The sequence below is a fragment of the Saimiri boliviensis genome, chromosome 5 (assembly GCF_048565385.1).
Source record: "Saimiri boliviensis isolate mSaiBol1 chromosome 5, mSaiBol1.pri, whole genome shotgun sequence".
Classification (NCBI taxonomy): Eukaryota; Metazoa; Chordata; class Mammalia; order Primates; family Cebidae; genus Saimiri; species Saimiri boliviensis.
The window spans coordinates 63,763,552-63,907,730 of record NC_133453.1 but is presented as its reverse complement, the minus strand read 5'-3'; the positions used below and the strand labels follow the sequence as shown (position 1 = coordinate 63,907,730).

Below are 144,179 nucleotides of genomic sequence, written 5' to 3'. Positions count from 1 at the left end.
CCCAATCACTAATTGCTTTAGACAATTCATATACATCAATTAAGACACGTTTCTTGAGCATTTGCATATGCTTGATTGTGTTCAGGATATGAGATCGATAGATAAGTGAGACATATTCCCTGCCCTGAGGGTTCCTGCATTCTAGTGGAGACAGACACATTAATAGTTATAATATAGTGTCTTAGAAAACCAGAACAAGTCTCACAGAGAAGGTGAGATATGAATTGGACTTTAGGAATAAGGAGTCACTCAAAAATCAAAGCCCAGGAGAGCAAGATCAGGCAGAGGGTGAGAGTAGAGGCCTAGGGTCATGCAAGACGTCAAGGTTGCAGGACAGCCTGGCATTTGGCCTGACTGACGCTTAGATAGGAATGGGGAAGCATTTTACATTCCCTTGCAATGTTTAGGGCTTTGACCTTTATCCCACATGTGGCAGGGAGCTACTGGAGAATTTTACGCAGGCAGTGACATAATACAAATTATATTTTCAAAAACTACTAGTGATAAAGAAAATGGGCAGTCAGAAATACACAATTATTGAATCAGATATTCTTTATGACCTTCTCAGCATGGGAAATACTAAATTTGGAGTTATCAACATGTGGGTGCATACACTATAATTAAAACCATGGGAATGGGTGAGTTGACCAGTAAAGGAGGCAAGAAGAGGACCAGAAGCAATGCTGACCAGCTGGTGGGGTGGACAGAGGAAGGCAAGCCATTAAAGAAGACTGAGAAAGAATGCCAGAACTAGAAATCATCTGGATTCAAAAAAAGTGAAGCTGCAGATGGACCAGGAGGAAGAGGGGCTGTCAACAGTGCCTAGTAGAGTAGGGCAGTAGGGAAAAACCATCCACCAGGCATTCCATGGACACCGGGGACTTTTGCAAAAGTAGCTGAAGAAAACAGTGGAAGCAGAAGCCAGACTCTGCAGCTGAAGTGGAAAAAGCAGGAGCAGACTTATCTTTTTCAGATACTTGGCTGGGAAGAAGAGGGAACAAGGTAGGTGTACAAGAGGCAGGGTAGAGGAAAGATGCTTTAAAATTTTTGAAAGCTTGTGCCTGTAGGCTGATGGGGAAGTATAGTGAAGAGGGGAGGGCAGAAGGGAGGAGAGAGTGGGGGTGAGGAACGAATTGGTAAGAGGAAAATAGATGGCACAGGTCTTGGGATGGGAGCTAGGAGATGCAAGCAGATGAAAGGACCAGCTTTAGAAAACCGTCCAGTAGCACTAGGATAAAAGACCAGCTTAGCAAATTATTAGGCATTAAGAATACCAAAAAGAAATAAGGAATGCCAGCATTTTTTAAACGTTCCAGCCTGTTCTGTTAAACTTTTGAAGACCTAGCCATGTGACCTATTTAGAAGCCAGCCAATAGAAAGAAAGAGTGGTTTAAAATATTTTGTTGTGTTTTCTTTTGTTCTGTTTTAATCAAGTAACCCTGGAAAAATTCAGCAGTGCTTGGGAGAGATCTACCCCTCCACCATTTTTCTTAATTGTTTTGATGTAACCATTAATGTATGGAAAACATGTTTTAAAATACTTAGATAAAATATCCCATAAACGAATTCTTACTACTAATAGAATAGGAAAATAAGTGTTTGATAACAAACAGAAGGCATGGTGTTTGTGAAAGATACTGTGGCTTCCAGGCACAACTCCCAGATCCCATGTCTTTGGATCCTTAACAAGACAGGCAGTATTTCTTCTGTCTTTATAGACAAGGAACTCTGGAGCCAGAACTAGAACCAATTCCAGGTCCTTCTCACTCTATCAAATATGATGTCTTCTATTAGAAAAAATGACCACCTGCACCATTAGGAAGTACAGAGAAACAAGCACTTTTACACAATTTAAGATTATGAATACTTCCATCCATAACTCTTCACAATTAAGCACAGCTAGGACATTGGCTATCCTCAGTTGTAATTCACAATTCCGAAATTGGCAGCTGGGCTTTTCTCATAGACTGCTCGCTCTATTTTCATCAGATGCCCAACACCTACTAGGAGACTGCATAAATCACATATATTTCTTTCTGGCAAATTTTCTTTTGACTTCTTAATATTATTTGGCTTCTCTATGCTTAACGATTTGAATTAAATTAAATCTAGTAGAGTCAAGAAACAGAATTTCCAATGTGTCTTATAATAGGATAAATCCTTTAATAGGCTCAATCTTTTTACCAAGAATATAACAAGTTCTAAAATTAAGTATAAGAATTTAAGAAATAAGAGGACTCATTGCTGACTGTAAGACACAGAGCTATGTTTAAAAATACATTAAAGCTGAGTGCTGTGGCCTGTGCCTGTAGTACCAGCTCCTCGGGAAGCTGAAGCAGGAAGACTGCCTGAGCCCAGGAGTTCAAATCTAGCTTGGGCAACATGGTGAAGCCCTGTCTCTAAAAAAATAAAATAAAATAATAAAAATACGTTAAGGTGATATTTTAAAAGGCAGGATTAGTTACATATATTCCACCTACAAACAAAGAGAAGCATTAACTTGACTACATAAAGTTTCTGCCACAGTAAGAATGAAACCTCTACATGTCACTTATGTTTAGGTTAATCTGCAATAGATGACCATGCCACATGACCACGGAGGAAAATGTGCTAAGTGTAGAGACCAGGCAGGGTGCTCAGGGAAAGTCTAACCAAAAATATTGCATTTGTAAATGGTTGTTAAGATGTCAATAAGATAAGAATTAAAGAAGGAATTTGGGTAGAATGGCAGAGACGATACCAATAAGAGAAAACTGAAATGTGCATATACTTAGTCATCCCACCAAAAATTGATCTCCTCTTGTCTGCTAAATTCTGAAAATATGGAAATGAACCAGACATGGTCCAAACTCTCACAATTCTCACAGTACATGGGGAGAAGAGAAACAACAACCCAACGAATAGCATGTCAGTGTTTTCTTCCTTTAGGATACTTTGAGCAACCAGAGCATGAAGCTGGAACTACAGCACATTTGGAACTTCGCATATTGACAAAGCAGGAGAAGGGCCATCCCAGCACAAGGAGCAGCATACACAGACAAATAGACACTTTTCCTGTAGAGTTTCTTCTTACAATTATGAAACTATGGGAATAACAACAATTAACATGGATAGAGCTGTTAACTTTTTGCCAGATGCAGGTATTGAATCTTCATCAAATCCTCTGTCCTTCTAAGCTAGGTATTATCTCCACTTACCAGATGAGAAAACTGAAGCATAGGGAGTGAAGCAGCTTGCCCAAAGTCACAGTCAGAAGGGTAGATTTCAGCTCAGGAAGTCTGGCTTCAGAGTCCATACCCTTCACTACAATTTCATCACTAATTATTTGAGGTGAGGTCAAGGAAATGTGGGAGATGTGCTCCTACCAATTTGATACATTGTCACACTGTTACAGGCTCAGCATGCTCCTGCTGCACAGCTCTGCTATCTTATTGGAGAACAGTTCTATTTTTTAAGTCCTGAAAGTTATCTGGAATGCAATCAGCCTCAAACATGCATTGAGCATTCAGAACACTGTACTTAAGACGCTACCACCTCTATTCCTGGGGCATTTGTATTTCTGTTTGGAAACTGTGATAAACTATTATCATGTTTTCCACCCCGAACCCCCCTCCTGTTGAGAACTTCTCTCCCAGCTCCCTTTCTCTTCAACCCTGTGATCCCAATGAGAACTACCCTGTGCATGAATGACTTATTTGGCCACAGCTGACGGATCTAGAGGTGTATCTGGCTGGCTTTACTGAAATAGAACTGGGAGTTTGGTGAATCTAGCGGCAGGAGCTGTAACATAGGCTTGGCATAATTGCTGTGCATTCTCCACCATATAAAGCAGGGGTCCCCAACTCCTGCGCCATGGACCGGTACCAATTTATGGCCTGTTAGGACCCGGGCCACACAGCAGGAGGTGAGCAGTGGGTGAGGGAGTAAAGCTCCATCTGTATTCACAGCTGCTCCCCATCACTTGCAATACCACCTGAGCTCTGCCTCCTGTTAGATCAGCAGCAGCATTAGATTCTTACTGGAGCACTGACACTATTGTGAATGCACATGCAAGGGATCTAGGGTGCATGCTCCTTATGAGAATCTAATGCCTGATGATCTGTCACTGTCTGTCTCCCTTCCACCCCCCCCAGATGGGACCATCCATTTGTAGAAAAACAAGCTCAGGGCTCCCACTGATTCTATATTATGGTGAGTTGCATAATCATTTCATTGTATTTTGCAGTGTAATAAAGTGCACAATTAAATATAATGTGGTTGAATTATCCCAAAATTATTTTCCTCAAAGGTCCACGGAAAAATTGTCTTCCACAAAACCTGTCCCTGGTGCCAGAAAGGTGGGGGACTGCTAACACAGAGGACATTGCTTTACCGCCATTAGGATTAAACCCAACAGACAAACAGAAACACAGTTGAAAGTTGGAGACAATGCTTAGATCCTATTTCTGTAAGGTTTAGCCACATACCTCCCTACCGTGAGCCAACTCGGCCGTAGAGACCTCCACCCAGGCGGTGCTGAAGGAACTGAGAGGCAGACACCCAGACAAAACAGCAAAGTGGGTCTGCCCGGGAATCCAGCAGCTTTGCGAACCGAGAACCTCTGAGGCTGACAGTATTCCAGGCCCCAGGGAGAGCCTGATCCACGTATTTATTATCTCTGAACAGGTGAGTATTGTTAACAAACAGGTGTTCCGTATTTTCTTCTGACACAAAAATACACCAAGTAGGCAGCTGTTGCCCACTTAACCACTGATTATAACCAAACTAAAAAGCATTCTCCACGAGGGAGCCACGGGGGCAGTGTCAGGTATCTTAAAGAATTGTTTTGATATTTATACCTTGTCCTGCCACTTTAGAATGCCCCAAGTAGTTTTTTACTTGTTGCGGACGGGAGCAGCTAGGGTTTCCTTGCCATCATTCTTTCTAGCAAATAGTATATTTTATCATACACTCAGCATTTCTCAATCTTCATAAACTTAACATTTTCTCAACACCTCCCTTACCTCAATTTAGGTCACATGAGATAAACCTGTAGCCTTCTCAAATATTTTCTTCTTTCTTAAGCTAATTAGAGTTCTGCCACTTGGGGTCGAAAAGGGTTCTGGGCAGGAGCAGTGGCTTATGGCTGTAATCTCAGCACTTTAGGAGGCCAAGGCAGTTAGATCACTTGAGGTCAGGAGTTCAAGATTAGCCTGGCCAACATGGCTAAACCCCATCTCTACCAAAAATACAAAAATTAGTGGTGGCACGTGCCTATACTCCCAGATATTCAGGAGGCTGAGGCAGGAGAATTGCTTCAACCCAGGAGGTGGAGGTAGCAGTGAGCCGAGGTTGTGCCATTGCACTCTAGCCTGGGTGACAAAGTGAGACTCTGTCTCAAAAAAAAAAAAAAAAAAAAAAAGGCGGGGAGTGGGGAGGGATGGCGTTCTGACTAAAACAAGCATAAAGGATTCATAATCATAAAAAAAAACCTCAAAAACACCTTTATAAAATAACATGTGAAAAAGAACTGCTGTATCACTATAAAGTGACGTAAATATATACAGAGAGTTTGATCAGGGAACTCTTCCCTGAACGTAGTGATTGGCAACTGTCCACTCAGTTAACATTGCCAGCTAGTTCAGTTTCATCCACAGTTCTTAGGACTGTCCATCTTCTCTGAGCCCAGAAATTTTAGAACTAGGTGGTCCTCTATACTTTAAACAATGGCAGTTCCCCAACAGTTTCCTGAGCGCTTAAAGAATCTGGAAGATATATATTCTCCCCTTCCCCCTCAGCAGGGAGAGAGAGCATGGGGAGAAATGCCAGATACAGGTGACAGAGAGGAAGGCAGCAAATCACACTGCCATGTGTGTACCTATGCAACAATCTTCCATGTTCTTCACATGTACCCCCAAACCTAAAATGCAATAAGAAAAAATAAAGACTCCAACTCAGTTGCCCTTGAGATAAAGAGACTATCCTTGTCGTGTGAGCCATTGAAATCCATGGCCTAGACAGCAGAGTCAAGGAAAGTTAGAGAAATTCAAAGCAGAGGGGATTCCATGCACAAGACAGTCTCTGTTGCTGGCTTTGAGATGCAGGAGGCCAAAAGTCAAGCAATGTGGGTGGCTTCTGGAAGCTGAGAGCAGCCATCAGCTGAAGTCAAAAGGAAATAGGGGCCACAGTCTTAGAACTGCAGGGACCTGAATTCTGCCAGCACCCTGAATGAACCTAGCAGGGGATTATTCCACAGAGCCTGCAGGAAGGGACGTACCTCCAGCTGACACCTTGATGCTGTTCCCATGAGACCCTGAGCCAAGAAACCAGTCACACTCTGTCCAGGCTTCTGATGTACAGAATTGTAGTTAATAAACAGATCTTAGTGGGGAAAAAAAAGAATCTGGAAGATATATATTCTAAGTCAGAATGGTACAGAAGATCTAACTCCACAATAAAGCAACAGATTTTTAAATATATATTGTAGAGTCTAAACCCCAAGTGTGCACAAAAAGATAAACACCACATGTTCTCACTTATAAATGAGAGCTAAACAATGTGTACACATATACAGAGTGTGAAATGACAGAAAATGGAGATTCAGAAGCTTGAGGGAGTTGGAGGAAGGTGACTGCTGAAAAATTACTTAATGGGTACAATATGAGTGATAGGTACTCTAAAAGTCATGACTTTATTGCTATGCAATCTGTATATGTAACAAAGTTACACTCCTACCTCATAAATTTACACAAATTTCTAAAATTTTAATAAATCCAGTGTGTACTTCTCCCTTCAAATCTGGAAGTCTAGGACTTTCCACTTAGCTCCATCCATGAGGCTGCCATATCTCAAAGCAACACTGGAGCTCCACTTGAGGGATGGCCTTCACAGCTTACCACCTATCCATCTGAATAGTCTCAGTGGTACCAAATCTTTATCACTGGAGAAAAGTCTTGACTTTTGAGATGAGCCAAATATTTGGAGCCAAGTTTCTTGATTAAGGTGAGTAATCAAACTTAGAAAACCATTTGGTGTCAAAAATAATATTTGAGTATAAATCTGAAGATAGATTTTTCTGTCATTATTTACAAACTGCCACTGACAGGTGGTTTTGCTCAGTTCTGTGCTGTTATAATTTTGTAATACAGTATAGTTTAACTGCAAAGTAAAATTTAACATCTTATTTATATGATTTATCTAATCACATTCATAAATGAGGAGAAAGAAAACTTCTCCCTAAATTCAAGCTCTTACAATAAGAGGAAAAGGAGGGCCAGTTGTGGTGGCTTATGCCTGCAATCCCAGCACATTGGGAGTCCAAGGCAGGAGGACTGATTGAAGCCAGGAGTTTGAAACCAGGCTGGGCAATATAGTGAGACCCTATCTCTAAAAAAAAAAAAAAAAAAAAATTAAAATTAGCCGGGCATGGTGGTGTGCATCTCTAGTCCCAGCTACTCAGGAGGCTTAGGTGGGATGATTGCTTGAGCACAGGAAGTTGGGGCTGCAGTGAGCTATGATAGTGCCACTGCACTCCAGCCTGGCTGACAAAGTGAGACCCTGTCTCAAAAACCCCCAAAATGCAAAAGATGTGCCATAAAAATTGATATAATATACAAACTTGTAAAACAATCAGGTGCAATTTTTAGAGTCCTCACTTCCAACCTCAATAATACTGAATTATCTGGAGTGTCCTCTAGCCCAAGAGAAACATTTACTACCCAAGGGATGAGAAGTGACAATATGCCAGAATTCTTTGCAAGTGCTTATTTTCTCTTTGAAAAACATAGTAATAAAATATAAACAGGGTTTTTATTTTTGTTTTTGTTTTTGCCTTTTAATGTTTTCATCCTGCACATTCTTTTGCCCACCCTATGAGACCAATGAGTCTACTGAAGATACTCCTGGTGCCCAGGAGATAAGGACATTGGAGGATGCTCTTAATATTTTCAGAAATGTTACCACTATGAAGAGCACTTCCAAAATCTCCTTTTCACATATGCTCTATGAGGTTATGCAACACAAAGGCTTCAAAGCAATTGCTCAAGTTTCCCAGAAAATAAATACATCTAATTTGAAAAATCTTACATCAGCAAGATTGTGCAAATATTATTTGTACCAGTTAGTTCTTAAGTAAATAAAAAAGTAAAGTCCCAGGAAATCTTTTTAAATGTCATTTTTTCAAATGCTACAAATAGAACTGTGACATGGCATGGTATGGCTGGCTGTTTACTTGTACTATTTTACTGTTTCATATTCTGAGAAAACAGAGAAGCTATTTTCACCCAAAGAGTTCAGGAGGGCATACGATTTCATTTCTTCAGAAAATTGTTTCTCGGGATTTCAATCTTCTTAGCTGGAGATGACAAAACATAATATCTGAAACATTTATGCTTTTTATCTGCTATATTTTCAAAGCATAAATAAAAGCTCAGTATACATTTAAAACAGGTGGATTCCAACTTAGGGATAAATCACATACATATTGCAAAATAGTGTTATGATGTGAGAACATTTTAATTTTAAAATGTTTAAGACACAACCAACATAAAAATAAGCTCTTTAAAATTATTTTGCATTGTCACTCTTATTTTACTTCAGTAGCATTTGATTTTCTAAATCTCAGGGTTAATGAAGCAACTGATAAAAAATTAAATGGATTTTTAGAAAAAGGAATTCAAATGGGCACCATTCAGCTAAAGCTTCCTCTTTCTCTTTCTCTACACAGTGGAGACTACTATTTTGGTTTTCAGCCTCATTACACTTCTATTTATAAAGCATAGTATAAAAACTTTGAACCTCAAATGTTTTAAGAATAAAACAAATCATGCATCTCTGAAAAGATGAGCATAATGGCTTTTTTTGTAGCATGCCTAGTGCACTTCTCAACTGGTCTTGCACAGCATTAATTCCCATTAGCATTAATATGCTCTTAAGTTTCTACTGTCCTATCATTTAAGCAATAATTTGAGGATCAATTCAATTTCATGGGAATTTCACTATTCCAGGCTGGTTTTGTGGCTTTGTGACATAGAGAAATTTAGTTATTGAGATCACTTAAGGATTTGTGGTCTTTTGTGGAGTAATGGAACACATGCATACACATATGCCATTAAATTAATGTCATGCATAAGACAAGTTAAAAAATAAGGTCACTTCTGAGGTATGGATGCCCATCACTGTCCAACCCTTCTCTCAGCTCCCAGCTTGTTTGCAGACACCACAGCAAAACATCAGGGTTGGTCCCTTAAAGGATTTAAGGGACACTTAAAGAATACAGTTCATCAAGTCACCCATCAAGAACACTCATGCTTTGGAAAACTTGTGCCCAAGGCCTATTGGGGCTTATAGATACAGGAGAGGATCTTTTCATTCACAGACCTTTGCAAATGCTCTCATGGTAGTTGACATTTTCCACATTTTGGGATTGTTCAATTAATTCATGACCAACAGGCTATGTTCTACTCTTGCTTTTCAACAAAAGAATAAATTTGTCCAGGCCTCTTTCTTAGGCTCTTCTTGATTTTAAGCAGCTAGCTTTCGTAATCTATTTTATCCAGCACAAAATCTGAAACACAAAATAGAAGCAGTGGTTGACTTCCATGCTGCCTTTTGTTTTACCTTGTTGGCCCCTTTTTGCCCTATTTGAATAGTACTGAACATCCTTCACATTCTGTTCTTAATGGGGTTATTTACCTTGCATACCCAATGAGACTGTACTTTATGAAACAAATTCTCTGTTCTGAGACATGTCTGAGAGGGCAGCCTATTCAGCTATTAAAAGGTACAACCTTTTAACTGAAAGCAGTCTTAAGGCTTGACACAACTTCCATACTGAGATTTCAATTATGTAAAGATGTCACCATAGCATACAGAGGTGTTTACATTTACATACACAAGTAGATCAGCCACACGAATTCCCACTAACTTTGCAAAATGGCTAGTGAAAAAAGCTCATTTTTACTACATGTATATTGCCCTTGCTTATGTGTGTTAATGAAAAACATGTGTGCTAGTAATGCACACAGGGCAGTAAAGAACAATCATTTTTAACCCATTACTATTGCTGTCAATTATGGCTGCTAATGAAATGCATGGGACTAAATGCATATGAACTCTTCAAATTTCCTTTTAGCCAATAATTCTTCCCTCCACACTTTTTACCAGAAATGATCACGTTGACTACCTTAATTTCATTTTATTATATTATTCCCCAGATGGGAAACAATGACCAGCAGAGAAATGGCCAAAAGCCTGTAAGCAGAAAAGGAATGAGGAAGAAGTAAATAGTGCAGGTAATCCACAATTTGGTCCATAAGTTTGGCTTTACTTCTTTGATGGGGTGGTGATAGAGTGAGGAAGGAGGTCATCAATGGTTGGAGGCTAGAACAATTTTGTTATTATTTTTTTTACTTATTTAGGCTTATATATGTCATTGTATTTGAAGGTAATAATAAAAATAATTTTTTTAATCTTTTTTCCCTAAAATCTAGCTGACTTTTGCATATCTTACTCTCAGATTCTCATGAACATTCCCACCTAGTCTGCTTGATTAAATGTTGTGCTGACCTAAAGACAATATGTTTTTAGTGGCACGTAAAGGCACTGGAAGAGCAGCTCTCTTAAGCCAAAGTGGGTAGGTCTTAACTCTCAGGAAAAGAGTAATTGAAAGGAGAATCTCCCCCTGGACATAAATCATCTCCTCCATCTCTTCTGCAAAAGTCCTAGGAAAATCTAGCCTGTATATTAATACTAATACTTAGAGGCTCATAGGTTATTTCTAGAGAATTCAAATATTTACTGATAATCTGTCTTCCAGGTACTTGGAATACAGCAGGGAACAAAACATTCCAAAATTTCTGGCAACATGGATTTTTCTTTTTATTGAGAGAGGGGGTATAATAGACTAAATAAGTAAAATACAGAGTATGTTAGTTGGTGATAACATTGCTACTGGATGTTGGTGATAATAGAAAAGCTAGACAGTTTTAATGGAGGGGGAAATACAGGGAAAGAGAAGATATTTTAAATGCAGTGTGCTCAGGTCAGGGACAAGGTATATCTGAGTAAAGATCTTAGGGGTCAACCCAAGCAGAGACTTTCAAGGCAGGACCATAAAGAGAAAGGGCTCTGAGCAGGAGTATGCCCAGTATGTTGGATTAACAGCCAGGGCACCAGTGAGGCCAGACAGACAGGGTAATAAGAAGGGAAACAGCAAGCAGGGAATGGTGGTGGGTAGTGTAGGCCCTTGTATGCCATCAGGATAATGGACTTCTACTCTAAATAAGATGGGATACTAGAGGAGGGTTTTTAGTGATAATCCTGTGAACAGGATCACTCTGGCTGCTGTTGAGAATGAACTGTGACGAAAGTAAATGAGTGCCTGCTACAATAACCCAGCTTAGAGGTGAGAGGGGCTTGGAGCTGTAAGAAAAGCTGAGCCCATGTCTGGACAGTATAGGGTGAGAATAGAGGCTGCCTATGGAGATAGCCAACATCTAGGTTGTGAATAAATTTATTTCACAAATTTTTATTTGTAACTTTTATGTATTGTGAAATCCATCCATAGGTGAGGACACAAATTAGTGGCCTTCAGGTGTGAACCTTTGTTATAAAATACATCTGTATGTGAATCATTTAAGCCTACTGCACATCCATCTTAAAAGCTGAGTCAAATGTTTGAGGAATAAAGGACCCTGTAAAATCTTGGGTCTCTATGGAGCTCAGCATGAAAACTAGAGCTACCTAGGCTGCTGGAAAAGACGCATACTCTGCAAAGACTGCTGGAGACGGCCCCAGACTTCTCTTAGGAGGTGTCAGCAAGGTGGAGGCTGTTGAGGTGGCTGGAAGCAACAGGACAATCCATTTTCTCATCTCTCTCTTCTTGACCTTCCTAGTGGGCCTGAGTATCAGAGACCTAAACCACTTTCTCATCTACCTTATCAAACACGTGGTAATAATATTGGACAGCAAAATGTCTTCATATATGGAGTTTGTAGAAAAGATGTTCTTTGTGAATAGAACCATCATAATTAAATATAATAAATAGGAGTCACGAAAACCACGTGGAAAAGCCATAAAGAACTAACAGAAATGTTGATACTGACCCCAAATTCAGCAGAAGAACATGCAAAGTACTGGGGATGAAGGTGCCAGGTGAGCACAGGATGACCACAGAAGGATGCGTGAAGAAAGATGGGAACAGTAAGGGGAAGCAGACTTTTATGGAACACTCTGTAGGGCCAGTGCCTCTAACCAAAGATTAAGTGGAGAAAGGCTGCTGGTCATCAATGCCTGCACCTCTAGGTAAAGTTCAAGAGGATGACAGCTATGGATAGCAGCAGCCCACGCCCTTCGCTCCTTGCCTTCTACTGTGCCACAGCAGAAAACCTCGAGGCACAAGAAAATCCAAATATTTTTTCATTCAAGTACCCCAAATGTCAGAGGAGGTGAGGATCTGCTAGCAGTACATGGTGTCCCGCTAAGAAACAAGCCAAACCCTGTTCTAAGTTGAGAGTTGAAGGTAACTGTGATATTATTGTATTTATATTTCTATAAATAACACGCTTTCATCAACTGTTCCTAGCTTATAATTCCCCAAAGCTGTTGTTATTTCTCCCCAAGGTGGCCCATAAAAACCCTGCCTTTCTGTCTTGGAACTGGTCATAAAGAAATTATCTGGCCTACCTTGACTGATTAGAGGTCATAAGACCCCCATTCAGAAGGGGTCTTGCCCCATACCCTAGAGGAAGGAATGCTGACAGAGAGGCCAAAGAGAATCAGAACAGTTAGGACTCGCTGGGTTTCTATTTAGTCTGTTAGGATTAGTTCATACCCTGTTTGTCCAGTCCATTGAGATGAACCGGGTGCCTCAGTTGGAGATGCAGAAATCACCCACCTTCTGAGTTGGTCTCAGTGGGAGCTGCAGACCGGAGCTGTTCCTATTTGGCCATCTTGCGCAGGAATTCTGGTCTTAATAATAGTAAAATCTCTAATAGTGCCTGGCAAAATCAAGCCAACCTAAGGAGTGGTCATTTTACCAAAGGCATTTTTCAGGATATTCCTCATTTCTTCAAAATATGGAACAAAAAACCCATTATGGAATATTTTTACAAGATATTTTAATTACTTTAAAGTATATAAGGTAAAGAGGAGTGTTGCAGATAAAAAGCCAACCTTAACAAATGGACAAGAATGGAGGTTACATGATACATGTAATGTTTATGGGCTTAGTGATCACATCAAGCAGTGTTCGAATCCTGCCTCTGCAGCTTACTAAGTGACCTTAGATAAGTTACTGAATTTAGAACTTCAGCTTTTGTATCTAAAAGACAGGCATGAAAATCATCTATTTCAAAGAACTATTCTAAAGACCAATTGACTCTGTATATTAACTGTCTTGCTGGGTATATATTAAGCATTCAGTTAATTATAGATTCTCCCATAGGAAACCAGCACATCACAGTGGCCTTCACTTATACTGCTGTATATAATCAGACAGTTAAAATAATTACCCCTTAGGTAAATATTTCTATAAAATCTTATATATGCCATAAATTTACCTGAATTCTAATATTTTAAATAGCAAAATTCATTCTTACCTCTATTATTAATACAAATTATCACAATTCTCTATTGTGGAGCCTGAATTAGATCTTGCTATAATTGCTGTTACAAGACAATGCTAGACCAAACTGCTGTGATATGCATTACAGCACGCAGTATTGTGAGCATTTAAAAATGTATATCAGAACCTAGGTTTAGGAAATTATTTTAGTATCTATACGAAGCAGTCTCAATATTAACTTTGTTGTGCAATATATTAAGGGAAGATCAAAGATTATGGTGCCATATTGAGTATACAGAGCTTTACAGAGCAAAGCAAGTGCTTATTGGAAGACAAAGCAAGTACTTATTAGAAGACAAAATTCATTTCTCTTAATTAAAGGAATTAATGAGCTGTATGTGTCTATATATGTGCATATAAAGGGAAGGGGAGGAAACATGTAAATGCGTGCAGGGAGCTTTCATACTACCCTACTAGCTGAGTGCACTTCAAGCTGCTGCAAGAAAAAAAAAAAAAAAAAATCTGAGCTTCTCAGATTCCTTCCTTCCCAATTTTAAGCCCATGTCATTCATAAAGCATTCATTCCTCTTTTCTACTTCCAGAGTAACAGAGGTCCCTATATTTTTACTGCTCAAATAAACTTTTTCTTTTTCTCAGGCTTTGAGTCTCTCTCCCTTTTGAAGCTGAACATAAGTGAACTGTTTCCCAAGAAACTTTGCACATATGAAAATGCTCTGAATTTGGAAATAACTATTAACATGAATTTAAACATTTTCCTGTAACGAAGTGATTTTTGTTGTCGATCATTATTTTAGATTTTAAACTTTTTTACTTTAAAAGTTAGAATTGCTGAAAGTAATATACATCTTTGATATTAAATTTAGAAAATACAGGGAAAAGGGTAGGGAAAAAAAAAGTAACCCATATCCTACAACCAAAATAAATCAGTTAAAATATTATATTTCTGGCCGGGCACGGTGGTTCAAGCCTGTAATCCCAGCACTTTGGGAGGCCGGGGCGGGCGGATCACAAGGTCAAGAGATCGAGACCATCCTGGTCAACATGGTGAAACCCCGTCTCTACTAAAAATACAAAACATTAGCTGGGCATGGTGGCACGTGCCTGTAATCCCAGCTTCTCAGGAGGCTGAGGCAGGAGAATTACCTGAACCCAGGAGGCGGAGGTTGCGGTGAGCCGAGATCGCGCCATTGCACTCCAGCCTGGGTAACAAGAGCGAAACTCTGTCTCAAAAAAAAAAAAAAAAAAAAAAAAAATTATATTTCTTTTCCAGTTCTTTATGTATACATATGTGTATGTATACTTGCATATAAGAGCAGACTATATATACTGTGTAACTTTATATCTACTTTTCTCTTAATATTAAATGATGAGCATTTTCTCACATTATTTTTAAAACTTCAAAATATTTTAAATGCATTATTTAAACACCCTCTACCACTTCTCAACATTCTAATTGACTATTTTTTTCCACTGTTGTTAATAATTCTGTCATGAACCTCATTTTACCATGCAACCAGTTTTGGCCCACAGAATGCAAGTTCACACTCAAAATACATTCTGAGGAAGACATTAAAGCGGAGATACTAGGGAAACGAGTGAGACTAGGCATCCAAACCCCCAGCCTGCCTGCCTGAGTATGAGGGACAAAAACACATTACCATTTGACAGTTGCTCTGAGGTCTGTAAAAAGTAAGTTAAAAGGTTCCAGTCTCTTCCCGATGGCCTGAGGTCCACATGGCTTCAGATGATACCAAGTGGTCTATACTTGATTCTCGAGTTTAATAATGGCAGTTCACGTGAGCAGAGCTACAGGAAGCAAGTGTGATCCTACACATAAAGCACCTCACTCAGACAGTTTTGGTTTAAGAATACAGCTGTGTAGATATCCATTTATAAACAGGTAAGCTAAAAGGACTAAAGACTCACTGGAAATCCAAGAAAAACAATTAATATATTACAATGAGAGAGTGCAGTAAAATTGGTTTTTAAAACTTTTATCATTGTGCTTTAGATAGCCAATATTCAAAATAAAGAGAGAAAAACAGGCAGACATTTATGACATCATTCCATAAGCAGGAGCTTCCTGGGAGGGGGAGACTAGGGGACAATTAAAGAACAAGCTGGGGTGGTAATGGGTAGAAATACAATATTTATATCAAATCCAGTATGATATCTTATGATTCCTTACAATAATCCCATTACTTTCAAAATTCACCTTTACCAAGTGACAGATTACTAACCTGACAAGTTTCAAGCTATTCTCATGTTTGAAAGTCATCCTTGATAAAGCTATCAGAAGTCTAAAAATATTCAAGACCCATGCACTGAATTTACTTGTATATTAATTTTGCCACTCATGCAGCATTGCTGCTTGCTTTACCTGACAGTATGGCTTCTGGCCACAGGAATATTTTGAAGAATTCTATAATGCCTGAAAAACAGGTACTTAAGATCCAACTGATTTTTTTTTTAACCTCATCAATCTAAATGTTACAGTAATGATAATATCTTTGACAGTCAGCTATTCTCCAAGAAGAGAGCTACAAAGTTTCTCCTTTACTGACACGTGGTCCCCTCTGAAAATCAGATGAGGGCTATGTCTTCTCTTCCTGAAGAAATATGCACGTACACCTACAAAATTCTTCAATTTCCAGAGGCCCCTGGATTCCCTGAATTCCTGTTAACAGACTCTATACCAGAAAAAAAGGGGAATTGACAAAGAAATTGTAAACTGGCAGACGAAGAGTTGCAGAGAGAAATAAAGGATGGGAAGTAGAAAACGAAGTTTCCCACCCTGGGCTAGACCTGGCCTAGGCATTTCATCTCACTTACTTTTCACAGCAGTTCTGTGCACTACGTACTTTTTTTTTTTATAGTCAAGGAAACTAAGGTTCAGAGAGGTTATGTGACTTTCCCACAGGACTGCTGCAAAGTGGTAGAGCCAAAACACAAACCTGATCTTCTGACTTTAAGTCTAGTGCACACCTCACTTAGCACTTACAAGGTGAACTTACTACAGTTTCACCTTGGGACTTCTTAAGACTGAACTGAACTGTTAGACTAAATGCAACTACTGTGAACTCCCAGAGAGGAGGGTCCACGTCTCATTCCCTCTATGTCTTCAGCACACAGACAGCACATAGAAGGCATTCCTTAAAAGAGGAATGAATGAATAAATGCACACACTGGGGCAACATTCCCACTGATAGTGGCAGAAGCTATATGCAGTTGTATGTTGCCACAACATAAAGGTCCTTGTCATCACTAAATATTACTTTAGATGACCACTGGACACAGACATTAATATATTTTAAAACACATATGATAAAATTATTGTACTAGAACAGCATTTAATCCTCTTGAAAAATAATCTTTTCATAAAACACAAAGTAGTTTCTATCAATCTGTCCCATATTATCAGAATAATTAACATTCTTTGTTAGCCAATTAGTGTATCTTATGAAAAGCCACTTATATTGAAAATAAATACATATATCAGGACTATTTTTTAAAATACTTAATTTTCCTAATTTCCTAACTAGAACTTAAGTGCATTTTTGTTTTGTTTTTGTTTTTGCAATAATTTCTCTGAAGATAAAACCAAAGCACCATTTCAATGTAATGAAGGTAATTGGTGCATTTACTGCTCATGTCATGTTGATGTATGATTATGTATCAAAGGTCATCCTTCTGTACTCATACATTATCAAATTTGAAAGCACAATATTTGATTCTGAACAACCTTTATACTGGCCAAAATGTGTGTGAAAAATAGATAGAGTTCTACCTTGGGTTGAAAAAAAAAATGAGCCCATGTTTCGGAAGCAGAAGGGTCAAGAAGCCATTGGCAAGGTTAGATGTCAGCACTATGAATCTCAGACTGTCTTAGCTTATCAATGAGGTCTAGTACAATGATCACAAGCTAAAATTGCTGTACTAATGAAGACAAAGGTCTAAAAAATTAGTTAGTGCAGTCCCTCTGACAGAGGGCAGTACCTGGTGGACAATAATGCAGAAATAAGGATATAAATCACTCTTTAGAGATAATAAAACCTATAACGCACAAATTGAGTTGTTTACATGTCTATTCAAGGCACTGTTAAAAACAGAAGGTGTCAGCTGCCGTATCGCTTCTTACTCATCTGGAATGCAGCTGCCCCAAATTCAGCTTCTTTATTAGAAAGCAAGGCATCTGCTTCCCATTCTCTTCTTCCAATTCCAGATACACAGCACTACTTTTCCAACACACAATTTAGTAGTCTTGTGCCATCCTGATCTGAAAGAAGTATTGGACATTCACTTTGGCTTCAAAGTTTTGCTTACAATTGTTTGCTGGATAGATAAATTGGTCTTAACAGAACAGACTAAAACATGAACAGCTGCTGTTTTCTCCTTTGATGGTTCAGGTGCAGGGGAAAACAGTGGGAAGGAAGAAAATCCTCTCCTTTTTCTGTAATGACTGTGGTTATTTTGAAATAAATAAAATATAATTTAACTTCATCAAGCCCAACTATAGGAGACTGCCTTATTGAAGAAAAGATCATACAAACATGCAAAAAGAATCCAGCCTTCAAAAAAGAAAACACTGCTGAAAAGGACCAGGAAGGACCCATTACATTAACCAAAACATGTCTCAAGCATATCAATTTTCTTTCAGTCTATACTTTATTTTATATAATTCACACCATTCCATTCTGAAAAATTCAAGTATTCTTTGGATATGTGCATATTCTTAATTGAGAATGCAAGTCCATTCCAAATATATTGTATTATTTTTTTGTTGCTAGGAAAGAAAGGTATTTTTTAAAAACCAAATCACTGTAATTTAATAAAATGTGTCAACTCGTGGCAGCTAGGCAAAGCCTTTAGAATTCTTGCTGTAGACAGTAAGGCACAAGTAGCCAGTTTCACTTTTAGAAAAAAGACAATGAGGCCAGGCACAGTGGCTCATGCCTGTAATCCCAACACTTTGGGAGGCCCAGGCAGGTGGATCACCTGAGGTCAGGAGTTCGAAACAAGCCTGACCAACATGGTGAAACCCCTGTCTCTACTAAAAATACAAAAATTAGCTTGGTGTGGTGACAGACACCTGTAATCCCAGCTACTCTGGAAGCTGAGGCAGGAGAATCGCTTGAACCCAGGAGATGGAGGTTGCAGTGAGCGGAGACCACACCATTGCCCTCCAGCCTGGGCAACAAGAGCAAAACTCCATTTCAAAAAAAGACAATGAATAACTTGGTTAGCTTTAATTCATAAATTATACCACACTAGAGCAAGTTTCAATTACACTTGCCATGTACAGTAACACATTTCCTTCTGACGCTTTTTATTTTATTTTTGAGATAGGAGTCTTGCTCTATCATCCAGTCTGGAGTACAGTGGTGCAATCTCAGCTCACTGGAACCTCCGCCCCCCTGGTTCAAGCAATTCTCCTGCCTCACCCTCCTGAGTGAGTAGCTGGGACTATAGGTGCATGCCACCATATTTGGCTAATTTTTTTGTATTTTAGTTGAGACAGGGTTTCACCGTGTTGCCCAGGCTGGTCTTGTACTACTGACCTCAGGCAATCTGCCCACCACAGCCTCCCAAACTGCTAAGATTACAGGTGTGAGCCACTGTGCCCAGCCTATTTTTTTTGAGACAGAGTCTTGCTCTGTCGCCCAGGCTGGAATGCAGTGGTGTGATCTTGGCTCACTACAACCTCTGACTCCAGGGTTCAAGGAATTCTCCTCTCAGCCTCCAGGGTAGCTTGGATTACCAGGTTCACCACCCTGACTAATTTTTGTATTTTTAGTAGAGACGAAGTTTCACCATGTTGGCCAGGCTGGTCTCAAACTCCTGACCTCAAGTGATGCACCCACCTTAGCTTCCCAAAGTGCTGGGATTACAGACATGAGCGCCTGGCCCCTTTTAATGCTTTTTAGATGCAAGTATCTGACTTTAAAGTCTTAATTCCAATGGCCTATATACTGAAAAAGAAAATATTCTTACATTATTTTGCATGTTGTATGTATGTGCATGCGTGTCCAGGCTCCACTAGATACAGATGTCAAAAAAACAGCAACTTTATCCAGACTATTTCTAATTTAATGCCAATTATAACACTAAATAAGTCAGAAAATAGATAATGAAAAAAAATCAACATAAAAACAAAAAGATATTTTTAAATACCTCATTCCATATATATTTATGGGAGCAGAAGGTGAAGGGTACTGAGATCTTCAATGGGAACTTATTAAACGAACCCAAAATATTTTATGTACAAGTTAGAAACCTTACCCAAATCATGGATTCATATGAATTAGGGATGAGCTCCTGTACTGTAATCCCCCTGAACACACGTTGTGTGGTCATCTCCAGTTCAATTCATTCATGATTAGAGCTGCTCCTATGTCAGGCATAGAGTACAAAGCACATGAATCCCCTCACCCTCAATATGCTCACAGTTTCCATATTCCTATGTATTGAGCTAATCCTTCTCACTTTCTAGCTCCAACTCCTCAATTTGTAAGTTTCAGGAGTAGCAGCACACCAACCACTGATGCTGAGAAAGTCAGATCTATCAGTTAGATGAATCCACTCTAAACATACCTGTACCAGGCATCATGCCAGGTTTCGTTTTTATTTCCTGTTATTTTGTTTGAGGAGAGCAAAAGTGAGAAAACAAAAAATTGAGGAACATGGCCTATCTTCAGTGTTAGGTCAAATGAGGGAGATAGAATGAATAATAGTAGGAGTCAGGAAACTACAAGATATGTAAAATGCATAAAGTGCAATCAGAACAGAAAAGAAAGTAACAGCTTAGAAAATTTGAGGAAGATGTCACTCAGAAGATTACAGATAATGCTGTCTTGATGGAATGAGAGTTTAAAAAGAATAGATCATATGAGGGTAGTGCATGGCATCTCTCAGACATATGAAATACCTATGGCCAAAGCATAAAGAGAATATTGGGAAATAGGCTGAAAAGGTTTTTTTTTACTCGGAAGGGCTTCGCTGCAAGTTGCCTAAGGAGTTGCAATATACAAATGAGACATAGAATATTTTTAAAGATGTGTGTTTTAGAAAGCTCCAAGAGCAATGTGGGCAATGGATCAAAAAGACAGAGAAACCAATGGGAGTTTGCCTAAATTGTGAAGAACAAGTTACCTGGCCCTTTCCCTACTCAATAGTTCAAACAATTTTAGAGTTGCATAATTCTCCACACTACAAAATCTGCATTAAGAGTATATTTCCCATACTACGTTTGTGGTCTGTGTGTTTGTGCATACTACCTATTCAATAGATATTGTCTTCTATGTGTTGGACACTGATAATAAAATGATGAGCAAAAACAGATATGGTCCTGCCTTCAAGGAGTTCATAGTTTCATATGGGAGATAATATTATGAAGGAACTTCAAGGAAGGGTGTTGAGTAGAGTGTCTGGCAAGTCTTAGGTTAAGACTGCTCTGAAGAAGTAACAATTATCACAAAAATATGATAAACAAAAAAGAACATTAATCTATTTTTTACATCTACCAAAGGAGAAGATTCATAGGTACTAAAAAGAGCATGGACTCAAAGATCCTAGGTTCAGATTCCATTTGCAATGCCCATAAACTAAATAGTCTTGGGGAATGAATTTAATCTGTTCAATAGGATTCTATCTCCTCACACGGTTGTGAAAACTGTGTGAAAGTACTTAGCATACAGTGCCTGACCAAGAGAAGGTATTCAAAAAATGTACATTTAATTTCCCACTTTCTTCACCCTTTGAAATATTTATTTTCATGAAAATAAATGATTTTTCCCAGTTGTCCTAAATCAAGCGCCAGATATCTGGTAAAAGGTCATTGGCAGCTGAAAATCTTGCCTATTCTCACAGAATCCTGGACTAAGAACTTAAAAATCTAATTTACGAGGGAGATTTTTGAGAACATTTTTTAATCCTCTCAGAGTACTTCCAACTTCCATCAATTTTGCTGCCAAAAAGGAAAGTATAAATACTTAAAAAATAGAGAAAAATGCATAAAGCAGAAAATCTAGGTTTTAAAAAGCATCAAATAATATAGAACTATATAATTGGATGGTGTTTTCTTCTCCTAAAGTCCATTAATAGAATGAATTAAACCATGTAAGAGAGACGCTCTGGAGGAACAAGAATGGAAAATTAAATGGAATCTAAGTTTCAAACACAGGCAAACTGACAAAGGACAATTGAGGCAGGATAGCTAATACCCAATAAATTTGGTAACTTTCAGTCATTTAAAAATAGCATTAAAGTAGAAAATGTAGATTCGTTTCTGAGAAAGAAAAAATTAGGCTGAGAAATAATATATGGAGTGATACAATTTAAAAAGGTTTTCATTCTGTACTCAATTTTCATTCTTGTTTGTATTCTAACAAATGTACTTTTCCATATTTATATATTCTGTCTACATTCAGAACCTGCATATGTTTACTTACTGACCAGTAGAATATACACTTAAAACTTTAATAATTTTGAAACAAGTCAAATTATGTAACTGTAAGATACAGCAGATCACCAATTCACAACCATCTCTACCTTGGTTCATCTTTACATAAGTATTTGAATTATTTTTAATGTCTTTTTAGGAGTTCATAAACTATATCTAGATCTCTTCTATAATTTTCACAATTAATTGAAGTTATACCAGACCATAACTCCATGACTATTTCAAAATACCTATTCATAATTCATAAATTATCTTTATTCTTTGGCCCTTCAACTAACTGATTTGCACACAGGTAATAAATCCAACAGGAAATATTGTGAAGTATATTTTAAGAAGAAAGTTTTAAGATCATTAAGTAGTTGCTGTCCACTGGACAAAAAGTAAACTTGTTGCATTTTTAAAATAACCTTAAACTCTGACACCAACATTGAAAGGCAGTGTAAAATTAATGGTTCAATACAAATCATCCTACATTAACAGTTAAGAGCTAAGTTCCAGCTTAGCTCAGATGCCTGCTATACCTAAGACCCTGTGTCTTAGCCCATTTGTGTTGTTATGGAATACCTGAAGCTAGGTATATTTTTAAAAAAGAAGAAGAAGAAGAAAGAAGAAGAAAGAAGAGGAGGAGGAGGAGGAGGAGAAAGAAGAAGAAAGAAGAAAGGGAGGAGGAGGAGGAGGAGGAGGAGGAGGAGGAGGAGGAGGAGGAGGAGGAGGAGGAGGCGGAGGCGGCGGCGGCGGAGGAGGAGGCGGAGGCGGAGGCGGAGGAGATGATGATTTGGCTCACAGTTATGCAGGCTGTACTGGAAGCATGGTGCCAGCCTCTACTTGGCTTCTGGTGAGGGCCTCAGACCACTTCCACTCATGGCAGAAGGCAAAGGGGAGCTAGTGTGTACAGAGATTACACAACAAGAAAAAGGGAGCAAAAAAGAGAGGGAAGGAAGATACCAAGCTCTTTTAAACAATCGGCTTCCATCGGGGGACAAATAGAGCAAGAACTCATTACTACAAGGACAACACCAACATGTTCATGGGGGATCCGCTCCATGACTCAAACACCTCCACAATGGGAATCAAATTTCAACATGAGATTTGCAGTGGTCAAACTAAATATAGCATCATTTCTAAATCATTTAGGGTTTTTGGAAACTCAGCATACAATATTTAGTGAAAATTATCATATAATCAGAATATCTGTCCCCTAATACACGAACATGTACACCCAAAGCTATAGCTCTCCTGATACAATTATGTTCTCCATAACAACGGTGACTGTGTGTCCAATGCATAAAATGAGTTTGTATGAGAAACAGCAACTTCAAGAATAAAAGGCCTAGCTTAACAAGGAGTAGCAAAATCTCTGAACTTGGGTTCCAAGTGGAATGATTCCAATTCAATTAAACGGATATTTTTTATTTAGTGCCCCAATGTCTATGTGAGTGGAAGCATATCTCAGATAGAGGAAAAGCTCAAGAAGGCTGAGAGATGAGAAAAAACTGTATATGCAAAGCACAGAAAACACGAGTATTGCTACTTTTAAAACATGTGTGTGGCTGGGGGAGGTGGCAGTGGCCATTGTTGTGGTGCCAATGTCAGCCATAACTAGGAGCAAAATTACACAGGGCTTTGCAGGCCTTATTAACAAATTTGAACCTCATCTCAAGAACACTCAAAAGTCACTGAAGGGTCTAAGCAATTGTGTAGCATGATTCATTTTTCATTTTTTAAAAACTTATGCTGCAGCACACAGAATAAATAGACAGCCAGGTTGGAGACAAAGAAACCAGTTAAGAGACAGCTTTGGTAATCTGAAATGATAGAGGCCAAAATTAGAAGGCAGTAAAACAGAAATCAAAAGTAAGTCCTCTGAAGTCATTTACCTGCATTCAAATCCCACATTTTCCAATTACCAGGTATACATCTTTGAGCAAGTTGCTTCCTGCTATGGTTCGAATGCTACAAAAAGCATACGTTGGAAACTTATGCTGAACTGTTGCATTGGAAGCTGGAGCCTCATGGAGATGTATAGGTCATGAGGGTGGAGCCCTCATGAATGGATTAATGCTCATTATAAAAGAGCTTGAGGTTGCAAATTCCATCTCTTGCTCCCTCTTGCCCTCTCTTATCCTTCTGCCATGGGATGACAAAGCACAAAGGCTCTCATCAGATGCTGCATCATTCTTTTGGATTTCCCAGCTTCCAGAACTGTGAGTCAAATAAATTTTTGTTCATCACTATACTCAGTCTGTGGTATTCTGTTACAGCAGCCCAAACGGACTTAAATACATATTATCTCTACAACTCAGCTTTCTCTTCCTATAATCCAAAGATAAAAATCTTCACAGGATTCTTGCCAAAGTACAAATAAAATAATATATATACAGCAGTTAGCATGTTGCCTGGCACAGAATAAGAGTGAAAATGTTTATCATTATTAATGCAATGCAAATAGAATAATGAGAATACTAGAAGATGTTTAGGAGACAAAAATTGACAGTTTAAATAAAGGAAAAAGATGAGTTTACAACTTCTGGCTTACAGAGTAATCTGTTTGATAAGATGAGAAACATAGACTGAATGTTCTGAAGGTTTGAAGGAAAAGATAGTGTTCATTCTTGAATATATTGATTGTGAGTTCATTCTTGAATATATTGTGAGAGACATGCCAGTAGGCAGGCAAATATATAGATCTGAAGTACAGGAACAGATCAAAGCTGGAGATCTGAGATTCAGAGACAGATGTTAAGTCCATGGGTGTTGAGAAGAACCCCTAGAGAAAGAATATGCACAGCGAAGAAATGATGACACTAGGTAGAACCTAAGGAACACCATCACTTAAAGGACATTGAGAGCAAGAGTCCAGATAAATAAGAATAATACTATATGATATACGAAAAGCTAAAAGAAAGTATCTCAAAGAGGGAGTATTCAACAATGTCAATAGTGCCAAGCAGTGAAACAAGAGGATTTGACGACAAAGTATTTATTCACATAGTATGCATCAAGTGTTGTGCTAGACCCCTGAGATACAGATGTGAATCGGAAAAGACCCTTGCACAAACAGACATGTTGTGAAGATGTAAACTAGCAAACAAATCAAATACAAATTGTAATAAGGATGATGAGCAGAGAGTGACATGATAAGAGAGTAAAAGGCAGAGGTCAGCTTTAGGTGGGAGTTTGGGAAGGCATATTTCTGAGGTAGAAAAATTTAAGATGAAATCTGAGGCAGAAAAGGGCATGGTCAGAGAACTGAAAGGAGTTCCATAGGGCTATGGCACAATGATGAAGGAAAGATGGAGAGAGAGAAGCTAGACCATGTTTGCAGATCATGCTCACAACATAGAAGAGTTTAGATGATGACCCATTGAGCATTTGTAATCAATGAAGCTAAGATCACTCTAGCTAATAGTAATTAACAGTTTGGCTTTCCTCATTATACTAATCTTAATAATCAGAAATAGGAAATTTTACTACTGTTTTAACCATTAACTGTTTATTAAAATAATATCCAAATAAGCTTTTCTATCTTAAAGGATACTACATGGTTACAAACATGTTATCTATTGCATTAATTTTACTAACCCCCATTTAACCTTCCTCCATATTTCTTTCAAAGATATTTGTCATAATATCTGTTTGAGTCCATCAAATGTCTCTAAGGTACTCACTCATTTTCAAGCAATGTAGATCAGAATTTGAATGTGTTATAACAACATGACTAAGCAAGATGTTGCTAAAATGTGTATGGGTCAATAACATACAAAGTATCTGATGAAACTCATCACCTTGGCCAGGCACGGTGGCTCACGCCTGTAATCCCAGCACTTTGGGAGGCTGAGGCGGGTGGATCACGAGGTCAAGAGATCGAGACCATCCTGGTCAACACGGTGAAACCCCGTCTCTACAAAAAATACAAAAAATTAGTTGGGCATGGTGGCGCGTGCCTATAATCCCAGCTACTCAGGAGGCTGAGGCAGGAGAATTGCCTGAACCCAGGAGACAGAGGTTGCGGTGAGCCAAGATCGCGCCATTGCACTGGGTAACAAGAGCGAAACTCCATCTCAAAAAAAAAAAAAAGAAAGAAGAAACTCATCACCTTAAAAAAGATTATATTCTATAGTTTCAGTTTCCTATTTCCTTAATCTATGTAACTATATACATACATACAATAAAGAAAAGTTGATACAGAAAACATTGGCTTGAATCTGAGCAGCTGAATTACACATTCATATTCCTTTTTAATTTCCTCATCTGCAAGAGGAAAAACTTATGGTCCTTCATATTTTAAAGGCGTCAATAAGAACAAATGCCATCATCAGGTAGTGTGCAAGGCACATTAAATTATTTTTAATTATTCCAATACCTCTCAAAAATAAATATAATTCTTCCCATTTTACAGATGAAAAAAATAATCACAGTGAGGTTAGATGACTTGCCCAAGACTACAGTCACGGAATTTAAGCCCAGTACAACAGTAGGCTCAAAAACTCTGGTTACTATACCAAGATGTCCCAAACTGTTAACAGATTGAGTTCCTTAACAAAAAAAAAAAAAAGAAAAGAAAAAAAAAGTCACATACATTAAATCATAAAAATAGATTTCTAAATAATAAAAATATTTTGTTCAGTTTTTCAGAAACTGTGTATAACTTAGAAATATTAGCCAGACACACCATTCTTATACAGGTATATTTTTCCCTTCAGCATAACAACTTGATTTTTACTTTTTTTATTGGAAAAGAGAGATAAAAGGAGGCTGTAACAGATAATCACACTGTATTTAAGGTCCAATAATTACCATTGAGTCAAGTTTTTTTCCAGTTAATCCTTAATACAAATATTAAATTCAATTAACTACCAGCAACTCACTACCTATTCTCACAAAACTTGTTTCTCAAAGTTAAAAATTACAAGTGGCTGGCATAAGATGTTCCTGAATCAGAAAAACCTAATTTCTGATTAGAACCTCTAAATGTCATGATTTCTCTTAACTAGAAAGGAAACAAGTCTGAATAAAAGTATCATAATTTGCTCTAAGCAGAATCTACAGATGTATTGTATTGTGAGCTCTTCCTCCTGAGATTTTTCAGGTAGGCAAGTCATCCACCAAGATACTGTTTGAAGAAGACTAGATATTTAACAAAATGAAACTGATGCCAGATTATTTTTATTTTCCTTAATAAAATACAAACAACAGCACAAAATTCACTGATATATATCATCATCTTACATGTATAAATAATGCTCAGAATTCAAGTACAGTCAAGTGCAGAAATATTTCCTATATGCTAATGTGTAAATATTAACTAATTACATACATCATGTGCCTCTGGCCTAGTTAAAACACATCAAAAAGAAACACTGCACTTGACTGTTTCATTGCATTCTCATTGAGAATTCGTACCAGTGCCTATGTAGTTACAGTTTTACTTAACTGTTCCATTGCATTCTTATTGACAATTCGTACCAGTGACAATGTAGTAATAACTACAACTTTCATACCACTCAATGTAAACACCTAAGTAGACATCTCCCCCAGTTGTAAATATCTCAGGAGCTAAAAGTCTATCAATTTTTAATAATGAAGTAGTCAAAATCTTAACTGAGTTTCATTCCTTAAAACAAACACAATTAGAGAACTTACTCTTAACCAAAGTTCTTCCTATGCCAAGATGGATATTTACAGGCTATACATACAGAAAACAAAACGCAATCATGTTTGTTTACTTTTACAATGGGCAAAAAATATCTAAAAGCTGTCTCAATAGTGTGGATCTTTGTAGATTCAAAAGGACCTTACTTCACTGATATCACTTGCTTTTAATTTTAATACCCAGTATATATAACTTTGCGATGTTCAAATAGCTAGGCAATCTGAATTCAAATGATACACAAGCATACCCTTTGAGGGGCAAGAAAAGAAAGTACCACCGAAAAAGCAGTAACTGACATCAACAAGACTATAAATATCCAGTTGAAGGCACGTGGAAGCATTTACTACTCTGCCGTCAAAGAATCTCCGCTTAGTTCAGGATCAGGAATAGAATCAACTCTGGGAACTGTGGAGGGGGCTTCCTCATTCTCAGTCTCTTCTTTCTCTTCAATCACTGAGGCTTCCTCATTCTCAGTCTCTTCTTTCTCCTCTGGTTCCTCTGAGTCAGATGCTTTCTCAATCACTTGGTTTGTCTGTTCTGTAGCTGGTATTTTGTCATCTGTCTGCTCTGTACTATTACCAAGAACATCTTGTTCTAAAGATTCTGAAAAGATAAAGATTCAAGACTTTAGGAATAACTGAATGTTAAAACTGCTAAGTAAGGCAAGCAAAAGATACACACACACACACACACACACACCCCATACGGTTGTCTAACACTATCCTTCAAATCTTTTAAAATAAGTACCTTACTCCCTTTACAGTTAGTATAATTGAAGAAAAAAAAAATAACTTAGATAAACCCATAAATATACTTTTTCTAATGTCCCATATTTTCATACAAAATAAGTTCCTAAAGACATATCTGAAAGTTGAATGTCCGAAAATCGTAGCCCCAAAAGACTTATGTGCTGTAATACCATAGTCCAGCAAACAATGCAAATGTATTAATGTCCAGATTGTTTCCTGAAGAAACTGTTTCCCTTGTGTCCAGGCAACCCTGTGAGCAATGTGTAAATGTGTACTTTCGTGTGTGTGGGTGTAGGTGGATGGTGCTTTCCTACACGGATGTACATCTCTATTATCCAAAAACTGGGATGTCAGGGTCTACCTTTTCCAAAGGCATGACAAGTCTCTCCTCGTCCCTCTGCAAAAAACAAGTCCTCGGTATTTAACTTCTGGGTCAGAATGTGCTACATACCTAGCATGCTAGGGAGAGAAAAAGAAGGAAGGGTCTTTTAACCCCACCTTCACAGCAGAAGCTAAGTAAGTAAGGGTACTAGTCCCCACATGAAACTTTACACCTTTTAACCTCTAACTCTTTTTAAGTATTATTGAATTCAAATCCCTTATTATATAACAATTATATTAAATAAACTGCCTTTAATTCTTTAAAGAACAGGACAGGTGAGGGAATAACTGGAGCAGACAACCTTTGGGAACACGTATTTCTACATTACAGATAAAAATCTAGCTTTAAGGAATTTATTTTTGTAAAAAATAGCAATTAATATTTTTGCTAGGAGAAATATGGCTAAACCACATCAGTTAAGAAAAAAATAAGATTTTTCTACTCTTACAGATGATTGCTTATGATATACTACAAATGTTACTGATTCAAAAAATCTGGAGGAAAGGCCAGTCTTAGTAAAAAGTTCTAATTAAGTTTCTTGTATAATACAGGCCAGTTTTGCTAAATAAGTAAAATTGTTTTGCAAATAAATTATATGTTATATGCACGTGTTAATATGGAAGTCTTAGAAATCCATGGTTTTACCATACCAGTTTTAATAAATACAGATTATCTATATTTCACATACCTTATGACAATACTTTTAAAATATTTAAAAAGAATTATTTCTTCAAAGAGATATCTTGGACTCTGGCTTATATAATTAATTATAACCACTTTCCTCCTTTTTATATGTAGAATAAAGGTCCGAATTCCACAGTTAGAAACGTTTTAGTTATTAAATTATAGTAAAACTTAATGATGTTTTGCTATATGAAACATTCCTATAATCACAAATAGTAAAAATGTCTACAAATTAATTTGTACCAAATTTCATTTTTTTAAATCCTATTTGTATCTTAATATGGAACTTAAAGTGGCACTGCTACACCCTTGGAATCTTACAAAATATCCAAGTTAGAAAAGCAGTAAGTCACTCGAATTTTGTTATTTCAATGTTCCAGAGCAGAAAGGAAAAGCAGAAAGGGCAAATGAAACTACAGGCATGTACAAATCATTTCTGCTACAAGAGCAAACAAGTTATTCATGGAAAACTTCAGGAGTCACCAATCATTTGTAATTCTACCCTCATAGAATTTATCCAAGATAGAATTTTAAGAGTCATAGTTTTCCACAACTCTCCCGCCATACAGCAATATTTACTTGGCAAGAACTTCATAATTTCTTATAGTTTGGTAAGCCTTCTGAAACAAACCAATAAAGCCACAAGAAATGAAAAAATAAAAAGCTCAGAATCCAGGATGTAACTCACCAATAAACATGTTTAAGTGAAAACAGGCCCACATAGTTTGTCATATTCTGTCTGACAGACTGCCTCAATACTGTATTGAAACAGGAGAGGTATCAAAATTCAAGGCTTGTCATATTAAAGTTTTGTGTTTATTTTCAAAAATAAACTTTACTAGTCAAAGCTAATTTAATATACAAATTCTGGGGCCATAAAGAAGTAGTTAATACAAGGAGGAGAACTACAATACTGAAATTTTTAAATGTCTGCAACACAAGAATTCAAAGAAATACCATGTGCTATCATAATCAGAAAACAACATGATACACAAAGTTTTCCAGTCACTATTGTACTTCAGAGAATATGTGAAAGACTATAAAACTGATGAAATGATGGGTGGAGATTGAAAATAATCAAAGAGGCTATTAATGATTACTTTTCTTCTCCTGGGTTAATTTGCAGAAAAGCAATTTTTTAACAGCAGTAACACTACAAAAAATTGGTATGTGACATGATACCTACAATGTAGACATCAGCTAGTCTAAATAAAATAGTTAATTGTTGGATGCCAATGCCATTTTGTAAGAAGTCATCAAACAAGATCTAAATAATTAAGTGTAAAGATTAACAGAATTACATATCAATTTAATAACCACAAAACTTTATAAGAAGATTAATGTGTAACAAACGTGCTTTTTTCATTTCTATGGAAGCACATCATTTGCCTATTCTAACAAAAACAGCAAATTTCTTCCATGAAGTTGTAGTTTATTCCAACAGCTTGTTGGAATAAATATATTTCCAAAGATGTTAATATTTGGGCATAAAATACTGTAAGAGAAACCAGGCTTTGTGTTCATACTAATTAAAGAACCCTACTCTTCACTGTATGGCCCAGTGCAAGACAAAGATATGAAACAATTACCTGAATAACCTAATTCCATCTGTAAGAAAAACTTTAAAATTCACTCTGGCATATATAATGCCAAGAAAACAATACACTACAATGTGATAAAACAAAAAATAATCCATGCATTTTGTTTCTTTCCCCAATCCTGCCATCAGCCCACCCCAACATCAATATTCTTAAGAGAGTCGTTTGGGCAAAGTCTAAACTCAGCTAGAAAACTGAAACTCATAAAATAGCATAATTATATAAGGAATATCACTGCCTCACCTATAAACTACACACATGCAAAAACATGTAAGAATATCATGTTTAGGTTTTTACTCTAGTTCTTGAAAGAACAATTTTTTAAGAAAATTAAATAGTCTAGCAAAACAACTTCATATATTTTTGCCTTGCTAACACATAAAAATTTTGCCTTGCTAACACATCAGTGCCCAGTATATATGTAGGCTACAAACTTACCCAATGACTCAATACGTAAAATTCAATTAAATTATAACCAGTCATAAGAAAATAGCTACTATTCAACACATAGAATATCATTAATTATTTGCCATTTCTGAACAAATCAATTAGGAATTTTTTGTTTTGTTTTGTTTTGTTTTTGAGACAGAGTCTCACTCTGTCGCCCAGGCTGGAGTGCAGTGGTGCAATCTCCGCTCACTGCATCCTCCACCTCCAGGGGTTCAAGCAGTTCTCTTGCCTCAACCTCCTATGTAGCTGGAACTACAGGTGTGCGCCACCACACCCGGCTCATTTTTGTATTTCTTAGTAGAGACAAGGTTTCACCATATTGGCCAGGCTGGCCTCAAATTTCTGACTTCGTGATCCTCCCAAAGTGCTGGGATCACAGGAGTGAGCCACTACACCTGGCCAAGAGTTTAATTATTAAGCAATGATCTAAAACTATACTACTAAGTGAAGGTGTTTTAGAAAAGGGAGTCAGAAGACCAAATGATCTCTATGTCTAAAACAAACATTCAAAAACATACTATAAGCAAGTTTATATCTTGAGAAAGTGGCACACAAGTAAATATAAACAAAGGTATAGGAACATTATTTCATGGATCCGGTAAATAAATGGAATTCAACAAAATTTACATTACCAAATAGTTTAATTTTCTGGTGTATCAAAACAAAAATACTAAACACAGAATTTTCCCTTGTTCATCACAATCTAATGGTAACAGTATTTTGTATAAAAGAAAGGGAAGGACTAAAATCATATTATCAAGTTAAATTTCACCTTATATAAATTTTACTTGCTATTTTTGATAGTATTGATTAGATACCATGAGTTTTATTATTAGGAAGTTATTTCTAATTGGACAAAAACTGTATTCTACTGAAATTATTGCATGAAACCTAGACAAACACAACTGAGCAACAAAAACACAGTATCAACATTAACATTTTTTAAACATGGTAGTCAAAAAATCACCGCACTAGAAGACTAACAATGTAGAAATCTAGAACTCTAATGATTATCACATATCACAAAAAGGATCCTATGTATCAGTATTTAGAAAGCACATCTTCTAAGAAAGGTAAAACTGATAAACCACTTTAATGTGACTTAGCAGAGATTCAAGTATTATGGTGCTATTTATTTAACCATAAAAGAAACTGAGGAACCTAAAAGCAGTTCATTTCTTGGCGTATCATATTTAGTATGTCCTCAAAAATACAATCTATAGCCCCAATTTCTTGTATTTCTTTAATAATCTATTACCAAGGCATCCGGATGTAAAATTCCAGAAAAAAAATATATTCTAGGTATTCAGGTGAGAAATTAATGGGAGAAATTTCTTCTAGGTCTCCTCCTTTGACAAAAACTTTCCAAGATTCTGTAAGTTTTTCTAAAGAGCAGTCCAGAAACTTTAACAGCTTTGTGCCTCATCCTAAATGCAAAATCTTCCAATATCAGAATCCAGGCAAAACTTAATTTCAAAATCCTTATATCACAGATTGAAAAATATATATTTCTTCTATTCATTCTTGACTGTTCATAAAAATAGTTACTGGTATCTGTTTAAGGAAAAGTTCAGATGGAAGAAAGTTATCTTTTGGTTCTATCTGTAACTTCAGTAACTTAATCTCTACAATTTCTGTTGCTATCAAGGAGCCACTTCAATACTTTTAATAATATAAGAATTAAGCAGAGAAGTTTTTTTTCAGACCTGAAGTATCTACATCATTTAGAAATCAGAAATCTAAAACACTGGCTGTTAGCAAAGAGTAGATGATTGAGATAATATGGTTTTAATTAATAGTTCAACATAATGATAAGCCACCAGCATTCAAAACAAATGCAGCTTCATCTGTTCATAATAAATACTTCTAGTTGTTTACAAAAGGAAGCCAGCTTGGAATTGATAACTGTGTGTCACAATTATTGAGTTAGAAGTCTTCAGAAAGTTTCAATCTTCTGGAAAGTCAAAGAAGAAAAAGATGCTCATGGCCACTTTGATGAATCCAAAGAGAAGTATGAAAGTTATTATTCTAGAAACTACCTTAACCAAATGGAATTGTTGCTTCAGTTTTTAGCATTATGGAGTTATCAAACTCTGCCTCAAGTTCTGTCTTCACCTAATAACATTACCTTATTTGGGTTGAGTTTGAGCCAGTAAGACTTCTTTCCAGAGATTTCAGACAGAAAATGAGACATCTGGGGTATTGCTCCTCCTAGATTAGATGAGAAGGAAAGGTATAGCTGGGTGTTGTTTGCTAACTATCCATCTTGACCTTAGCAGAAGATATATATGGCAGAAGTCCCATATAAAGCATGGAACTCATTATGAAGACTGTTACTCTGTTGACTGTTTTTCTTGTCTTGTCTATCTTTTTTTTTTGGTCCCAACTATTATCTTTCAAATATTCACTTTAGCTTCTCTATGCAAGACTAATGATGGAAAAGACTTCAATTTTTCCTCTAGGCATCTTCAGTATGAAATCCTTTAATTTTCAGTTCCAAGAGGCTGCAATGGGAAGGCAGGTGGTTTGCATGTGACAGCATGCAGCTCAAAGCACGACTTAAGCAAAAGAAAAAAATTGTCATTCTGTTTGGATCTGATGCTGCAGACTTGGAGAAGATGAATGCATTGATTCAGTGTTGAAAGTATACAGGCCTCTCTCATAGCTATCTGTATTCAAATTCGTTTCAGTATTTGTTAGTAAGCCAAGCCAAGCCCAATTCAACACACGCATTTTAGGTCCACTCGTCAAAGTTAAAAAATACATAAAGATACTCAAATCCCATACTAAATTTCTGATATCTGAAAATTCACTGCTTCATATGATGTTCTCAATTAAAGCAACTTTTACAGTACTCAATGTTTTTATGAAGATAACAAGTATACATAAATTATAATTACTAGAAATTAAAAAGAATCCTAACTGATAAATTATGGGAACTAAACTTCTAATATGCATTTTTTTTTCTATATCACACATAGCACCAAAATATTATGGCCTAGCTCATAATTTTGGCAATCTTTATAATTCAGAGCTGATTAACAAAGAGTTCTAACCAAATATTAATGCTGTAGTAAGAAAGAGCTGGCAATAGTCAAATCTCCCACCTAACCTTTTCCATTTTTTCATGAAACTTTCTCAAGAATTCCTAAAACAGAATTGTAAGGTGAATTCTAAAACCCAATAAATTCTGTTTCTCTAAAATAAAGTTGATTTTTACATCAAAGGCAATGTTAATCTTGTGAACCTTTATAAATTGTCTGTTTCAATGAAATATCAGTCCTATAGATACAGTCATCTAAAAAAATGCAAGGATAACATTATAATTCCAAAGTTTCCTGCTTTCTGGTAATATCTACCAATTCATGTGGTAGATGCAAACCTATTTTATCAATGCTAATCACAAATCTTGTACTTTATCCTTTGAGTAGTTGTTTCATAATTCCAATAATCTGTTTCATTCAGATAAATTGAAAAAATTATCCCATGAAAATATTACTAATCAAATCTCCCAACGGTTTTTAGAAAAGGTCACTCAATAAACAATGTTTAACCAGCAGATGCTAGATGTTGCTGATCACAATACAATCTGCATGTTAAAAGTGAAACACATCACACCAATCACACAGGAGTCTACAGTAACAGAGCAATAGCTGATATATGCATGCTGCAAGATCTGATAAATTAATCCATCCCTACCTAAAAGCATTATGCTTTTATTACTGTTAAATAACAAGATGTTATTAAGGGACAAACTGTTTAAATAGCCATACCTTCGTTAAACTGGTTGTCTGATGAAAGCACACTTCCCGATGGCAAGGGGCCAACTGAACTTGAAGCTTCCACTACCTGCCTCTTCTCAAAACTAAACTCCGGAAGTCTTGGAGCCTGAGGTCTGGTTTTTCTTGCAGGGTTCAAGAAAAAACAGTAGGCACATCGAAAAGCTGCAGAGAATATTTTAAAAATAAGCAAAACCACAAACCAAACAAAGTTCAAGGACTAATTAGTTAACTCACAAGATTACTTTTGCAGATATTCAAAAGAACCCTTTAAAAGTTACTGTATTTGTTATTTTAATAATATGGTAGATGTTCTAAACAGAACTAATTTACAGCATATTTCCTAATTATTAAAATTAAAATTGTAATTTTAAAAATTAAAGGCAGAAAAGTCATAACAGATTATATAGCAGGCTAACTATGTAATAAGTTACCCAGCAGGTTGATAGCAAAATAATGATTTAAATGAATTAGTGAGATTACATTTCTAGTCACCAGAATCATTAGGTATTTTAAAATCCAGAACCTTGCACATTTACCCAAGAAAATGCTGTACACAGTATTTTAGAAGCATTTTAAATTTACCACAGTAGTTTTTAATAGGGGCTACACATGAGAATCATCTGCAGAGCTTTAAAAAATGTACTGATGCCTGGACCCCATAGTCAGTCCCTTAAAGGAGACTCTTTGTAAATGGGTCCTGGGTATCACAATCATTTTAATCTCTTCAGGTGATTGTGATGCACAGTGGGGTTTGAGAACAACTGGCCTAAAGACTGTTCATTATATAGGAAGAACCTAAATTGTCTTCTCTGCTTTGCTCTATGTACCAAAATAAGGATAATATGCTTAACCAATGTATACAAAGAGAATACATAAGATAAAATGACAACACATAGAAAATGGCATAGAATAAAATATTTCAAAGTAAAATATTTAAATCTCATTGCCCAATAAGAACTCACCAATATATTCAAATTCTTCCTTCAAAGCCATGCCATTATGAGAAAAACACTGCTGACATATAAGTGCATACCTACACCATAAGGAAAAAGGAACAAACCAGTTACAAATGTAGACAAAGCTTATGGGAGAGGTTATTTTAGCCATCATGGCTAATTTATATTTTAACATAGCTAAATATGCCATAACAAATTATATGATAGTAAACCACACACAATATTTGTTAAACAAAAACCAAAATTAACCAAAGCCCAAATTTCAAATATTTAAAAATATAATTTATACATCAAATTTAAAAAAAACTAAACAGCAGTTAAATGAATATGTCTTTACTCAGTTAGCAGAAACATATTTGATAACTGAACACTTAAATTTTGGTGTTTCCCAAAGTATGGTCCTGAGGATGAAAGCCTCCAAACCTGTGGTCAGATAAGGAAAGTTGGAACCCTCTTAGAGATTCACAAGGAATATTATTAAAACCTGAGAGGTCTTCCAGCAAATAAACACATTTAATTTTGTTTAGTCCTACCCAAAGATTAATTTCTATACATGATTCCTATACCTTTCCCAGTTACACTAAACATCTTTCTCATTTTCTATTTATATACTTTCTCAGTTCTCTGTGGATATACTCAACAAATACTTACCTGTATCAAATGTCATTCTATTTTGAATAACATACAATTAGGAGGGCTATCAAACACCTACTATCCTATGAATTTTTTAAAAATCTACACTTTGATAATTACTCTGCACATATCATATTCCTAGAATTATTGTAAGAATAACTGGAAAAGCATTTTCAGAACTGTTAAGTACTAAATAAGTGCAAATTGCTCTTAATGTTATTAAAAGTACTACTATCACCAACTACAGTACTGATATCTATAAAGCTCCATTTCTTAGAACCTATCAGGGTTGCACTATGTTTTTGCTCTTTAAGTTTAAAAGTTTCAATGAAATAATCCACTTTCTCTAAAAGTTACAGCAGAGTTAATATTTTTTCCAAATGGATTTAATCCACACTACATTGTCAAAACTTCTACGGTCAAACAATTGAATATGTACTCTTTTGCTGGGCTATAAAATACTCCATTATGCTCTAAAATCAGAAAATAGGTGTCACAAAACTGTAGAACATCTAGTATGTGCACACACACACATCCTGATTTTGTTTCCATTGATCTGCCACCCCAGTAAATATTACCTGTTCTGTGGACCATCACCAACCAAATATTCAACAATTCTATCCAAAGCACCTCGTTCTCGGGGGAGAATAGGTCTTGCTAAAGGTGGACCTGGAGGATGAAGACCTATTAAATAAATACATATAAAATTTATATGTATGAAATACACATAAAATTTAATTCTATTATCAAGAATTATCTATGCTTAACACTTTTAAAAGGTTTTAACAAAATATTAATTCTTACAAATCTCTGAAGACCATTCAAATTTTCATTAAAAATACTGCACTACAAAAATATATTTAAATATGTACTAATCTACATAATCTACTAGATTCCTACTATATAATCTACTAGCAAATACGATTATGCTTAATTCTGTTCAAACTGATTTTTTTTTAAATGCTCCAACTCTTAAAAATCTATGTAATCGTAAATCAGCGGACTTCCATTTCAGATCATAACAGAGTAACAGGAGTCAGATTTAACGTCCCAGCTAAAATACTGTGCAAAACATATGAAGAAACAGTTTTAAAGATACAGGATATCAAGCAATGTAGGTTATTGTTCCCTGAGAAGACTAAAAACAAGACACGCCCCAGGTTATTGCCTACAGAGAGTTTTTACTCAGCAGCGAAAGGAAAATAAACCCAGCTGAAGGGTAGCAGACTCTCATAGTTGAGGAGACAAAGCCAGAATTCTGAGGAGGCCAAGGCAGCTTGAGTTCACAAGAAAAAGTACCAAGGATGAGAGAAGGCACAGAGAAAGAACAACAAAGATCTACAGAGGGTTTACTAGAGAATTCAGCAGAGTACTGATTGGTGCATGCATGTGAGAAAACTATCTGAGGATGGAGGAAAAAATTACCCAAAAAGGTGAAAAGAAAGTGTTCATACAGGGCCAAGAATATTGCCCATTTCCATTAGAGTGGAAAAACCTCCTAACACATAGGCCATTGAGTATTCAGAAGAGTGCTGTATAGGAATTTTTAAAATCTAGCATTCAATAAGGTAAAATTCACAATGTCTGGCATCAGATTAAAAATTACTAGACATGCCAATAAACAGGAAAATATCACCAAGAAGAAAAATCAATCAAAACTGACCCAGAAATTACGAAAATTACTGAATTAGTAGACAACTAATTCGTATGACTGTATTTCATGTTTGAGAATCTAGAGATTCAGCATGCTAAGTAGACATGAAAAAAACTTAAAACCAAATTGAATTTCTACAGATAAAACTATAATGTCTAGTATTAAAAAATCCAGATTATGTGTACAGCAGTTTAGAAACTGCACACACAAAAAACTGGTGAACTTTAAGACAAAGCAATAGAAACCATACAAAATGACAGTCAGGTACAGTGGCTCATGCCTGTAATTCCAGCACTCTGAGAGGTCAAGGCAAACAGATCGCTTGAGCTCAGGCATTCAAGACCAGTCTGGGCAATAGGAGGAAGCCTCATTTCTATTTAAAAAAAAAAATAGAAAAATAGAAAAATTAGCTGGGTGTGGTTGCGTCTTAGTCCCAGCTACTCAGAAGGCAGAGGTAGGAGGGCTGCTTGAACCCAGGTCAAGGCTGCATTGAGCCATGATCGTACCACTGCACTCCAGCCTGGGCAACAGAGCAAGACCACAGAACAACCTCAAGCAGCCAATATATTTAATTGGAATCCATCAAGAAGAGGAGAGAAATGAATAAGAAGACAAAAATATTTAAAGAAATAATGTATATTTTATAAATTTGATGAAAGCTATAAATGCACATATTCAAAAATATCAACAAATCCCAAGCACAAGAAACGTAATTTTGTTCCAAGACAGTGAATGACCAAATTGCTTAAAACCAATAATAAAGAGAAAAATCTTAAAAACAACCAGAAAAAAAATACACTATGTACAGAGAAAGAGATAAGAATAACAGCAGACTTCTCATCAGAAAAGATGCAAGCCAGAAAATGATGAAACAATGTTTAAAGTTCTGAAAGAAAAAACTGTCAAAAATTCTATATCTACTGTGAACATCTTTTTTAAATGAAGACATTTCAGATATAAAAAACTGAAAGAATTCATCACTAGAAGAAGAGCAATACAAGAAATGTTAAAAAGAAGTCTTTCAGGCAGAAGTAAAGTGATAGCAGATGGAAAGTAAGATCTACACAAAGGAATAAAGAATCTAAAACAGTTATCATGTGGGTAAATATATAAGACTTTTTATTATTTAAATCACCTTACAAGATAACTGACTGCACTGTATTATGCATTATATGTAATCTAGAGATAACTTAAAAGTATATGGAAGGATAAGTACAGATTGTATACAAATACTATGCCATTTCATATAAGGGAGTTGAGCATCTGAGGATTCTGGTATCCACTGGGGGATCCTGGAAACAGTCACCCATGAATATACGTTCTTTCAAGTAAATAGAAAACATTTACCAATACATGGCATTCTTAGACATAAAATAAGTATCAATACACTTTTAAAGATTCAAATAACACAATGTATGTTTTATAACAATAAAATTCATTAGAAATCAGCAGCAGATAAACATCTGAAAAATCTCCAAATATTTGGTGACTAAATAACACACATTTGAATAACCCAGGACTCTAAGAAAACAGGACAATTAGAAAGTATTTTAAATTGAATGAAAATGGGAAAAAAATCAAAATTTATGATATGCAGCTAAAGCAATACTGAGAAAAAAGTTTGTAATGTTAAACACCTATATTACAAAAGAAGACAGGACTAAAATCCATAATTTCAGTTTCCTCATTATGAAAATAAAAAGGAAGAGCAAATGAAACCCAAAGTACAGAAGAAATAATAAAGATCAGAAAGGAAATCAATACAATAGAAAATACAAAAGAAAAGATGGTTCTTTGAAAAGATCAATATAATTGTCAATCTTTAGCCAGACTAATGAGGAGATGGGGGAAAAAAGAAGATACAAACTACTAATATCAGAAATGAGAAAAATGGCATAACTCCAGATTGTAAAAACGCTAAAAGGATAATTAGGGAATATTATGTGCAACTTAATGCCGATAAATTCTACAAGTTAGATAAAATGGACAAATCCCTTGAAAGACTACCAAACTACCAAAGTTCACTCAAGAAGATAAAAATAGTTATTTGATTTGTTAAAATTTTGTTAGGAATTTTTGCATCTATGTCCATGTGTGTTATTAGTAGTTTTCTTAAAGGAACTGAATTTTAGTTAAAAACAACAACAACGACAACACCTTTTTCTCTCAGAAACAACAAAAAAAAAACAGGCCCAGATGCTTCAACTGATCAAATCTACCAAACGTTTAAATTAAGGAAGACATAATACCAATTCAACACAAATTGTCCAGAAAAATGAATAGGGAATACTTACTCATAACATGAAACCAACATAACTCTGATACCAAAGCCAGACGAAGATATGACAAGGACCAAAAAAAAAAAAAAACAAAAAAAAAACCACAGTCCAATATTCCTAATGAGTACTGATATCAACATTTTTAACAAAATATTAGCAAACTGAATCCAATAACATGCATATAAAATAATTCATCATGATAAAGTGACATTTATTCCAAGAAAGCAAAGGAAGTTTAACATTTAAAAGTCAATTTAATTCACTATATGAACAGGCATTAAAACAAAGAAACAAACAAATCCCAATATAAACACCTCAATAGATGTAGAAACAGCATTTGAAAAAAATCCATAATCTATTACTAATTAAAAAAAAAAAAAAAAAAACCTTCAGCTAAGTAAGAATAGAATAGATGGCACCTCAAGCTGAAAAGGAGAATTTATTAAAATAAAAAACCCTAGAGCTAACATCATGCTAAAATGTGGCAGAATAATTGCTCTTTTCCTAAGACCAACAAAAAGGCAAGGATGCCCACTCATAGTATTCTTATTAACACTGTACTGAAGGTTCTTGCTCATGTAATAAGGTAAGAAAAATAAATAAAAGGAAGCCAGAATGGAAAGGAAGAAGTAGAATTTTCTTTATTCAGACAATGTAGCTGTCTATGTAGAAAATACTATTTAATCTACAAGAAAGCTATCATACTAGATAGAGCCAATAAATTAACTTATCAAGGTTATAGAATACAAGAGCAATATACAAAAATCAATTGTATTTCTACATATACTAGCAATAATCAGTTGGAAATCGTTAATAAAACAATATCATTTATAATAGCATTAAAAATATGAAATAATTAGATGTAAAGTTAACCAAAAAATGTGCAAAATCTCTATACCAAATACTACAAAACACTGCTGAAAGAAATTAATGACCTAAATAAAGAGAAATAAACTATGTTCATGTAATAAATTAGACAATATCAGAAGAGATTAATGGTAAGTGGGGAGTGGAAGAATAACATATAAAATTTAGTTCATAATTTTATTTTATATAAAAATAATGACAAAAATAAAGTTACACATTCAAACGTTATCAATTGTAAACCTATATAACCTCTGAAAATTGAAAGAGAACTATTTGCAGGAGATACTCAGAATTGAGACAACATAGAAGGCACTGAGAAGAAAATGACAGAATAAAAGAAAATGTGATGTTTGCCTTTGTAAAACAAAACAGAATGAACCTAATAAGGTGAGTAGCAATGGAGGTTTACATGGAGACTTCATAGAAGACTCTGAAACAAAATGGAACCCTGTTGGAAGAAGCCTTGCAATATATGGATACAAGGGTTTCAAAATGGCTGTGACAAAATCTTTAAAGTATTCAAGATGGCTTTAGGATAGCAATACTGTATTATACAAATATTTTAAAGGAATAAAAAAGAATTTCAATTTGTAAGTAATCACAAATGTAAAGGCTATTACCATCTATAAAAGGGCAACTGATGTCAAAATTATAGCTATTAGTAAATAAAAGTTATTTTCTAGAGCAAGTTCTTAATATTCGAAATCAAGTACATTTCTTTCTTTCTTTCTTTCTTTTTTTTTTTTTTTAACGGGATCTTGTTCTGTCACCCAGGCTGGAGTGCAGTGGAATAATCTTGGCTCACTGTAACCCTGCCTCCCAGGTTCCAGGGATTCTTCTCCCTCAGCCTCCCAAGTAGCTGGGATATAAGTGCCTGCCACCACGCCCAGCTAATTTTTGTATTTTTAGTAGAGACAGGGTTTCACAGTGTTAGGCTGGTCTTGAACTCCTGACCTCAGGTGATCCCCCTATCTTGGCCTCCCAAAGTGCTGGGATTACAGGCATGAGCCACCGCACCTGGCCCTCAAGTACACTTTTAAGATTCCATCAGGGGCAGGATGCAGTAGATCACGCTTGTAACCCCAGCACTATAGGAGGCCATGGTGGGTAAATCACCTGTCAGGAGTTCAAGAACAGCCTGGCCAACATGGTGAAACCGCATTGCTATAAATATTAGCCAGGCACGGTGGCACACACCTGTACTCCCAGCTACTGGGGAGGCTGAAGCAGGAGAATTGATTGAACCCGGAAGACAGAGGTTGCAGTCAGCCAAGATCCATGACACTGCACTCCAGTCTGGGCGACAGAGCAAGACTCTGTCTCAAAAAAACAAAAAAATTCCGGCCGGGCACAGTAGCTAACGTCTGTAATCCCAGCACTTTGGGAGGCTGAGGCTGGTGTATCACGAGGTCAAGATATCGAGACCATCCTGGTCAACATGGTGAAACCCCGTCTCTACTAAAAATACAAAAAATTAGCTGGGCATGGTGGCACGTGCCTGTAATCCCAGCTGCTCTGGAGGCTGAGGCAGGAGAATTGCCTGAACCCAGGAGGCGGAGGTTGCGGTGAGCCGAGATCGCACTATTGCACTCCAGGCTGGGTAACAAGAGCAAAACTCTGTCTCAAAAAAAAAAAAAAATTCCGTAAGCTAAGTTATTGGTTTATTTGTGCTAACGACATTCAATTACTATAATCAAGAAACAAACTTGAATCTAGACATGGTCATCCCTCATTATCAGATTTTCAACTTGAATAAGGAAGCCAAATTAGATTTGGAAAGCATTTAAGCCAACTTAACTTTTGCTAGAGTATTTTACTTCTACATATTTAAAGTGAACATACCCACAAAAGAATCTGGATACATGAAATAACAGATTTCATAAAAATATCTTAAAGCTCTTGCACATGCATCTTTATATTCATGCTGTTCTAGACAATGGTAATTAATACAAACATCAAAAGCAATCATTGTAGGAATGCTGGTCATTTTTACACAACTTGGCAAATTATCAAGTACCTGCTGGTTATTAATTTTCAAACATATGGGAGCCCTGTGGTAATACATGTTAAATTGATTCTCTTTCACAAATATGGCATAAAGAAAAAATTAATTATTAATCTTCTTGATAAATTATTTAACTCATTCACATCTTTGGCAATGTACAATTTAAACACAATCACACAAACTAATTAAAAACTTTAGTAAAACATATTATATTTACACAATCATAAAATCTAGGCTATTATTCCTTCTATAGCTCTATTCTTACATGTGCAATACAGTTTTTATTACTATATATTGTAAACTTTTTTCTTAAAATAAATTAGATATAAAAATGTATATAATCCATACATTCGCACCTAAAAAAGTTATTTCATTAAATAACCAGGAATTTCTATTTACAAATCATGGGTATCTTAAATCCACCAGATAACAACTGAAAGCTTAGTAATTTTCAATCAATTTAACTTTTCTCATTTTATAAAATATATGGCTGCCTTAAGTATTGCCATTATTTATCAAATTTAAAAGTATTATTTTACGTAACTATTTTAAAAGTTGTAAGATTTGCATACATTTCATTTATAGTATTCTTAATTTGTTAGTAAACAGTTTTTTAGTCTTCTAAAATCTTACACTGCATTTTTGAAGGAAAAGAAAAACATCTACTGTACTAAGTAACATTTCTATTTTTTATTGATTTTACTACACAAATGCTCTGGTTACCTGATATCAACTACTGCCTAGCCTCAAAGTCCTTATAAATTATATATCAGTAATTAGTCATGAAATAAAAAAGTAATCTACATTAGAATTAAATAATCTAAAAAAAATTTACTATCACATTCAACAATATGACTTGGAAATCTACATAAAACAATGTGATCTGCACTAAAGCAATGGACTTCCGTGCCCCAATCACACTCCAAAAGAAACTGCAAGGTACTATAGTCTATTACACTTCAGAATGGGATCTTCCTCTAGAGATCCACCACAGTGAAAAGAGAATCTATGAAATAAAATAAAGAGAATATATTCATTTAATAGAACTTTATAAAGTATATATCAGAAAATACTAAGGTTCTATGCTCATATTAACAAAAGTAATACTGTTTACCACAATACAAGAGTATTATTCCTGAAATATGTTAATTGTCATGTCTAAAAATATATGTATGGAGTTTAGCCAAAAAACATGAATACATTCCAAAAGTGTTTTCTTCTATCCCCATTTGATATAAATCTGGAGGCATTCTAAAGTTGAATATAAAAAGATAGGCTATACTGTTGACTACAGAATACTACTACAAAGTTTTATTGCCATTTAAACAAAGAAGCCATAACAGTTAAATGAGCTCAAGAAATAGGTTTCAGTATCACAAGGTGCCAGCTGTAAAGAGTTATGGCTAATTGAATACGGAACTCCTGCTTAATCAGATAACTGCTCTGCTGTTTTCAAATGAAATGCCATTTCCATACCATTTGAAAATGGCCCGTTTTATTGGTAACCAGAGAAAACAATATAAACTGTAAATAACATTAAGTGCTCTGTTTACCCATTCCAGGCACTGAAGTAGCAGGGGATCCAAGATGTCTTAGTAACACATTTGATGGTACTGCTGGAGTAACAGTCCTTTCTGGGGGTCCACCAGGGGCAGAACTGTCCTTTGATGGTCCGGGAGATACTGGAACTTGTGGAGGAGGGCCCTGGTTAGGACTTGCTGGTGTTGGAGAAAGGTTTCTTTGAGCTGCAGTTCGCTGACGAATCTCTGAGAAGAGTAAGTATATACTAGACTTAATTTCCAATATACCATATTAACCAATATCACAAACAACTTATATTTACTAAAATTTTGCATCTCCAAAAAGCATTGTAGTTTCAAAGCTGCTTGTAAGAAATCTATAAAATGTGACATTGAAAAGTACTATATTTCTGGACTTACAGTTCAACTGTACATCTTAACACAACAAGCTGTGATCTAAGTGTAGCTACTGATACCACTTTTCAAAATAAATTCAGTAAAATAAAACCACCCAATTATGTGCCATGTCTTTTTACAGTACTCTTCCTAATTATGATAAAGGAAAGAAAGTTTATCAGAATTAGTGAAAACTCCAAATTGCAGAGTTGTTTTTCAAGATTTGAAAAACTAAAAACTAAGAGATAAGTGAGTAAGTATATTCTGGAATATCAAAGTAATTAATCTAAGTAGTCATAGAAATGCTGAGAAAGTATTTTTGCTATTAGGTACCATTTCCATTCTCCTTTATGATATTGCTATCCTGTTGGCAAATTTGTCCTGGCTAAAACATTCAATAGATCTACTCTGTATAAACAACATTTCATCATTAATAAATCTTAGCTTATAGTTGCAGAAATTACAAGATTCTCTGTAACAGGGGTCAGCCAACATGCCAAATCCAGGCTGCCGCCTGCTTTTGTAGTTTTATTAGAACACAGCCCCACTCTTTTGTTTACATATTGTCTATGGCTGCTTTAGAAGAGTAGAGTAGTGGCAACAGAGACCATATGGCTCTCAAGGCAATTTAACTATATTTACTATCTGCTCTTTACAAAAGAAGTTTCATGACCCGTACTCAGTAACATAAAATTAAATTCTATTATTCTCCATTACCACCAATATTTTCCTTGAAAGTCAGTGTTAAGATTTCATTTAAAGAAGCCTTTGTAATTTTTCAATTCTACTTATCACATTAAATTATCATAAATCCTGAATTAGTGGGCTGAAACTAAAGAAGTTATTTTTAATTGGCATAAATAGTAAAAATACATATGTCCAGAAGCAAAACACTTGTACTCTATTTGACAGTTAAAGATTTTCATGAAAGTTCATTGCACTAAAAGTACAGCTCTAGTGTCAAATCTTAGTTCATTACAATCTAGTCTACCAGCTAAGAACGAGGGCCCTGAAGTCAGAAGTATTTGATTGGAATCCTGGCTCTGGCTACATGACTTCAGATGGGTTACTCAACTGTGATACACCTGTTATTTTATCTGTAAAATTAGGATAATAATATTAACTAATATAGTTGTTAGGAGGATTAAATATGATGTCTATAAACTGACAGCTCACATTTACTGAATACTTACTATTTCAGATGACAGTGTTTTTATACAACTAAGTATTTTCAAATGATTTTAGCTAAAATTACTGGGACCAACTAATTTTCCATTGGTTCACAGTTTAGTCTTTAACCAAGCCATTGCAATAATAAATTACAAGCACAGTATCATTATATAAATGGAAACATCTTTATATTTTGCTACTTGTCATGAAATTTATATAGAAATTCAGCTGTTACCTGAACAAACCATATCCTAACATCTGCAAATTGGCTGCTAACTTTAGTTTTTACTCACAAGGAGTACCTTAATAGGTGGTTGCATATTAGGGAAAGCCATTAAATGCTGCAAATGGTACTGAGATCAACAAAATCATACTAGGATTTGGTAATTTAAATTGCTAATTTAAAAATAAGGTGTCAAATACTGTAAATCATTTTTTAGCCAACTTTCAGGTAAAGCATAACTCAAAAAGTGTTATTTTTCTTCCAGATAAATAAAAGTTTAGCATATATTAGATTTTATTATAAGTAGCTATTATCCTTCCTCTTCACAAACTTGAGACTACTTCCTCTAAATGTGCATTTACCCAGTGAAAATTACCTGAAATGCTTTTACTATCACTAGTACTTAATTGAAAGGCGACTAGCTAAAAAAGGACACTATGTCAAGCATTCCATAAAAGAGACATACCTTAATAATTCTAAATCTAAATTTAGGGAGCAGGGAAAAATGTTATAGCAGAGTCACAAAAGGGAGAAAACGTAGTTTCATCGTTTTCAAAGGAAAAGCAAGTAACAAGGGTTACAATATCTTCAGTAGTTTAAAATAGTTACCAACAAGGTATAAATCTATTATCTGGCAAAACATTATCAAATATTCTGGTAGTCTCATTTTAAAATATCTCAGATTCATCTACTTTTAACTATTTGTGTTTCATAAAGTTTTCTATTACTCTAAAAGTTTCCAGTACTCAACATATTGGATATATTCAACATTTTCTGCCTTAGATGTAAGAAAGAAAACCCCTGAAGAGCCACCAAGCATTCCACAGGAATCTGGCAAAAAAAATCATAAGAAGCACTCCATGAGGTTAATTCTGAACTGGAGTATATTTTAACATCCTCATCAATGATCAATGATCCAACAAAAATCATACTGAGTATGAGGACATGGCTATATTAAGTTTAAATTCAAAATGAAGCAAATAAACCCATTAACCAACTTCTTTTCAAAGAGGTTATAAAGGGTTATGAATAAAGGTTGGTTAGTGGGTACAAAAATATAGTTCGATAGGAGGAATAAGAGCTAGTGTTTGACAGTACAGTAGGGTGACTACAATTAACAATAATGTGCCGGGCGCGGTGGCTCAAGCCTGTAATCCCAGCACTTTGGGAGGCCGAGGCAGGTGGATCACGAAGTCGAGAGATGGAGACCATCCTGGTCAAGATGGTGAAACCCCGTCTCTACTAAAAATACAAAAAACTAGCTGGGCCTGGTGGCGCGTGCCTGTAATCCCAGCTACTTAGGAGGCTGAGGCAGGAGAATTGCCTGAGCCCAGGAGGCGGAGGTTGCGGTGAGCTGAGATCGCGTCATTGCACTCCAGCCTGGGTAACAAGAGCGAAACTCCATCTCAAAACAACAACAACAACAACAAAAAAAACAATAATGTGTCATTCCAAATAGCTAGAAGAGAAGAACTGGAATGTTCTCAGCATAAACAAAAGAAATGTTTGAGGTGATGGATATCCCAGTTACCTTGATTTAACCTTATAAATTGTATGCAAGTATCAAAATATCACATATACCCCAAAAATATGTACAATTACATATCAATTAAAAATGAAACAAATAGAATCCAAATGATATATTTTAAAAACTACTATATTAAACAGAAGCTTAAATTAATGACAAAACAGCATAGCTGTGCAAAGCAAAGACTCTGGAATCAAATGGTCATAATTTAGCTTCACCCTGTTTACCTTTTCCAAGTTGATGATATCACTCAGTTTAGTTTTCTCATAATGTGAATACTTACCTCTTATGGTTGTTGTAAAGATTAAATGAGAAAATCAAGACAAAGAACTTAGCCAGAGCACATTCAAAGTACTTAATAGGAAATAACTATTAGCAGAAATAGTGTATAATAAAAGCTAAGCAATCTAGAATTTCTAAGGCAATTATTTTAAATATATAGATAATTTACACATTTATTATTTTCCTAAAGTTATTTGTGAACACATTTAAATGTGTAACTTCACAATTTATATAAAAATTTAAATGTATAACTCTAGTTTGCTATTAAATAATATTGGGATGAATGCTTTATAATACAAATACTCAACCCTTATCAGATTTTTAAAATACTGACTCTTTTTATGCGCTAGAAGGTTTGTCTTTGTTCTGTTGCCAAGCTATAGTAGGAAGAACACCATACAATAATTAGGAGGCCTGGATTTTCATCCTTGCTATTAGTACTAGCTGCTTTATTATTTCCATAGGTTATTGGAGAACAGGTGGGGGTTGGTTACATGAGTAAGTTGTTCAGTGGTGATTCATAAAATTTTGGTGCACCCATCACCTGAGCAGTGTACACTGCACCCTATTTGTAGTCTTTTATCTTCCAACCCCCCGCTTCCCACCCTTCCTGGGTTACCAAAGTCCATTGTGTCATTCTTAACCCTTTGCACCCTCATAGCTTAGCTCCTACTTATGAGTGAGAACATACGATGCTTGGTTTTCCATTCCTGAGTTACTTCACTTAAAATAATAGTCTCCAATCTCATCCAGGTTGCTGTGAATGCCATTAATTCATTATTTTTATGGCTGAGTAATATTCCATCATATATAGATTTAATCATTATAAATTGTTATCATTATAAATTATATGCAAATATATATATATCACAGCTTCTTTATCCACTCATTGATTGATGGCATTTGAGTTGGTTCCACATTTTTGTGATTGCAAATTGTGCTGCTATAAACATGTGTGTGTAAGCATCTTTTTCATATAGACTTCTTTTCCTCTGTGTAGATAACCAGTAGTAGGATTGCTGGATCAAATGGTAGCTCTACTTTTATTCTTTAAGGAATCTCCACACTGTTTTCCATAGCAGTTGTACTAGTTTACATTCCCGCTAGCAATGCAGAAGTGTTCCCTGTTTGCCACATCCACGCCAACATCTACTATTTTTTAATTTTTTATTACGGCCATTCTTGCAGGAGTAAGGTGGTATCACATTGTGGTTTTGATTTGCATTTCCCTCATCATTAGTGATACCGAGCATTTTTTCATGTTTGTTGGCCATTTGTAGATTTTCTTTTGAGAACTGTCTATTCATGTTCTTAGCCCACTTTTTGATAGGGTTTTTTTCTTGTACCTTATGTGAACTAAAACCCCATTAGGTTCCAAATTTCCTTAATATAAGAGTGTTGGCAAAACTACAAAGGCAATATACATATTTTCCCTAGCACTGGTCAAACGTTTTCTGAACTACTGTGTCCAGTTCTAAAACTCATAAGAGAAAATTTCAATAACTAGAATTTTAGTAATGAGGGTGGGGAAAATCTTTAAGCCTATTCACATATGCAGATATGGAAACTCTTAGACTTAGGGTAAGTTTTGTTTTTTATAATTGTGAAAAAAATTATACTATGGTATAATCATACTATAGTACTATAGGTTAAGGCACAGGGATATATTCTCAGGTGAATTTCTGTTGTTTTCAGTTCTGTATTTTTTTTAACTTATTTGAATGTATTTCCTTTAAATAATGAAAATAATGAAGACATCTCTTCCTTCTACTTTCAAAAGTTTCTGAAGACCATATTCACTGTATCTTCTATTCATATTCACTCATACTAAGCTGCTCCAAATTCAGCTTCTACCCTATTTCTCTACTAAAATTGTACTCTGAATTGATCAATGTCTTTTTATTGATAAAAATGACTCTATAACCTCTTCCCTCCTACAGAGGCAAAGCTTTTTGAAAAACAAAACAAAACTTACCTGCATTTCACTTCTTAACTCAATCTGGTTTTTGTGCTCCTTTTCAGCTCCCACAGTACTACCCACCACTGAAAGTATCATTGCTTTGGTCACCAACAATATTACGATACCACTACTAATGTTGCATTATCCTAGCTACTCTTTATTAAATCCCTATTTTCTGCTAGAACTAAAGTAGGCACTTTATATGAATTTACTAATTTTATCTAATATTGGTATCAATCCTTTGGGGTAACTCCTATCTCCAGTTTTCAAAAGAAGAAACCAAAGTTCAGTGGCTAAGTAACTTGCTAAAATTCTCACAGTAAAATAAGAGATGGAGCCAGGATTCAAATTCTGGCTTTTATGACAAAAACGCCCATATTCTCTCTGCTTTGCAATCTGTCAAATTCAAAGGCCTCATTTCAGTCTTGTACTTAATACTAATCTAGCTCTACTTTTGACTCTGATCATTCATTGTTTTTCCTCGGTTCCTCCTTACCCTTAAATGTCAATGTTTCCTGTGGTTCTACCTTAGGTGCTCTTACTCTTTATTTTCTCTCTCTGGCCAATTTCACTCAATCTCATATTCCAATAATAATCACCTATACCTCCCAATTATTTCTAATCTTTATATACATAACCTCAACCTTTCTCCTGAGCTCCATATGAAATAATTAACTACCTATGAACCTCAGCATCTTGATACGACTCCCATTCAACAGATCCAAAAGTGAATTTATTATCTTCTACAGAAACCAGTATTACAATTAAGTTCTTTATCTGACTTAACATAGTAACACCTAAGCAGAGCCAAAAACCTAGGTCACATCTTGATTCATCCTCCTACCTTCCCCTTTCCAAATCCAATTGCCTATACCAACCTACTCCTGAATTCTCTCTTAAATCTCTTCTTTTTCCTCAACACATTGTTATAACTTTTTCTAGTACAGGGCTTTATCTTGTAACTATTTTTTTTTATCTTGTAACTATTTTAGATGATATTCCTAATTGATCTCTACGGCTCAGCCATATTCCCTCCAATCCATTGTCCATCTCACCCCACCCCCCCAAAAAAAACGTATTCTTCCTAAAATGCTAACTTGAGGTAAAGTTCAAAGCTTCCATTGACATGTTACATATAAGATAAAGTCCTGAACTCCAGGACTATCCTACATAATGATGCAAATAAAGCCCTTCATAATTTGATCCCTCCTTCATAAGAACCCTTCCTTCTTTTTTCAGGGATATGGCACTATTTGCAGTGCCTCAAGGTACCAAGTGGTTTCTCTCTTCCGGTCTTTGCACATGGAGTAAATCCTTTACCTGAAAGAGCACTTTCTCAACCCTATTCTTACAGCAAATTATTATTAAAAGTTAAAAGGTACAATGCATTGTAATTCATGCCTACCTTCATTTTGGTCCTCAGCATACCATTTATTTACATGTGTATAGACCTTTTAATCAAAAGTTAATAAGCAGAAACTGCATCTTTGCAGCCACATGATGTGGGCAAGGTAACGGGTACTGAGTATGAGTTTAACAAACACCTATGAAGTTAATCTACTTTCCTATTGCATTTCAATGTTAAATTTCCAACTGCCTATTACCCAATTTATTTGGTGTGATAAACAGAATAATGGCCTCCCAAAAAATGTCCCCATCTTCATGTCCATTCTGTAAATGTTACACGCAAGGCAAATAAAGATTGCAGATGGAATTAAGATTGCTAATCAGTCTGCTGTGTTTAGAATCTCAGCTTAACTTCAGGAGACCATATAAAAAAGCTATCTTTAAGCAGAAAGTTTGTTATTAATAATAATATATGCCACTTGCCAGCCTTTAGTTGAGTTTCTTTTATTGTTCTGTTTTTCAAATTAAAAATACATTTTGCTTTATAGTTACTTTTTGCTTTAAATTTACTTTCTTTTATCACCTTAATAATTTATTTCTGATCTAACTTCCAACAATCTCAACATTAAACAACATGAACCTTGCAGTTCACCAAGGTCCTATTTGGTAAATTACTATTTTATAACATGTAAACTGAATACAGGAATGCCAATATAAATGTTTACTTTCATTTTTTTCAACTCAACACATTTATTAAGAAACCGCTAAGAGCATAACACCAGGATAAGCACATTGAAGGGGGTTCAGAATTGCATACAGAGGTAGCAAGCTATCTTTAAGACAAGAAAAACAAACTCACTAAATATTTTAATGCAAGCTAAATGCCAGATAATGGAAGCCAACAAAGTACTATAGAGTGAAGTAAGGACTTCACAAGAAGTGAGGACTGACAACTTAGTCATCTAGATGGGATGAAGAAAGCATTTACAGTGATGGTGACATTTGAGATAAACAATGAAAACTGGATTGGGATAGAAATGTTTTTATTATCTATATTAAGGCACATGTGGCAGTTTTAAAATAAGAGTCCAAAATTCTTTGATTCTCCTTTCAACAAATGGGAGTGGAGGACATCTATATACCAACAGAACAAAGTTGTGCCAGAATCCAGGACTTTCTGTCTGCTATACTCCTTGGTCTTGGAAACCACCATCATGGAGGAGTAAGCTCAAGTGACCCCAGAGAGAAGTCCGCATGGAGAGGAACCAATAGACAGCACCAACTTGTCAGCATGTAAACTACCTTGATAGATTCTCTAGCTCAATAAAGTAGCTCCAACTGATGTGAGACACAGATGAGCTGTCTCCACCAAACCCTAGCCAAATTGCAAATTTCATGAGCAAAAAAAAAAAAAAAAAAAATTCTATTTTAAATCACTAAATTTTAGGATGGTTTGTTTATATACTAAATAATTTTAACAGTATAAAGTAGATACTTACATAAAGAACAACCAAATTTCTTATAAGGCAAATTTATTAAGGTAAATTTATTATTTTATAAGGCATTTTTCAGATTCTCTTAATCAAACACATCCCCAAAAAACAGCAAAATATAAAGTATTGCTCCATTTGGTATAAAGATTTTAAAAATCTGTAATTTCTACTTTAATTTTCAATACATGCTCACTGTTTTAATGCCATCCACATGCTAATAACACAAAAACTTGTATCTCCAGCCCAGAAAACTCCTGTTTGCCAGACTCATATTCAACTGCTTTCTTGAAATTTCAAGTTGGATGTCTGTCTAATAGGTATCTCAAACACATGTCTAAAATCAACCTTGTTCTTCACTACTCCACCTCAGAACCTCTCTAGAAAGTATTTCTTTTGCAGTTTCCACCATCTCAGTAAATGGCAACTCCATCTTTCCAGTTACTCAGGCCAAAATCTTTAAGGTCATCCTTGACTCCTCCTCCTCTGACTCCATATTCAATGCATCAAGAAATCTTTTGAGTTCTATTTTTAAAATATATACAAAATCTGACCATTTCGTAAACCACCTTAAGCTGGGGTATACAGAAAGAGAAAATTAAATTAAAAATAAATAAATAAATTAGTTTGTTTTTGAGATGGAGTCTCACGCTGTTGCCCAGGTTGGAGTGTGGTGGCACAATCTTGGCTCACTAAAAACTCCACCTCCCCAGTTCAAGCAATTCTCCTGCCCCAGCCTCCCAAGTAGCTGGAATTACAGGTACCCAACACCACACTTGGCTAATTGTATTTTTAGTAGAGATGGGGTTTCACCATGTTGGCTAGGCTGGTTTCAAACTCCTGACCTCAGGTGATCCACCCACCTCGGCCTCCCAAGGTGCTGAGATTACACGCGTGAGCCACCATGCCTGGCCAAGTTAATTATTTTTAAAAACCACTTCCGATATTACTATCCAAGGTCTAAACCAAGCTTGTCCAACTCACAGCCCATGGGCTGCTTGTGGCCCAGGATGGCTTTGAATGTAACCAAACACAAATTTGTAAATTTTCTTAAACATTATGAGATTTTTTTTTTTTTTTTTTTAGCATCAGCTATCATTAGTGTTAGTGTATTTTATATGTAACCCAAGACAATTCTTCTTCCAATGTAGCCTAGGGGTTAGGTACTCCTGGTCTAAGCTATCATCAAACGCTTTCCTGTATTACTACAGTAGCTTCCTAATTAGTCTTCCTGCTTTCACCTTTGCTCCCTCTGCAGCCTCTTCTCAATACAGTAGCCTTGAAGACATAATGGAGACCATGTCAATTCTCTGCTCAAAATGAAACTTCTAAACAAAAAATCCTAATTGCAAACTCAAATTTTTACAATGGTCCACATTCTACAAAGCCTTACATGAGATGATCCCTTGTTACTTTCTTGCTGCCACTCTTCCTACTCTCCCTAGTCCAGTCATACAGGCCTCCCTGCTATTCCACAGCACTCCAGACATGTTCTTCATTCAGGGTCTTTGCACTTACTGATTCCTCTATCTGGAATGTTCTTCCCTCAAGAATCAACGTTCCTCCCAGAGGAACGTTGATTCCTCTATCTGGAATCAGCACAAAAACTCAGTTACCTCCGTGTGTGTGTGTGTGTGTGTGTGTGTGTGTGTGTGCACGCTGAGAACACAAGATCTACTTTCTTAGCAAATTTCAAGTATACAATACAGTATTAGTGTTGTCACCATGCTATAGTTATTCACCTGAAGCTATTCACCTACATAACTGAAATTTTGTATCCTTTGACTGATATTTCCCCATTTCTCTTATACCTGCTTTCCACTCCTAGAAATAATATTTCTACTCTCTGCTTCTACAAGTGTAACTGAAAAATATTCTTGGCTGGGCATGGTGGCTCATGCCTGTAATCCCAGCACTTTGGGAGGCTGAGTGGGGGCAGATCACCTGAGGTCAGGAGTTCGAGACTAGCCTGGCCAACATGGTGAAATGCCATTTCTACTAAAAATACAAAAATTAGTTAGGTGTGATGACATAGGCTTGTAATCCTAGCTACTTGGGAGTCTGAGGCCGGGGGACTGCTTGAACACAGGAAGCCAAGGTTGCAGTGAACCAATATTGTGCCACTGCACTCCAGCCTGGGGGACAGAGCAAGTCTCTCTCTCTCTCTATATATATGTGTGTGTGTGTGTGTGTGTGTGTGTGTGTGTGTGTGTGTTCCTGAAAAATTAGTACCAGTTATACAAATGCTTTAGAAATTATAGAAATCTGGTCTATAGACCAAAAAATGTTTTTGTATTTGCTAGAAAGACATATCTACATTGTAGAAAAATTTAAACTGGTTATGAAAGTAGGAGTTTATTGCAACTATATGCCTAATTCATTTTAATCATATGTGAACTTTCACTTTTCGCAAAAGTGAAGGCTTCAAAATAAAAATAGGTTAATATGTCTATGAATCAAAATCCTACTTATGGATGATGTGGAAGTAGAGGGGATTCTTCCCATACAGCACTGATAATCAGAAAACCTAAAATTATTATGACTTCTTTAATATCCATAATCTTTGTGAATATTTATAAAAAGATTTCCTTTCAAGGATCTAAATGTCATTCTACCTTTACAAAGCAGGTTATAATTCTTGTGGAGGGGGGTGTAAAAATTGAAGTTAAATTTTTAAAAGTAACATATTCTATATTGCAACAAAACCCTTACATGCTATACTATTAGAGAAAATAACAAAGACGAAAGTTGTTGCAAACTGAGAATATTTTTTCCCATGCCAGACTTAGGAATATTTTATGTAATCACTCAATCTAATGACTGTTAAAATTTTATATTACATTTAATGATGTAATAGTGATGACCTCATTAATAATATGGTAATACAACCTCAAAAATCATTAATATTATATAGTAATAATTCAATTTTCATTTTTCTTATTTCTAAATTATTTTATTCTATTCTTAAGTGTTATTTTAAAAGAAACTTCAAATTTCACAGAAACCATTACATTTTTCAAAAATAAAACATAAAAAGGTAAGGATTTAAATAATAACTGATTATTATTATCTGAAAGTGGGAAATATTTACAAAATATTGATGAAATTACTTACATTTTAAAAGATTAAAAACAATTTTATATTTAATCTCAACAGATGTGATATCCTAACATATTCCCATAAAATCAAAATGAAATAAAATTATCACCATCCACCCTAAGTCATATTCCAAATTACCAACTATAAATTAACATAAAAGCACTCTACATAAGTTTTTGCACACCTCCACCACACTTTTGAACTCACTTGGGTAAATATGGATCTTTCCAACAGCAGCAGCAGTTTCTACAAAGTTATTTACCTTGTCCAGTTCTTGCAGTTACAGCTGCTCCAGCAGATGGCGGCTCACACTCCTGTCAATTATAATAATGTTATTACAGTGACCTATTACAATGTGTAATTTATAATAAAATAGTAATGATATCACAGTCTTACCTTTGCTTTCTTTGAGTCTGGATCAAACCTTTCAAGAATTAATTTAGCCGTCTTGTAAGTTTCTTTTTCCATGACTTCTTCAAGCTACAAACAAAAACTTCCATAAATTGTCACATTTTAAAACACATACTACTTATTTTCATAAGTCCTATTCAAAGAGGTTTAAAATACATACCCTTAACATATCCAAATAGAATGAAAGACTTCCTACATTCAAACAATTGAAAGCCAGATTTTAAAACGGCTTCTAACCTCTGTTACTTGTACTTAATAGCTTTACTGCAAGGAAATACCAAATATTGCTAATTGTTTACATATAATGAGGAGAATAATTACATGCACCAACTTCAATAATGGAATGTGCAAAAATCTATCAGCCATCATTATTGGAAGTTATTAGACATGACAAGCAAATGACAGGCAATTCCTCAGATTTATTTCCTCATAGCACTTAATGCTATTAATTTAAAGAAGGTCGTTAGCCAAGAGCTTTACAAAATAAAATCTCTGTGCCAATTAACTGCTGTCAGCATCGATTTTAGATTATTTATTAGCAAAAGCAATTAGCTTGCTGCAAATGCAGTGAAAACTCACTAACTGGGAGAACAGCCATGGAATTTGTTCAAGTGACTTTAAAAGATAACCCTCACCTCTTTTTTACTTAGATCCAAACAACTTTAGTGGGAAAAACTTAATACAGAATTTAAGTAAAAATTTTACTGAGTTCTATGTTCATACTAGGAACTACAATTAAATAACTTCATTATTGTAACATTTTATTTACTATTCACTCAAGTCACTTTATAGCTTAATACATGGGTTTAACTTAAAATATAATCACTAGTAAAGTATCACTAGTGGTTATGGCCCAACATCAAAAAAAGTTGGAACTTTAGTACAAGACAGTCATAGTTATGACAAATTACCTAATGTGAAGGATAAAACACTTTTGCAAAAATTGGAACAGAACCTTTTCTTTCTCAGTGACCACTGATAACCACTTAGATTCATTAAATGTTATATTCATTCCAAAGGAGATTTATTTTAAAATGCAACCCAGAGCATATTTACTGAGTTAAAAATATGCTGCCACAATAGCAGTTAACAGATTCCTCATTAAACACTCAATTCAACATTTAAGAAGTTAGGTACTTAGATGAATGATTTATTAGACTTGCTCTGGTTTAGTGAAACTAAAATATTTTCCTAATTATTTCAAAATTATGATAAATTCTCAGAATAAGCAAGCTGACTTTTCTGATGTAAAGGAGATGTTTATAGTATCACTTTAGAGTTAGAAAAAGAAAAAAACTACGAATGGAGGTAGAAAGAGGGTATAATAAAATATATCCCCAAATCAACATATTCTACATGGAATATCAAAGAACCAAATCCCTGTACTCTACACATTAGACTTTTGATGTTTTATATCAGTGTTGTGCAATAAAATTTTATGTAAAGATGAAAATCGTCTGTATCAGCATAATAGTAGCCACTAAGCCCTATGTAATAAATGAGCACTTAAAATGCTGCCTGTGCAACTGAAGAACTGAACTGTAGTTTGTTTTGTTTTGTTTCATTTTAGATGGAGTCTCACTCTGTGGCCCAGGCTAGAGTGCAGTGATGCAATTTTGGCTCACCGGCAGCCTCCACCTCCCAGGTTCAAGTGATTCTTTGCCTCAGCCTCCCGAGTAGCTGGGATTACAGGTGCACGCTGCCACATCCGGCTAATTTTGTATTTTTAGTAGTGATGAAGTTTCGCCATATTGGCCTGGCTGGTCTCAAACTCTTGGCCTCAAATGATCCACCAGCCTCAGCCTCCCAAAGTGCTGGGATTACAGGTGTTAGCCACTGCACCCTCCCTGTAGTTTTATTCCATTTTAAATAATGTAAGTGTAAATAGTCATACTGATTTGGACAGATATCTCTAGATTAAAACTACTACTAGGTTTAAAAAGATTAAACTGTGATCTTTAAAACAACATACAAAACTCCAAACCAAAATGCTAATTTTTCGAATGATTACATTCCTGGTAATTATTCGGCAAGTATTCAAGTGTATCTATGTTTTTATTTATCTTAAATAAAATCATTTTTAGTACTAAAAGATACAAATCTATTTCCCTTCTTTTGCATTTAATTCTAGCAAAATATTTTCACATAATAGCTTAACTAACACACATTCATACAACATTTAAGTGAATAATATGTTTTGATTAAAGAGACACACTGTTCAGTGGAAAGAACGTGAACTTGAAGCTTCAAAGTGAGAAAAGATCTGGGTTCAATGCACATTTCCATTCTTAGGAAGACTGTCAGCATGTCTGTCAGCCTCAGTTTCTCCTCTGCATAGATATTTTAATACTTTCTTCGCAGCACTACTGTGCAGTTTTTAAAAAACATAATGTAGGAGAAAGGGTCCACAACAGTGCCTAAAACATTAACATAATTTTCAGTGACACCTCTGTTATTCAAAATGGGCCCAAAACCATTTTCAAAAACTCAACAGATTAACCTCAAGATTCAGGAACAAGAAACTACAATTCTTGAGAATTCTCTAAATCAAGATTGTCCAATCCTCGGCCAAAGGCCACATGTGGCCCAGGACTGCTTTGAATGCAGACTAACACAAATTCATAAACTTTAAAACATTATAACTTCCTTCACAATTTTTTATTTTCGAGCTCATCAGCTATCATTAATGCTAGTGTATTTTATTTGTGGCCCAATACAATTCTTCTTCTTCCCATTTGATATGCCCAGGAAAACCAAAAGATTGAATACCCCTGCCCTAAAACATACTCTGTATTTTTAATAAGTTTGCATTTTAAATATAATGAGTGATATAACAAAGAATGAATAATTTTTCTGTAATATGGTGGTACTAAAAGTTTTAGGAGTTTCTTTGTTTTAAAAGATAGAACATAAATACATGATTATATTACATGATAACATTATTGTGAAATCATTTCTATTTGATATAGCCATTTCATCTTGGAAAACATTAAAAGAAGGGCACACTAGCACAAAATAAATGTCAAAAAAGAAAACTTTTTAAGTTTTGAAAGACAATTCTACAAATACTTAATACTGAAATTATCATTCTTGAAATAGAATCTTAAAACACACAAAGCATTAATTTCCCTATCCAATATTTATTGTTGACAAATATTCCAGATGTAAGAAAACCTTCTTTCATTTTGCAATGACTTTGCAATTCAGAGTATTAGGGAGCATGTTATACCATATTAACTCATCCTTTTATCATGCTGAAAATACTTTCTTGTTACCCTGATTTGGGGTTTGCTGTTGAAAGTGATGATGTTTTTACTAATTCAGATGTTACATCATTTTCTGCTTTCATATAAGAATATTCCACAATAATAGTCACATCTTTCTTCTTTGCATTTTCTTCTGTTACTGTGTAGCCTAAAGCGAATATTCAAATACTGGGAAAAGCCAGAAAATATTACTGGGTAATATAAAAATGTAACATTTGAAGGCGCTATAAGGTTAAGAGCCCTATAAAGAATAAAAGCTAAAATTGCCAATTTAAGGACTTCTTTTGCTTCCAAAACTTATTTCATGGAATAACATGCATAGGATTTGTACAAAGCATACTTTATACATTTATAAATTATAGTAGGTATATAAACATTAACATTTATTTGCAAGAATGACTCGCCATTAATAAGAGAGGGCCATAAAAGCACACTTATAACATGCCCCCAAGACTGATTAGATTGTACCACTTCTAGATGTTTCTGTACTGTTCGCAGAAATGTCAACATTAACCTGTAACTCGGCATGTCAGAATTTCTTGCTCTTGCTTTCAGCTGACATTAGTGCATTCCTTTGAACTAGTAACATCCATAGTTGATTGTTAAGCTTTAATTCTCAGGGAACCATAACACTTTTCCTCAAGTTCCCAATTTCGCAAGTGATTTTTCTCAGGATTCAGAAAAACATAAATTTCCCGAAGAATGCTAGACATTACTACATAGGACTACCATTCTGAAAAAAGCACAAAATTTTCATGAAGCCACTTAGAGAGGTAATCTTGACTCATATATTTTGATACAGCTTGACTTTTGAACTGTTTTGAAGGAATGTTCATGGATGCAGAGGGATTATCTGCTTGCACAGTGATTATTAAAAACTAAAGTTTTATTAAAGGACCATAAAATATGTAAGTGGTAAAATGCACACATCTAGACTTGATAATTTTTTAGCTAACTAAAGATTACTTCCTAACTTTATATTAATAAGAAAATACACTAAGCTCTTAAAACACTAAGATGCTACATTGTCCTACTTTTTTTTAATCAATTGATAATTCATATCTGTCATTACAAATCACAATTTTACAAATTTCAAATTACATTACAAATCTATTCAGATTAAACGGATGCATCCCCAAGAAAACCACTTTTAATAAAATATCAAGTAGTAAATATAACTTGCATTAATTTTGTTAATGAAAGAGAAGGTTGGGACTTACATAGTTTTAGATTGACAAGAGTTCTTTTTCCTGTAGTCATTGCAGCAATAAAAGTATTTTTGAAACTATAAATGTAGTATTTAAACCTAAACATCAATGAACAAGATCAGTTTTGATTATGTTTAGCTTCTGCCTCCCACTACTAACATGATCATTAGTTAGCACTATGCTCCTTACTAATTTGCCCTTAATACCTATCTTTCCAAAGTGTAAAACTGGCCAGGTGTGGTGGCTCACACCTATAATCCCAGCACTCTGGGAGGCCAAGGTGGGTGGACCACCTGAGGTCAGGAGTTTGGTGACCAGCCTAGCCAACATGGTGAAGCCCCATCTATACTAAAAATACAAAATTACCCAGGTATGGTGGCGCATGCCTGTAATCCCAGCTACTTGGGAAGCTAAGGTAGGAGAATCGCTTGAACTTGGCAGACAGAGGTTGCAGTGAGCCGAGATCACACCATTGTACTCCAGCCTGGGCAACAAGAGCAAAACTCCAGCTCAAAAATAAATAAACCAAAGTGTAAAACTACTCAAACAAAGTAGCTAAGTTAAGGGCTTGACCACAGACTAGTTCCAGTAGCAAACAGTATTATAACCAAGTAAATGCAAATTGTGTTTAATTAATAAATTAGCGCCAACTTACTTTTCTTTAGTCATACTGCAAAAGAAATGCCATACTGAATTATTAATACTGAGGCCTAATGAACCATTGAAACATACAGAGCTAGTGAACTCTGAACTTTCCCAACTGTTGTCAGACTTAAAATGGAACATCTTTTATGATGAGATTTCTTTAAAGGCTATTTAAAAAGTAGTAAATAGCTTGACTTGTCTTTTCACACAATTTTCCAAGTCGGCTCTGTTTCTCTATTGAAAGATTTTCCAAAATCATATGTTCTTCAAGATCCTATTTTCTGGCCATGTGATGTCAGTAGCACCGGGCTGCTTCTTATCACTAAGGACTTTTTTCTTTTCTGCTTTTATTTTGTCTTCTTCTTCATCTTTTCTACTTTAATACTTTGCCATTTTGGTATAAGCAGGACTTGTTTCTGATCACCAGTACCAGCTCTTCTTTTTGTCTCATCAGCAAGTCAAACCAATCATATCACAACTTCTAAATCACTGAGACCATCAGTATTTCCTCACTTTGAATTTCTGGCTGTTCCATAATGTGCAGAATAGCAGAAACATAATACTAAGATATTTCTGTGTTTCGACTTGGACCACCAAAATTGCCAATGCAATTTTGATAAATACTTCATAGTATACTGAATAAGGAGCAAACAAATAAAGCTAAGGAATCCTTTTAAAATTAAATATTTCTCTTACTTTTCAGGTACTTAAAGCCCTTAAGACCAGTCTCTTTTATCATCAATTCACAGAAAAATTTTTAACATTAATTTTAAACTTCATAATATTGGTTTCATAATTATTACTTGTTACATACTAGACTAAAATACATTGATTGATCATTTGCACCTGACTAAATTTCATTAAATGCATTTCTATACAACATTATACTATCAGCAGTTATCATTTTCATACTTCAAAAATAATCATATAAAAAATAAGGAACTCTATGTCAAATACCAACTTCAATTCACTTATTACAGACTACTATATATCAACAGCTAGAGCTCCTCCTGTCTTACTCTTGGCCCTCTTTCCAACACATCCAAAGGGATGCATCAACTAGCTCCACAATAGATATCAATGTGATCAGAGTTACTGACAGAAAGTAGAAAACGTGGAAAACAATTCTCTCTCTCCCCGCCCCGCCCATCTCTTCTTCAGTATTTTCATGTTGAATTTCTCTCTTACAACCAGTCTTCTTGATTCCCTCTCTTTCTTGGTGTTAAGAAAACTTGAGAACTGACTTGTAGAGATATTTGGTCCTTTTTTAGCTCTAATAAACAATCTGGGTATCCACCTTTTTACCCTCTTTGCATCATTTAGGCCTCCAATATGATTCATTTACTTATTTCTCAGCTTCCAACTGATATAAATTCTCAGAATCTCAAAAATCCCTCTAAACTACTTTTTCCTGTCAATCATTATTAACTAGCAAAAATATTCACAATTTCACTTCATCATTAAAATGCTATCTAAAAGCATACTTGTTCTTGGAGAGTTATTAACTTATACACATAAACATTAATTATCCCGTTCTTATTTGTTTAATATAAATTAATTTTAAATAAAAGTTAACTTACTATTTTTTTCCTCTGGGACTTTAAATCATCCAGTGCTTCATCTAGAAAACAAGATTCAAATCAAAGCTAAATCAAATATTAAGATACTTAGATATAAGGAAAAAATCATGCCAAACACAACAGTAGCAAACATAAGAAAACCTCATTTTAGGATTTCTCAAAATTTAACTGATGTGTAAAGACAAAAATTATCTCAATCTTCACCCACATATATTTCATATTTTTGCCTGGATTATATATTACAAGCCATTTAGGAAAAAAAATTGACTTTACATAGCATAAAGCACCTTTCTAAATTGAAATATATATATTATACATATTTTTTAATGTTTTCAGAAACACTACTTTCTATTATTTCTTTTTCAATACCCCACCTGCATTAATTTACAAAATCAGTATCAAATCTCTTTTTATACCCTGGTAATAAAAATGTTTTCTTGGTTTATAAGGAAATAAGTACATGTTTTATTTAGTCAACCCTGAAACTATTAAGCAATACTTTTTTTAAAAAAAACCTTCAAAATCTATCACATTACATCTGAGAAGGGACATGGAAAGGAACACTAATAACTTTTCAAAATTAAACATTTCTAAAATTTGCTTATATAGATTGGCATGGTGGAACAGAAACAATCATCTCAGAGGAGATCTTTTACAAATGTCAATGTTTGGTTTACAAATTTATTTAAGTTTCTAGTTTTTCTCTAGAAATATTTAACTAATATAAATTGAAACTATTCCATATGGAAAGAAGAACTTATGACTTGAATGTGTTATTAAATGAAATGTAAATAATTATTCTTAATTAAATTTATAAATAAAATTACTACTTCTTTTCACTGACATTCTAGGTAACAAACACCTGAATACCAAATTCAAAGTACATCATTTATGTAAAAATTCACATATATAAAAAGATGATTTTACTATAAAAATGTTTTTCAAAATAGATTAAGTAGTCTTCAATATGCTAGCTAACTTACTACTTTTTAAAAGGGTGCAAAATCTGCTAACATCTTTAAAGAAAACAGTAATTTTTTGTTAGATAAGACGAAGACAAACATCTGTACTTTGATCCAGGTATCAGCAAACTTATTCTGTAAAGAAAAAAGTATTTTGGGCTTTATGGGCCAAAAAGCAAAATCAAACCTGTATTTTTTGTGTTTTGAGACAGGATATTGCTCTGTCACCCAGGCTGGAGTGCAGTGGTGTGATCTCGGCTCACTATAACCTCTGCCTCCAGAGTTCAAGCAATTCTCATGCCTCCACCACCCAAGTAGCTGGGATTAGGGGTGTGTGCCACCACATCAAGCTAATTTTTGTATTTTTAGTAGAGACAAGGTTTCACCATGTTGGCCAGGCTGGTCTCAAACTCCTGATCTCAGGTGATTCACCTGCTTTGGCTTCCCAAAGTGCTGGATTAGAGGTATAAGCCACTGTGCCCAGCCTAAAAAGTACAAAATAAATACAAAATATCCACAAAACTTTATTGATTAAATTCAAATACAGGTTGAGTATCTCTTATCTGAAATTCTTGGTGCTAGAAATGTTTCAGATTTCAGATTTTTTTAAATTTGGAGTATTTGCAGAATATACCCCAGCTGAGCATTCCAAATCCAAAAATCTAAAATCCAAAATGCTCCAAGGACCATTTCCTTTGAGTATCACATTGGCACTCAAAAAAATTTTGGATTTAGAAGCATTTCAGATTTCGAATTTTCAGATTTGGAATGTTCAACCTACATAATAATTGAGTTCAATTTTTTGTAATATAAGTCTACAAGTAAAAAGAATGGAATACTTTGGGCGGAGCAGTGGAGAGGTGTTGAAAAAATATTTTGGTTAATTGAGGTTCAAAGCTAAGTGTTCTATATCATCAAAACGGACCGTGAATGATAACCCATTAATGCTGATCTGTAATGAGATTTTACATATTTGATCTTTTAAAATGTCTTCTCACCCAGGTAATTACTGCCAAATACTGATATCAATCCACAAGCACATGATTTTAACTGAGCATATTCACTAGTTTGGAAGGCATTCATAAAATTCTATTAGATTCTTCTCTTGGCATTTGCCTTTAAGAATGTTATTACATTGGAAGTTAATCACTTCCAATCAAAGACTGAAGCTCTTCAATTATACAGTGAAATGGATTTAGAAACATGGAAATTTCCTTTGCACTTGCATTGAGGTCTGAAAAATTCTACTGGAACTATAATTTCAGCTCAGATAATGTATTTGCTGCAAATCTGTGTGGGAATGGTGACCTTGCTTCTTGTTTTCATTGTTATAGCACTTTTAAAAAGATTACTTGTCATTACAACGTTGTTTTCTAAATGACTTTACCACATCATAGGTTTTGCATATATACATTGTTTTGCCTTGCAATCTTAGGTTGGATTAATTAAGAACCATTATCAAGTCTGTAGCAAAACCTAATTTCCAAAGCCAGTCAGTGTTCAAACACAGTAGCTAAAGTTGGTTCTTCTCATTCAGAAGTATTTCAGTCTAGATTCTGAGCTCAAAATATCACTATAAATCTTTATCACTGCTAAGCCATAAACTGCTGTGAGGCAAGTCAAGATAGTCAGCCTCTATTCCTGATTAAAATTCACATAACTGACAATGGTTAAGTCCATGAGAGCAACAAAATTCCCCTTGGCACTACACAACAACAAATTCAAATATGTTCTGTAAAGTACCTGTTGTTGAATAATACAATGAATAACCACAGAATTTAAACACCTTACAGTTTCAAGAGTGTTGTACAATGTGTACAACTAAGTCTTTTTCTACTATATACATATTTTTACTACCAGTACTTACAGTACATCTTAGCAGATTCCACTTCAGGCTGTAGTAAACTGCTGTTTTCTAAACTTTATTGAAAATATTCTCACCTAAAGTTGTTCTGCAAAAACTTTTTATAGAGACTAATTCTTCAGTCACTTCAAGCTCAGTGTTGACAACTCAGTCTACAATGGAGAGGTACTGATAACATCTGTCAACTCAACAAAACAGCCAATGAAGATTACTTGAAATCATTTGTCTTGTTCTTTAACAGATTACTCATGTTTCTTTTTCTGAATTTTCTCAATTCTTTAGGCAACTGTTCTTGCTGAAACGTTACTAGTCTTAAGTATATTTTCCCTGAGCACATTTCTTCTGCTGCAGCAAACGATTAACTCATCACTGGTAAATGGCTTTCCTTTTTTCACAAACAAGTCACTCAGAAATTTCCTTTGGCTAAAGCCCCATTTTCCCTTTCAGTTTTATGAAGAAATTCTGCAATAATTTCTATTTAAATATTTAAATTTAAATATTCTATTTAAAATTTTCTAATTTTTGTATTCATTGCTTTCTGTGAGCTGGGAATATGATTCATAGTTAGTATGGTAGTGTCAATACATATTGTACTATTTTAGCACAGCTATAACATCATTGCATAAAAAGTAGAATGCTTTGCATTTTAATAACAAAATAGTCCACATTCCATTACATACTAAAAGTGCAACATTCAAAGTTCACTTTTCTCTTCTGGTTTTTACGTGATGGATATGCACGGGTAATAAAAATATAATTGTCACAGTACAACAATACACGTGACACTTTAAAAATGCTGTCATGGGCTGGGTGCGGTGGCTCATGCTTGTAATTCCAGCACTTTGGGAGGCCAAGGTGGGTGGATCACAAGGTCAAGAGATTGAGACCATCCTGGTCAACATGGTGAAACCCCGTCTCTACTAAAAATATAAAAAATTAGCTGGGCATGGTGGTGCGTGCCTGTAATCCCAGCTACTCAGGAGGCTGAGGCAGAAGAATTGCCTGAACCCAGGAGGTGGAGGTTGCAGTGAGCCGAGATTGCACCATTGCACTCCAGCCTGGGTAACAAGAGCGAAACTGCGTCTCAAAAATAAATAAATAAATAAATAAATAAATAAATAAAATAAAAAATAAAAATGCTGTCAAGTTATAACTGAATTGGTCATACAACAATCTGAAATGATGAAATGATTACTCCTATAAGTGCCTGAAATGATGAAACAATTAGTACTACAAGTGCCTGATGAGAGCACCACATACAGTCTGTCATGGATACTCAATTCTGCCATTGTAGGATGAAAGCAGCTAAAGACAGTAAGACTATGTTCCAATAAAAGGTGAAATTAGAATTTCATGTAAATTTTACATGTCAAAATATTATTCATTTTAATATTGCAATAATTAAAAAATATAAAAGCCAATCATGAGCTGTACAAAGCAGCGAGCAAGAATTGGCTTACAGCCTGCAGCCGCCAATCCCTGCTTTAATTTGTACAGGGTCCAACCTGTAAAACAAAAGAAATAAAACTAATCGAGAACAAAAAACAAGGACAGGACCAATAGTTTCAGGCTTAAAAAAATACTATGTGACTGCAAGACAATCTTCTATAAAGTGATTTTAAACACACATGTAATACCTATTCAAATGAATCAGTACAATTAAAAACAAAAAGAACCTCTGAAATATATTTTAAGGCAAAAAAAATCCCTTTAATAACCACATCCAGATCTGCCTATTATATAAGTTAAAAATATTCATATATTTGATTTCCTTCGTGTTCCAGAAGACTCTTGAAAAGGGTTTCTTATATTTTTTTTACTATCTTGCTATTCCTTGAAGTCAAAAAGTGTGTTTGCTTTAAAATTATGCTATTCTTCCACCATCTGCTATATTACTATCACCAAAAACAATATCAGAAGCTTAAATTTCCTTAATCTGATAAAAAACATTAATATTTTTTAAAAACTACAGCAAACATCACACTTAATGGTAAAATATTAAAAGCTTTTCCATTAAAATCAGGAACTAGACAAGGACACTTGCTATTCCCACTTCAAGTGAATATTGTACTGGGTCCTAACCCATTTACTCAAGAAAAATAAAAGAAGAATCAGTGCCATTAGCTCACATTTGTTTAACACTTCCCAATTTTTATATGCTTTCATATATAGTTACATTTACTACTTTTAACAGTGCTACTAAAACTAATTATTTCTGTTCTCATTTTATTTTTTGTGGGTACATAGTGGCTATATATATTTATGAGGTACATGAGATGTTTTGATACAGGCATACAATGTAAAATGTGAAATAAGCACTTCGTGAAGAATGAGGTATCCAACCCCTCAAGCATTTATCCACTGAACTGCAAACAATCCATTTACACTCTTTATTTTAAAATGTACAGTTATTATTGGCTATAGCTACCCTATTGTGCTATCAAATACTATGTCTTACTCATTCTTTGTTTCCATTTTATAAATTAAGCAGCTGTAAATTTCAACTGGGCACGGTGGCTCATGCCTGTAATCCCAGCACTTTGGGAGGCTGAGGTGGGCGGATCACTTGAGGCCAGGAGTTAGAGACCAGTTTGGCCAACATGGTGAAACCCCGGTTCTACTAAAAATACAAAAAAATTAGCTGGGCATGGTAGTGGGTGCCTATAATCCCAGCTACTTGGGCGACTGAAGCAGGAGAATTTCTTGAATCCACAAGGTGGAGGTTATAGTGAGCTGAGATCATGCTACTGCACTCCAGCCTGGGCAATGGAGTGAGACTCCATCTCAAAAAAAAAAAAAGAAAGAAAGAAAAAGAAAAAATAATCTGTAAGGTTCAGGGAACTTGTTTGTAGTACAGAAAGATGCTGAGTGTGCCTGGAGCAAAAGTGAATAAAGGAGAGTGAAAGAAGAGGTTGGAGAAACAGGAATAAGCTAGAAAGTCAGAGGAGTAAGAATTCAGATTTCACTCTGGTTGCTCTGGGAAGCTATTAGAGAATTTTAAGCAAAGGACCCAAAGGTCTGATGTATACTTTAAAAACAGACTAGTGAGAAAGCAGTTGTGCAACCAAGAGATGATAATTCATTAGAACTGTAGTGGTAAAGGTGAGAACTGGTCAGATTCAAGATAATTTTGGAGGTAAAGATTATATGACTTGCCAGTAACATGACTGAATATGAAAGAAGATCAAAAATGGCTCCTAGATTTTTGGTCTTGTGATGGTTAATTTGATTAGGCCATACAGATCTGTATCTAGATAATTGGTCAAACATTCTGGGTGTCTGTGAGGCTGTTTTGGGGTAAGATTAGCATTTCAATCCATAGACTGAGTAAAGCTGATTGCTCTCCTTAATGAAGTGGCCCTCACCCAATCAACTGAAGGCCCGAACAGAAGTTTGTTCCTCCCTCCGATGAGTGTGAACACCCCATGTCTGACTCCCTTGAGCAAAGATATCTATCTTTTCCTGCCTTCAGACTCAAACTGAAACATCAGCTCTTCCTGGGTCTTGAACCTGCTAGCTTTCAAACTAGAACTTACACTTAGTGGCTCTCTTTGTTCTCAGGCCTTCAGACTTAGACTGGAACTAAACCATTGGCCCTCCTGGGTCTCCAGCTTGCTAACTGCAGATCTTGAGACTTCTCAGTCTCCACAATTGCATGAGCCAATTCCTCATAATATTTCTTATTGGTTCTGTTTCTCTGGAGAACCCTAACTAAAACAAGTTTTAACTATTCATCATATAGGGTAAGCATTTACTGAGATGGAGAAGACAAAGGGAAAAGCAGATATGAGTGGGAATAAAGGGGAGGAGCAATATTAATTCTCTTTTGGCCATTTTACTCATGAGATGCCTGCTACACTCCTAAGTGGAAATGTCAATTATATAGTTAGCTATACAAGTCTATAGCTGAAGGGAAGAGTCCGGACTAAGGATTAAAATTTGGGAATCATTAACAAATAGACAATATTTAAATCTGTGGAAGTGAATAAAATCATCTAGAGATGCACTGTCTAATGTAATAATAGTAGCCAGTAGCCACATGGGGCTATTTAAATTTAAGCTATTTAAAATCCAGTTCTTCATTTATACTAGCCTCATTTCAAGTGCTCAACAGTCACAAATGGGTAGCAGATATCATATTGAACAGTACATACAAGATTATGCTCATCATCATAGAAGGTTCTATTAGACAGCACAGACTCAAACAAGTTATCAAAAAACATCAAAGGCAGAATTCTAGTAGAAGTAGTAAAGCAAATAAAACTAAAAAGAAATGACCAGTGAAGTGTTGTCAAAGAAGTTTAAAGATAAAAATTTTTCAGAAAAAGGGTGAATAACTGAATTAATTCAAATGCTATTAAGAGATTAAGCTAGATGAGAAAAGAGAACTGAGTACTAGCTTTGACAAGACATAGTTAATGAGTGACCTTGAAATGAGCCACTGCAGTAAAAAACGGTAGAAACAAAACCTAAACAACGTATACTAAGAAGGAATAAGTGGGTGGAAAAGAGGAGCTACCAACTATAAACAATTTTTTAAGAAACTTTGTTTTGAACAAGAAAGAGAAATTGGTGGTAGCTTAACAGAAATGCAGGGTCAGGGGAGGTTCCCCCACCCCCAAATAGTCATACTGAGGCAGGATTATATACCAATAGGAATAATAAAATAGAAAATGATGCAAAAGAGATGATAACTACAGGAGATAACTACAAGAGCAAAGCTCTGGAGATAGCCAAAGTATTTAGAATCCAGAGCATAAATGACAGTTAGCCATAGGTAAGATCAAGGCCAGTCTTTCAAAATACAATGAAGGATGAAACCATAATGAGTACAGAGTATACAGTCAGCCCTCCATGTGGATGAGTTCAGCACTCATGACAATTAAACCAACCATGGATCAAAAATATTCAGAAAAAAATAACAACACAACAATAAAAAATAATACAAATTTAAAAGTAATACAGTATAGCAACTATTTTATAGCATTTACATTATATTAGAGATTATAAGTAATCTAAAAATGATTTAAAGTATGTGGAAGACGTGTAGATTACATCCAAATTCTATACCATTTTTATTCTTGAGGGTCCTGGGACCATCCCTCACAGATACTGAAGGACAACTGCAGTTGGTGGTGTAGGTAGCTCTCATCTGTTCACATCTATTTTCTGTATAAAGTAAAACTATAGGTAAAGAGTGACCAGGTAGATTTTGTGGGTTTTTTTGTTTGTTTGTGTAACTTTTGATTTTTTTTTTATTTGGTTGGCTGGTGGGTTTTAGTTTGGTTAGATTTGATTGTTGGTTTTTGGTAGGGAGGCAGGTATTAGTGATTTGAGCAGAAATGCAATAACAAACATCAAGCTGAAAGAGAAAAAGATGAATTTACTGGAGAATTACAACAGAACCATAAAGCAGTTTTAAGTACATATTTGATATTTGCAATCATAGATTTAAAGTAAGTCTGGTGAGGTGAACACATTATATGATTTTCCTCTAACAAGTTTAGCTGCTTCAATGAGATTAACCTGTAAACGTATTTAATAAGAATACTGTTTTGCTAGTCATTGATTAGGCGTATAATCATATTTAAAGAGGGTAGGCTTTCACAGGTAAGTAGGACGAGAAGGAGGAGCAAAAGGGTCAAGAGTATCAGCAAGGACACAGGCACTGGGGTCGATTATAGCACCTAATGTGAGCAGAAAAGAAGACAGGTCATGAGTGAGGAGGGCAATTTGAAAGCATATATTAATATTTGCAAAAACTTTTTTTTTTTTTTTTTGAGACGGAGTTTCGCTCCTGTTACCCACGTTGGAGTGCAATGGCGCGATCTCGGCTCACCGCAACCTCCGCCTCTTGGGTTCAGGCAATTCTCCTGCCTCAGCCTCCTGAGTAGCTGGGATTACAGGCACACGCCACCATGCCCAGCTAATTTTTTGCACCTTTAGTAGAGACGAGGTTTCACCATTTTGACCAGGATGGTCTCGATCTCTTGACCTCGTGATCCACCCGCCTCGGCCTCCCAAAGTGCTGGGATTACAGGCTTGAGCCACCGTGCCCGGCCAATATTTGTAAAAACTTTATTTGGATCCTTAGTCAAACAAAATTTTTTAAAAGCAAATGATACTCATGAGACAACTGAAAAGTATTTTTATATTTAATATTTTATGATATTAAGAATTCTTTTGTATGTATGAAAATAGACACATTTGGGATATACTTCAAAATAATATATGGGGTAAAAATACAGGTTGAGGTAAAAACGAAACAAAAGTCTGTAACAAACTAAGTTTTCCATAAAGATTAATTTAACAAATATAAATTCTCTTTATTTAAAAATGTTTGTTTCAGCCGGTGCTGTGGCTCACACCTGCAATCCTAGCACTTTGAGAGGCCGAGGCAGGAGGATTGCCTGAGCTCAGAAGTTTGAGACCAGTCTGGACAACATGGCGAAACTCTGTCTCTATAAAAATACAAAATATTAGCTGCGTGTGGTAGCACACGCCTGTAATCCCAGCTTCTCCAGAGGCTGAGGTACAAGAATCGCTTGACCCAGGAGGTCAAGGTTGCAGTTAGTCGAGATGGTGCCACTGCACTCTAGCCTGGGCAAAAGGCTCTTTCCATCCCCCTCACTCTGTCTCAAATTTTTTTTAAAAATGGTTGTTTTGTGTAAAAAACCATCTAATTGAACCAGATGGAAATAACACAAATTAAAAACAGAACCATCTTGATCATTTATAACCTTTCTCATGATTTATAACTCTTCAATATTTACCACATTATCATTCCAATATATTATTTTACAGCTTGTCTTACCAGTACACTCTAAGATAGGTATTTTTAAAGTATTTATTAAAAATTGAAATTAAACTTACTATTTCTTTCTGTTCTCTTGGAAAAGAAGAAAATAAGTACTGTTCTTATGCTCCAGATGCTAAAGGGAAAGCAAAATTAAGAAACACAAACTATCATTAGAAAAAGTGAATTAGAAGCCATGTAAAATGAAAACATGTATTTCAAATTAGAGTTAGGTACATTGTTTCCTTTTATAAAGAAAACCAAAAAGCACTTCTTTCTGCCTGAGAACTTTAGAAACTGTGCTTTCAAAGAAAGAGTTCTAAACCTAAAGTCCACAGACCTTCTGATGATCCCCTTAAACTGCAAAATTACCTTTGTGTGCATAAGTGCATTTCTCTGGAAAGACTATTGCTTTCATTCAATCTGAAAGGGATCTATGCACCCCCCAAAAGATTGAGAACAGTATTAGAATCCCTTATTACCAAGCAAGCATCAATTCCAAAAACTTAATTTGTCTATTCCCACACATTAATGAAAAATGCTTTTACAAATATAAGAGCATTATACAAATGTTAAGTTGCTACTCCTTCCCTATTATTTAACATTAGAGGGATAGTCTCTACTCTAAGAGATTAAGCTATCTGGGAAAAATAAAAAAAAAACCTTACCTTCAAATAAATCCTTGATAAGTAAAATTAGCTAAATATCTCCTTCCAAATACTTTATAAGGATAATTCTTCAGAACTTGCATTAGTAAGACATCAAATGAATTAAAAGAATTAAACTAAATGAATAATCATCACTGTAAACTTGTCAGGGTAGTCTCTTAAATTCAATGTAAACATAATAAAATACTTATTCTCCATAGAACATGGTAGAAATAATTACATAAGACTGGGCATGGTGGCTCACGCCTGTAATCCCAGCACTTTTGGAGGCCAAGGCAGGTGGATCTCCTGAGATCAGACATTCGAGACCAGCCAAGCCAACATGGTGAAACCCCATCTCTAACAAGCATACAAAAATTAGCCTGTAGTGGTGGCACATGCCTATAGTCCCAGCTACTCAAGAGGCTGGGGAAGGAGAATCACTTGAATGCAGGAGAAGGAGGTTGCAGTGAGCCAAGATCATGCCACTGTACTCCAGCCCCGGCAACAGAAATAAGTATATAAACATTATTCATCATCTTTAAAAATACACTGTATCTCTTTTACAGAGAATCCACTGTACTGGAAATAAATTCAGAAGTATGAAGATTAGTCCTTTACTCCAAAATATAGCATTGCTATTTTGGGGAGTCAACCTGCAAGTAGTCCCCAGTGATCCCTGTCTCTTGGTATTCACACCATTATGCAGTCCTCTCTCACCAGTGTTGGTCTGTGCATGGCAGAGTGATAGTATATCACTTCCAGATTAAGTTATAAAGGACTACAGCTTCCATTTTGGGCCTCCTCTTTCACTTCTCTCTCTTGGATTAGTAGGTGTCATGATATAAGAACAATCAGAGAAGTCTATGAAAAGGTCCGTGCAGTAAGGAAGAAAGGTCTGTGGTAAACACTCAGCAAAGAACTGATGCCTGCTAACAGCTGCCTGTGTGGATTTAGAAGTAGATTAGGAAAAAAATCAGCCAAAATGAGTTAAGAACACACCAGATACCTTATTGGGATTTGAATTCAGAACCCATTTTAGTGGTGGCAAGACAACTGTCTTTGACATGATTTATAAATCCTTTGATTATACAAAGAAAAAGGAAACTAAACACAGGCTTGCCAAATAAACACCCTATATGAAAAGAAAAAGACCTCAAGGAAACAGCAAAAGGAACACAAGAACAGCATGAAGAAAGTCAGGGGATTGCAAATACCATTGCTAATGATGGCAAAAAGAAATAAAATATCTAGCAGTGAGCTGGAGATTGGATAACAGCAGAGGGGTTAAAGATCTGCAATGACTTTATCTACAGTGATTGTGTGGATTTAGTTAAGCCTTGAGATGACTGTGGACCCGACTAACAGCTTAACTGCAATTTATGTAAGAACAAAGCATCCTGAGGCAGGACTACCCAGCTAAGCTGCTCCTAATATTCCTGCCCCTCGAGAGCTGAGACATAATAAACATTTGTTGTTTTAAGCTACTAAGTTTTGGGGCAATTTGTTACACAGAAATAGATAATACACTTTTTTTATATTGTGATGATTTATTTTTGTGACATGAAAACACCAAATAACTAGCACCAGATTCCTATATGGCACTTAGACATTACATAAAAGTACAAAAACACCAAGCTTTGTTCTTATCAAGGGAAGGGAGATAAGAGAATAGGTTAAGCATAATGCTCATAACCCTCAAGAATCCTATAATAAGAGAAAAGTCTCATATTACTTCTCCACTGCAAACCCACTGATGTAGTAACACGCTGGAAGAGAAGACTTTTAAAAATCATAAAGAAAACAGGGGACAAAAAAGATGGAATTGCAGAGATAGTGACAAGAATTCTGTAGGAAATATATAAATATGCTTAAATGAGTAGATACTTTTTTTAAAGCACATATGATTGTCAAAGTGTAAATACTACAAAAATTGAAATATACTCTCTTCAAAATAAAACTCACTAAATCCCCTCTGTGGACAATAAACTCTTCCTCTGGTTTTTATCAGAATTCTTCCTGAATAACATGAGCTATCAAACAACAGACATTTCTATATGTCAAGTCTTCACAACTTGAAAAGATAAAACATAGAGAATGTATTATTCTTTAGAGCTAAATAAAATGAAATTCTTTGTGTTGTTTTTCTGTAGAGAGAAGATCTCACCATGTTGCCCTAACTGGTCTTGAACTCCTGGCCTCAAGCGATCCTCCTGCCTCATCCTCCCAAAGTGCTGGGACTATAGGCATGAACCATCATGTCTAGCCCTTTTGTATTTTTAAGTAAAATTTAGAAAAAGAACTAAAGTATTTCAGGAATCCATTTTAGTTAACCCAACAAAAGTTTTACTCTCTCAGTAATTAAAAATGTATTAAAATATAGCAACATGCTTTGTGAAGATAATGAAGGTATTAAAGATACTATTACTATTACTAACATCTAGTAAGAGAATAGTGACATAAACTCCACTTCCCCCTTCTCTTCTTAAAAATAATCCAAATCAACAAGGAGAACAAAATAAAAATGCAAACTCCTTCTCTGATAAAACAGAGATATAACTAAAACTCAACCATAAGAATATGTGGAGGCACTCTCAAAAGCAATGGAGATTATCATACAAGGGCTCCAAAAAGTGGAAGCAAAACAAGAAAACTGTGTATTTCACAAAGAGGTAGCAAGGTAAACTTTTCCAAGTGTACAACATAAAACCCGTGTTTCTAACAATGGGAACAAGATGCACAGCTACAGGCAGAAACTCCTCAGTTTGGTTCCAATAAGAAAAGAGAGAAGGCAGAAATCAAACAGCAATTATTCAGAAGTACCCTATTTATAAAGAGCATTCTGTTTCTACGGCAAGGGCGTTGGGGGTGAAGTTTTTTATTATTAAAAAAAAATGCCTAGCCCCATTGGCTGGGAAAAGATAACAGCTAAACAAATTCACACACAAAATCGTGAATCATAAGGAAAGTTCTAGTTAGCCTGGAACACAGGAGGACATGCCTTTTTACTCATACAACCTATAAATAACTGACCCAAAGTAAATATACCACACAGTAAAAGGTTTTAATTAATTATAAAAACTAAAAGCAAAAAAAAAATTGTTTCAAAACAGACCAACTTCTTTCATATCAATAAATATTAAGTGGGCTAAACTCACTAAGGTAAAAGAAAAAGACCTTCACACTGTATCACTACACAAAACCCAACTCTATAATAAAAATAGACAACACATCTAAAATGAAATGTCTTTTAGGGTTGAAAAATAAAACCACAGACGAAGGTACAGAAGGCAAATGCAAATAAAACAAGGGTTGTGGTCTTAAAATCCCAAAAGTCAAATTTTTTTAAAAAATCTTCAAACTAGAAAAAGGTCACTTTATACAGTTTAAAAAAAAAAAGATGTGACTCCTTTCCAACAAATGGTGCTGGGGCAACTGAGCACATCCACAGGCACAAACAAAAAACAAAAACAAAACCATCTCAACCTCAACCTCAATTAACTCAAAATGGATTATGAACTTAAATGTAAAAATTAAAAAAAATTAAGGCATAGAAAAAACGTTAAGAGAAAACCTTCACAACCTGTAGCAAGGTCAAGTGTTCTCGGAATTGACAAGAAAAACACAATTAACAAAGGGAAAAACTGATAACTTGAACCTCATCAAAATTAAAAAATTTTGCTCTGCAAAAGACCCTATTAAGAGAATGAAAAGACAAGCTAAAGACTAGGGGTAAAAAAAAGTTGTAAACCATATATCCAACAAAGAACATATCTATAATATATAAAGAACTTTCAAAACTCAACAGTAAAAAAAACCTAACAATCCAATTAGAAAATTGGACAAAAGTCATGAATAAACATTTTGCTGAAAAAGATACATATAAATGGCAAATAAGCACACAAAACATCCTCAGCCATTAGGGAAATAAAAATTAAAACCACAATGAAATATTGCTACATACCTAACAGAACAGTCAAAACAGAAAATACTGATTAACACCAAATGCTGGCAAAGATGTAGAGAAACTAGATCACTCATACCTACCTAGTGGAAATGTAAAATGGTATAGCAACTCTGAAAAGAATTTAGCAATTTCTTACAAAATTAACATGTACTTACAATATATTCCAGCTTTTGCACCCTTGGGCATACAGCCCAGAGAAATAACTAATGTTCATATAAAAACCTGTACACAAATATTCATTGCATCCTTATTTGTAATAGCCAAGAACTGGAAACAATGCAAATGTCCTTTGGCAAATGAATGGTTAAACTGTGGTACATTAATAACATGGAATACTACTCAGAGAAAGAAAGGAACTATTGATACACTGAACAACTTGGATAGATCTCAAGAATACATTGAGTGAAAAAAGTCAATTTCAAAAAGTTACATACTATGTGATTCCATTTTATAACATTCTTCAAATAAATTTGTGGAGATAGAAAACAGATTAATGGATGGCAGGGGTTAGGAATGGGGAAAGTGGAGGAAGATGTGTATGGCTATGAAGGATTAGCAAAAAGGAGCCTTGAGGTGATGGAACAGTTCTGGATCTGAATTGTGGGTGGTTACCCAAAGCTACAAGTGATAAAATTGCATAGAAATATAAAACCCACACAAGTGAATTCATATAAAACTGATGAAATCTGAATAAGCTCTGTGGATTGAAGCAATGACAATTTCCTGCCTGTGAAAACTTACTACAGTAGTTCTCCCTTATCCTCAGTGATATGTTCCAAGACCCCCAGTGGATGCCTAAAACCATGGATAAATACCAAATTCAACATATACTGTGTTTTTTCCTATAAATACTTACCATGTAGGCATAGGGATTTAATTTATAAATTAGGCACAGTAAGAGGTTAACAACAACAACTAATAATAAAATAGAACAAGTATAACTATACTGCAATAAAAGTTATATGAATGTAGTCTCTCTCAAAAAACTAATATTTTCAGACTGTGATTGACCATAGTTAACTGAAACTACGGAGGGCAAAACCATGGATAAGGGGGAAACTACCGTATACTCATGCAAGACGTTACAGTTGGAGGAGTCTAGATGAGGGTACATGCTACCTGCCTGTACGTTTTGTTCTGCAACTTCCTGTTAACCTATGATTTTTTCAAAATTAAAACTAAGTTTAAAAGGATGTTTTTACTATGAAGATGTAACAGAAATACCCATGCAAAGAGCAAAGCACCAACATTCATAAAGCAAAACTAAAGGAAATATAGGGAAAAGGAGAAATACATCCTTATTTGGATATAGAAGATCTATACAGCATAAATAAGGTAGTTCTCATTGGTAATATTAAGCTCTGTGTAACTGAAAAAAGATAATGCACCTTCAAATGTTCATGAAACACTTAAAAAACTGACCAAATAACATTGCACCAAAAAATCTCAATAAATTCAAATTAGAAATATTTAACATTCTCTGAAAGCAATACAATAAAATTAGAAATTATAACTAAGATAATAAATGAAAATATATATTTGCCATCCATAAACAACTCACAGATTATAACTTCCTCAAAAAAAAAAATCATATCTTGACAATAACCAAAATAAATCACTATACATCAAGACCCATGGCAAAAAACTAAAGCGGTAGTCAGAAAAATGTCATAGTTTAAAATACATGTACAGTGTTATGGTTTCAACAAATGAAGAATGAAAATAAAAGTTTTGGGATGTTTTTATAAAATGATCACAATACTGGGCTGGGCGCAATAACTCACATCTGTAATCCCAGCACTTTGGAAGGCTGAGGCAGGCAGATCACGTGAGGTCAGGAGTTTAAGACCAGCGTGACCAACATGGAGAAACTCTGCCTTTATTAAAAATACAAAATTAGCCAGGCGTGATGGCACATGACTGTAATCCCAGCTATTCGGGAGGCTGAGGCAGAAGAATTGCTTGAACCTGGGAAGCAGAGGTTGCAGTGAGCCAAGATTGTGCCATTGCTCCAGCCTGGGCAACAAGAGCAAAACTCTGTCTTAAGGAAAAAAAAATGATCATGACACTGAAAGCAGAAAACTTTCCTGGAATTCAAGAATGATTCAATTATTTAATTTAAACCCTTCGTATCAAGAGAAGATTAAAAAATCATATGATATCTCCATAGATAATGAACTGCAGTTAACAACATTCAACAACCTTTCTTGATTTAAAACAACAACAACAGCTAAATACAGTAAGAATAGCTAAAAAGTTCCTTAACATGATCAAATACATGTCTCAGTCCAAAAGTCAGAATAATGCTCAATGGGGAAACATTAGAAGAATTCCCAAAAAAACACATCAAGTATATCCACTATTTTCTTTACAACTTAACACTGTCCTGAAGGTATTAGCTAATATAACTGGCCAAGAGAAAAAAAATCAAATGAAAAAACCAAAAGGAGGTGGTAAAATTATTGCTAGTCACAGATTATATGATTGCATACTTGGATACTCTCGAAGAATCAACCAAAAAACTTATTAGAAACAATAAGACTATGATTGTAATTGAATATAAAATTAGTATAGAAAATCACTACATTCACATATACAATCAGCTGAGACAAAAAACTCTTTGACTCACACTTATGGAAGCATTTGTTGTTCTTGTCTGAATGAAATTAATGCTATTTGGAACATTACTATAGCAGGAATTTTTGTTCAGTAATATCTAATGACTTGAACTAAAAAAATATACAAGTGTCCTAGAAGGAAATTCCTGGAACTTCAATATAATAGAATCACATAGAGGACAGAGTAAACTTTTTAAAACCTCAATATCCAGTGTTTTTTACTGTACTCAAACTAAAAATGCTAAAGGTTGAAATATATCAGAATATCTCAATTCAATCAATATAATTAAATCTTCCTTACTTTGGGTAAAAAAATTAACATTCTATAAACCTGGTGGTTTTTCACCAACCTTCACATATGCAACATTTTTTACTTTTTTTGCCCTTTCTGCCAAACTTAAGTGTTTCAAACAACCATAACATAAGCCCTATCTACTTTATCAAAATGTTTTAGATGAGATTTAGCAATACATAAATCTCATGATGAGCTGGGCATGGTGGCTCATGTCTGTAACACCAACACTTCGTGAGGCTGAGACAGGCAGGTCACTTGAGCTCAAGAGTTCAAGGCCAGCCTGGTTAACATGGCAAAACCCCATCTCTACTAAAAAAAAAAAACACAAAAATTAGCCAGGCATGGTGGTGAATGCCTACAATCTTGGCAACTCGGGAGGCTGAGGCACAAGAATTGTTTGAGCTTGGCAGGAAGAGGATGCAGTGAGCCAAGATTGCACCACTGCACTCCAGCCTGGGTAACAGAGTTAAGACTCCAACTCAAAAAAAAAAAAAAAAAAAAAAAAAAAAAGCTGAAGATTAACTGATATACAGGTCTTAACATTTATAACTATGATGACTTTTTTGTCAGCCTATTTAACCACCAACAGCTTCAGGAAGAATTACCTTCATATTTAGGCAAAACAATAACAATGATTTATTTTTGTGTAAAGAATAAGAACTGAATATTTCTGGCTTTTGTTTTGTTGGGGCATATAACTTAACACCATTCTTCCTTACTGACTAATGTCTTCTTTATTATACATAAAAGCCATAAAAATTCCTTTTGAGTTTATTTCTGAATTCTCACATCTCTATCTTTGATCTATACGCCTATTTATATACACTGTACCAAACTATTTTAATTAATGAAGCATTATAAAGCATTTGATACATGGTAGACCTCTGCTTCTCATTCCTTTTCTTTTTTAGAATTCTCATGGTTATTCTTACATGCTGTTTCTCCATGAAAACTATGGAATATGTGTGCCTAGATTTTTTTAAATATTATTGGTATTTTTACTGTGATCACACATTTTTAGATTAATTTAGAGAAAACTGATCTCATTATAATGCTGAGTCTTTCCATCCAATAATAGGATATAGTACTTAATTATGTCTGAGTACACAATTCTTTTTCTTTTTGTTTTTTGAGACAGAGTCTCACTCTGTTACTCGGGCTGGAGTGCAGTGGCACAATCTCGTCTCACTGCAACCTCCACCTCCTGGGTTCAAGAGATTCTCCTGCCTCAGTTTCCTGAGTAGCTGGGATTACAGGCACCCACTACGTCCAGCTAATTTTTTGTATTTTTAGTACAGACACAGTTTCACCATGTTGGCCAAACTGGTCTCAAACTCCTGACCTCATGATTCACCCACCTTGGCCTCCCAAAGAGTTGGGATTACAGGTGTGAGCCACTGCACCCGACCCACAATTCTTTAAGTATGAAATCATTTTGAATGAATATCTATCAAGCAAGGAATGCTTGCAAAATTATTTTATCTACCAAACTAAGAGTAAATATCAAGAGGTGTTCACAGACACCAACACCTTCTCCTTTAAGAACCAACTACAGTTGATGAAAGACACATGTATTTTTATTAGCATATCATGAAACAAACATTTAACTTTCTTCAAAAGGTTACAAACTATGTTTGTCAACGTAGCTAGACTGAGGAAATACCTAACGTGTGCTACTTGCAGGGAGAGAGGGAAGAAGGCATGAAAATTGTATAAGAACAAATCGCTACCCTTAAATGGCTTTCAATTAAAGTGGAGATACAAGAAGAGAAATAGGAATATGACCACCTTCCTCAATTCCCTTGTTTAAATTTCTTCCCCAACAACCCCATTTTGAGAGGCAAAAACAAACCAAATAAGAAAATTATGGCTAACTCCTTTGGGAAGGTCAACATCTCATGACAATGATCAGTCTCTAAAATTACAGAGAATGAAATGTCTACAAAGTCATAATTTGTAAACCAATAAGGTATCCAGAAATAAAATCTACAAGATTGCTTGTAGCATTAGTCAATGGTAGAAACAAAACTTAATGGTTGCTGACTTAGAAAATGAACCAACTCCCAAGGTAATGCACATTTGCCAGCATAATGCAGAAATACAAACTTGTAACTTTACATAACCCAAACATTCCCTCAGTATGGTGTATAGTCTTAATGACTTCTATGAATATAAATTCAGCATTTATATTATGATTTAAGTTTCAGTAATAGTTGAAAAGATCAGAGATAAATACACTATTGAATCTGAAAGGTAGAAAAATAGTGTATAGAATTATACTAAATCCCTCCATATTACATTCTGAAGTAAAAATGTAATAAAATTTCAAATGATGTTATATGGAGTATTGATATTCTACCATAAAGAATAATTTTGGAATAGTTATACAATATATGCTCAGTCCTGATCCATGACCTCTCCAGTAAAAGCATTTGGGAAACTGGGAATATGCAGACAGCAGTTACTTTTTGCAGATATCATGTAGATTTCTAAGCTATATAATCAATGTAGACAGTGTTGAGCAAAACAACATATTTTATTGCCCCCTTTGCCTTTAAGTCTTCAAGTAAATCCTAGTCTAACCCTCAAAACTGATTGCTATAATTTGGATATTTGACTCTCCAAACCTCATGTTTAAATTTGTCCCCCAGTGTTGGAGGTGGGGCCTAATGGGACATGTTTGGGTCATGGGGGCAGATCTCATGAACAGATGAATGCCCTCCTTAAGGCAGGGTGCAAGTTCTCACTCTATTAGTTCCTGGGAGAGCTGGTTATTAAAAAGAGAATGGCACCTCCCCCATCACTTGCTTTCTTTCTCGCCAAGTGATCTCTGCATATGCTGGCTCCCTGTCACCTTCTGCCAGGAGTGAAGCAGCCTGAAGCCCTAACCAGATGCGGATGCTAGTATCACACTTCTTGTACCAGTCTGCAGAACAATGAGTCAAATAAACCTCGTTTCTTTATAAACTACCCAGCCTCAGGTATTTCTTTACAGCAACACTAAACAGACTAAGACACTGTTTCCCAAAGAAAAAAGTCCAGGGATAAGCTCACATTACACACAAAAGGCAACAACTCACATTATACACAAAACAAAACGTCCTGTGTTGTCTTCTTTTTACCACAACGTCCACTTTCACACTGTTGTGTTTTATTTCATGCTTTTTTGATTGTCATTGATCAGAAGGACAATGCTATTCTTTGTTGGATGCCCGGTCTATGCTTCGAAAAGTAAAAAGCTCACTGAAATAGAAGCTACAACGGTTGAGAATGAGGTCACAAATATCCATGAGACAAAGTGAAAAATGGCTCTGAAGCTTAACAAGCCAAGAAATACTAGATGCAGGTGATGCAGAAAAATCAGAGGGACACTGTAAGGATAAGAAAGCTTCATACCCAAAATAGCAGAAAGATCAAATTGAAGAAATTACATTTTTCAAGAAATGAAGTTTTCCTGCTTCTAAAGAACAATTAGTATACGATTTTTTAGATAGTCATTAGAATTAGCACAGTAGAGTTCTCTATCAGACATTAGAGTTCTCTATCAGACATTCTGTTACAACTAGATACAAATCTTTTATGATCAAAAAATCAATCTTTATATGGACATAGATGTAAAGTATATTTTTGGAAATTTAAAAGTGCTTAAATCAACTAAACATCTCATATTTTTTTCTAAATTTCTTTTCTCTCCTCTTAAAAAAAAATACAAGGGAAACAAAAAAAAGGGGATCACAAATTATAAAACCCACTACCACTCCTGAGATAAAAGCTTTCCAAAAGATTTCAAAAAATGAAAATAAAAAAATTAGCAGAGACAATTATTTTGCAATATTATGCATGCACTCAATTTCAGCTCTGATAGCTACATACAAACTTATAATTTTACAAGCTTCAGGAATTCCAACTTGAAAATATGCCCTGCACTAAAGATTAATAGTAGTACCCAGACTGAGGCAATGCCCCTATTAAATGCTCCCATAGCATTTTACACTTTTATAACATTTTACTCTTTTATAACATTCATCATACTCATTACTTAACGTTTGCAGTCTAAGATATACAGAGTTTTGCATTTTTATGTACCATACACCATTATAATCCAATGTCTAAACAATTGATACCCATAAATGTTTGTTGACTGAATAAACAAACTTTTTACTAAATTGTCTCTCAAAATTCTCAGTCATGATACCAGTGCTATATTATAAAATATTTCTAAAATAAGGGTCAATTGCTTTATAGCAGTTGACTATATAGCAGTAAAAGAGGGGAAGAGAGCTGGCCGAATGGAATCTATTCAGAATAATTTGAGTAGTTATTCTTTTGGTTTTACAAACCCTCCCCACTTGCCATTACCCTCCATTCCATGCCCAGTGCCCCTAGGGGAGCATGGACAACTATTAGAAAAATTACAAAACACTGCAATATAGAGCAATTATTACTCATATTACTAGGCAATATTCCTCAGGTATATTGGATTACAAATGAAGGTTTAAAACAATTTTTCTGCTACTTTAAAAAAAATCTTTTCAAATTGTGAGAAAAATTCAAACTCAATCAGATATTACCATGTAATAACAAAGAGACTGAATATACATATTAGATATGCCTTAAAACTATCTAGTCAGAAAAGGAAAAGATCAACAAAGAATAATTTACTTACATCAATGGAAAAGCAAAAAATGGGAGTGTCATGGCAAGTCTTGCTGTAAATTCATCAGGAAGATACCATAAATATACAATTAAGCATGTAAACAGATAGAGAACTGAGGAATACAGAATTAATCTTCCAACCCATAATTTTTGTAATCTCTGATTTTTTTCCCTGAATTCTTCCAATGCTTGAATTTCCTGTTAAGAGAAAATTACTCCATGTTAATAAATTTCAAACTTCATTACAAAATTAAAATGTTAAAAAATTTTAACACGACAGAAAGATTATATTTAAAAACTCCTAAAGTTCAATGAAGTATAATACCCTAACAGTTTAAAACAAAACATAATATGAAAAAGAAAACTATAAATGAAGTTAAAAATTTATAACATTTATTCTGAAAAATCATTTTTATAATGCAAAATTAATTACTATTTTTAACCAATCAAATTGTCAAAGATTCAGGGAATGAAACTGGTATCAGTAAATAATTTTTGTTGAGTTAAGTAGGTAATAATTCTTCCTATAAAAAAGATTTTAAAAATCTAGCAATAAGAAAAAGAATAAAAATTAAAACAGTAACTCATCTATTTATCACTCTCAATATTCCCAGAAAATAATCATTTTTGATAATAGTATACAAAAAACTATGAAAATTTTGTAGACTGATAAAAACTGTTGTAAACTATCTCATCTATTTTGTCCTACTTGTAACATTGATTTACAGCACATTACAGCTCGAATTTCATTCAAACTGGCTCTGTTACTTGATACAGACTTCTTAAGTCACTGATAGACTGGATTTTTTTGAGATCACATAACATTAAAGTTCTCAGACTCACTCTACATCATTTCTAAATTCCCATACCAGGTTTAGTCTCCAAAATATATACAATAATATTTACTTAGTACCTAAAATGAATTAAAATACCTCACAGCCAAAGAGCATACCTTATCTATACTTTCTAGAACTTCTACAGTTGAAGGCTTTGCCTGTTATGGAAACAGAAATAAGAGACAGCATTAAAACTTATTATCACAAACCTTTATATTTTGATATAATCATTAAAAAGCATTTATTTCAAAATTAAATTTTCTCAAAAGTTGTCATACAAGTATATATTCTTGTTTATTTCTAACTAAAATTTATTTAAATAAAAATAATTACAAACAGACTATATAAAATTAAAGAAATAAGAATATCCCTACTTAACTTTTTAATCCTAGAAAGATTTTTAATTCTGATAGCTCAATAGGTTACCATTCTTAACCTCAATAGAACACACTGGTATAGAAAGAAACAAATTTTAGCCAGGCACGGTGGCTCGCACCTGTAATCTCCATACTTTTGGAGGCCAAGGTGGGTGAATCACTTGGGGTTAGGAGTTCAAGATCAGCCTGGCCAACATGGTGAAACTCCACCTCTACTAAAAATTAGCCAGGCATGGTGGCATGCACTTGTAATCCCAACTACCTGGGAGGCTGAGGCACAAGAATTGCTTGAACCCAGGAGGCAGAGGTTGCAGTGAGCCAAGATTGTGCCACTGTACTCCAGCACTCCAGCCTGGCTGACAAAGCAAGACTCCATCTAAAAAAAAAAAAAAAAGAAAAAGAAAAGAAAAACAAATTTTCCTCCAAAAAAATTCCTTAAGAATGATTACTCAAAAGAATTAACATATTAAAAAAATTACAGACTAAAGATGGTCTGATCTGCTAATGCTAAAAGTTCACTTAGGACTCTGGAGGTCAAAATCAACAGGCTATCTTTTTTCTAAATTCCTAAAGTGGTTTTTGAAGATCAGATTTTAAAAGGACATCTAAGAATACTTCATTATAGTAAAGCTTGCTTGCCAAAGATGTTTTTTATACATCAAGAATAAAAACCAGCCAAAATCATTCATAAAACACTTGAAAAAATATTTAGCAATTACATACTCAACAATCCAAGAAGGTAATGAATATCAGTTCATTGTAGTTCCCATAAGAGTTGTTAACATTAGAGTTAACCATATGAAATTGACATTTTGCTAAGTCGAAGCAGCTGAATACTGGCAATTTCATATGGTTCAACCCAATATGAAAGACAAAGGAAGAGAGATAAATTTGATCTTTGGACAGATTATTATAAGGTCATAACAGGGTCAATATAATGCTAATCCAAAACAAGCCTGTTCCAGCAATAGCTCAAAAACTAAATTATGTACCAAGTATAGTTAGACTCCATTATTATAGTAATAAGGAGTAAAAAAATAAGTAGTTTAACCTAGGCTACTTTACCTCCTCTGACATTTGAAAAGAGCATTTATATAATTTATACAATTCATATTTTCTAGCTGTAACTTTGAGGTACTTCCTCTAAAATCTTATGCAATAAAACCAAACTGCATGTCTAATTTTGTTTAACCTGTAATTTCTACAAGCATACATAGTGTGACTTCAGTCAATATTTATGACAAGCTTCAAGTAAAAAGATAGAGCCTGTAAAAAACAAGTATGGTATAAAATACTTCTTTTCTTTTTTTTTTTTTTTTGAGACAGAGTCTTGCTCTGTCACCCAGGCTGGAGTGCAGTGGCAGGATCTTGGGTCACTCACTGCAACCTCCGCCTCCTGAGTTCAAGCCATTCTCCTACCTAAGCCTCCCGAGTAGCTGCAATTATGGGTGTGCACCACCACACTCAGCTATTTTTGTATTTTTAGTAGAGACAGGGTTTCACCATGTTGGCCAGGCTGGTCTCAAACTCCTGACCTCGTGACTCACCCACCTCGGCATCCCAAAGTGCTGGGATTACAGGCTTTAGCCACAGCACCTAGCCTAGAATACTTATTTTCAACTACCTTTCAAAGGGAGGTAGGCACTTAGGAAGTCTAAGAAGAAAACAAGAAATGATAGCCATTTGCACACAAATACATAAATACAGAAATAAAAATAATTCATATATCAAAGTGAAATAATTATGTTAAACAGAGGCATTGGACACCTATAGAACAAGTGGAAGTATTAAAATTAAAAAATAGAAAAGTAATTCAGAAGAGAAGAAAAAAGAGTTAAGGAAAATAGCAAACTACTATTCAAGACTATAATTAAAGAGACAAATAGCTTTATGTGACATTTTTGTATTAGACTCAAGAACTAGCTGTCAAGAAAAGTACCTTACCCTCCATCGAGAAAATAATCCACCCATCTTTTATTTGTAGAAACTGGGCACAATGATAAATATCATCAATTGTCCAAAGGAATTCACAGCTAGAAATAAAGCAAGTATTTAAAATGTTAAGTTAAATACACAGCATATCCACTACAGACATTGCAATACTGCCTAAAAAAGTTATGAAATATTAATTTCTTTGGACTCCACACATACGGAATTTCAATTCACATAGTCATTGGGATAGAATCTACCATTTTTCTTTTTCTTTTTTCTTTTTTTTTTTTTGAGACAGAGTCTTTCTTTATTGCCCAGGCTGGAATGCAGTGGCGAGATTCCAACTCACTACAAATTTAAGCGATTCTTGTGCCTCAGCCTCCTGAGTAGCTGGGACTACAGGTGCATGCCACTATACCTGGCTAATTTTTGTATTCTTGGTAGAGACAGAGTTTCACTATGTTGGCCAGGCTGGTCTTGAACTCCTGGCATCAAGTGATCCGCCAGCCTCGGCCTCCCAAAGTGCTGAAATTACAGGTGTGAGCCATCACACACTGCCAAGTCCACCTTTTAAAAGTTCATTCTTCAAAACCAGGACAGATTTAAAAGTGAAAATAAAGCTTTTCAAGCTTTTTAAATGACAATGCAGTTTAGAAATGTACATTCTTACCATTTAGCTATTTTCTAAAATATATAAAACTACTTCTTTTCCACCCAAAAAGGGTTACCTGTGTCATACTTCTCATCCTTTTCAACCATAAGTGTAATCAGAAAATACCAGCATCAATTAAGAATCCTCACTCTGCAACATTATTTATATATTGTAATTAGCATAAGGCATAGCTATCTTGAAGTTTCTGAGAAAAGTAGCAAATTGCTTAACTATAAAATACTTTTACTTACAAAGTAATTTTAAAGGACAGAAGCACCTATAATCTGTCTTGAGAAACTCTAATGTTTATATGAATGTTTCAAGTCATATTTAAGTTGCAATCTAAATATTATTAATCATTTAGTATTAGCTTAGTACTAAAATTTCTAAAATGTGATTGTAGAAAATCCAGGAACTTGAATGAATTAAACTATAAATTTCTATCTGAATTACCACAGTAAATAAATAAATCTAAAAACCTTCTTGAGATGCTAAAAATAATTACCAAAAAGGTGGGTGGAAGGAGTAGATTCATATGAATCACTTGTTCTCAAAATATACATCATTCCACTATTTTAGAACTAGTTTATAGTGTCTAGCAGTGTTCTGTACACAACCAACCCACATATTTTGGTTTACAGTAGAATTATATCCTTCCATGTCAAGTTTGTAACCATCACACCCTGAGACTGTGATCAGAATTTTTAATATTTGAAATTAATGACAAGAACAATATCAGGTAAACACTTAATAAATACTTCATTTCTAGCAGGTCCTAAAACAAATGAGGTATGTGCGTGTGTGCACACGTGTTTTGAGACAGGGTCTTACTCTGTCACCAAGACTGCAGTGCAGTGGCATGATCTTGGCTCACTATAACCTCTGTCTCCAGGGTTAAAGTGATTCTCCCACCTCAGCCTCCAAAGGTGTAGCTGGGACTATAAGCACACGCCAGCACACCCGGCTGATTTTTTTTTTTTTTTTGGTAGAGATGGGAGTTTCACCATGTTGGCCAGGTTGGTCTGGAACTCCTGGCCTCAAGTAATTTGCCCACCTCAGCCTTCCAAAGTGCTGGGATTACAGGCGTGAGCCACCATGCCCGGCCCAAATGCTTTATATTAATTTTAGCATTTAGATACTACTATACCTCCATTTTACAAATGAGATACCTAAGGCAAGAGAAGTAGTGTGCTAACTAACATCCCAAAGACAGTAAGCAGCAGAACCAAACATATTTTAGTTTTTTTAAGTACCTACTTATTACCAATAACACAAAATCAGAAATAAAGTCTGCTTTACTTCTCACTCTGTCTGTTGCCAAGGCTGAAGTGCAGTGGTGCGATCTCAGCTCACTGCAACCTTCACTGTTCTAGCAATTTTTCTATCAAATTCTGATATTAAATACACATGTAATAGGTGGTACTTTCTAACAGATGTGAAAACATAACAAAATTAAATAACTAAATCAAATATTTCTCCATAGCTTTAATTTCATACCTCTTCTGTATTCAACCACTGGTTCTCTCCTTTCCACCCAAACATCTTAACTCCAAGTCCTGTGGCCCATCACTTACTGTGAAATTTTGGACAAATCAGTTATTTAACCTACCTGCTACTCAATTTCCTCACCTGTAAAAGAGGGATAGATAGTTAAGGACCCTCTTAAATGTTGAAAGGCTTGAATGAACAATGTATTCTAAACTATTTACAACAGTGCCTGACACATAGTGATTGCTCAATATAAATTGTTTTAATCGCTGTGGTTGTTGCCATTTTCTAATCCATCTCTCATTTCTTTCATATACATGGAAAATACATGTGAACCAAATAACCCTTGCATTTCCTTCTGAGGCATAAATCAATTTGCTTGCCCTGGATTGAACAGATGGTTCAACCTCAAGTAACTTGTCTCCAAGAACTCTCCCATTAACATGTACAGAGTGTCACTTTCCACTCTGATACCACAACAGGACCTGTCATGACTTTAAGAGCTGGGTGCATCTAAGTGTGTTTTTCTTTGAGACAGTCTCACTCTGTTGCCCAGACTGGAGTGCAGTGGCACAATCTCAGCTCACTGCAACCTCTGCCTCTTGGTTTCAAGTGATTCTCTTGCCTCAGCCTTCCATATAGCAGGGATTACAGGTGTGTGCCACCACTCCCAGCTAATTTTTGTGTATTTAGTAAAGACAGAGTTTCACCATGTTGCCCAGGCTGGTCTTGAACTCCTGACCTCAAGTGATCTGCCTGCCTCAGCCTCCCAAAGTGCTGGAATTACAGGCGTGAGCCACCACACCTGGCCTATGTTTTTCAATGAACAATAATGTCTACCACATTATTTGAATGTTTTCTACTAATGGCTATTCACACTCAGGTTTGGGTGTGAGAATTTTAAATCTTGAAAAATGTTTTTCTTAAATTTTCACCTCACTCCAAGCCACATTAAAATAATGAAATAAAACAGATCTGGATTCAAAATATGGTTCAACCACAGACTATGCAATCTTGAACAGATCACCTAAACTCTCCAAGCCTCAGTTACTGCATTTGCAAAATGGTAAAAATATCTACACTTCATAGAATTGTTGTATAAATTAAATAAAATTATGTGTGATTTGGCACAGTGTCCAACACATAGTAAGTACTTAATAAATTGTAGCCTTTATTCTTATTATCAGAAAACAGATGTCGTATTTATATGAAACACATTTCTAACTTCTTATAAAGAAAGCACCTATTTCCTAATTCTAAAATTGAAAATTATATTACAGTTTATGTTTTTACTAAAATCAATTGCTCTCATTTTCTCTAGTATAAGAAATAAAGCAAAATATTTTGCAGACTCTGCCATTAAATAACCTTGTAGGCCTTTGAAGAAAACAGCAAAGAAAGTTCTATGTTTATCAAGTTCTAAAGTATAAGCTATTTAATCACCATCAACAGTACCTCCATAACATATTGTACTGTACAATTGAAGAATAAAGGTGATTTGTTCTAGAGCTCTAACTTTCAAATGTCTTAACTGAAAAGACAATTCTGATATAGCCCAAGCCACATTTATTGCTCCTCAAAAAAAAAAAATGAGTGCTTAATCTATTATATATTAAGCACTCTTAATATACAATGATTAAGTGCTTGCTTTCATGCTAAGCCAATTTTCATCTGAACTAAATACCACCAAAAAAATTACTGTTTATAAAGATTTCTATATGAAGTCATACCTTTTTAATAGCCATATAACTTCTCCCTTTTCTTGTATTATCTTCCAAGTTAATAATATATAAACACTATATAAGTTTATTAACAGCGTTACTGAGCTGATCTCAGTAGATGACAGAAACTTTCTAATTTTAAACGCACCGCTCCTGTTTAAGAAAATGTGTTAAAAGTCAACTTGGTCTTCTGGGGGCCGCTGAGGAAAAGAGATAGCATTCCCTGCCAGGTTGAACATATTCCTGAAAGCAAGCTTACCCACACCCACCAAGCCGCTGTTGAAGAGTCAATTTTGTCAGTGCTGACACCCAGGCCACAAAGAAAGGAGAAAACAGTAGACATTAAGCAACAAACAACGGAGGCCAGCGGGGAAAAGCGGAACACGGAAAACTCAGCGACTCACGAGTCTTGCTTAGTACTGTGACAGCACCATCAGCAAAGCTGAGTTCACCAATTACAACTCTTTCACAATCCGTAAACTACGTACTGATGGAATTTAGATTTGTTTTTCCCCTCCTGCCACGCCTCTGACACTATGCATCTTCGCCCTTCCCCTCCACCCCACAGCCCACCATCCCTGGAATAAGGACAATGGTTGGAGCGCCTCTTCTCTAAGTGGCACGTACTCCACGCCCACACGCCAGAGCCCAGCAGCATGACACTGACAGTTTCCAGTCCCTTCTGATCTTTCCAACTCTTGGAGCCTCCGTACAACTCAGAAAAACAAGAGGCGGACAGAATGCTCAAAGCGGCCGGCTGGGCGTAGGAAATGCTAGTTTGGGACCTTCTGACCCTTCGCCTCGACACAGGTGGGCCAAAGTGCTGGGGCTCAAGACAGTCACCACCTGGAATCTCCCAGAACGAAGCTGGAGAAACTACCAGCCCTGGAGGGGAGAAAAGGGTCTCGAGACTCCAGCACCACCCCCGTCAGTGTGCTGAGAAACCCAGGGTACAAGGCGGCGAGCCTGGGTCTGCGCGCACCACCGCGCAGCCCGACTAGCCGCCGCCGCAGAGCTCTAGGCCCCGAGGCAGGAGGCGGGGGTACCGCGGAGAGGCAAGCGGGGAACCCGCAGCTTATCTCCCAGGGGCACAGCTCAGCATGCCTCTCCCCTGCAGAGCCCTCCCAACCGCCCTCGTCTTGAGCGTTCTACCTGCGAGGAGCGGGCGCAGCCCGGCCTAGGCGTCCACCCCCGCCAGTCTCGGCCGCCACCGCGCAGCCTGCCTCCGGAGCAGGCAGCAGCAGCCACTGACAGAGAGACCGGCCCGGCCAACTCCTTCCCATCAAACCCCGCGCTCCCGCCGCTCGCCAATTGGCGCCGCGGCCGACGCGCGCCGCTCCCGCGACACGTGACCCTACCCCGGGCGGGCAGTTGTCGGGGCGGGTGGGCCGGGAGCTCAGCCTGCAGGTGTCTGTGCCTGTGGCCTCCGTAGCCAGCCTAGGCTGCTCTTTGTCGCGTTGCAGGCATCTGCTGCCACTTATTATGACGCTTAGAATATAGTTACTTCTTACTCTTCCGCTGCCTCCTTTGCTTTTAAAGCCTGTTCTGCCAGGTCTCGCGGGAGAAGGAAACCCCTGAAACTGGTCCTGGTGGTCCCAGACCGCCGCGCGAGCGAAGAATGGGGAGGTAAGGAGGATGGAGATGGGTGCGTCTGGAACGAAGTCCGTCCGGAAGAGTCCCGGATCAGCTGTCAGCCCGCCGGCAGCAGAGCAAGTTAAGACTACACAGCTCAGGAGAAGCCAGTTCCCATTCAAGCCAGTGGAGAAAAGTCAGCCTGGCCCCCAGGAGTGCTTGACGCTCTGTCATTCATGGACGTCAAAAAGGGTCATTTGATGACTTGGACGCTTACCTCACCGGCGTGAGGTAAGCTTCAAACGCCACATCATGTTACTTTAAAGCCTGCGGATAACAACATAAGCTGAGTTTTCTATCTTAGAACTCTCAACCTCAAGAACACTCTCCACAGGCCCTGATAGGTGGACCCACAAAAAACCACCCAGGCTATATTTGACTCAGATTTGAAACGCTGCCTAAATGGTATTAAGTTTCCGCCTCAGCTGGAAAAGACAAATAACAAATGATAACTGAATGAGAAAAAGACTAGACGTGCATACAGTATTGTGTAAGCAGGGAAACTTCAGCAAAGGTTTTTATCATGGTTTACCCCTTTCGTGCTTTACTCCATGTGCGGACATTTTTTATGTTTTTTTTTTTTTTCTATTTTAGTTACACAGAAAAGTTTCACTGATTTTTAAAGAGTATAGTAGTTTTAATATGTTACGTTTAAACTTCGACGATGCGAAGAGGTTATCAGGAAGCTAAGCATTGTCTGGTTCGTAAGAATAATTTATTATACTAGAAGCTACCACATAATTCACTGTGGCAGTTGCTTGCCCTAATTGCCTAAAATATTTAGTTACAGTTCTGTACACTTGAAAGGCTGAAACGAAGGGAACTAAAGTTTAGTGTGTTGCTGTGGATCACTTTCCAAATGTAGAAGAAAATGGACAGAAACATTTCACCTGTTTTGATATGGAAATTTAGCCATTTTGTTTTTCAGCCTTTGCTGTTTCAAAGTATTAAAGTCCTGTGCAGTTTTGCAAATACATTTCACCTCAGAAAGATCTCCTTTCCTAAGAAGACTGGGAAGAATGGCTTTCCACTTGCCAATAATGTGTCCTCTGGTTTTAACTGAGCCATCAATGTCTGTATTCCAGCCTGGGCTACCCAAGCAAGACCCCACCTCTTACAAAAAGAGGAGAGTAGCAGGGGTGGGGGTGAGGGGACAGAGAAGAGCTGGCTGATGCACCAGAGTCCAGAAACCTACTCCTGAGATAAAATTCCCTAGGGAATTGCTCTACCAAGACTAAAGATTTGACCTGGCAAGAGGAGGGAGAGAAGTATTTAATCATTAACTCTTTTAATCCTCCCAACAACATTTTTAGTATAGTATCATTTTTCAGATGAGGAAACTGAAAAGTAGAAAGATTATGTACACTGTTGAAGGTAACAACAGTGTGCATAATCTTTCACTGCCTCCTTTATATCAAGAAGAATTCATCAAGCAAATAAAGTGAGGGAAAGACATTACAAGCAGAAGAATCAACATATACACTATTGTGACTGGACTACAGGCTACAGGGTGATTCCAAGTATTTATTCACAAGGCCGTGTGTTAAGTGCTGAGGATGCAGGGATAAATAAATAGCTGTCCTAAAGCAGCTGACACTAGTGAGAGAAACCTTTTAAAAAAATACAATGTAGGCTAAATAAGTTCTGTGATAGAGGTTAATGTTCATGGTATTGGAAAATGATTAAGACAGCAGCAGCTGGAGGGGATATGGAAAAGCCAGTGAAGGTGCTGCTTTAGCAGAGTCCAAATGTCAAGAGTTATCGCCTACTAATCCTGAAATTGTTCTGGAATAGGGTCTATGGAAGTGAAATCCAAAGAACAACAGAAAAGAACACCAGAGAATACTTTGAAAGAAAAAAAAATTGCTCTAGCTGATGGAGTTTTGAATGGTCTAGTTTAACAAATAGGTTGAATTTATCTAAGTGCTATGAGAACGTACATAAGTGGCATTCATTGATCTTGTCAGAGAGGTTAGGTAAGGCTTCTTTGAGGAAGTCACACTAGACTGGAGATCTGAACGATGAGAAAGTGAAAAAGGGAGAGAGGGAAACAGAGGGAATGTCATGTGTAAAGCCCTTTTGTCAGGAGGGAACTCCGCAAGCCTGGGGACTGAAAGGAGGCTGTTGTGGCTAGAGCTTAGGTTGCAGGGACAGAGTGCACCAGTTTGAAACTGGAGACCAGACTAAGCAGAGTCTGATTGGCCATATTAAGAACTGTAATCTTAAGAGAACAAGGGAGGGAGAGGGTATTTGACATGATCAGATCTATGTTTTGAAAAGATCATTCCAGCTGCAGTGTGGGAACACAAGCAGAGCCAGCACTGGACTAATTAAATCTATGACTGGTGGTTGGCATTAGTAGACATTCAGATGGATTGGGATAGGAACAAGGAGATGGACAGAAGCGGGGGAAATGGAACAATAGGAAGTAAAGTGGGAGGTCTTGGTGATGGATTCACATATCATGGAGTAGGATGGGGACTGAGGGAGAAGGAGGAGTCAGATAACTCAGAATTTCTAGCAGACCCAGTGGGTGGATAGTAATGCCATCATTCAGATATGGAGGACACTGGAAGAAAGCCAGGTTTGGGGGGAAAGGGTAATTTCAATTTGAACACGTTTAGTTTAAGATGTTTTTGTGACTTCAAGGGAAGATGTAAATAGTTGGATCTATGAGTCTGTAGCACTGGGCTGGAGAAAAAAAAATGTTACCATTTGCAATTTGTCATTTTCTGCAGGGTACTTCTTTTTTCAAAATATGGGTATCTTTATTGTAAGCAAGATGTTTTGTTTTTAAACTTATTGAGAAGCACTTGAACCCAGGAGGCAGAGGTTGCCGTGAGCCGAGATTGCACCATTGCACTCCAGCCTGGGCAACAAGAGCAAAACTCGGTCTGAAAATAAATAAATAAAAATAAATATATCGAGAAGAACAGAACTTTAAAAGTGAGTCTGTAGAGCAGTTTCCCAGACTTCTCTGAGAGTCACCAGGGTCCCTTGTCAAAAACTCAAATTCTCAGGCTCCTCCCCTGCAGATTCTGATTTCACTTGTCTGGTATGGGGTGGGGGGGGGCTAGAAATGTGGACTTTTAACAAATGCCACTGGAGAGTCTTATCACTGACTTTCTCTGGGAAGTGGTATGCCAATGCCAGAGGCTACCTGCATAAGAGTCACTGCAGTGCTTATTTAAATATAGATTCTCAGGTCCTGCAGACTAAATCTCTAGGGATAGAAGAGTTGTAAGGAATGGAAAAAGGAATATGGTACCATGTCAGGTGGTCCAAGACCTCACACTTCATCTTTGACAGAGGTGTCCTATGCTTTCCACTGGGCAGCGCAGAGGAAGGTGGGTGTCCTTTGCTGGGTGATGCATATTTCAGCAGCAGGCAGCCCTCACTGGCTGCAATTATAACAGCTCTTTGCCTAGGCCTCCTGCCCTGTCCACTGAAATGGCACTCAGCCCACTTAGATCATCTCTTTTTTCCACCAATCCTATCAAGGTTCGTTGTTTCCTCCTGGCCCCCAAATCTTTTTCAATGTTATTTCCAGCACCCTGTCTTTCTACTCCCGGTTCAGGTGTTTTTCAGCAAATCTCCGTGGCAAGAGCTGGGGAGAAATAGGGTCAAACGCTATGTTTCATTCTTGACATGGCTTTTTTTGTTCTTGAGAACCTACTTCGGAAGAATTTTTAAAGACTGAGCTGTGTAAGAAAGGAAAAACTTTTCCTCTGCTCTCTTATCTTTCCTCTTTGGGGGACTGCAAATTAAAACGACAAAGATAGCAAGAAAAAAAAAAGAATTTAATTACATATGTACACAGAGAGAGAGAGAGAAAGAGAAATTTGCAAATAACTGTGACCCTAAGTGGTTAGAATTTGGAGCTTATATACCATCTTACTAGGGGATGAAGAAGGGCAGAGAGGCCCTTCTAAGAGAATAAATGACTTCTTCAAAGGAAGTGAGGGAGAGACAAAGCACTTAGAGGAAACAAAAGACTTTTGGGAAAGAAAAATGGACCTTTAGGAGACTAGATGGAAGATACGACAGTTTTCTAACAATGTCTGGGTATGGTACAGATGTCTCCTCTCTCAGAAGAAAATATTAGAGTTGCTCCCCAGAAGAGGATTTATAACAATTGAGTTCTTTGGGGTGGCTTTGCTTTTAGGCACATAAGGGATTTCAGGAACTCAAGTGCCTTCAGCTCAAAATAATTTTTATGCCATTGTAGCTTATTCTAAACCCCTTCAGTTATTTGTTCTCCTTGTAGTCTTGCTGTAACAATTCCAAGTCTCTGTGAGACACTGTAGATGCTTTTGAATAGAGGAAGAATCAGAACATATGAAGAAAAAAATGATTAGAATGATTTGTTTGTGATGGCAAACATACAGAAAAGTTTATAAAACTAAAATTTCTACTTAACACAGTAACACAAACACTCATGTAACCCCATATGGGCCAAAGTAGAACATTCAACACTCCAAAAGGCCCAATGTGCTCCTTCCCTTATAACCTTCAAGTGCTTAGAGATGGCTACTATCATGATTATTATCATATTCACTTTTTTGTTTTTCTTTCTAGTTTTACACTCTAATTACTCATCTTTAAACAATATCATTTTTGAGCTCTACGTAAATGGAATCGCGGAGTAAGCTTTTTATTTACATGTCTTGAACTTTGTGATTAATCTATGTCTTTAAGATTTACCTAAGTTGATATGGCTGTAGTTTATTCATTTTCATTGCTGTATGTTACTATATTGTGTTGGTTATCATAATTTATTGCTGATGGACATATAGGCTATTTATAGTTGCTGTCAAAATTTGTGTAAACACATACACATATATGTGTGTTCTCTGAGTACATGAATGTGTGTATAAATTTATTTATTTATTTATTTATATTCTGGAGCACATAAACACAGATTTCTTTGGAGTCTTTACCTTGATATGTAATTCCTGGTTTGTAGAGCATGTTTATATTAATACATTTAGCTTTACAAGATCATGTCAAAATTTTTTTAAATGATTGTACCAATTTGTATAACCAACAACATACAAAAGTTTCTGTTGCCCTGCAGCCTCACCAACACTTGATATTGTCAGACATTTTAGTTTCTGTTACTCTAATGAATGTGTAATGCTGTTTTACTGTGACTCTATTTTGCATTTCCCTGATTTTTGATGAAGAATAGCCCCTTTTTACATGAGCATTGTCTAATTATTTAAGACTTTCCCCACTTTTCTATTGGATTGTTTGTATTTTTCTTATTTTTGGCATTAATCTGTTATATAATGTTGAAACAAGTTTTATTATGTATGCTACATGTGCTTTTCCTACTTTGTTGCTTGTATGTTCATTGTCTTAATGTCTTTTGATGAAAACAAATTATCAATGGAGTAAAATTCATCACTCTTCCCTTATGGGTAATGATATCTGTATCCTATTTAAGAAATCTTTTCCAACCCTAAGGTCATTAAGACTTTTATATTGCCTTCTAAAATTTTATTGCTTTGCTTTTCAAATATTATTCTAGGCAGACCTGAAATTCATGTTTTTACATATGGAGAGAGGGAGGCATATATAGATCCCCAACCCTTCCATCTGGAAAATTAGACCAGCACTATTTGTTGGGAGATGGTCCTCTCTGCCCTACCCTGCAGTGTCATGAACCAAGCAGTCATATATTTGTGGAATTGTTTCTGACCTTGGTATTCTTTCTATTGATCTGTTATCTTTTTTATATATTGCCGGATTTAATATGCTAACATTTTGTTTAAGATTTCAGGGGATCTCACAAGTAAGACTGACCTCTAATTTTTCTTTTTGGTAATGTCTTTCTCTGAATTTGGTACCAAATTATTCTAGCTACCATCATAAAATGAATTAGGGAATACACTTTCTTTTTCCTATTCAATGGTCATACTTTTACCCACTTATTCTTTTTGTTTCTGGAATCAAGCTGTCAAGAACTCCCGAAACTCTATGTGGATTTTTATTAAAACTTCTGTTTGTATATTAATTTCAGGGAAAACAAAATTCTTCTACATGAGCCTTTCCTTACAGGAGTTTGCATTTGTTCAAATGTCCTCATATATATTTTCCAAAAAAATTATCATTTTCGTTATGTAGGGCATGTATCTTATAGTAGGCAGAATTCTAAAGTCCCTCTAAGATTTCCACCCCTACTCAGTAAAACACTAATCTAGGCATGCTAAGAATTTACAGATAAGTTAAAGACCTTAAAGTAGGGAAATTATTGTGGATATCTGGTTGGCCCAATCTAACCCCTTGAGCCCTCATAAAAAGAGAAATTTCTTCAGCTGGAGTCAGTCAGATGTGGCAAAAAAAGAAAAACTTAGAAAACATGAAGCAGAAAGATCAGAGACATTCAAATCATAAGAAAGTCTTGATGCAGCCATGTAGTGGCTCACACCTGTAATCTCAGCACTTTGGGAGGCTGAGGCAGGTGGATCACTTAAGCTCAGGAGTTCCAGACCAGCAACACGGTGAAACCCCATCGCCGGTAACATAAAAATCAGTGGGCCAGGCACAGTGGCTCAAGCCTGTAAGCCCAGCACTTTGGGAGGTTGAGGCAGGCGGACACAAGGTCAAGAGATAGAGACCATCCTAGCCAACATGGTGAAACCCCGTCTCTACCAAAAATACAAAAATTAGCTGGGCATGGTGGCGTGTGCCTGTAGGCCCAGCTACTCGGAAGGCTGAGGCAGGAGAATTGCTTGAACCTGGGAGGCAGAGGTTGCAGTAAGCCGAGATCACGCCACTGTATTCCAGCCTGGCGCCTGGTGACAAAGTAAGACTCTGTCTCAAAACAAAACAAAATTTAAAAAATCAGCTGGATATGGTGGCACATGCCTGTGGTCCCAGCTACTTCAGTGGCTGAGGCAGGAGGATTTCTTGAACCTAGGAAGCAGAGATTGCAGTAAGCTGAGATTGTACCTCTGCACTCTAGCCTGAGTGACAGAGACTCCATCTCAAAAAAAAAAAAAAAAAAAAAAAATGCAGGTAGCTTCTAGAAGCTAAGTATGGCTCCTGGCTGACAGCTAGCAAGCAATGGAGAGAGCTTAGCCCTACAAGTGCATGGAACTAAATTCTGTCAACCACCTAAATAAGCAGGGAACAGATTATCCCTTAGAGCCTCCAGAAAGGAACACAGTAATACCTTGATTGCAGCCTTGTGAAACCTAGCACAGAGAACTAGCTGAGTCATTCTGTGCCTGGATTTCTGACCTACAGAACTGTGAGGTAATAAGTAAGTGTCATTTTAAGCTGGTAAATTATGGTAATGTGTTATGGCAGGAAAAGAAAACTAATACATATCTTTTAGGCAAAAATAGTTTTGGTAGCTCATCAGGTAGGCCTTTAAGTAGAATGAGTCCATGAAGGTCACACTACTCAAATCCTGTGGCTGAAATTGTTTCACCTTTTAGAATTTTGACTAAAAATGAATATGCTGTATTTATAAGGCAGATGGCACTTGGAGTTGCTATCAGCTACCTCCTGAAAATGGGCTTTATACAGAAGAGAGATACTACTTGGGAAAAGAAGGAAGTAAATACAGGAAAAACACAGCACCAAAAGCCAAAAGCATTGGGTAAGAGCAGCATAGCTTCTCAGCCTCTGTTTGCTCACTTCGGATTTGGACTCATCCATCACACTCTCCTGAAATAAATGTGTGCTAAATGTGGTTCACATGCTCCACTTAAAAAGTGAGACAATAGGCCGGGCCCAGTGGCTCACACCTGTAATCCCAGTATTTTGGGAGGCCAACGCAGGTGGATCACGAGATCAGGAGTTTGAGACCAGCCTGGCCAAGATGGTGAAACCCCGTCTCTATTAAAAATACAAAAATTAGCTGGGCACAGTGGCAGGCGCTTGTAATCTCAGCTACTCAGGAGGCTGAGGTAGGAGAATCACTTGAACCCGGGAGGCAGAGGTTGCAGTGAGCCAAGATCGTGCCACTGCACCCTAGCCTGGTTGACAGACAAGACTCTATCTCAAAAAAAAGAAAGAAAATAAGCTCTAGATCTCTGTAAAGTAACTCTGCAAATATTGAATGTATTTTGATACTGACATTTATCAAGTCTATCATTAAAGGTTTCTATTATCATAAATAATACATAATTCCAGAAACCATTTGTGTCTGAAAGGCATGATTTAAAATTAGAACACAGGGTATCCTGGCATGTAGACCTGTCTCAAAACTCCATGTGAGCTCAATCTAGTTATCGAAAAAGAGAGGAACATTTCCTTCTTACAATTAAAAAAAAAAAAGGTCTTATTCTAGATATATATATGTATATATATATGTATATATATATGTGTATATATACATATATATCTAGAATAAGACTTTTTTAAATATATATATATTAAATAATATATATATATATATTAAATAATATATATATATATATATATGCACTAAGTAGGTTTTAAAAAATGCATTCTTGGCTTGGTGCTCAGTAACTCCAAAAGGTGATATTCTAATGCTTCCTAAAAAATAAATGATACACATGACAAATCAGGTAGCTGGCGAAGCTTGAGTCTTCCCTAATATGTATGTAAAGCTTACACATAAAATAAGGAAGATGTAGCTTTAGCTAATTCAGACTGAGATTTATTGTTAATAGGAGTCATAAGAGTGCATAATATTTCACAAAGCATAAAATATGGAAGACAGGTTTCCTGCCCTGAGGAGCTTAGTAAAACATGTGCAGACAGTAGGTAACAGGAAAAATATTAAGTCATCGTGATTTACAAAGTGCTCATCAATGGAATACCAGGTACAAGAAGACGGCTTAGGAAAACAATGGGAAAACGTCTGGCTTTTGGAAAAAAGTCTTCTTGCAAAAGCTCGAAGAAATGAGAGTTCTAAGAAATGATGAAAGGGGAAAAACTGAAAGGAAAGGTGGAGGAAAAGGCTCAGGCTACTGTGAGACCTAAACCAATATGTGAATTATAGAATGTAGGATTGGTTTGACAAACCACTGAAAATAGACAAATGGAAATTCTAACTATACATCTCATTTCTTATAAAACTTAAGAGACAGTTTTCTCAAATAATAGATACTAAACCAAACTTCTTGTTAAAGCCATATTATATTCTGTCTATAACATATGTACATATAAATAAAATTCCATGTAGATCTGTATACTGCTGAATTGTTAATAACTTTAGAAGTTTGATTTTTTGAGTTATAGTGTGAAAGTAACTTTACCTTAGAAGATATATTCAAAAGTACTAGTTTTCTTTATACATACATACATTATAGAAAAGACCCAAAGCTGTAGCAATACTGAAATCAGAACCAATATTTCCCTACAAGATAAAGACCAACTTCCTATGCAGTATATTCAAGGCCTGTATCATCTCCAGACTCCACCTTTGTGGACCAGACTTCTCTTTATTCCTCCAGTAGGTTGTTTTCATAAAATTGTCTGTCCCAGTAATTTGCCTATTTTTAAATGGATTATTTGGCCAGATGCAGTGGCGCATGCTTGTAATTCCAATATTTTGGGAGGCCGAGGTAGGAGGACTGCTTGAGCCCAAGAGACTGAGTCTGCAGTGAGCCAGGATCACTACTGAAGTATAGTCTGGGCAACAGAGCAAGATACTGTCTCTAAAAAATAAAGTTAAGAAAAGAAAATTGGATCATTTGTCTTTTTTTTTTTTTTTTGAGACAGAGTTTCGCTCTTGTTACCCAGGCTGGAGAGCAATGGCGTGATCTCAGCTCACTGCAACCTCCGCCTCCTGGGTTCAGGTAATTCTCCTGCCTCAGCCTCCTGAGTAGCTGGGACTACAGGCACGTGCCACCATGCCCAGCAAATTTTTGTATTTTTAGTAGAGACGGGGTTTCACCATGTTGACCAGGATGGTCTCGATTTCTTGACCTCGTGGATCATTTGTCTTAATTAAAAGGCTTTGAATATTCTTTATATATTCTGAATACTATTTTTTTAGATACGTAATTTTCAAATATTTCTCCAGGTCTGTGGCTTATCTATTCATTTACTTAACATTGTCTTCAAATAGCATTTTTTTTAATTTTGATGAAGGAAATTTATAACTTTATGGGCTTTGCCTTTAGTGTCATATTTAAGAAATATTTGCCTAACCCAAGATCACAAATATTTTATTCTATGTTTTAATCTACAGGTTTATATCTTAATATTTTGCTTTTAGGTCTTAACATTTATGTTGAGTTGGTTTTGTAAAAGTATGAGATATGGGTTAACAATCCTTTTCTTTGCATATGGATGTCAAACTGTTTCAGCACCATCTATTGAAAAGACTATCCTTTTCCATTGAATCGCTTTTGTATCTTTGTCAAAAATCAATTGCCTGGATAGTGAGTCTATGTCTAGACTCTTTCTTTCCATTGACCCTGTTCTCTATTTTTGCCTTTTGCTATACGATCTTGGCTACTATACCTTCGCAGTAAGTCTTGAAATGAAGTGGTGTGAGCCCTCCAACTTTGTTCTTGTTAAAAATTGTCTTGGCTAACTTAATTCTATATGAACTTTTAAATAAACCTCAATTTCTAGAAAAATATTTTGCTGGAATTTTTATTGGGATTGCATTGATCCATAGATCACTTTGAGAAAAATTGACTTATTAACAATATTGAGTTGTCCTATCTATGGATACAGTATTTCTCCATTTATTTAAGTCTTTCATTTCCTTTATCATTATTTTGTAGTTTGCAGCATACATATTTGCATATTTTTGTATTTTAAATTTATAGTTAATCATTTCATTTTTAGTACTATTGTAAATTATACTGTTTTAAATTTTGATTCCCAAATATTTATTGGCAATATGTAGAAATAAGAATTATTTTTATCTTTGTACCTTTTGTTACTTTTCTAAAATGAGTAATTCATTCTAGCCTTTTTTTATAGATCCCTTGGGCCTTTTTATATAAAAATCACATAGTCTGAACAGAGGTTTTTATCATTTCCTTTCCAGTCTGTATTTTTTTAAATCTTGTTTTTTGCCTTGCTGCACAATCTAGTATCTCCAGAATAGTGTTGAGCAGAATAGTGAAAGCAGACATCCTTGCCTTACACTTAGTCTTAGGGAGAAAACATTGAATCTTTCATTTGTAATACATTAGATGTAGATCTTTTTATCAGGATAAGGAGGTTCCCTAGTTTGTGGAAAACATTTATCATGAACAAATTTTGAATCCTGTCAAATGCTCTTTCTGCAACTACTGAGATGATCATATGGTTTTTCTTATTAAGTTGCTGTAATGAATGACATTGACTTTCAAATCTTGAACAAGCCTTGTGTTCCTGGTGGTCATGACATGCTATTCTTTTTATATATTGTTGGAATCAATTTACTAGTATTTTGTTAAAGATTTCACATTCATGTTTATGAGACTATTGCTCTCTCCTTTCTTATTATGGAATGTCTTTCTTTGGTAAATGAGTTGGGAAGTGTTCTCCTATTTTCTGAAAGAAAATATGACGTATTGGTATTTGTGTTTGGTAGAACTTACCAGCAAAACCAGTTTCATTGTTGGAAAGTTTTTAACTGCAAACTCAAAATCTTCAATAAATGTAAAACAATTCAGATGATTTAGTTCTTGAGTGAGCATTGACAGTTTGTTTATTTCAATAAATTAATCTCTTTCAACTAAGTTGTCAAATCTATTAGTATAAAGTTGTTCACAATATTCCCTTATTTGCCTTTGTTTGTTTGTTTTATTTTATTTTGTTTTTGTTTTTGTTTTTTTGAGACAGGGTTTTGCTCTGTTGCCCAGGCTGGAGTGCAGTGTCGCAACCTCAGCTCACTGCAACCTCTGCCTCTTGGGTCAAAGAGATCCTCCTGCCTTATCCTCTGGAGTAGCTGGGACTACAGGCATGAGCCACCACACCCAGCAAACTTTGGTACTTTTAGTAGAGACAGGGTTTTGCCATATAGGCCAGACTGATCTTGAACTCCTGACCTCAGGCAATCTGCCCACCTCAGCCTCCCAAAGTGCTGGGATTACAGGCGTGAGCCACCATGCCCGTTCCTGCTACTTTCATGTTTGATATTGGTAATTTATATAATCTCTCTCTCTTTTTCTCAGTCTGGCCAAACTGTTATCTCTTTTAAAAAATACGCTTTTTGTTTCATTAATTTTTCTCTATTATTTTTCTACTTGTAATTTCATTGACTTTTGCTTTTCATCATTTCCTTCCATCTGTTTGCTTTGGGTTTTACACGCTCTTCTCTCATTTTTTTAAGTGGAAATTTTGATCACTGATGTGAGACATTCTTATTTTCTGATCTTAGCAATTAATGCTGCAGATTTCTTACTAATCACTGTTTTAGCTCCATCCCCATATTTTGATGCTGTTTTATATTTTCCTTCAATCGAAATGTTTTCTAATTTCCCTTGTGACTTTCTCTTTTACCCATGCCATATTTAGAAATCATATTTTGTGTGTAGTATCTAAATATATGGTGATTTTCCAAATATCTTTTTGTGATTGATTCCTAACTTAATTATTTTATATCTGAGATCATGGTTTGTATGATTTTACTTTTTAAAAATTTGTTAAGGCTGGGTGTAGTGGCTCACACCTGTAATCCCAGCACTTTGGGAAACTGAGGTGGGCAGATCACCTGAGGTCAGGAGTTCGAGACCAGTCTCTCCAAAATGGTGAAACCCCATCTCTATTAAAAATACAAAAATTAGCTGGGCATGGTGGCACACAACTGTAATCCCAGTTACTTGGGAGGCTGAATGAGGCAGGAGAATCTTTTGAACCCGGGAGGCCAAGGTTGCAGTAGCTGAGATAGTGCCATTTCACTCTAGCCTAGATGACAGAGTGAGACCCTGACTCAAAAAAAAAAAGGAAAAAGGAAATTTGGGCCAGGCACGGTGGCTCTGCCTTTAAGCCCAGCACGTTGGGAGGACAAGGCAGGTGGATTGCTTGAATCAAGTGTTCAAGACCAGCCTGATCAGCATGGTGAAACTCCATCTCTACTAAAGTACAAAAATTAGCTGGGTGTGGTGGTGGGTGCCTGTGACCCCAGCTACTAGGGAGGCTGAGGCAGGAGAACCACTTGAACCCAGGATGGCAGAGGTTGCAGTGAGCTGAGATTATACCACTGCACTCCAGCCTGGTCAACAGGGTGAGGCTCCATGTCAAAATAAAATGTTATAGTTTGTTTTATTGGCCATAATATTGTCTTTCTAGATATGCATTTGAAAAGAATGTGTATACTAATATTGCTGGGTGGAGTATTCTATAACTGTCAATTAAATATAGTTGGTTTCAAAAGTATTGTTCAGGTCTTTCATATCCTTGTAACTTTCTGTCAACTTCTATCAATTACTAGGAGGAGGATGCTAATGGCTTTATATGTAATTGTGGATTTATTGCTACCATGTTTTGCTTTATGTATTTTGAAGCTCTGTTGTTAGGTATAAACACACTTAAGATTATTATATCTTCTTGGTGAATTCACTATTTATCATCATGTGATGTTTCTTTATATTCCTGATAGTATCTTTATTCTAAAGACTATTTTGCCTAACACTAATATAATTGCTCCAGCATTGTTTGATTAGTGATTGCATGGTATATTGCTATTCATACTTGTAACCTATACTGTATCTTTATACTTGAAGTGGGTTTCTTGTAAGCAATATTTAGTTGGGCCTTTATATACAATCTTACAATATCTACTTTTTTACAGTTTTACTGAGGTATAATTTATGTATACCTTTTGATATTGTCCCACAGGTCCTTGGGGCTTTGTTTACTGATTTTTCAATCTATAATATGTTTCTCAGATTAGATACTATTATCTGTCTTCAAGTTCACCAACTCTTCCTCTGTCATCTGCAAATTCCTATTGAGCCCATACAGTGGATATTTATTTTGAGTATGCTATTTTTAGTTCTGAAATTTTCATTTAGGTTTTTAAAAAATAATTTCTAACTAAGTGGTGGCCGCTGCACAAACTAGATTCTGCTTACTCGAATAATTTCTAACTAAGTGGTGGCCGCTGCACAAACTAGATTCTGCTTACTCGGGGCCTCACTCCGCTTCCTCCATGACAGATCATATGATGCATGATATGTGAGACATATCATGTCTGACAAACCTGATATGGCTGAGATCAAGAAATTTGACGTCAGAAGACAGAACTGCAAGAGAAAAATTCATTGCCTTCCAAAGAAGCAATAGAACAGGAGAAGCAAGCAGACAAATATAGAGGTGTGTGCCACCAATATGCACCATACATTCAACAAGAATTACCTTCTTATTTTACTTGTTTCAGCTGTTTAATTTTGCAAGATGCAAAGAGGTTGGATCAGCTTTCAAAGGACTGTGTAGCCCTTTTCACATCAGACAATAGAAAACTGCTGACAAGGAAGACCACACCTGCCTCTCCCATCTGCTTGTCTGGCTGGCAAGAAAGGAAAATAACAAGCATGTTGGTGAAGGAAGAAGCAGAGTGGGAAGACAGGTTAATCTAGAGTAAAACCAAGCTGCCCCAAGGTGTCCTGCAGGCTCTCAAATGCAGTTTAAATAAAGTCATTCAGATGATTTTAATTATTAGAATGCACAAAATTTTATTTAAAAAATAAACAGTTTTAGGCTGGACATGGTGGCTCATGCCTGTAATCCCAGCACTGGGAGGCCATGGCAGGTGGATCACTTGAGGTCAAGAGTTCGAGACCAGCCTGGCCATCGTGATGAAACCCCCACCTTTACTAAAAATACAAAAATTAGCTGGGCCTGGTGGCTCACACCTGTAATCTCATCTACTCAGGAGCCTGAGGCAGGAGAATTTCTTGAATCCGAGTAGCAGAAGTTGCAGTGAGCTAACACTACTGTCCTCCAGCCTGGACAACAGAGTGAGACTCTGTCTCGATAAAAACAAAAAAAAAAAACAGTTTTAAACCCTTTAAAAATCTTTGTATTTCTCTGCTGAGAACTTTCATTCACTTCAAGGTTGTTTACCTTTATTTCATGGATCACAGTTATAATAGCTGCTTTAAAGTCTTTGATAATTTCATCATCTGGGGCATCTCAAGATTAGCACCTGTAAAATGTCTTTCCTCTTAAAAAATGGTCTTTTTAAAATTCATTGTTTGTCAATTTTAGATTTATCCTGGACATGTTAACTTTTAATTTTTTTACTTTATTTTATTTTGAGACAGAGTCTGCCTCTATCACCCAAGCTGGAGTGCAGTGGCATCAACTCAGCTCACTGCAAACTCCACCTCCCAGGTTCAAGCAGTTCTCCTGCTTCAGCCTCCTGAGTAGCTGGGATTACAGGCACATGCCACCACACCCAGCTAATTTTGTAGTTTTAGTAGAGATGGGGTTTGGCCAGGTTGGCCAGGCTGGTCTCAAACTCCTGACCTCGAGTCATGCATCCGCCATGGCCTCCCAAAGTGCTGGGATTACAGGTGTGAGCCACCATGCCCTGCTGACTTTTATTATCTATTTATTTATTTATTTACTTACTTACTTATTGATTGATTGATTTTTGCAGGAGCATATTACAGAAGACTTTTATTTTTTATAAAATAAGATTTTATAATCTATTTTTTAGATTTTGGATCTTGTTTAATTTGGGGGCACAATGATGATTGCTTTGCTTTCGTGTGTTTATAGTAAGGAATTTGGTCTTTCCCAAAAAGAGGTCTGGTCTTTGTCCTTGGCTCCTGGAGATAATCTCTAAACCTTCAGAATTTCCTGAGTGACAGGAGTTCCTTTGTTAATGATGGTGGGCTTTCCTTATTGATAGTTTATGCTAACGAGTTGACTCATGGTAGGCCCATAGAATCAATCATATTAGCCCAACCTCTGGATAGGGAGAGGGCTGGAGATTGAGTTGAACCATGTGGTTAGTCAATCAATCAATGAAGCCTACAAAATGAAGCCCCAGTAAAATCTTCAGACACCAATGCTCCAATGAACTTCCCAGGTTTGCGGCACTTCATGCATATTGTGACACATGGATACCAGAGAATAATACATCCCAGAGACAATGGAAGCTTGTGGTTAGAACTCTCTCAGACTCTGCCCTATGTATCTCTTTGGATGGTTGCAATTTATATCATTTCCCTATAATAAACCATAACTGTAAATATAATAGTTTTCGGTAAGTTCTAGGAGTCTTTCTAGTGAATTATCAAACCTGAATATGGTTTTGAAGTCATTCCTGAACTTGAAGTTAATGCCAGAAGTTTTGGGCAGACTTGGCATTCTAAAGGGCTGTGCCCTCAAATCTCACAGTTTGATTGCTTAGTATGCAATCAATCTAAGTTCAGAATGCAAGTTTCATCTTTCCTTCTATAAGTGATGGTCCAACGTTAGTTCGGGGTTTTTGTTTTGTTTTGTTATCATTTTTCCCCCCTAGACTATTGTATTTATCTCATGAACTACCTGAAGGTTAGTCTGAGTTTTGAGATGTGTAGTTCAGTTCTCAAAACCTTTGTTTATGTAGACTTGGGACTGTCTCACACATGTGCGACTCAGAGGTCAGACCTTGAATTATGCTGATGTATCAACAGAATTTGGGAGTTGACTTCTCCAAATATCTCCCAAGATTTTCTCCATACCCACCAGTCCAGAGAGGTTCCTTTTCCTGATCTTCTATCCAGAAAGATGGGATTCCTCTTGGACTCCTACCTGTCCATGTTGTTGCACAGTTCACACAATTAAGGCCACCCATGGGGGAATGCAAAGGAAAAAAAGATTTTAAAAAGCAGGAACTCACTGGACATCAGGTCCCCTTTTCTCAACTCCTCTATATAGAAAGCCAGGGAGCACACTGCTTCAGCTCCACTGTAGGCCAGCCACCTATAAGATAAAAAAGACAACAAAGGGAAAAACCGAAACAAATATTACTGTCAGAGGCATTTGAACCAGAGTGACTCCATCTTGAATAGGGGCTGGGTAAAATAAAGCTGAGACTGAGTGGGCTGCATTCCCATCAAGCTTCACAGGATGCGACAGGAGGTCAGCAGGACTGGTATCACAAGATACCAGGTCATAAAGACTCTGCTGATAAAACAGGATGTGGTAAAGAAGCCAGCCAAAACCCACAGAAACCAAGATGGCGATGAAAATGACCTCTAGTTGTCCTCACTGCTAGTTATATACTAATTATAATACATTAGCATGCTAAAAAAACACTCCCACCAGCACCACGACAGTTTACAAATGACCTGGCACTGTCTGGAAGCTACCCAATATGGTCTAAAAGGGAGAGGAACCCTCAGTTCCAGGAACTGAGGGTTCATGAGTAAACTTTCCTTTTCATGAGTAAACTACCCCTTGTTTAGCATATAATCAAGAAGTAACCATCAGCATTCTCAGTCAAGCAGCCCATGCCAGACCAGGGCTTTTACAAAATGATTAATTTCAGAGTACTTCAGGGGCTTTTAGGAATACTTTGCCTATATACCAATAAGTTATTCATATTTTCACCTACATATTAAAGATTTGTGCGTATTTTCCATCTAAATTATTTAGTCAGAATGTATTTATGACCTATTTCTCTGAGATGATGAAGTAAAATACTTCAAATATTCTACTTTCGATGTGCTCTGTAAGGAGTACTGTTATACACAGTCGATGGAAGCATAAACTAATACTTACTTTATTTGAAAATAACTACCAAATTTAAAATATGTATAAACACATATTACTTTAACAATTAAAATAATACTTTTTTCTTTTTGAGACAGAGTCTCACCCTGTCTCCCAGGCTGGAGTGCAATGGCACGATCTCGGCTCACTGCAACCTCCGCCTCTCAGGTTCAAGTGATTCTCCAGCTTCAGCCTCCCAAGTAGCTGGGATTACAGGTGCACACCACCATGCCCAGCTAATTTTTTATATTTTTAGTAGAAATGGGGTTTCATTATGTTGACCAGGCTGATCTCAAACTCCTGACCTCATGATCTAACCGCCTTGGCCTCCCAAAGTGCTGGGATTACAGGCATGAGCCACCAAGCCTGGCCCAAAATAATACTTTTTGAAGTAGTTTTTTCCTGTTCTATGCTTCTAAGTGACAGAGTACAGGGTTTCTGGCTTCAGGGACTTCAAGCTTTAAAGGTGAAGGAGAAAAGAGTGATAACTTATAATCTTTATATAGGGCAATATTTTAATGTTGTTTTGAGATATGTTTTCATGTTTTAATTATCAATTATAATCCACAATAAATTCATATGAAATGTGAGCAGAGTCTAAAATTTCAGAATTGTCTTAATTCCATACTTTGAAATTAAAGATAATTTTATATTAAATGCAAATAATCCTCAAAGGAGAGTAAATTAGTTGTTATTCAACTCACAATATTTCTCTTCTTGAATTATTTGGCTTTTTTTCTGAATGGGTAGTATATATATGACACAAAATTGAAAAGTTGCAAAAGGGTGCAGAGTAAAAATTAAGTTTTTATCCCATCTCACCCTCGAGGCTCATGGTTCCCTTCCCTGGAGGCAACCAATATTACCAGTCCTTGAGTAGCTTTTCAGATATATTTTGTGCATATATGTATATATTTCTCTGTTTGTTAACACAGTGAGTAGCTCATTCTATACGCTGTTCTGCATATATCTTAATAATTATTTTCATTCATTTTAATGGCTACATTATATTCAATTGAAAGGATGTAGCTTTCTATTACTGTTCTTCTGTTGATGGGCATTTAGGTTGTTTCTGGTCTTTACTATTACAAACAATGCAGCAATATATAACCTGTGCACATGCTATTTCTTTGTACAGCTGTAGCAAAGAATTTCTAGAAGGAAGATTTCTGGGCTAAAGGATATGTGCAATTAAAATTTCAATAGATCTCACCAAATTGCCCTCCATAGAGGTTATAATAAATTACATTCCCCAGGAATGTGCCTCTTTTTCTATCATGGACAACACAGTATATGATTAAATTTTTTATTTTTGACAATTGATAGATTTTTATAGTTTTAACTTGTACCTTTCCTATTATGAATGAGGCTGGTCGTCACTTTATATATGTTCCAGCAATATTTACCATCAAGCTTCATTACTTAAAAAAATAGTCAATGATTTCCTTCTAAGTCTGACTAGATTATTCCCCCTCAATGAAAAAGAAAACCTCCTACTGAGTTGTAATTTTTAGCATCTGCCATTAATAAATAAATAGATAAACAAAACACTGCACCATCTTAGAATACAAAAGCAGTATTTTCACCTTTTCTGGAAGAATTCAAAAATTTATCTTTGGTCTATTCATAAACATGTAAAGCTTCACTAAAGTTATTTATTAATAAAGTTGATGAAGTGGGCAGATCATTTGAGTTTGGGAATTTGAGACCAGCCTGGCCAGCATGACAAAACCATATCTATACTAAAAAAGTATAAAGATTAGCCAGGCATAGTGGCACATGCCTATAATCCTGGCTACTCAGGAGGCTGAGGCAGGAGAATCACTTGAACCCAGGTGGTGGAGGATACAGTGAGCTGAGATTGCACCACTGCACTCTAGCCTGAGTGACAGAGCAAGACTCTATCTGAAAAAATAAAATAAAGTTGAAGTCCTCACAATATGTAAATCCTTAATTGTTTTTCATTAATAACTTGTCAAAACACAAAATATATGTAAATACCAATCAAAAAATGTTGACCTTTAAAACAATAGCTGTGATATTATTTAGCAATTTAAAAATAAACTTTAAGACTTAGGAAATCTTTCATCTGATAAAAGAATCCTTAGGGATCTTTGGACATGATTATTTTTGATTAATATAAAAATAGTATAAATTTTAATACAGTATTCAAAAATAGTATTATTACATTGCTACTAGTATTACAACATTAGTGTAAATAAATACTGCAAATGAATATCAATTATAACTTTTTTTGTTCTGTGGAATTTCACTGTTGACATTAAATTACTGTCTTCTTATCATTGCTACAGCAGTTAATCTTATTAAATAAAACAGCAACTGAAATGCACTAAAGTCTTAAGACTTCCAGTTAATTTGTGTTGAGCCTGTAGATATTACTTAGTATCTTAGAGTTCTACATGCAAAATATACGTTTTAATATTATTTTGGGAGGTTAGTCTTTCTACTCCCTCCTCTCCTCTCTACCTGCCTCACCCGGAGAAATAACTTTCTCAAGGTACTGTTAAAAGATGCCACAGTCAGGCTAGTCAATAGAGTGAAAGATGTCACTGCCAGATCCCTGTATAGTGGCACAGACTCCTGGAATTGAAAGAGAGCTAGCTTAAGGAGTCATTTAATCCAGACCTCTTTGTTCCTACAAGGGATCTGCCTGAAATGTCTAAGACAGATGGTTTGTCCTTAAAATTCACAGGGACAGAGATTCTACAATATTACTCTGGAGCCTTTCTAATGTTTAATCACTATTACTGTCAGGTCAGTTTAAGCTCTTTCCTGCTAGTTTTTCCTCTGCAGACATGGGAAACAGTTGAACAGCAACCTCTTTATAATCACCTTGCCAATACGCAAAAACAGTTACCAAGGTGCCCTCTGGCCTTGTTTTTTCAAGAGTATGTAATTGATCTCCTCTCCATTTTTAACACATCAATATTTTATCTCATTAATTATTTGGGTTAATTTTAATTAAACTCTTTCCATTTGTTATATATCACTTCTAACGTGGCATTATAGTAAGTTCTTAAACTGCAATGTGTTTTATTTTTAATTATTATAGGGTTAGGTAGAACTACACTTTCATTTATTTACTAAATAAGTATTTATTGAGTATGTTGCACCAACCAGAAAAAGATAGGCAAATCTCTTGCTCTCATATAGTGTATATTCTAATAGGAGAAATAAACCATAAAAACTATAAAAATGGATCTATAATATCATATAATGTTATAAGAATAAAACATCTTGTATTAACTAGAAAAAGGCTAGACTGCTATGATAAAGAGACCCAAAAATAATGCAATGGTTTGAAAAAGAAGTTTGTTTCTCTTATTTAACAGTCCAAGGTGAATGTTCTGGATCATCAAGAAACTGTTCTATGAAGTCATTTGGGGACTCCAGTCCTTCTATCATAGTTGCATTATCATTCCTAAGATCCTTATCATTATCTCTATACTATAAGCTGAGTTACCCTGAGTTTCAGCGAGCAGGGAGGAGAAAGACAATGGCTGAGGCTACCCTAGGTTCAGAGGTGGCACACATCACTACCACTCCATTCTGCTAGAACAGGCGTCCCCAGACTACGGCCCGCGGGCCGCATGTGGCCCCCTGAGGCCATTTATCCGCCCCCCCCACCCCGCCGCACTTCAGGAAGGGGCACCTCTTTCATTGGTGGTCAGTGAGAGGAGCACAGTATGTGGCGGCCCTCCAATGGTCTGAGGGACAGTGAACTGGCCCCCTGTGTAAAAAGTTTGGGGACGCCTGTGCTAGAAAGAACACAATTACATGGCCACACTTGGCAAGGAGGCTGGGAAATGCGTGCAATCTAACCACAGGCCCAAGAAGTAAAGGATGTATTTGGGGGAACCAGATAGAGTGTTGCAAACACGTCAATATTTCTCCCCAATATCTTCAGATCCTTTTTTACCTATTAGTGTGTTTCTGCTTCCAACAGCAAACCCCCGGCTGTTTTTCAAATGACACTGGATCTCAGTTGGCCAACACTGGAACATGCCTGGAAATTTACTTTCCCTCATTCCACATTGTCCCCCTAGGGGACAGGTTGGTGCAGAACTATGAAACACCAGCTCCCTTGCCCTCCAGTCAGGACAACTCAGGCATAAACCTTTCAGAGCTCCCCTTGCAGACACAGGCTGAGGCAGCCCTCTAGGGAGTTGGCCTGAGATCCAACCTTGCTTTGCTGTCTTCTTTGTCCTGTCTTGCTTTCCACATTCCCTTATTGGTTTCTCCCAGAGGAGTATTTTCTTAATAAATCACACACGAATCCTCATCTGATGGTCTGCTTCTAGGAAACCCAATCTAAGACACGGGATAAAGGGTTAAAGTGTGATAGCGGGCGCTGAATCATTTTTAGTGGCTTCCCACATATTATCAAAAGAAGTATCTGGACAAGTACGAATGACCCAGCTCATAGATAGTACCACTACGACAGAAAAAAGAAAACTCTAAAATACGTGTTTTCATTGTTTTGCAAGGGTCACATTCACACTCACAAATTTAACTTTTGCAATGTGGATATCTACAACCCACTCAAAAACTGAATGCAGTGGGAGCTGCAGCTGTGGAGAGCTAGCCCCACTGCAATAATGGGCCTCCAGTCTGGAAATCTGACGCAAATGCAAGATGCAGTCACCTACAGCCCATGGCCCTCGGAGCAGTGGCCTCCCCCCGTTACTTCAGCAAGGGCATTCCCAATAGCTGGGCAATAATACTTGGTTGCCCTTCTTTTGCCTAGAGCCACCATTTGCAGTGTTATATCTCGTCTAAACACAGGATACCTGGGAGTCTGAGAAGTTCAAGAAGAACCCAGCTGCCTACGAAAATGGCAAATTAGTGACTCATCTGGATGACTCATCTGGTTCCCCGTCTCTGAAAGACCTTTCTTTGGGATAAGAGTCTTCACTGTAGTGTCTTGAAGACACGATAAATTTATGAGCTACCCTGTTGTGTTTTAAAAAGAAAGTGAATGCATCTGCTTTTTTTATTCTCAAATTACCCTTCATAAACAGAGTATCTTCCAACTGGATATTTGACAATGATAAGAATGCAGTTAAATGAATGGAGTAGAAGGGCAGCAAAAGTCCTCAGTAATATGCTGCACAGTATAACCCACCACAGGCTCAGAGCACTGCAGAACACGGGACACCAGCCTTGATGGCTCACTCCTGTAATCCCAGCACTTTGGGAGACCAAGGTGGGTGGATTGCTTGAGTCCAGGAGTTCAAGACCAGCCTGTGCAAAATTGTGAAACCTCATCCTCTACTACAAATACAAAAAAAATAACTGGGCTTGGTGGTGTATGCCTGTAGTCCCAGCTACCTGGGAGGCTGAGGTGGGAGGACTGCTTGAGCCTGGAAGGCAGAGGTTGCAGTGAGCTGAGTTGGAGCCACTGCACTCCAGCCTGGGCAACAGAGAGGCCCTGACTTAAAAAAAAAAAAAAAAAAAAATTATAGATTCTGACAACTAAAACACTGAAGGATGCAGGATGCAAATATATCCCATGTAATTGTTTTGCACAAGGGTCTTGGCAGCATAACCATAATGAAGTCTGGGAGCAGAGTAACTGGCAAAAGATTCGCTAATTTAATTTTGACTTTACTAATTTTAACCAACTGTGATTCCCTTCTATGATCCTAACTAATAAATTAATGTAGAGTTTTATGTTGCATATTTTTACAGTAGGATTGAAATATGTAAATATTAGACTCATTTGTGTGCTTTAAAATCATTCGGTTTTATGTGAGTAATTGACTCAGAGAATTTTTTTTTAATAGGTTTCCAATTTAAAGTATCACCTTTGATGAACACAAACATCAGGAAACATATATGCTACTTAGAGTAAAATTAACATATTGAGATTGCCTTATTCAAATTTTACTCTCTCAGAACTCTGTAGACATTTTTGTGACTCTGATCACAGTTAAAATTGTACATTTATTTTATGATCATTTAGTTAATGTCTGTCTCCCTCACTAAACTGCAGATCTATAAGGGCTGTTTTTGATCACCAGCAGTACATATAGTGCCTGACACATAGTAGGTCTCAAAAAGAATTTGTTGGCTGATAAAAATTAATGAATACCTAAATATAGAAAAGTATATCTTATTTATATCAAAATAATAATCTTTACCAAGTATGTGGTATAAGTATCATTACTTACTACTCTGTAAATTATAGAAAATGGATAATACAAATGACTCTTGTCCATAGAAATGCAAATGTTTTCATCCAGTATATGCAATTGATTATTGCTATCTGGATAGATCAATTTTGCATCAATTTTCGGCATTCCTTATTGTCCCTATGTATGTGGATCTTTGAATTCTTTTTTGAATTGCTTATAACATCTTATTGCTTCTCTCATTAATTATGCATTAAAAACAATTTTTGATATGTGCTAGTTTTATGTTTGTAAGACAGTCATGACGGTACCTTCTTTTAGAAAATAACATTTAATAGTTTAACAATACCTAAAAACACCTTAAATAGTGCTAATAGCTTACTCTATGTACACAAAAGTATATTAAGAATGAACTACATGAAGAGCACTGTGCTATGCCTGAACAAAATGAACAACAATATAGTGATGGAGTCTGTTATATAAACCAAGAGTGGGAACTGAATATCTTTATCACACTTCTTACTAGAATTTAGGGCAGGTGTGGTGGCTCATGCCCCTAATTCCAGCACTTTGGGAGGCTAAGGTGGGAGGATCACTTGAGCCCAAGAGTTTGAGACCAGCCTGGGCAACAAAGTAACATCCTGTCTCTACAAGAAATCAAAATACAAAAAAAATTAAAAATAATTAGCCAGGCATGGTACACACACCTGTGGTTCCAGCTAACAAGAGGCTAAGGCAGAAGGATTGCTCAAGCCCAGGAGGTCGAGGCTATAGTGAGCCATACTTATGCCCCTTCACCCCAGCCTAGGTGACAGAGCAAGACAGTCTCAAAAAAAAAAAAAAAAAAAAAAAAGAGAGAGAGAATTTAGTCAAGCTGCAATGAGATTAGTAAAAGAATTAGGCATACATATTTTGCTTTTCATCATTATTGTTACTTCATGCAACCACAAATTACTAGCACTGCACTGTGTCAATGGTACCCAGTGTCAGTTATCTGGGATTTGCCTGTCGAAATATTTTATCTAAACCATCCATGTGAATATTTCAAAATATTCCAGTTTGCAGTTAAATTCATCCTTTTATTTCCTTTTTTCTTTTTCCTTTTGTTGTTTTTTGTTCAATTTTCCATACTTTATAAATGAAGACAAAGTACTTAAAATTGGAAAAAGAGATAGCTCAAGCATTGAAATTTCAATACCATACATGTTTCAAGGGGTGCAAAAGGTTATACCTCAGGGGGTACTAAAATTACTTAAGATTTTTTTTCAAAAGAATGCCAAGAACTGTATCTGCTAATAAGTTTTGCCCAGCTTGGAAACCAAACTCACCCACAAAGTATGAGAATGCCAGATATACGACAATAAATATTTTTGGCATAGTTTCAAAGCTACATAATGCCAGACATAGACATGTAAAAGTAATGGCAAGAACTACAAAGATTATAAAAGAAATAAAGTCACAGTTCGTAATTCATATGATTATGTTCAATAGCAGGCTTAGACGGCTATTCACATAATAAGATCCACATGTAAAAGCATCAGCTTATTTTACTCAGTAAAAGATAACAAATATTAAAATGGCTTTTAAAAGTAAAATTTTGTTGAGAGCTTGTAAATGCATTTTTGCAAGCTCAAAGAGAATAGCTGAAATTGTTTTTTTGTTTCTATTTAGATTTCCAACTTTTGCTTCCCTTTTCATCACACACAGAAAAGTTAAGTAAAAAAATGAAAGAAAATACAATCTTCAAGATCAAAACAGCTTTTAAATATTGTCACTATAATCCTGTGTATTAAAACTGGAGTTTAGGGGAGAAACACCATTCCCCTAAAATTAAATAAATTCTTCATTGCATTTAGAGAAAGGATGAAGGAAATATAGCTGTCAGATGTTCAAACCTTGATTTGACTACTGGGCACAGATTACGGGGCTCACAGCCAAAGTGAATAAAGCCAAAGCAATTCCCTTGTATCCTCCACTGCAAGGTGAGTATATAAAGCTGGTTTTTAAGAGCAGGGATTCTAGCAATATTTTTGGCTACTTGGAATATTTTATTTTATGCCCAAGAAAATCAAATTAAATTATGTTTGTGATGGGTTTGATTTTCAAAGATAAAAGAGAGCACACTTTTGTGTTTTCTGTCTGCTTAATTTATGGATTAGAAGTGGTCAACCATCAGGGTGGGCTAATGAAAAGCAAGACTGAGGGGAAATGCTAGTGGAAGAAGGATGGAAGAAACTGTAGAATCTGAGATAAACTGTCAGTGCCTTAGGCAAGATAAACCAGAAGACCACAGTGCCAACAATAACTAGCCTTGGGTTCAGTTCTTAGTCACAAGCAATACTATGAATTGTAGTTCATTTCTTTAGAAGAAATTTGACTAACATAGAAAATAATAATTCAGTAGGTGAACTGAAAATAATCACATTGTAAGATGTTATATTAAATACAATGAAATATTTTTGTCGGTACTATAGGTCTATAGTGTACTGAATTTTTATTCTGATGTATAAAATATAACAAAAGCTTTCGTTCCTTTTCAACCCAATGAAAATTTATAATGTAGAATAAGATCTCTTATCTATCAACTGTTATAAAATAAAAACAATAGTGTTTTGAAAGACAAATATTTTTCTTAGTTCAGAGTTTTGCATGAAATTTTTAAATAGCCCTCCAGCAAAGCACTGTGTTGAATACATTTGTAATGCATTGATGGTGATATACACTTTTCTTAGATGTTAGTGAAAACTTTTGTTATAAAAAGACACTTTAAGTTGAGTTCTGTCCCTATTTACACATAGATCCTTTTAATGGATGTTGAGAGTCTTGATTTAGAACTTTTAATAGGCTTGTTTACATTTTGCAAATCTCTACCTTTGAAATGAAAATGCAGTGATCCACCCATCTGCAGACAATTAAGACCAGCAGCCAAGTATAAAAGGGTGGAGAACTTTTAATGGGTGTTTATAGATTGGAAGCACCGACCCCCTTTTAAATGAAAGAGGCCTAAGAAGAAATAGTAAGTGTTAAGGATAACCATGAAATTCATTTAACCCCCCAAGCAGAAGATCTGTTATCAAAGAATTGGCAGGATTCTACACCTTCCAACTTAAGGTTCTCAGCTTAAGTGCTTAGCAAAAGTACTTTAAAAAGAAATATCTTATTAGAAGCTGTTTTGATTATAATTTCTTAGCTGCTTGAAGGTCAAAACACAAGCCAGCAGGAAGACCAACAGTAAGGTATGTGATATAAAAACAAATATTTCCATAAAATCTTTGCCCCAGCAAAAAGAGAAATTCTTAGTGGGTTCAAGGTGGGAATTTAGGGAATAGTATTTTTTTACAGGAAATACTGGTTAGGCGTTTTATATAGGGGGTTCTGCATTTGTGAAGGGATAATTTGCTCTAAAATATGTGGGCAACCAGCCTAAATTCTCTAATTGAGTAGTTTGCTCATAACCTGAGGCCATTAGATGAATGTAAACTGTTACAGGCTTAGTAAGAAAATAGTCCCATTAGGATTTTTTTTCTATTTGTATGTGGTTGCGGGTTAGAGTAACTGTTTCCAAAATCATGGATTAATGAAAAGCTCTTTTTTTCTGAGTTTGCAAATACCGGCTTTGAAATGCTCAAACTCAAATTAAGCCAAGGATTCTTTTTTCTTTCTTTTTTTAACATTTAAAAAAAGTTTTACAAGATCAAGTCTCAACTATAAGTTCCATTGTAAGTTATTTAAAAAAAAAAATTAGAGATATTTAATCGAATCGTTGTTAATAATAAACAAAAAGCAGCCACATTTTCTTTGAATCTGTCATTCAGGTATTTTGTTCATGTCCTAAAATGTCCAGTATTGGCCAATGCCAAAGACTTTGATGCACAGAAAAGGAGTATGACTTTTAGAAAACAAAAACTCATGCAGAAATTCAAGAAATGTTGTGTCCACATATTTCATTCAGTAATGCTCAGATGCCACACGTGCTGCACGCATGCCCATATATCTGTAAAGGAGAAGACAACTTTATGTGCTGCTGCTTGCATTCAATTCTAACTCTTCTCATAATGGATCTCTTCAGTTAAACAGTCTACTTCCTTTCCTGTTTCCCAATTCCTGTTAACTCATCACATTGTGCTTTTTACTAAGTATGGTACACTTGTATAGCCCAGAGCAGGACAAGGGAGGAACACAACACAGACAGTATAATATTTCTTAAAATCAGCAGTAACTGTGGGGAGGAAAAATCTGACCAAATATGTTAGGTAAATTTAATAGGCATACTCAAAATTGAAGTAATTCATGTGTCTTTTTTATGTCTCCATTTAAATTGGCTCCAGCACTAGTAAGGTTGTGGGTGTTAGTATTACATCAAATCTTATTTTAAAAATTGAATTACACAAACATTTCTTAACAACTCAATTTTTTAAATATACACTTAGAGCTGAACACCAATCTCTCACTCACCTGAAAGTGCTAGGTGTTTTTTTTCAGCTGTTTAACTTTTTACTCTGTGAGGTTTTATTTTTTTCATTTTAAAATGTCTCATTTCAAAACATTAAAAGATTACAGAAACACCCTAAGTATATATTTGTCCAATAAGTTAGCTGAAAAAAAAAATCAGAATAATATGGGAGAAACTCCTTAAAAAGAGAGTTTTTTAAAAAAAAAAAATTAAAGCAGAATTGTCCTAAAATGACTTACAAGAACTGGAGAGATAAACTTATATATACACACTGGAGTACATGAAGAGAGAAAGAATTCTCAAAAAGCCTTGCTCTGCAATGAAAGTATGTCTAAACTCTACACCTTGAAAGAAGGTAGAAAAGATTTCCAGAACAGTTTTATAATTTTTAATAGCTTTTTAAAAACTTTCTAAAAGATAATCATAAAGAGAATCTATTTAGTATCTTCTTTAAGTTGAGATTGAAGGTGGAACTCTTGACTCACAAATTTTGGAAGAGCTGAAAGATGAGGCTTGCTAAAAGAACTGATGATGAAGAAAATATAAATTGATTCTGGTAGCAACCAAATGGAGAAAAATAATTTGTCATCAAAATTGTTCCCTTAATTCCTCATTTTCAAAAATAATGAAACAATACTATAAAGAAGAAAGGTAGAGATTAATTAGATTCTTTCACAGATCAGCTTACCAACATTTTTAATATCAGGTAAAACTAGGAATTTTGTTATAAGCAAAATAAAAATGTATGTTTCTATAGAAAATAATCATTCTTGAAATGACCAAAGACACATTAAAATTATAATGATAAAAATTTAAAAATTCATTCATGTAAACATACTATTAGAAACTATTTGCACATAATGAGGCTTCAAGAGAATCCTAGATGGTTTCTCAGAAGAGATATAGGTGGAATTTTAAAAGAATAAAGGTCTCATCCCTCTTACATTCCATCTTGCGTGTACAGCAACTTAAATAAATTTTTTTAATGAATGAGAAAAAAAGAAGAAGAGCAAACTGGTCATGACACAATATCTACCTTGTGAGAAAGAAAATATTACAAGTCTAAATATTTGTCCTTAGTAAAATATGACTTAAAATAGGTTTTCCTGGTAGATAACTGTTGAAGTTAGGTAAAAGTGTTTCATTATAGTTTTTTCTTTTCTATATGTTTAAAATAATAAAAAGTTTAAAAGACAAAAAAACAGATTCCTCAAGATTTGGAGAGTAGATAAATTGGTATTTGCAAAGTTTGCTTCTGTTTAGGAATAAAAACTTGGAGAATCATTGTGGAATTTCTTCTCTAGTAAGGATTTACAGGGGGAATGGATACTAAAATGACATCTGCTCTGCCTAGTGAAAATAAAACAGGAAGGTAGAATGAGGCAGAAAGGGAAGCCAGAAGGGAGGGGCGGGATAGCAGTTTTAAGCATGGTGGCTATTTTAATAATACAAGACTTTGTTCTTCTGATGCTTCACCACCTCATTAACCTGTGTGTCATTCTGAAGTATTTTGCCATGCTCTGATGATTAGAGACTCACTCGCTAACAACACATTTTAAATGCAAGTTCTTCCCTGGAGTCATGGTGAATTAATTTTCAATTAGTTTTCATTAATGAACTTCATTTTTATGGTCCTAATTGCTGTCCCAGCTTCAGAAAACTCAGCAAGTACTTTGGTGGCGTGTGGGGTGGGAGGTTGCTCTCAGAGCCAAGAATATTCTGGGTCCTTTTCAGAAGACTTCAGTCACCCTCCAAAACAGAAAATTACATCTAAATCATAAATCAAGCACCCACCAATAGAATCCATGCATCTTTTCTGTGGTCTTAAGAGGTATGTTATTGCCAGCTTCATCTGGAGTTTATCTTGTATCCCAAAACCAGAATCAAGGAGGGAAACCATCAGATTTAAGCAGAGAAAAAGAGCTACTGGAAGTTCTAGAGAAATTGACTAAGAAAATGAATCATTTTCTCTTCCAGGAGAAAAAGAGACCAAGGATGTCTATGATGATCTTATTGTCATAATTATGTCTATATTTTCAATGAGCAAACAAAGTTCCTGCAACCAGGTCACTTTGTCTTCTTTTTCAGTGAAAAGAATGAATACCAATAGTATAGAATCTTCTTTCCTCTATAGGGAAATTCATCACCACTTCCCTCTGTAAACGTCACTGTTAAAATCTGAGAAGGCTATATCTGCATTTCAGGAAATACTGAGTAATCATTATATATAGTTTAAAATAATTCCCTCCAATTAACATTTTTTAAATATGTCTGCCTTGTAGAAATTCTACCCTGAATTGTTTCTGTGTGGTACTTAATGCCAAATTTCTTCCTACTTGGAAAATTTAAAAAAAAATTTTTTTTATTTTTTAGAGATGGGTCTCTCACTATATTGCCCAGGCTGGTCACGAACTCCTGAGCTCAAGGAATTCCCTGGCCTCCGCTTCTTGAGCAGCTGGGACAATAGGCATGCACTACCACACTTGGCTTACTTGGATAATTTTCAGTCATTGTAAATCAATATCTGGACAGATGAAGATGTTTTACAAGCATAATACATATAAATAATAAAAGAATAAGAGATAGAAGTTTGTACCTGATAGAGTTCTGCTCCCAGTTCTATGGTTCAAGCAAGTCACTCTTTTCTTTTTGACAGGGTCTTACCCTGCTGTCTAGGCTGGAGTGTAGTGGCACAGTCTTGGCTCACTGCAACCTCCACCTCCCAGGCTCAAGTGATCCTCCCACCTCAGCCTCCCAAGTAGCTGGGACTACAGGTGCAAGCTACCATGCCTGGCCTATTTTTGAACTTTTAGAATAGACGGAGTTTTGCCATGTTGGTCAGGCTGGTCTCTAAGTCCTGGGTTCAAGTGATCCACCCACCTTGGCCTCCCAAAGTGCTGGAATTACAACCACCACTCCTGGTCTCACTTGCTCTTTCAATAACTTAGTTTCCTCTCAAGTAAAAAAGTTTAACCCGGATTTTCCAGAGTAAAATAATGATTCGAAAATAGTTTGTAAATAATCACACGTAAGTCTAATACCTAAAGACAAACTGCAGAGTAAAATCAGTGTTCTTGGGTTGCTAATGAAGGACTAATAGCCTGAGTAACACACCCCTAAACCAACACTTTAACAACTCAGGAAGCTACCGTGCTGCTCTGTGCCACAGGATAAAGACAGTAAGATGTCTGTACTCTGCATTTCCACTTCAAAAGTGAATCTGACACCCATGAACTATTTATCATCCACAGCCCGAGACTTTATAAAATTTAATAAATATTTTTATTATTTTCTTCATGAAAAACTGAGTTAGTTGATAGCTTAATTCTTGTTTTTTTTCTCTGAAGGAAGAACACACTTTAAAGCACATCATGGTTTTAGAATTTAAAAAGTATTGAATTTTATCTTGTTAATTTGACTTTAAAATGTTATTTTTTAATTAGTTGTGTGAATTCTTCCCTTTGCACAGAAAGGATTATTTCACTATTCTTTCAGTTAACATTAATAGAGTGATGATTTCCTCATAATACTGAAATCTTTGGGATCGCATCTAAGCAAAACAAAACTTGAAGATGGGATCCTGCTCTGGAAGGATTGTAAGATAATTGAGATGACAAAAAGGGATACATGAAACTACAGAACAGTGACAAAGCAACAGATGAATAAGTACAAAATAAAGCAGCAGGAACTGTAAATGGAAGCGTCCAGGGCATGTAGAATAGAGTAAATTACGATGGCCATAAACCTTAGCTAGTGTTTTACTGTCTTCATGTACTTCCTCCAGCAGAAGCAGTTTCTCCACATTGCTGATCACTTTATTGTAAAAACAAACTCAGATTTTAATTCTTCCCAAATGAGAAGTATCTTATAGACAGAAGCATTTCCTGACATTCCATTTTCCCCCCATGGAAAGGCATAAAGATGAAATTGGGGGCTGGGAGAGGTGGCTGATGCCTGCACCCAGCACTTTGGGAGGCTGAAGTGGGCAGATCCCTTGAGATAAGGAGTTGCAGGCCAGCCTGAACAAAATAGTGCAAACCCCATTTCTACTAAAAATACAAAAATTAGCTGGGTATAGTGGCGCATACCTGTAATCCCAGATACTCCAGAGGCTGAGGCAAGAGAATCACTTGAACCTGGGAGGAGATTGCAGAGTGCAAAGATGGCACCACTGCACTCCAGCCTGGGCGACAGAGTGAGACCCTGTCTCCAAAGAAAAAAAAAGATACAAAGACAATTGTTCTCACACAATTCAGCAATAAACTACAAATGAGAAATACTTTATTATGTAAGTCATTTTTTAAGATCTGGAATATCGCTGTAGAGTTTAAGTGGACAGATTATAGTCCAATCTATAAAAATATAAGAAGAACTATAGATAGTAAAACTATAAAAAAAAGAGGCCAGGCATGGTGGCTCATGCCTGTAATCCCAGCACTTTGAGAGGTTGAGGCAGGCGGATCACCTGAGGTCAGGAGTTTAAGACCAGCCTGGCCAACATGGTGAAACCCCGTGTCTACTAAAAATACAAAAATTAGCCAGGTGTGGTGACTCACACCTGTAATCACAGCTACTCCAGAGGCCGAGGCAGGAGAATTGCTTGAACCCAGGAAACAGAGGTTGCAGTGAGCCAAGATTGCCCCACTGCACTCCAGCCTAGGTGACAGAGCGAGACTCCATCTCAAAATAAATAAATAAATACATAAAGAGAACTATAGATAATAAAACTGAATTAATAATGGGCAGGAACAACATTAATCTTCAGAATTGGTCTATTAGGAAATGTAATGAATTAAGGGTGATATGTCAAAGCATTTAGCTTAATCTGTAATAAATTTTTGTATTTTTAACAAAATATTGTCTGATTAATCAATTATAAACATAAGATCCGCTGTCTGACAATGGCATGGTAGAAAGAGGTCAGATTTTAGAGTCAGACACACCTGAATCAATCCCACTTTTGACATTTATGAACAGGTCCTTGGGCAAGTTTCTTTACTTCTCTGAGTCTTGATTTTCTTACTGGTAAAATACAAATAATAATCATACCTACATTATAAGAATTTTGTGAAGATTGAATAACTCATGTAAAATGTTTTACAAATGGTAAGCATTCAATAAAAATAAATCATTGTTATGATACATACTCAGCTAAACATTCAGACCCAAACAAGACTCTCTAAGGAGGATGAGGAAAATTATCTTACAAAATCATCTCATCAGTGAAGTCAATAAAATATTTTCATTAAAAACCACTAATAAATTTGAAGACATAACCAAATAAAGAATCATGTGACTGCCTGGCAGCCACTTCAAAAAATTGAGATGTCACTAGTTTACAAATCTCAACTTCCACCACAAAAATCAAGTAGTTAATATCATTCTGCCCTTATAATTCCACTGGAACACAGGATAATTGGTTCTATCTTTTGTCTTAAACTATCATGAGTTAAAATCAACAATAATATACATGTCCAGTGTCTTCTCATGAATAAAACATAAATGGATATATGTGGTTTTATTAGGGCAAATGGGAAAACAAACTTCCGTGCAGCCATGCACCTGTTTTCTACACATTCCAACATAGGAAATGTCAACTCCTTTAAGAGGACCACTGTGAAACTTGCCCGTAAGTACATTTTCTTAAGTACCACATAATGAGGATTTTTCTAACATGTTATGTGTTTTCCCAAAACACTGAACACTGTTTCAGGATTCCCTAACCTTAATGATAATGTTCTTATAAGATGGATGATTTGTTATATTTATAACAAATAGTCAAGTTATAGTAGCTGAAAGTCAAATAGCATTACCAGACAAAAGCAATGAGAGAGAATTGGGTAATATTATAATTCTGACTCTCTAAGATACATTTTAAAATAAGCCATCTTACCCGTGGTAAACCTAACATTATTACTCCCATTCTAGCCTAATAAGATGTTAGTTATTTTTTTTTTTTTTTTTTGAAACAGTAATACATGTACATAGTTTCAAAAATTGAAAAGTTCCTAAGGATATATGCCCCTCACTGATCTTCCAGTTAAACTTGGTTTTTTAACACTGAAGCACTATTCAATCATGCATCTTATAAATGTAATCTCACATTGATTCACCTGATACCAAGACAGATAGATAGATTAGATAAATGGATAGATACACAGAAACTTTTACTTCCGATTTAATATATATAGTACTAGTAACATATTAAGAAGTACATTAACAAATATCACATTATCAAGATTTTTAGTTCTGAAGAAAATATCTAACACAGCAAGAGTCTACTGTACTGTAAAAGACCATCGAGAGAAGTTCTGAAAACCGTATCACTGAAAGTACCACCTACATGGAGTCAAAAGAAGAACTGAAGCAAATATATAAGCTCCTATCTAACCACACCCAAACAACAGAATTTTTATAGTCATAGGCAAGGATAATTTATGTTCCTATTGATGGCCCTAAGACCCTGCAAGCTGAAAGTGCCCTCTGAACAACAAAGCAGTCCAAGTGTTTGATTTAGTCTTAATATTAAAGTCATCTAGTTACATTCTATTTCCTTGACATTTATGATCCAGAACTAAAAGTTTCATATGTGTGACAATTTTTTCATTATCCAGAATATTAAATAATCATAATATTTTATTATTCGTAATTATTTAAAAAGAGTGGTTTCCTTTAAGTATAATATGAAAATAAGAGGGAATATGGGGAAAATAAAAGACAATCTTTGTCAGTATGGCTTTCTAAGGAAGACTTCTGTTTTATCCTTACTGTTGAGTGAATTAGTATTAATACTGGCTTAACATGGACTAAACAATTTTACCATTTTTTTCAATTTTTCTAATAAACAAATTACATATAATCATTTAGACATTTACTACATTTTGATTCCGTGAACATAGTATCTTAAATGCAAATAAATCTATTTCAAATGATTAAAGGGTAGTTATTTAGATATTTCAAACAAGGAAAAATACTCTTTAGTAAATACAAGTAATTATGCTGAGATATCATGAATATATAATGAGCATTTATGGTACTCAGTTTTATGAGTTAACGACTTAATACAAATTTTACTAATTTCTTCAGAGCTACTGCTCTATATTTTTTTACATTTACTTATTTAAATAAATTATGCATTCTATACATGCAGTTTGAATAGTCACCTTAAAACTTCTCTCCCTAAATCTAATTTAGAATGTAAGTTATTACATAGAAAACTGCTTTAGAACTTCCAATTGATGATTGTAAAAATATTTTAAGGATGCTTTGCTTTGAGTTTTAAAAATATTTCAAGTATATTAAATTGTTCCATTACTATTAATTTATTTATATTTATATGCAACAACATTAGAATATTTTTGACAAAAACCAAAGGAAGCAAAAAAAAAAAAAGCACAATTAAACCAAAAAGATACTATGTCATTCCATACTAAAACACCACAGAACATGTTCAGAGAGCCATTAAAATAGCATTCTATTGTGTTATTATGACATATGGTAGGCTTCCAAAATTAACAGAGAGGGTATTTTGCTGCCTGTTGGCATGCATCACAGTCTTAATATGGTTTTTTTTTTTTTAAGGGTGGGGAAGAATTAAAAATGTCTTATGTGTTCTGATAAGCACTTCTTTTTTTCTGAGACAAGGTCTTGCTCTATTGCCTAAGCGAGAGTGCAGTGGTGTGATCACGGCTCATTGCAGCCTCAATCTCCCCAGACTCAGGTGATCCTCCCACCACCACAGCCTCTTGAGTAGTGGGACTACAGGCATGTACCATCACACTTGGCAAGATTTTGGCTCACTGCAACCTCTGCCTTCCAGGTACAAGCAATTCTTCTGCTTCAGCCTCCTGAATAGCTAGGATTACAGGCGCGTACCACCACATCCAGCTAATTTTTTTTTTTTTTTTTGGTAGAGATAGGGTTTCACCATGTATGCCAGGATGGTCTCAATCTCTTGATCTCGTGATCTGCTCACCTCAGCCTCACAAAGCGCTTGGTGAGTCACTGCCCAGCCAACTAATGTGTGTTTTTTTTTTTTTTAAGAGATGAGGTCCCCTTATGCTGTCTAGGCTGGTCTCAAATTCCTGACCTCAAGCAGTTTCCCCACTTTGGCCTTCCAAAGTGCTGGGATTACAGGCACGAGCCACTATGCCTGGCCCTGATAAGTACTTTTGAGAGTTTACTAGGCATTAATCACTTTTAGATATGTTGTTTTGGGTGAGAAAACACTCAGCAATCACATTTTCTCTACTTTTTTTTAAGAATTCTTTTCTCTATGACTATACCAGCCTCCTTGCTTATTGGGGTTGCTTCTCTGTTCTCTTCCTCTCAGCCCAATTGCATTTTAAAACGATATTTGAAAAACAAATTGGTGAAGGTATAAACTTGTTCACTTGTGATATCTGTTCCTGCCTGACCTTATAGGTTGGGCACTCCCCTTGGCCTTTCACACGTGCAGTAGCATCTCCAATTTTGTTCAAGATACACGAGGTTAGCTCTGTCTCTGCATACCCTTGACACTCACAATGTAACTAGAGTCACTCTCAGTTAGCTTCAGCTTTCTGAAATATTCAATTGATGCCCTAGAATGTACTCACTGTGTAAATCACATTTCAATATAATTCCAAAATATGGAATGTATTTCAAAACCATAAGGAAGAACATAGAATCTCATCTCAAATTCCACATAGCTAGGTCACTATGTGGCACTGACTGTTTTCAAGATGAAATGAAGGTTTCAGAGTTATATAAACTCAACCTCACTGTCCATGCATACACTTTCCAAATAATAATTAGGATACTGTCTGTGGCTTCAATAAACCAAACTGGGGCCTCCTCCCCCAAACCTTCAACCACTGCCATTTGAGTATGAAGCATCCATTGGCCATTTGTTTCACCAGGTGTCAAATTTCTCTTTGAGCATGTTGTATTTAGATTTCTGAGTAAGATGACAGCAATATTTAAGTCATTGCCCCTCACTTACTCCCATAGAGGTTAAAGGGTGGGACATATTTTGAGGACAATTACTCTGTCTCTTTAATTTTGAAGGACCTTAGTTATGCACTCATTAAAACACAAAAGGTAAAGTAGCTTTCCTGCATCCAAGATTACAGACAGCACACAGTAAGAGATTCCATCCCTGCTGAGTTACTTTTTCACATGGTGTGACAAAGCACAAACATAAATTCACCAGGCAAAAGATAGCTGGAATGTTGATAGTTGCCCTTAGCTGACTTTCTCTTCCTGGATCCAGAGGAAGGATTTAGACATAGCATGTATAAGAAGACTGGCACTGAATTTAGACAGCCTGGGTTCAAAATTCACACATTGCTAGCTGATGACTTTGGGCAAGTTAATTAAGCTCAACTTTCTCATCTATCAATTGGAGTTAATAACAGCATCTGCTTCATAGGGCTTAAATGAGATAATGCATGCAAAGTGCCCAGTATATGGTTAGCACTTAGTAAATGCTGTTTATTATTATTTCATTCATTCATTCAACAAACATTAAACACCAACTACAAAGCATCTTCTGGATGAAAACCTGAGGCACAGAAATGTTGGACAGTTATCCAAAGTTACTGATAAGGACTGGGACACAGATGTCCTCATGTCAGTTTATCTTACTAGGGTAAGCTGGTTCTCTTAACGGGTCATTAAAAACCCACCTTAGATTCAGGGAACAGCCAGGAGCTTCCCAATAAATAAATTAAAAAGGCAGTTTTTTGCTGTGGTTTTGTGAAGGGTTTAATAATTTCAAACATATGTGCAATGAGAAACAAATTTTTGCAAACGTATCTTCCATGAGTAAAGCAAAACAATACTGACCCACCAAAAGAAGGGCCAACAAATCCTTAAGATACACAAAAATCCATCTCACTGCATTATCTGTGTCTTGCACAATCTAAAACAAAATACCTTGTTGTAGAGTAGGGCCTGGGACTTTTATTTCTTTAATTGTATATGTTGTCTTTATGTCTTCATATAATGGGATTCATATAAATTTCAATCAATACTAAGGACGAAACAAATGAGTGAGGACCAGGAGGAGAAACAGTCCCTGTGGATTGATTGTTTTTTTTCTCCAATGAGTGGTTATACCCAAAGACTGACTAATAGAGAAGTTATATTGAACAGATTAGCCCACATTCACCATGCCAAAGCTGATAATGGATTCTCTATGGAACAAGTATCGTATCACTCAGATCTTCATACATCACTACTACTGAATTGAAATTTTCACTCTCTGTAAACACAAAATAATATAAGAACACATAAAAGACTACAAGATGATGTCAAAGTAAATATAAATTTCTTCACCTTTTTTTTCTGTTTTTTGTTGAGACAGAGTCTTGCTCTATTGCCCAGGCTGGAGTGCAGTGATGCAATCTTGGCTCACTGTAACCACCACCTCCCAGGTTCAAGTGATTCTCCTGCCTCAGCCCCACAAGTAGCTAGAATGATAGGCATGCACCACCACATCCGGCTAATTTTGTATTTTTAGTAGAGATGAGGTTCCACCATGTTGGCCAGGCTGGTCCTGAACTGTTTCCTCAGGTTGTCCACTGCCTTGGCCTCCTAAAGTTCTAGGATTAAAGGCATGAGCCACCATGCCCGGCCTTCTTCACATATTTCAGTTGAAATCTAAACATATGATAATATGGTTGTTTCTGCCCAATTGTGCAAAAATATGCTTTTATTAAAAAGTGACAAAATCAGTAATTAGTGGTCACAAAACACTTCATTATTTATTCACCACCAATCAAAAAATGGAATTTTTCCCACTGAAAGAATAGAAAGTAATTACAGTAAAGCTGTTCAAATAATTTGATGAAATTTAACTGATGCTTTATAAGTGAAATTGCCAAACCTCTTTGACCAGAATGCTGAGGTTGGCTGGGAAGGAGTAAATCTAAATTTGATGACATAAATATTTCAGAATGTTGAAACTTGATCTTTCCTAAACTCCTCTATTTGAAAACTACCAAAAATTAGTATGAAAATACAATTTAAAACAGCAGGAGTCAAAATGCATAGCTTGAATGACAGCAGTTCCACTGGCTTATAATCATTTCTGTAGCCCAGATGAAAGCCTGTTTGTAGCCTTGGTTCCGAGATTGTGCATTTCTGATGCAGTTAATTTATTATAAGAAAAGTAAGACAGTCCTGGTCTCTGTAAGTGCATTTAAAATTTACACTTCTAGGAAACATAACCTTGATAACAAAAGAGAGTATGAATGAATATTATTACAAATAACAAGATTTTTTAATGCAAAACTGGCATTTGACAGTGTAATTTACAATAACTGAGTTTTTTAAATCCATGTAATTCCTGGAGTATCTTTCTGTTGTGCATATACTTAGTTTTTGGTCACATTGCAATATAGTTTGGAGCTTATTATTTAGTTTATATTCTTCCTCCCCTGGAGGAAGTCCAAACCCTGAATAGACCAATAACAAGGGCTGAAGTTGAGGCAGCAATTAAGAGCCTACCACCAAAAAAAGCCCACATCCAGATGGGTTCACAGCCAAATTCTACCAGACATACAAAGAGGAGCTGGTACCATTCCTTCCGAAACTATTCCAAACAATCCAAAAAGAGGGAATCCTTCCCAAATCATTTTATGAGACCAGCATCATCCTGATACCAAAACCAGACAGAGACTCAGCAAGAAAAGAAAACTTCAGGCGAATATCCATGATGAACATAGATGCAAAAATCTTCAATAAAATACTGGCAAACTGACTGCAACAGTACATCAAAAAGCTTATCCACCATGATCAAGTAGGATTCATCCCAGGGATGCAAGGCTGGTTTAACATACACAAGGCTATAAACATAATTCACCACATAAACAGAACCAAAGACAAAAACCACATGATTATCTCAATTGATGCAGAGAAGACCTTTGACAAAATTCAACAGCCCTTTATGCTAAAAACCCTCAGTAAACTAGGTATTGATGGAATGTATCTCAAAATAATAAAAGCTATTTACAACAAACCAACAGCCAATATCATACTGAATGGGCAAAAACTGGAAGCATTCCCTTTGAAAGCTGGCACTAGACAAGGATGCCCTCTCTCACCACTCCTATTCAATATAGTATTGGAAGTTCTAGCCAGAGCAATCTGGCAAGAAAAAGAAATAAAGGATATTCAAATAGGAAAGGAGGAAGTCAAATTGTCTCTATTTGCAGATGACATGATTGTATATCTAGAAGACCCCATCATCTCAGCCCAAAGTCTCCTTAAGCTGATAAGCAACTTCAGCAAAGTCTCAGGATACAAAATCATGTGCAAAAATCACAAGCATTGCTATACACCAATAACAGACTTAAAGAGAGCCAAATCAAGAACAAACTGCCATTCACAATTGCTACAAAGAGAATAAAATACCTGGGAATACAACTAACAAGGAAAAGGACCTCTTCAAGGAGAACTACAAACCACCGCTCAATGAAATAAGAGAGGACACAAACAGACGGAGAAACATTCCATGTTCATGGTTAGGAAGAATCAATATCATAAAAATGGCCATACTGCCCAAAGTAATTTACAGATTCAACACTATCCCCATCAAGCTACCAGAGACCCTCTTCACAGAACTGGAAATAAAAACCACCTTAAACTTCATATGGAACCAAAAGAGATCCCACATAGCCAAGTCAACTCTGAGCAAAAAGAACAAAGTACCGGACTTCAAACTATGCTACAATGCTACAGTAATCAAAACAGCATGGTACTGGTATCAAAACAGACATACAGACCAATGGAACAGAACAGAGGCCTCAGAGGCAACACAACACATCTACAACCATCCAATCTTTGACAAACCTGACAAAGACAAGCAATGGGGAAAGGAGTCCCTGTTTAATAAATGGTGTTGGGAAAACTGGCTAGCCATGTTCAGAAAGCAGAAACTGGACCCCTTCCTGACACCTTACACTAAAATTAACTACAGATGGATTAAAGAGTTAAACATAAGACCTAACACCTTAAAAACCCTAGAAGAAAATCTAGGCAAAACCATTGAGGACATAGGCATAGGCAAGGACTTCATGACCAAAACACCAAAAGCATTGGCAACAAAAGCCAAAATAGACAAATGGGACCTAATCAAACTCCACAGCTTCTGCACGGCAAAAGAAACAGTCATTAGAGTGAATCGGCAACCAACAGAATGGGAAAAAATTTTTGCAATCTACCCATCTGACAAAGGGCTAATATCCAGAATCTACAAAGAACTAAAACAGATTTACAAGAAAAAAACAAACAAGCCCATTCAAAAGTGTGTGAAGGATATGAACAGACACTTTACAAAAGACATACATGAGGCCAACAAACACATGAAAAAATGCTCATCATCACTGGTCAATAGAGAAAGGCAAATCAAAACTACATTGAGATACCATCTCATACTAGTTAGAATGGCGATCATTAAAGAATCTGGAGACAACAGATGCTGGAGAGGGTGTGGAGAAATAGGAACACTTTTACATTGTTGGTGGGAGTGTAAATTAGTTCAACCATTGTGGAATACAGTGTGGCAATTTCTCAAGGACCTAGAAATAGAAATTCCATTTGACCCAGCAATCCCATTACTGGTTATATATCCAAAGAATTATAAATCATTCTACTCTAAGGACACATGCACATGAATGTTCATTGCAGCTCTGTTTATAATAGCAAAGACCTGGAACCAACCCAATGCCCATCGATGATAGACTGTACAGGGAAAATGTGGCACATATACATCATGGAATATTATGCAGCCATCAAAAACGATGAGTTTGTGTCCTTTGTAGGGACATGGATGAATCTGGAAACTATAATTCTCAGCAAACTGACACAAGAACAGAAAATCAAACACCACATATTCTCACTCATAGGCAGGTGTTGAACAATGAGAACACATGGACACAGGGAGCAGGGCATCACACGCTGGGGTCTGTTGGGGGGGAAATAAGGGAGGGAGAGTAGGGGGTGGGGAGTTGGGGAGAGAGAGCATGGGGGGAAATGCCAGATATAGGTGATGGGGAGGAAGGTAGCAAACCACACTGCCATGTGTGTACCTATGCAACAATCTTGCATGTTCTTCGTATGTACTCCAAAACCTCAAATGCAATAAAAGAAAGAGAGAGAGAGAGAGAGAAAGAAAAAGAAAGAAAGGAAGGAAGGAAGGAAGGAAGGAAGGAAAGAAAGAAAGAAAGAAAGAAAGAAAGAAAGAAAGAAAGAAAGAAAGAAAGAAAAGAAAGAAAAGAAAGAAAAGAGTTGACTAGGCACACAAATGGATCAACAGAGTAGTCTTTGGGATTGCCTCCCTCCCTGAGGGAGATTTGAGCTAGTGTAGACCTGCCCTCACCTCAGGCATTGGACTCTGATTGGTACAATTTAATCTCCTTGCCATGGTGATTGGTTCAATGATGGACTGGCCAAAACTAATCAGCACATGACACAGTAACTGGTTCTTGGGGGGAAGAAAAGGAGTGTGATCCAAATTTGATTATCAAAATGAAACTCAGGACTTTTGTTTGAAGATGGGGAAAAAGTTGCCTCCCCCCAACCTTTTTTTTTTTTTTAAGACGGAGTTTCGCTCTTATTACCCAGGCTGGAGTGCAATGGCGAGATCTTGGCTCACCGCAACCTCCACCTCCTAGGTTCAAGCAATTCTCCTACCTCAGCCTCCCGAGTAGCTAGGACTACAGGCTGCGCCATCATGATGGGTGCAGCCACCAAGTCATGTGTATACCTGAGTAACAAACCTGCATATTCTATACAGGTACCCCAGAATTTAAAGTATAATGATAATAATAATAAAGTAGCTATCAAAAAAAAAAGAAGTCCTCATATTCTGAAACCAACATACTGGAGAGGCCGCATGTGGTTGATAGTCCTAGCTGGTCTTGACCTTCTAGCCATTCCCGCAGAGGTGCCAGACATGAGTGAAGCTGTCCTTCCAAAGCAGCCTAACCTCCAGCTGATTTCCTGAGTGACCTCAAGTGAACACCATTTAGGACTGAGGAATCACCTATCTGAGCCCTACCCTGCTCCTCAAAATCATGAGACATAATAAAAGAGTTGCTGTTTTAAGCTGCTAGGTTTCAGGATAATCTGTCATACAGCAATAAACAACCAGAACATGCTGTCTCTACTTTCTGTAAATGGATTGGCCTGGTGGCTCCTAAATGTCTTGAAGAGTGGTATGGTTAAGAAGGAGTGCTCAGCCAAGCTTTGGGAAATTTTGAGAAATATTTGGATGGTGGACAGCACAGGTCTCACTTACCTAAGGCAGAGGCAACAACAAACTGCCTTAAACATTGTATCCTAGGTTTCTGGCAAACACAATTGACATACAAAGGCCAATTCAGTCATCAAATAAAATGTTTACAAATGGCATTTTGTTTGTATTCAAAATAAAATTACTTTTATGAAGTCCCACAGGAAAAATGGAATGTCGTAAAAAGTTAGATTATTCCCTTTACTAAAATGACAAAGAAGAAAGTGATACTGTTTTCCCACTCCCACCCCCCACAGTATTTGGTAATATTGTAGAAAGAGAAGTATGATAACTGCTTTCTAATCTTTTGTCCTAAAACTAGAAGACTCTAGGGTGTCTGTGAACTGGGAGCTGCTCCTCAGTGCCCTAGTGGAGAGGGCTGTTCATCTCAAGCCAAGATGAATAGCACCATAGAAAGTGTGTTAGAAGAGGCGTTAGGACACCTCAGTTCTTTGTTCGTTGCCACTCACCACCTAACATGGGCAGAACACACGACCTCTCTGGAAGTCAGCTTCCCCACCCACAAAAAAAGAATGAAGCAGGTTTTCCAATTTAGTTTCACACTGGAATCAGCAACCTAAGATATGATGCTTAAAATCTTGAAGCCCAGGCTGCATACAAGACCAATTGTGTCAGAATTTTGTGAGTAAAACAAAGGCCTCAGGACTTTTTTTAAATTCCCCAGTGCCTTCCAATATAAAGTCAAAGTTGAGACCCACTGAAATGGAAGGATGATGTATGGAAAAATATTTACAGTTCTCATTTAGCTCTAAAAATTATTTAATATGATCCTCTCAAAAAATACACTTAACTCAGTCAATACTTATGACATACTGTGTTCCAGGCACTCTGTTTGAGACTAGAAATACCAAGGGAAGTTCAGTATTCTAGATGGGGGCAGGAGGAGAGATCACACAGAAATGCAGGCAGTATTCAGTCTCAATTCAAGGGAAGAAACGGAGTGGTCAGTTGTCCTGGGAGGAGTGGGGAAACAAAGAGGAGGTAAACTGTGTCAAATCCTCGAGGGTGATTTGGCACTCAGCGACGACAAGGCTCTCCGTCTTAGTGCCATCTTCTTGGAACCCTCTCACTACGAGAGCCAAGTAGCAAATGTGCAGGCTGAAGCACAAAAGAAGAAAGATGAGACAGAGATCCAAGTCAACTCCCAAACTGTGCACCCAAGGGGGCCACAGTAACAGAAACATGGGACACCAGAGGCTGGGGGTGCCGGGACAAGTTGTTGGACTGCATGCTACTCTCTAGAGCTTGTCTCTCAGCTGATCTGGAACTCCCATAGCCATCTGATCACCAAGACCACCTCTGAGAGGGAAGTTCTGAAACACTCACCACAAAGAATCCCTGTTTATCCTTTTCCCTGGATCTGTGGCATTCGGACTATTTCTGTGTTCAGTTGTGTCCAAGTGTAACAAGTATACAATAAATCACCTCTTCTGTTGTCTTAGGTGGAAAACAAAACCAAAACCAAAGCAAACAACAATGTTAAGACAGAGGTAGTGGAGGGTAAAGGAAGAACACTTCCCGTTAGCCAGTCTCCTGGCATCTAACATTTACACACGAAGTTGTTGATGTAGGCCAGGCATGGTGGCTCATGCCTGTAACCCCAGAACTTCAGGAGGCTGAGGCAGGAGAATCACTTGAGCTCAGGAGTTGGAAGCCAAAGTGAGCTATGATCACGCCACTGCACATCCAGCCCGGGCAACAGAGCAAGACACTTTCTCTAAAAAAAAAAAAAAAAAAAAAAAAAAAATTACGTTAAATTATATAAAAAATTGATGTATTAGGTGGGAACTCCTTAATACGTGTAATTAAGTAGGAGCCTCCCTTTTTATGACACCAGCAAACCTCTTTCTTAAAAGAGCTTAACTTGGCCGGGCGCGGTGGCTCAAGCCTATGATCCCAGCACTTTGGGAGGTCGAGGCGGGTGGATCACGAGGTCAAGAGATCGAGACCATCCCGGTCAACATGGTGAAACCCCCGTCTCTACTAAAAATACAAAAAATTAGCTGGGCATGGTGGCACGTGCCTGTAATCCCAGCTACTCAGGAGGCTGGGGCAGGAGAATTGCCTGAACCCAGGAGGCGGAGGTTGCGGTGAGCCGAGATCGTGCCATTGCACTCCAGCCTGGGTAACAAGAGCGAAACTCCGTCTCAAAAAAATAAAATAAAATAAAATAAAAGAGCTTAACTTATGAAGAAATGGCACAAAGGCAGTGTGATAATACAACTAATAATAACTTGATTTTTTTTTTCTTTTTTTTTTGATAAAAGGTCTCACTCTGTTTATCCAGGCCAGAGTGCGGTAGTGCAATCTCAGCTCACTGCAACCTCTGCCTCCCAGGTTCTAGCATTTCTCCCACCTCAGTCTCCCACATAGTTTGGATCATGGTGCTCACTACTACGCCCAGCTAATTTTTGTTTTTGTAGAGATGGGATTTTGCCATGTTGTCCAGGCTGGTCTTGAATTCCTGGACTCAAGCAATCCATCCTCCTCAGTTCCAAAAGTCTTGGGATTATAGGTGTGAGCCGCGCTTCCCAGCCAACTCGACCATTTGTAAGGACGTTACCATGGGCCAGCATTGTACTAAGTATGTGATATCTGAGTTCAGTAATTGCTCATCACACAAATAAGCTGCCTTGAAATATTCAAGGGTAGTTATGTGGCAGACCTGTTAAGTTTGTTCTGTGTGGTCCTGGCTTAGAACTAAGATAAATGAGCCATAGAAAGGCAGATTTCAACTCAACCAGCTATACTATGATGGAGTGAATTATCTCTGGACAAAGTCAGTTTCCCCTCTTTTTTTTTTTTTTTTTTTTTTTTGAGTTGGAGTCTTGCTCTTTTGCCCAGGCTGGAGTACAGTGGCACAATCTCGGCTCACTGCAACCTCTGCCTCCTGAGTTCAAGCGATTCTGCTGCCTCAGCCTCCCGAGTAGCTGGAATTACCACTGTCTGTTACCACACTTGGCTAATTTTTATATTTTTGGTAGAGAAGAGGTTTCACCATGCTGGCCACATGGGTCATGAACTCCTGCCTCGGCCTCTCAAAATGTTGAGATTACAGTTGTGAGCCACTGCGCCCAGCCTTTTTTTTTTTTTTTTTTTTTTTTTTCGAGATAGAGTGTTGCTCTTGTTGCCCAGGCTACAGTGCAATGGCATAATCTTGACTCATTGCAACCTCTGCTTCCTGGATTCAAGCGATTATCCTGCCTTAGCTTCCTGAGTAGCTAGGATTACAGGGCCCACTACCACACCCAGCTAGTTTTTTGTATTTTTAGTAGAGATGGGATTTCAGCATGTTGGCCAGGCTGGTCTCAAACTCCTGACCTCAGGCGATCTGCCCATCTTAGCCTCCCAAAGTGCTGGCATTCCAGGTGTGAGCCACCACGCCTGGCCAGTTTCTCACTTCTTAATACATTACTAGGTAAAAAAAAAACTTTTGACCCCACACTACTTAGAGACCAAGGACAAGAGGCAAAAGCAAAATTTAAAGAATAGGGATGCTTCAAGAATTTGTTACTCTTTTCACCCACAGATATACCTCTATTTCCCACAAGAACAGCAAGCAAAAGAAAAGATAGGGAGGCACTCAGAGGATGGGGATTCCCCAAAGGTGAAATGCAAGCTTAAGCAGCTTAAGTGTGTTGATTTCAACTGGGACATGAGCAACAAGTAAGTAAGGTGTTGCTTAAAAAACTCTAAGACTAACATAGCACTTGAGGCTGCTCCAGTGGGGTATGGCTTATGCAAGGTTCATAGCCCCTTTTCTGGCTACAGCACTAGACTGGCATTCAGACTGCTAGTTCCAGCTGGCAGGTTCTTGCCAGAGTGGGATCTTGTCTCCTGCCATCGACCTATGGAGTCTATCAATCCATTTGCTTTTTACTCTTAGCCCCTTGCTTTGACAGATGGCTTTAACTTCAAGTTACAAATAATTTTCTCTCTGTCTGAGGACTGTCTCAGTGCCCAGCTTATGCTTAACATCTTAAGTAATAGCTTGCTGCTTATCATCTTAAGCAACTTACAGATTTAAACTTACGCTGTGTGTTCGTGTGTGCATCTGTATGGAAACACGTATGTGTTCTAATACAAATAACTTCCGGCTTCATCATTTTCACACATGACATCCTGAACCAGAGAAAAGCAGAAAAGAGAAAGCCTCCAGCAAGCTGAAGATTCTCCTTATTCTGTCAGTATTACAGCATACTTGAAGAATTCCATAACCCTACAGCTTGTAGAAACGTTGAAGGACCTCCAAGTATCTGGTGGGTTGTTGTATGAGATTACCGGTAATTGTTATCACAAGCCTAAGAAACTGTGACTCTGACATTTAACCTGAATTGAAATCAGCCTTAAAATGGGACTATTTCCCATCTCTGTCTTTCAGTTACAAATTATAAATCATCCTGGTATGCCTACTGAGATCAGTGAGGAGGAGGGAATGGGAGAATCAGACCACAAATGAAGTCACTGATTACTTGGTTGCAGCCAAGATGCAATAAGGAATAAGATGTGCTTCTCTTCTCAGAAAATTCACAGTCCACTTGGAGAATGGGGCCATCCTGGATCATTTTAGAACAATATGGCAAGAAATGTGATTAAAGAATGTGTGTCCATAGTGTCATAGAATCACACACAAGGGCACCCAGACTATCTGGGGTGGGTGCAGAATACAGAATTTGAAAAATTATCCAGAGTAAGTGATTACTAAGATGATTCTTAAAAACAGGACTGACGCAGGCAGGAACAGGGAGATATGATCATTCTGGATGGTGTTGCATATGGGGGAGAGATTCTACTTTGGAACACAGATGTCAAGGCCAGCTGGGTGAGAGGATGGGGTTGAAGATATCACCAAGAGCCAGACCACATGAGGATGAAACGCCTCGTTAAGGCATCCAGCCTTCACCTTGTTGGCAGGAGGGAGCCATTGCTGAGTCTTAAATAGGAAAATGACATGGTCAGAAATGCCTTTCGGATAATTCCCTGACATGGCCTTATAGAAAATTGATTTGAGGAGGCAAGACAGATGACATGAGGGAATGAGCAATAGGAAGGCAGATTTCTTTGGAAGAAAGAAAACTTCTTCCAGAGAAGACTTCCATAGGATACTGTTATAGTAATCCAGACAGGAGATGTTAAGGGTCTGAACCTGGGTATTACTAGTTAGGGAGGAAATAAAATTGAGAAATATTACATTATGTAATTGGAGGGCTCACCAAATGGTTGAGTGGGAGGTGTCAAAGAGAGGTCGATTAGAGCTGTCTTACTTCAGCTGCTATAACACATTTCCAAAGACTGGATGGCTTAAACAATAATTTATGTCTCACAATTCTGGAGGCCAGGAAGTCCAAGGTCAAGGCTCCAGTACATTTGGTCTCCTGTGAGGGCCTGCTTTCTGGTTTGCAGATTGTTTTGTGGCCATTTTCTTATTGTATCTTCACATAGTAGAGAGCAGACAGAGAGATCTCCTGCCTCCTTCTGTTTTTAAAGGGCACTAATCTCATTATGAGGGCCCCATTGTCATGACCACATCTAACCCTAATTGCCTATCAAAGGCCCTACCTTCAAACACCATTATATTGGAGGTTAGGAATTCAACATATCAGTTTGGGGAAGACAGAAATATTTATTGCATAACAAGGGACAATTTCTATGTATGCACATAGAGTGTCACTTCCTCAGTAAGACCTTTCCTGACCACCCGACTAAAACCACAAATCATCCTTGCCAGCATCCCATATCCCTTCCCTTCCATCTTTCTCTAGGGCTTATATAATTTCATTATTATCCATCTGTCTCCATTACAATATGTGAGATTCTCTATGGCAGGGATTTTCTCTTTTCTTCACTGCCGTATCACAATACCTGCCTCAGTGCCTGGCACCTACTATGTGCTCAGTAATTATCTGCTGAGTGAATGAATTCATGATGGTGGTGCTGAGAAAAAAATGCAGGAAAAAGAGCGGGTTTAGAGAAAATGATGCTGCGTTCAGTTTGGCACTTACCTTAGCAATCTAGGGAAAAATAAAGCTGTGTAGAGACTCAGACTGTTAGATATGACATAGGCCCTAGAGACCATCTGTTTTAGTCCATTTATGTTGCTATAAAGAAATACCTGAGGCTGGGTAATTTATAAAGAAAAGAGATTTCTTTGACTCACAGTTCTGCAGGCAGTACAAGAAGCATGGCTCCAGCATCTGCTACTGGTGAGGGCCTCAGGCTACTTTCAGTCATGGCAGAAGGCAAAGGAAGGTGGTGTTTGCAGAGATCACATGGCAAGAGGAAGCAAGAGAGAAAGATAGGGGGAAGGTGCCAGGCTCTTTTTAACAACGAGCTACATGGAAAGAAGTA

The 144,179-nt window shown here is 36.2% G+C and overlaps 1 protein-coding gene across 6 annotated transcripts; it reads right to left on the bottom strand.

Annotated features, from left to right (window-relative positions):
* Positions 1–26,337: 26,337 nt before the first annotated feature.
* Positions 26,338–93,941, bottom strand: LNPK (lunapark, ER junction formation factor). Of its 6 annotated transcripts, XM_074399442.1 has the most exons (15): positions 93,803–93,884; positions 91,051–91,070; positions 88,802–88,890; positions 86,597–86,638; positions 85,655–85,842; positions 73,539–73,597; positions 63,840–63,880; positions 57,126–57,209; positions 56,992–57,043; positions 45,268–45,480; positions 37,488–37,593; positions 36,283–36,353; positions 35,312–35,482; positions 33,667–33,749; positions 28,185–28,278 (listed from the first exon to the last, which is right to left on the bottom strand). In XM_074399442.1, exons 3-15 carry the CDS (start codon positions 88,826–88,828, stop codon positions 28,270–28,272), a joined length of 1,146 nt encoding a protein of 381 aa, XP_074255543.1. In that variant the 5' UTR covers positions 88,829–88,890; positions 91,051–91,070; positions 93,803–93,884; the 3' UTR covers positions 28,185–28,269. The 6 variants fall into 6 exon arrangements, with proteins under 6 accessions (XP_010350127.1, XP_074255542.1, XP_039326081.1 ...); XM_010351825.3 differs by lacking the exon at positions 33,667–33,749 and having other exon boundaries at positions 26,338–28,278; XM_074399441.1 differs by lacking the exons at positions 33,667–33,749; positions 93,803–93,884 and adding an exon at positions 92,660–93,325 and having other exon boundaries at positions 26,338–28,278.
* Positions 93,942–144,179: the final 50,238 nt, after the last annotated feature.

Excerpts from the sequence above, each read along its gene's own strand:
- LNPK (XM_039470147.2), bottom strand. The coding sequence starts at position 93,933 with ATGGGAAGGAGTTGGCCGGGCCGGTCTCTCTGTCAGTGGCTGCTGCTG. Across the intron at positions 85,843-86,596 it reads TTCTAGAAAGTATAGATAAG|GAAATTCAAGCATTGGAAGA; the intron begins GTATGCTCTTTG and ends TTCTCTTAACAG. Across the intron at positions 73,598-85,654 it reads TTTTTTGCTTTTCCATTGAT|CATCTGGAGCATAAGAACAG; the intron begins GTAAGTAAATTA and ends CTTTCCCTTTAG.